The sequence below is a fragment of the Callithrix jacchus genome, chromosome 5, assembly GCF_049354715.1.
Source record: "Callithrix jacchus isolate 240 chromosome 5, calJac240_pri, whole genome shotgun sequence".
NCBI lineage: Eukaryota > Metazoa > Chordata > Mammalia > Primates > Cebidae > Callithrix > Callithrix jacchus.
The window spans coordinates 20,787,908-20,926,366 of NC_133506.1; the positions used below are offsets into that span (position 1 = coordinate 20,787,908).

Genomic DNA, 138,459 nt, shown 5'->3' on the forward strand with positions numbered 1-138,459 from the left:
TAGCTGGTATTACAGGCACCCATCACCATACCTGGCTAAGTTTTGTATTTTTAGTAGAGACAGGCTTCACTATGTTGGCCAGGCTGGTATCAAACAACTTAACTCAGGTGATCCACTCGCCTCAGCCTCCCAAAGTGCTGGGATTACAGGTGTGAGCCACTGAGCCTAGTCCTTTTTTTTTTTTCTCCTTGAGACAGAGTCTTGTTCTGTCACCCAGTCTGGAGTGCAGCAATGCGATCTCATCTTGCTGCAACCTCCATCTCACAAGTTCAAGTGATTCTCCTGCCTCAGTCTCTCAAGTAGCTGGGATTACAGGCATGTGCTACCACACCCAGCTAATTTTTGTATTTTTAGTAGAGATGGCGTTTTGCCATGTTGGCCAGGCTGGTCTCAAACTCCTGACCTCAAGTGTTCCCCCCACTTCAGCCTCCCAAAATGCTTGGATTATAGGCATGAGCCACCACACCCAGCCTAAAGTTAACATCTTAACTGACCTCAGTTGATCTGCATGCCTGGGCCTCCTAAAGTGCTGGGATTACAAGCATGGGTCACTGCACCTGGTCCAAATACTATTTTATTGTATGGCTATACCACAAATCATTTATCCATTCATCTGTTGATATATCTATGGCTGCTTCCACCTTCTAGCTATTGTGAATAGTGCTGCCATAAACATGATATACATGTATCAGAACACATGAAAACTTGATGTTTGTTAGTGTCCATTTATGACTTAAAATATAAGTCCCCTCCAGAAGCCTATGAATAATATGAAACTTACACTTCTCAGATGTGTAAGTTCCTTTTTGTACTCAAGCTAGTTTAGATTGGGTTTCTGTCAACTTGAAAGAATCTTGACTACTACAAAATTTTTAAATATCTTTCAAAATACAGTCTTTAGGATCTATGGAAAGAATTAACAATAACTTTTTGAAACAAGACCAAGTAACATTTTCTGAAGTTCAAAGCTCTCCTGTCCCCAAGGAAACTTGAAATGAATATGAATTTGAAACATTTTTGAAATAGAAGAACGAGCTCAGCTAAGCACAGAACATTCCTGAACTGTGTCTGCCACAGCAGCAGGATAATCATAATGCAGGGTCTTGAACCAGAAGTGTTTTTGTGTGTGCCAGACTTAAAGAAATTCATAGTGCCTTAACTGTAAAATTATTCTATTTTTAAAAAACAAACCTTCTCTAAAGGGTAATCATTTTTAGCAATCCATCTGAACAGAAGTCCCCAAAACACAAACACGGTTCTTTCCTTCTTTCGCCGTCTGCTTCCTGCCATCCATCTTTCATCTCTTGTGGTCATAGGAATTTTAGCATTTTCTTTTCTAAAGACTTCTAAGAATTGCCTTTGGTTTACTGGGTGAAATCTTGTACCACATACACTTCTTCAAAAGCACATTGTTTCTTCCTTTTTTTTTTTTTTTTTTTTTCCTTTTGAGACGGAGTTTCGCTCTTGTTACCCAGACTGGAGTGCAATGGCGCGATCTCAGCTCACCGCAACCTCCGCCTCCTGGGTTCAAGCAATTCTCCTTCCTCAGCCTCCTCTGTAGCTGGGACTACAGGCGTGCACCACCATGCCCAGCTAATTTTTGTATTTTTAGTAGAGACGGGGTTTCACCTTGTTGACCAGGATGGTCTCGATCTCTTAACCTCGTGATCCACCCACCTCGGCCTCCCAAAGTCTTCCCATTTTTATTGAAGAAAAACCAAGTAATGAGCAAATCTATCTTATGACACCTAAAAAAAATAATCCATCATCCTCAGTTCATTTTGATTTGGGGGTTCTTGACTCACTTGGTTAATCAGGATACAGATTTAATCTGAGATCTACCCTGCTTTCCTCTGTGTAGCTGCTGTGGTGGATCGGCAATGAAGTTTGTATTTCCTTCTGCCTCTCAAATCTCTCCACTCTCTTAGGTTTCCCTCCAGGCTACTGTGGATTGAACCAATCGCATTCTTGCTTCTAGAAATGTGAGATTGGTGCAACACATTCTAATTCAATATGGGTGTTCACTTAAACTGAGATGAATTTAGGAACTTTCAGTCATTTTTGGAAACTATGTTTGGCTATATGATCAGTGAACATGGTCTTAAAGTAAAAGGAAGCCAAGCATGGTGGCTCAAGCCTGTAATACCAGCACTTTTTGATCACTTGAGGTCACTTGAGGAGTTCAAGACTAGCCTGGCCAACATGGTGAAACCCCACCTCTACTAAAAATACAAAAAATTAGCTGGGTATGGTGGCGGGTGCCTGTAATCCCAACTACTCAGGAAGTTTAGACAGGAGAATCACTTGAACCCAGGAGGCAGGAGTTGCAGTGAGCTGAGGTCGTGCCATTGCACTCCAGCCTGGGCAACAAGAGTGAGACTCCATTTCAGGGAAAAAAAAAAAAAAAAAAAAGTAAAAGGAGAGGAGAAAGGAGGTGGGGGGACAAAGAAGAGAGAGACAGGAAGAGGGGCAGAAGAGAAGGGGAGAGAGAGGTAAAAAGAAAAAGGGAGAGAGAGAAATAAGAAGAGAGGAAGAACAGGAAGAGAGAAAGAAAAATATTTTTTTTGGCTTATATCAGAGATCCCCAACCCCTGGGCCATGGGCTGGTACCAGTCCCTGGCCTGTTAGAAACTAGGCTGCATGGCAGGAGGTGAGCAGGGGTGAGTGAGCCTTATGGCCTGAGCTCCACCTCGGTCAGATGAGAGCAGCATTAGATTATCATAGGAAAGTGAACCCTATTGTGAACTGTGGGTGCAGGGGATGTAAGTTGTACCCTCCTTATAAGAATCGAATGCCTGATGATCTGAGGTGAAACAGTTTCTTCCTGAAACTATGCCCCAGCCCCATTCAAGGAAAAAGTTGTCTTCATGAAACCAGTTTCCTGGTGTCAGAAAGATTGCAGACCGCTGGCTTATATGACTAAAGAGACAGAGGAATCTCATTTCAGGTGAAACTTGATCAAGTGGATCGAAGATAATCCCCAAGGACCTGACATTTTTGCATCTCTTTATCATGCTAAGGTCAAGATGGTTGCCACAAGCCCTCAGAGCTATATGCTAGCTTTCTATTATCTAGGAGGAAGGAGATACAGAATTTCCACTAAAGTTCCATGAGTCACCCTGACTGGACTGACATAGCTCACATGCCTGTCTCTGCATCAATCACTGTGGACACTGGGGGTGGGGGATGGGATGGATTATGTTGACTGGTTGGATCTAGGTCGCATGTTCCATCCCTAGAGTTAGAGCTGGAGTCAGCATCCCCAGATGCACAGATTCCCAAAAAGAAACCTGGAACTACTGGGAAGAGAAGTGTATACTGGAAAGAAAGTCAACAAATGTCCATCATGTTGATCTTCCAGTTTGGCCAAATGACTCTGTTTCCTTATAATTCCTCCTTTTTGGGCTGGATGTGGTGGCTCATGCCTATAATCCCAGCACTTCGGGAGTTCGAGGCAGGTGGATGACCTGAGGTCAGGAGTTAGAGACCAGCCTGGTCAACATGGTGAAACCTCGTCTCTACTAAAAATGCAAAAATTAGCCAGGCATGGTGGTGGGCACCTGCAATCCCAGCTACTTGGGAGGCTGAGGCAGGAGATTTGTCTGAACTGGGAGGTAGAGGTTGCAGTGAGCTGAGATTGCACCAATGCACTCCAGCCTGGGTGACAAGAATGAAACTGTCTCAAAATAATAATAATAATAATAATAATTCCTCCTTTTTATCTACATTAGTTTGACTTGGCTTCTTGTACTTATAGCCAAAGAGTGTTCTCTCACTAATGAGATCCTGCTTAGTCATAAGGAAAAAAAAAGAAATCTCACACTTGAATAGTGAAAAGAGAAAAAACAGCAGTGGCCTAAGTTTCAGGGGAAAGGTTGAATACGGTGAAGTTACATCACATGGACACTAAGCTCCTGTAAGAAGACAGTAACAATGTAAACTACTTGGGTGACTCTGCCCCCATCTGAGATGGCAGATGTGAATGGCTCTTCCCTTAACCAGCTTGGTTCTGTCTTTCCTCCATGGTATGAGCATCTTGCCAACTATAATTTGATTCAAATATACATTTCATAGAAGATAGCCCTACACCAGCCATTGCTTTAACTGGTCCTCAACAAAAGGAACAGACATGGCTGGAGAAATAACTGGTCAAGCAGTACTTACTAAGCATGTTACTCCCCAAAGTGGCATGTTTCTGAAAGACTCTAAAGATGATTTTCCTAAAGGACTTTCAAGGAATATTTTTCTTCTTTTTTTTTTCCCCACTGTATAGAAAAGCCTTCTGCCAGATCAAGAAAACTTTTTTTAAAGACATTTTGTTTTTCTTTTTTTAATAAATATTCCTACAGCAATATAATATTTTTCTTGGTGACTTTTCAGGGAAGTGTTGCTGATTTATAAGATGAGACTCTACTACCTCTAGAAAGGTAACTATCATCCACTGACACTAAGAAAACTGATCAGTGGAACAAGTGGAATATCACTGTGTCTATGAATATAATCAATTTGATGGTCTGGCTTTATATTTGCCAACTATTAAAATCGGTTTCTGGCCAGGCGCGGTGGCTCATGCCTGTAGTCCCAGCACTTTGAGAGGCCGAGGCAGGTGGATCACAAGGTCAAAAGATCGAGACCATCATGGTCATCATGGTGAAACCCCGTCTCTACTAAAAATACAAAAATTAGCTGGGTGTGGTGACGCGTGCCTGTAATCCCAGCTACTTGGGAGGCTGAGGCAGGAGAATTGCTTGAACCCAGGAGGCGGAGGTTGCGGTGAGCCGAGATCGCGCCATTGCACTCCAGCCTGGGTAACAAGAGTGAAACTCCGTCTCAACAACAACAACAAAAAAAAAATGGCCCTGCTTGATGAGATAACCTGAACCCAGCATGCTTAAATTCTGTTTTGGGACATTTCACAGTGGTTTAGTAGACAGAGTGAGGTGGTGTTACTTTTAATACCATTTCTGCTGTGAATTATTTGTATGATCTGGGGGAAATTAGATAATTTATTGAAGTTTCAAGTTTCCCCACTGGTGAAATGAGAATAAAAACAATGCTTACCCTCCTTGTTTCCCAGAGTTATTAAAAATTGGTGGCAGCTGCTTGATATCTTTTAGGGCCACATGGATGATACCAGAAGGAAAAATATTCGGATGGAAAACAGTGTCAGTGCCTCCAGAGATATTCGGTGAACAGTTTATCCCATCTAAGTACCCTTGGCTGTTAAAACAGAATCAAGCACTAGCAGTACAACCCACAGGAAGCAGAGTTTCTCCACAGCCCACGACACTCCTCACGGAGATGGTATCTCTAATGCTGTGTGTTGCCAACTCCCAGCTTATGATCTTTGACCCTAAAGGCTCCGGAGAGGAACAAATAATGAGAACTAGTCTCCGCTGTGCGGAACAAAGCCTGATGCTAAGTCAGACAAAAGAAGAAACACCGGGGGCCGGCCACGCCCATATCCACGCTCTCCAAGCAGAGGAAGCGGATTCAGCGGGAACTTCCTCCAGGAAATCTGGCTGTTGTGATGTACAGTGAAGCAGAAAGAGGTTTATATTGTTGCAGGCAAAGCTCACTTCTAGGATTATAGAACCTCTGTTTTGCTGGGCGCGGTGGCTCAAGCCTGTAATCCCAGCACTTTGGGAGGCCGAGGCAGGTGGATCACGAGGTCAACAGATCAAGACCATCCTGGTCAACATGGTGAAACCCCGTCTCTACTAAAAATTACAAAAAATTAGCTGGGCATGGTGGCACGTGCCTGTAATCCCAGCTACTCAGGAGGCTGAGGCAGGAGAATTGCCTGAACCCAGGGGGCGGAGGTTGCGGTGAGCCGAGATCGCGCCATTGCACTCCAGCCTGGGTAACAAGAGCTAAACTCCGTCTCAAAAAAAAAAAAAAAAGAACCTCTGTTTTTGGTCATGTCGCTTTATGTTTTAAAAATAAAAAAGACGTCTCTTTTCTGCATATGCCTAAGCCTAAATCCTGCCTTTGGGTAGCCAGGTGCCTCTTTCAAGAGTCCAGTAAGGCTGGGAAGCTACTAATGACAACCTTTCCTCTGCCCTGCAAAGGCACTGCTGTCCTCATTTCCCATCATTCCAAGGGATATATGGATATATGGATATGTGTACTTAGTGACCCAGCAAATCCTGTCTTAGAACGTGCCCATCAGAAATGGTTATGTCCACCATAGGCACTTCAAAAGTGTTTATAGCAGTCTTGCAGAAAATTGCTCCAAAGTGGAAACAGGTACGAATTTAACTCTTCAGCTTTATATGCTGTTATTTTAGCATCTGAATAGGAAATTAGATTAGTTGAACAGAACCCACTGAAGTTAACTGAAAATTCACTTACATGGAAATTTTTATCTGTTCTCAGAATGACTTACACAATTTTCTCATGAAGATGTAGTGTTTTCAGTAAACCCACATCTCATGTCATAGGCAAAATTACCAGGAAAGGTGTTAAGAACTAATACCATTTGACTGTCTCAGGAAACACTGAATATGGGCCAGGTGTGGTGGCTCATGCCTGTAATCCCAGCACTTTGGGAGGCCACGGTTGGAGGATTGCTTGAGCCCAGGAGATTGAGACCAAACTATGAAACAGGGCAAAACCCAGTCTCTATTAAAACTACAAAAATTAGCCAGGCATGGTGGCGGGCGCCTCTAATCCCAGCTACTTGGGAGGCTGGGTCAGGAGAATTGCTTGCACCCAGGAGACAGAGGTTGCAGTGAGCCAAGATCGTGCCACTGCACCTCAGCCTGGGTGACAGAGCAAGACTTTGTTTCAAAAAAGGAAAAAAAGAAAAGAAAACACTGAATATTAAGGAACAAAAATGTCCCCAAGCTAATTCAAGTAAAGAGGGATTTCTGTAATGATATCAGAGAATCTCACAGATCTTAATTACAGGAATTACAACCTGACAACCACATTCTCTTGTGTTTCGGGAGCTGCATGGTGGCTCATCTCTGCATCTTTCTGAATGCCATTCCATCTCTTGTTTCTCTTTGCTGCCTGACTCTCCAATTGCTTATTAGCCAGCGTGTCACCAGTCAACCCCAAATGAGGGCCTTGGCCCTTGTCTATATGACCCTCCAGCCTAGCTGGATCACTGTATTGCTTTCTCCCGGGAGATGCTTTGTAGACACTCAATAAATATTAATTTACTTAGTACACAATAAGAGTAAAAATTCCCAAGAATCACTTGCTAGACACTTAATAAATATTAACTTTCTTTTGCCCTTTAGCGAATGAACACCTTGAGTAGAAAATAATCTTTGTTTGATAGTAGGCTAGTGAAGCAAAATGCTTTTCTCTGCCTTCCAGCTGGAAGAAAATACTTCTGTTTGGGTGAGGCAGCCTTCTAGAAGACTTGAAATTCCCAGATCAATTTGGGAATTATTTAAGATTGAACCAGGTCACTACTATTTCTTAAATCAACATACTCTTGTGCCTACAAAAAGGTTTTCATTTCATATCCCAATGGTGGCAGTTTATGAGTTTATTATATGGTAAAGAAAAAAAAAGAAGAAAAACCATTCAACCTTCAACCTCAGGCTGAGAGCTCTGGCTGTCCCTCATGTTAAAACCGCTGTAAATAAAAGTATAAGTCTTTGATTGGGAGTGAATTGAAGTAGAGCATAATCTAAAACCTAATTGGTGAACTATCTTGTGATGAGAGAAGGCTTACTATGGAAGCATGAAATAGGATGAGGTCAGTGACCTTCAGCACAGTTCCAGAGATGAACTGTGTGACAATTTGGACAGGCCCATGGACTAGCTGTCAGGGTACATTGGTATAAAACTATACTGTGTTTGTCCACCACTTCCTCATCTTCCCCGCTTCCTACCCCCAACCATTTTCCACCTTCTTTTCCCTGCTGTGAGCCTGGGAAGCCAATCCTTGCTCACCAGAGCTCCCTGAAACTGTTTCTTGTTGGGTTTTGCCAATGGGAGCCATTGGTAGTATGGCCCCTAAACCCAGGCAATAGGGGCTCTAGCCTGGGTGGGCTGGATAGCATCACATATAATAGACACATGCAAAAAATAAACATATATTTATTTATTTATTTTTAAGATGGAGTTTCACTCTATTGCCCAGGCTGTAGTGCAATGGCGTGATCTTGGCTCACTGCAACCTCTGCCCTCTCCGTTTGAGTGATTCTCATGCCTCAGCCTCCCAAGTAGCTGGGATTACATGCACCTGCTACCACACCCAGCTAATTTTTGTGTTTTTAGTGGAGATGGGGGTTTCACAAATTGACAGGGCTGGTCTTCATCTCCTGACCTCAAGTAATCCACCCTACTCAGCCTCCCAAAGTGCTGGGATTATAGGTGTGAGCCACTGTGCCTGGCCAACAAAAAATAAACTTATTAAAAGACACACGGGTGCCTCTGTCACTCCAGAGACAGCACTATCATCCACGTAGACAATGATAGAATTTTGAGAGGATTTGACAGCAGAGTTCTTAGATGGGAGAAAAGACACACTTTTTTTTTTTTTAATAATTTTTTTTTTTTTTTTTTTAAAGATGGGGTTCCACCATGATGGCCAGGCTGGTCTTGAACTCCTGACCTCAGGTGATCCACCCACCTTGGCCTCCCAAAGTGCTAGGATTACAGGCGTGAGCCACCGTGCCTGGCAAAAAGACACATTCTTTAACTTGTTAAATTTTTCCCCATGTCAGAAATGCAGTGGATTTTTGTACCATGAAGTGTTGTTTTCTAGTAGTGCTTGGTATCCATTTTCATGCTTCTCTTTGAGTTCTAATTCATGCTCCATGAGTACTCACTATTTAGTGGAGTTTCACACAGTGGCTGAGGAGTGTTACATGTTGTATATAAGCAGTCTAGATGTCACCTGAGTGAAGCATGGTACCAATCCTTTACATTTGCCTGCTGGATAAACATTAAACAATAAAAGGTGAATAGATTTATGTTATAAAAATGTGAAGATTTATTAAATTTTAGAAATTAAATAAAAATTTGGCCTTTACATAGTTTTGATTTAAAATGTGAAATTACAGTGGTCTGTCAGGGAATGGTTCCAGTACCTCTCATGGATACCAAAATCTGTGAATGCTTATCACTGATATAAAACAGTGTCAAATTTGCATATAACCTAAGCACATCTGCCTATATACTTTAAATCGTCTCTATTTATAATACCTAATACAAAGTAAGTGCTATGTAAATAGTTTTTATATTGTATTATGTAAAGTTTTTTAAAAGTCTGTACATGTTCAGCACAGAAACAATTTTGTCTTCTAATATTTTCCATCGTGGTTGGTTGAATCCACAGATGCAGAATCCTCGAAAGTGAAACCCATGGGTACTGAGGGCAGACTAATTAATAATTGGTATATCTTTAAAACTTGATAAATTTTGAGTATTTTAGAACAAAGAACTTTTGAAACAAAATGCAAAACATAATTTTTAATTTTTAATTTGTTTACATTGTCTTTGCAAGTTTTATGAACATTTATTGAATATTGAGTTCTTTTACAATTATATTTTATTTTCAATCCTTCAATCTTTAACTATCAACAGAACATACTTTTTCTAAATTCTGCTTATAAAAATTGTAGTTTTATAGAAATAAAGACAAAAAGGCCGGGTGCTGTGGCTTATGTCTGTAATCCCAGTAATTTGGGAGGCTGAAGTAGGTGGATAACCTGAGGTCAGGAATTCAAGATCAGCCTGGCCTACATGGCCAAACCCCATCTCTACTAAAAATACAAAAGAATTAGCCGGGCATGGTGGCATGCCCCTGTAATTCCAGCTACTGGTGGGGCTGAGGCAGGAAAATAGTTTGAACCTGGGAGGTAGAAGTTGCAGTGAGCTGAGATTGCGCCATTTGACTCCAGCCTGGGCCACAAAAGTGAAACTCTGTCTCAAAAAAAAAAAAAAAAAAAAAAAATAGCCGGGCATGGTGGCAGGTGCCTATAATCCCAGCTACTCGGGAGACTGAGGCAAGAGAGTCACTTGAACCCAGGAGGCAGAGGTTGCAGTGAGCTGAGATGGCACCACTGAACTCCAGCCTGAGAAACAGAGTGAGACTCTGTCTCAAAAAAAAAAAAAGACAAAAATTAATCTTATGGAATATATCATAATGATTTAGAAATTTACTGTTTTTATTACTAATGCAAACACTGCCTTCCATAACAGAAAATCAATTATATGTTATAATTGTTAAATTCAGTTGTCTTTAATATTTTAACTTTCGATTATACACAAATATATAAAAGAGAGAAAAGTCAACTGTCACAATTAATTGGAAACAATACATTTAATTTGAGAAATCAAGAGTTACAGCAATCACATGGGGCTGTGGGTCTCTGCTTATCTCATCTCTTTCAGTTATTTTATAAATCTAAAACTCTTGTGGTTTCAATATGCAATCTTAGACCCCTGTACGTCTGACTTACACACTCAGTAATCACTCAGAATAATGGGCCTGGATGTAGAGCAAGGGCAGGGATTGCTGCAGGCCCTGGCACACCATGCAGACCATTGACCTGCCTTCTTGCCACACAATAGCTCTGGAGTTTGGTACTTTTTCCAGTTGCCTCTTCTTTTCAAGTCACACTGCTTCCCTGAGTTGGCGTAGACACAACGTAGCTTTGGTGAAGTTAATCAAAACAAAAAAGAACAGCTCTGTCTTCTTTTCAAGTCACACTGCTTCCCTGAGTTGGCGTAGACACAATGTAGCTTTGGTGAGGTTAATCAAGAACAAAAAAGAACAGCTCTGTCTTCTTTTCAAGTCACACTGCTTCCCTGAGTTGGCGTAGACACGACGTAGCTTTGGTGAGGTTAATCAAGAACAAAAAAGAACAGCTCTGTCTTCTTTTTCATTTGGTTTTGCTAACCACCAATGCTTTTTTGGCTTCTCAGAAAAAAAGAAAAGAAAGCTGTTGCTGTCCGGTTGGTCTGCTTAATCCCTCTGCCTTGCCTTCTCTTTCTTCTGAAAAAGACCCAATCTTCCTTTCCCACATCTAATCAGTGAGCAGTAGGGACCAAGGAAGTTGGGTAGGTTGGAACCACCTGATGCAATCTAGACCAATCACAATTTCTGTCCTATATGCCACTTGAGTTGCCAATTCAGTTGTTTCTGAGACATTTAGGAATGGCATCATCGGGAGAAGGTTTTCAAGGTACTTCTGACTGGATTCCTTGGAGCATTGGGCAGATTGTTTAGCATTTCATTTGAATGCATGAGCTCTGCATCGTCCCACCAATAAATCTATCACGTACTTGCAAGCCATGAAATGAGGCCCAGAAATGAGACCCAGCTTTGCCCAAAGATGAGATGGAGAGAATCAGCACAATCTGAAGATAGGATAAAGCAAGGAGAGCCTGTCTCTCTTTCTCAAGGCAGTCAAAGTGGAAAGACAGAAGATCTCAGAGCAGCCAGTAACAGCAAGTCTTTGCAAGGCCTTCCAGGCATGACAATCTGTCTTCTGAGCCTCCAAATCTCACCAGCCAGATTATGGACACCAAGGAGCTAGCGAACTCTACCTGTGACATGCTTCCAAAATACTCATCTTTATGTATGGTGGAGGCTTTGGCCATTATGTAGTCTAGCTTCTAGATCTTAAATATAAATAGTTTCCCTTTTTCTTATTCTGCACCATTCAACAATAGTAAGTTAGGACCCTAAATGGGTTTAGCCAACATCTCCACATTTGAATTTACATAAAATTATCTTCGAAGGAATGACCATGCTCCCAGTCAAGGGTAACTCCCAAAAAAAATTAGCTGGGCATGGTGGCGTGTGCCTGTAATCCCAGCTACTTGGGCGGCTGAGGCAGGGGAATTGCCTGAACCCAGGAGGCGGAGGTTGCGGTGAGCCGAGATCGCGCCCTTGCACTCCAGCCTGGGTAACAAGAGCAAAACTCCGTCTCAAAAAAAAAAAAACAAACAAACTTGCCAAACTTATGTCAAAATGAAATGAGTTGTTGGGGAAGGGAAGGCATTGAGGATATTTTCTGAAGTGTAATAGTAGTAATAAAGTTAAATATTTCATTCAATCCTTAAAACTGCTCTAGGAAAGTTAGTATCACCATATTAAAGTTGGAAAATTAGGTCTAAAAGAGCTAAATCACTGGGTCCAAATCACTTATTACTAGTAAATAATGGCAGAGCTGGGATTCAAAGTCAGATTGACAAACTCCAACTCCTATACAGTTAGCCACTATGCTATGTCAAAGACTGCCTGAAAAACTTTCACAGTGATGATAATTTGGGGGAAAGAGACACTTCAGAACATATTTGGATCTTTCTATCTTGAAAAGGAAATTTCTTGTGTAGTTTTAAGTGGCCACACTTGATTATATCAAACAATTTAAAAATATTTCATTGATAATGAAACGTGCAAGTGAAGATTATGATTTCTTGAAGTTTCTCCTTAAAAGCTGAGAGGAGGAAGTCCCTGTTATGTAACATTGTCCAGCACTCCCACGGAAATGAGAAGGCAACCCTCAGAGAAAATGTAAGTGGATGGGGTGACAGAGGAAAGCATAACCTATGGATGCCCAAGGGCTATGAATTAAGGAAGAAATCTTTATGGCTTTCCCATTTTTGTAATGTTCCAGAATGTTCCATTGTCAACGTTAACAGTCAAGGTCAGTTCTTGTCCAGGGCAGAGAATATGATAAAATGTCATCTGCAATCATTGGAATGGAATTTTCAGCAGGTGAGCAAAGGCAATCAGTGTGACCACAGCCTAAAGTTCCATATTGGACACTTTTTTACCTGGTCTTGCATTCTCATTGCATTTCATGTATCTAAATCTCCCCCTCTCCCACACTTCCCCAAAGAAGAAAAGAGATAATTAACAAAGTTAATAAATTCTGATCAGTTACCAAAAAAAAAAAAAAAGTCCAGTAGTATAAAACCAGCGAACCATGATACAGTTTCTTGTAAGTGCAGCAGTCAAATGTTGGAGCATTTCCCCCAATCTCTCTGTTGTAGAAACTATTCAGAGAACTGCCTCCTGGCTCCCAATGATCACAGCTAATGGGGTAAGTAGCAGATATAAGCTGAGCCTTACCTTTGCCCAATCACATTGTCTCTCTGCAAATTTAGGGCTCATAATATTTAAAAAATAATTTTAATGTTTTAAAAATTTGAAAAAAATCTTAAATTTTCAGAAAAGTTTTTTTTCTTTTCTTTCCTTCTTTCATTCTTTTTTTTTTTGAGACAAGGTCTTGCTCTGTACTCCAAGCTGCAGTTCAGGAGTACAGTGGTGTGATTGCGGCACTGCAGTGTCCACCTCCTGGGCTCAAGCCATCCTCCTATCTCAGCCATCTTAGTAGTTGTAACTACAGGTGCAAGCCCAGCTAATTAAAAAAAATTTATCTATAGAAACAGGGTCTCACTGTTTTTGCCCAGGCTGGTCTCAAACTCCTGGGCTCAAGTGATCCTCCTACCTTGGGCTCCCAAAATGCACCCAGCCAAATGCATTATTATTTCTAAACCATGTGAGAGTAAGTTACCAACATAATGACCCAAGTCTCTTGGGGTTAGTGTTTGTTTTCTTCAGAAAAAGACATTCTCCTATACAATCAAAATGCAGTCAGCAAAATCAGGAAATTAACACGAATACATCACTACCAGTTAATCCTCAGGCCTCATTTAAGTTCTACCACTTAAGTTCTGTCCCAATAATGTCCTTTATGGTACAAGGGTCCAGTTCACAATCATTCATTATGTGTCTCTTCATTAGGGATTAGACAATTCAAAGAATTTTGAAAGTAAATGATACACAGTAAAACAAAGTCATATAAACAGATACTCAGGGAAAAGTCAGTCTTCCCTCTTGCGTGATGCCCAGAGGCAATCCCTCTTACCAGTGTCTCATGCATACCTCTAGACCATCTATCATACACAAGCATAGTTGTGTACATTGTTTTTTGTTTGTTTGTTTGAGACCGAGTTTTGAGCTCTTGTTGCCCAGGCTGGCGTACAATGGCACCATCTCGGCTCACCACAACCTTCACCTCCCTGGTTCAAGTGATTCTCCTGCCTCAGCCTCTCAAGTAGCTGGGATTACAGGCATAGGCCACCACGCCCGGCTAAGTTCAGGGAACTTAGCCGGCTAAGCCTCTCTTAGTTCAGGGAAAAATAAGATCAGATCTAGGAGTTAGTTCTTCCTGTAAGAATGTTGAATATTTATTAAGAACTTTATTGTCATTAAGACAAAGGTTAAAGAGTTTCCGAGTGAATATATATATATATATCTATCTACCCACATTTATAACACAAAAGTCACCATTCACTTGGAGAAGATAAAAATTCTTTCATTGTCATACATCTGACGTTTTACTTCTCTCTTTGTGGACATTAAGGATTGTCATTTAGTTGTTTCAAATGCTTGGAACATCTTCCAGATTATTACCTAAGTTATAAAATAATAGTGTAAACATTGTCTTTAAAATTGTGTTGACATATAATATTCACAAGTAAACTTACTAAGCAGTTCTTAATGTTGCATTATATACAGTAATGTAAGCTTATTTATATAATAATATGTTTTTATCTTAATGACATCAAGGCGAAAAATTCAAACTTCATTACTGAATCTTAACTATAAGGCACAAACTCTTTATATATTTATTTATTTTTGAGACAGGGTCTTGCTGTCACCCAGGCTGGAGTGCAGTGGTGCAATCACGGCTCACTGCAGCCTTGACCTCCTGGGCTCAAGTGTCTCCCACCTCAGCCTCTCAAGTAGCTGGGGTAACAGGTGTGCATCACCATGCCCAGCTAATTTTTAATTTTGTAGCAGTGGAGCCTTGCCATGTTGCCCAGGCTGGTCTCAGCTCTTAGGTTCAAGCAATCCTCTTGCCTCAGCCTCCCAAAGTGCTGGAATACAAACAAGAGCTACCACATCCAGCTATTTCTTTAATAACATGGAAAAGAGACCTATAACTTAAAATGTGAAATTCTGATGTGGTCATCTTATTCCACTTGCCCAATGGGCTAAGGAGAGAGACGTGTTGGTAGCAATATTAGTAAATATGAATATGAACACAGAAAACAGAGATGAGGGGAGGAATGTTTCTGAGGACATGCTAGTTTCTGCTCCTGGTCCCTTCCTGAGCACTGATTGCTTTCTTGCCTTTGCAGTCTGTGCTATAAGTCACCACAGGATCCTTCTAATAAATATCCATGCTCACGTCTTTTAAAATTTTGCTTAAGCTAGTTTGAGTTGGTTTCTGTTATGTGCAACATTCCTAAGAATATGGATAGGGAAGTGGAGGATCCCTTGAGTCCAAAGAAATCTGAAGAAACACAATTCCCATGTGGTTTGGTTTTTCTTTCTTTGAGATGGAGTATCACTCTGTTGCCCAGGCTGCAATTCAGTAGCACTATCTCGGCTCACGGCAACCTCCATCTCCCAGGATCAAGCGAGTCTCCTGTCTCAGCCTCCAGAGTAGCTGGGATTAGAGGTGCCCACCGCCATGCCCTGCTAATCTTTGTATTTTTAGTAGAGATGGGGTTTCACTATGTTGGCCAGGCTGGTCTGGAACTCCTGACCTCAGGTCGTCTGCCCACCTCAGCCTCCCAAAGTGCTGGGATTACAGGCGTGAGCCACTGTGCCTGGCTCCAACATGGTTTCTGATACTGCTTGAGCTCTCCAGAAGAACTGAAAGACTGTGACGGATCTACAAGTCTAAATTATGGATCCAAATGGAGGAAAATATGTAAATCAAATAATTGTTTTCAGAGATTTTTTGTAGTTGAAAATAACATGTTGCTGGAGTTAACCTGTTCAATCTTTTAGAGTTGTTCCACTTCTAAAATGTCTTTCCTTTTAGTTTAGTTCAATAATTTTTCCAAAAAAATTCAATTTTATTGACCACTTCCTGGTCAATAAATAAACTTTTCCTGCTCATCAAATAAACTTTTTGAAGTATGATTGAGTACATTATTTCTTACTAATTCAAGAGAAAAGACACTGCTAATTAATTTCGGATTTTAGTAAAAAGACATTTCAAAAATGTAACACTGCCACACTGGGGATAAAATTTCAACATGAGTTTTAGTGGGGACAAATCAAACCATAGCTGCTCAAGACAAAATCCATGTGTAGTGATTAAGGATAATGACTCAATTTTAATTTTTAAAACTTCATGAAAACAGCTCATAACCCCAAGGCAGGAATTTCTCACGACTTGTTCTAACAATATAATTTGTTAGTGTATTTGTTTTGGCACTCTCAGATAGCATGGAGTTTTGATCTCCACATTTTGGTCAAACTTCGGTAATGTAGACCCACACTTAAGGCTGGGCACAGACCCTCACTTGCACTTTTTCATTTTCCCCTGTGCCTGATTCTGGTTTGCTCCTGGCAACTGCTCCTTAATAAACTCTTAGAAGGTGATCATGTGAACCCAGAGATGCTGAAAATTGTTTATAACTCTTGTGCCAGTAGTACTTACAGAACAAAGGGTCCCAGTTGCCTTCTAAGGGGGTTTGTCTCACTTCTCTTGACTCATATCCACATCCAGAAAGCTGGGAACCTTACAGTGTTGAGCATTCTATTCCAGGAAAGTCAAGTTGCAAGCACTCTGACTACAATGCAGTATAAAGTTTGTTTAACAGTATGGAGAAATGACCTGCAATGGTCTCAAAATAAGGCAAGATAACCCACAAAGACAATAGCCAAAGGCCACCATATGTCTTTGTTTTAGTTAGGATACAGATAAGACAATAAGTAACAGAGACCTGAGAAAACAGGGGCTTAAACAAGATAGGATTTAATTTTTCTATCACATAGAACTTTTGGAAAAGCCCATGGATGAAATGGTGGATATGCTCTACAAAATTCTCAGTAATCTTGGCTTCTTCTAGCTTCCTAGATCATAGAGTGTGACTTTCATCTTCAGGACCTAAGATGGCTGCTAAAGCCTTAGCTTTTACATTTGCATTACAGGCAGTAGAACAAAAGGACAGAAGAAGGCAAGAGGCAAAATTTACTAGTCCATTGACTTCAAAGGAAGATCCCTAGAAGCTATCATTTGCATCTACACCAGGATACAAAGAATGAGTAAAATAATCTTTATTATGGAAAGCCCTATGCTCAACTGACAGGTCCTGTTACTGTGGAAGACACAGAGAACAAATACTGGGGAACAACCACTGTTCTCATTTACTGTCACTTCAAGTTCCTTGGAGAGGATGCATAACCTTTCTCCTGGTCTGACTTGCTCAGTGATCCTATGTACTATGGCCCAGCTGCTGGTAAAGCACTTTTTCTGCTGATCCAGCGTGTTCTGTTTGCAAAGAATAAAGATTTACTCGGGTAAGCTCAAATAACAGGACATTTACTATAATGTAATACACTAGAAAGGGGTAGATGTTCATCAAATGGCCAGTGAAGCAGATCTGATTTTTCCAATATGACTACAAAACATTTCCAGACATCCATTTTGGAAGTTTGCCACTCCCCCAGAAAGGGGTGTATTTCCTCCCCTGGGAAGACCTTTTTGATTGCCTTCACTGATAAAGTACGAATGGCAGAAGTGATACTCTGTGTCTACAGAGGCAAGGTCATAAAAAGTAATAGTTTTGCCTGGGCACAGTGGCTCACACCTGTAATCCCAGCACTTTGGGAGGCCAAGGTGGGCGGATCATTTGAGGTCAGGAGTTCCAGGCCAGCCTGGCCAACATGCTGAAATCCTGTCTCTACTAAAAATACAGAAATTAGCCGGGCGTGGTGGCAGGCCCCTGTAATCCCAGCTACTAGGGAGTCTGAGGCACATAAATTGCTCAAACCTGGGAGGCGAAGGTTGCATGAGCTGAGGCTGCACCACTCCACTCCACTGGGCAACAAGAGCAAAACTCCATCTCAAAAAAACGTAATAAGCTTCCATCACTTTTGGAACTGAGCCACTATTCTCCCAGCTGCCAGCCAGCACTAACTTGTAACCCATGTGATGGAGCCACCTTGGTGGCAAATCTCCAGGCTTCAGAGAAGCCACCTCAGCTGATGCCATGTGGGGAACACGTGAGCCTTCCCCTATAGCCCTTTGCAAATCAAAGATTCTTGAGAAAATATATTATTGTGTTTGTTTTAAGCTTTCAAGTTTGGGGGCTACAAAAATGAATAACTGCACTTTAGGTTCCGAGGTACATGTGCAGAACATGCAGGATTGTTGCATAGGTACATACATGGTAATGTGGTTTGCTGCCTCCATCCCCTCATCACCTATATCTGGCATTTTTCCCCAACCTCCCTACCCACCACTGTCCCTCCCCTAGTCCCCCACAACAGACCGCAGTGTGTGATACTTCCCTCCCAGTGTCCATGTGTTCTCATTGTTCAACACCTTCCTATGAGTGAGAACATGTGGTGTTTGATTTTCTGTTTTTGTGTCAGTTTGCTGAGAATAATGCTTTCCAGATTCATCCATGTCCCTACAAAGGACATGAACTCATTATTTTTATGGCTGCATAGTATTCCATGATGTATATGTGTGACATTTTCCTTGTCCAGTCTATCATCGATGGGCATTTGGGTTGGTTTCAGGTCTTTGTTTTTGTAAACAGTGCCACAGTTTACAAAAAACTGTGCATGTGTCTTTATAATAGAACAATTTATAATCCTTTGTATATATACCCAGTAATGGGATTGCTGGGTCAAATGGAATTTCTATTTTTAGGTCCTTGAGAAATCACCACCCTGTCGTCCCCAATGGTTGAACTAATTTACACTCCCACCAACAGTGTAAAAATGTTCCTATTTCTCCACATCCTCTGCAGCATCTGTTGTCTGTAGATTTTTTTTGTCTGTAGATTTTTTAATGCTCACCATTCTAATTGGCATGAGATGGTATCTCAATGTGGTTTTGAATTGCATTTCTCTAATGACCAGTGATGATGAGCATTTTTTCATGTTTGTTGGCATTATATATGTCTTCTTTTGAAAAGTGTTTGTTCATTTCCTTTGCCCATTTTTGAATGGGTTTTTTTCTTGTAAATCTGTTTTAGTTCTTTGTAGATTCTGGATATTAGCCCTTTGTTAGATGGGCAGATTCCAAAATTTTTTTCCCATTCTATTGGTTGCCGATTCACTCTAATGATTGTTTCTTTTGCTGTGTGGAAGCTCTGGAGTTTAATTAGGTCCCATTTGTCTATTTTGGCTTTTGTTGTTTTAGTCATGAAGTCCCTGCTATGCCTATGTCCTGAATGGTTTTGCCTAGGTTTTCTTCTAGGGTTTTTATCGTGCTAGGTCTTATGTTTAAGTCTTTAATCCATCTGGAGTTAATTTTAGTGTAAGGTGTCAGGAAGGGGTCCAGTTTCTGCTGTCTGCACACTGCTAGCCAGTTTTCCTAACACCATTTATTAAATAGGGAATCCTTTCCCCATTGCTTTTTTCAGGTTTGTCAAAGATCAGATGGTTGTAGATGTCTGGTGTTCCCTCCAAGGCCTCTGTTCTGTTCCATTGGTCTATATGTCTGTTTTGGTATCAGTACCATGCTGTTTTGATTATTGTAGCCTTGTAGGATAGTGTGACTCAGGTAGCATGATGCTTCTAGCTTTGTTCTTTTTGCTTAAGATTGTCCTGGAGATGTGGGTTCTCTTTTGGTTCCATATGAAGTTTAAGGTGGCTTTTTCCAGTTCTGTGAAGGGGGGGTCATAGGTAGCTTGATGGGGATAGCCTTGAATCTATAAATTACTCTGGGCAGTCTGGCCATTTTCACAATATTGATTCTTCCTAACCATGAGTATGGACAGTTTTTCCATCTGTTTGTGTCCTCTCTTATTTCCTTGAACAGTGGTTTGTAGTTCTCCTTCAAGAGGTCCTTTATATCATTTGTTAGTTGTATTCCTAGGTATTTTATTTTCTTTGTAGCAATTGTGAATGGGAGTTTGCTCTTGATTTGGCTCTCTTTAAGTCTGTTATTGGTGTATAGGAATGCTTGTGATTTCTACACACTGATTTTGTATCCTGAGACTTTGCTGAAGTTGCTTATCAGTTTCAGATTTTGGGCTGAGAAAATGGGGTCTTCTAAATATACAATCATGTCATCTGCAAATAAGACAATTTGACTTCTTTTCCTAATTGAATATCTTTTATTTCTTTTTCTTGACTGATTGCTCTGGCTAGAACTTACAATACTATATTGAATAGGAGTGGTGAGAGAGGGCATCCTTGTCTAGTGCCAGATTTCAAAGGGAATGCTTCCAGTTTTTGCCCATTCAGTATTACATTGGCTGTGGATTTGTCATAAATGGTTTTTATTATTTTGAGATATGCTCCATCGATACCTACTTTATTGAGAGTTTTTAGCATAAAGGTTGTTGAATTTTGTTGAAGGCCTTCTCTGCATCTATTGAGATAATCGTGGTTTTTGTCTTTGGTTCTGTTTATGTGGTGGATTATGTTTACAGACTTGCATATGTTGAACCAGCCTTGCATCCCTGGGATGAAGCCTACTTGATTATGATGGATAAGCTTTTTGATGTGCTGTTTGATTCCGTTTGCCAGTATTTTATTGAAGATTTTTGCATCTATGTTCATCATGGATATTGGCCTGAAGTTTTCTTTTTTCGTTGAGTCTCTGCTGGATTTTGGTATCAGGATGATGTTGGTTTCATAAAATGATTTGGGAAGGATTCTCTCCTTTTGTATTGTTTGATAGTTTCAGAAGGAATGGAACCAGCTCCTCTTGGTACGTCTGGTACAATTTGGCTGTGAACCCATCTGGACCCGGGCTTTTTTTGGTTGGTAGGCTATTGATTGCTGCTTCTACTTCAGCCCTTGTTATTGGTCTATTCAGGGCTTGAACTTCCTCCTGGTTTAGTCTTGGTAGAGTACAAGTGTCTAGGAATTTATCCACTCCTTCCTAGTTTACTGGTTTATGTGAATAAGGAGCTGTTTGTGGTAATCTCTGATGGTAGTCTGTATTTCTGTGCGATCAGTGGTGATATCCCCTTTATTGTTTTTTATTGCATCTATTTGATTCTTCTCCCTTTCTTTTTTATTAGTCTTGCTAGTGATCTATTTTGTTGATCTTTTCAAAAAACCAGTTCCTGGATTTATTGATTTTTTGAAGAATGTTTTATGTCTCTGTCTCCTTCAGTTCTGCTCTGATCTTAGTTATTTCTTGTCTTCTGCTAGTTTTTGAGATTTTTTGATCTTGCTCCTCTAGCTGTTTCAATTTTGATGATAGGGTGTTGATTTTAGATCTTTCCTCTCTTCTCTGGTGGGCATTTATTGCTCTAAATTTCCCTCTTGACACTGCTTTAAAGGTGTCCCAGAGATTCTTCATTCTGGTTGGTTTCGAAGAACATCTTTATTTCTGCCTTCATTTCATTGTTTATCCAGTCGACACTCAGAAGCAAGTTGTTCAGTTTCCAAGTAGTTGTGCAGGTTTGAGTACATTTCCTAATCCTGAGCTCTAGCCTGATTGTGCTGTAAACAGCCTTTTAAGAAGCTAGAGTAACTTTCCACTAGTTAGAACTGAACATCATAATATATAAAATTTTGTAGACTCCATAATTCAGGTCATTTGATTTAATTATGACTGTAGGAATATACAATACAAATTTGCCAACCATCCACAATTAAGAGCAACAATTATGGAGAAAAATTTTACTATGTTCAGGAAAAAGATTTTATTCATATTCTTGAAAGATAGCTTTGTTCCCAATAAATATTCCTCCTACCATTTCCATATATTGTAGGAAAAGATGTATTCAAGTCAAAAATAAGTAACATCCAGTTATTTGACTTTTTGTTTTTTTCTTGCTTGAAACTGCTCTGTTTTGGTTTTTATAGATTTAATCAACATTGACAAGGCAGGATCAATGGACTTCCTTTGTGATTCCCTTTCAATCTCACTCTCTTTTTTCTTTATTGCCTGAGTACGTTCTTGTTCTTTCTGTTCTCTTTGCCGGGCTTTTTCCTCAAGGATTTTTTCCATAGCTTTTGTTTTCTTGAAATTGGGATCTGAGGGGTCCAAATTGAACAAATGGGAAGTGTACATTGCCTGAAACCGTGCATCACTAACATTTACCTGCAAATCCAAAATAATAAATAATTAATAAATGCATTAAACAAAATTAATAAAGCAAAAGGCCAGAAATGGGGCCAAATTTAGAAAGTTGGTAAATTGATTATATAAAACACAAACCTGAGCATTTTTATTGATTCATTAGAAAACTGTTTTTCTATAGATCTTTATGGCCCATCTTTGGACCACAATGTGTAGGGCACCCTGTTCTTATCATGCAAGGACAATCTATTCCAAAGGGAATGCTAGTGGGCCACATATATATTATGGCTGGTAACTACAATGACCACTTAGAATGACTGTAGGATTGGTTTGTGAGGCAGGGCTTTCCCATGCTTATATCACAAAATAAATTTCTCGCTAGCATAAATAAGCCAATCAGAACATCTTCTGCTGGAGGCCCTGCATTCTGAGTAGGCTTTAAGAAATTTTAATCTTGGTACCAAAAATAAGGAATGATTGAAGGTGAGTCATAGATAAAAAGGTTAAAATATCACTATGACAAAGAATCCATCCAAGATCAAGGTCTGATCAGACACAAGCCCCAAATTTATCTTCTTTCTACAAAAACTTATGGTTCCACATTTAAGAGTATACCCTTAACTCCCTCCAGCCTTTGAGGGTTGCCAGGCAGGGAGTAACCAGCAAGAAAGTGAAACACAAGTCCACCTGGAGATGGACCGCAGCTCTACATAGTTATGGTGAGGACAAGAGACTCAACATCCAGGACAAGGAAAAAAAATCTCATAAAAAATATCTTTATGCATGATTATTAATGTCTGAAGGCAGAATGACTACAAATCATTCTTTGCTTTTGATAAGGAAAGTAATTCAATAAAAACCTCACTGGAATGGGAGGATATATGAAACTGACTCAAATAATGGAAGCTATAGAGTAGCTTGAATCCTTCTATACACTCCTTAGAAGCCATCTGTATATTACCCTCCATTGTTTGAACAAATACAAAATTTCCCAAATATCCCTCATCTTATTCAGGGTCAGTTCTTCCACATTAATGGTTGGAAGTCATTAAGCAGTTCCTAATAGCTGTTTGTAGATTTTCAGTAAAGGGCTCAAACTCATATTTAGGGGACTCTATAGCTATTAGGAACATGTAGTCAATAAAAAGAGGAAGGAGTAATGGAACAAAAAAACATAGAAATTCAAAAAACATGGCTTACTGCACTGGCCACTGCACAGAGTGAGAGTGTGGCCCAATGTGACATGAACCTGCTATTCAAGCATACCTTTCCTGGTCTGAGGATTATATGTGATTCTAACATTAAAAATGACACATTTTTTACATCGTGGGGGAGCCAAAAACAATGCAAAACAAGAACAAAAACAAAAAACCTACACATTTTTGGTACAATATGGCTACTAAAATGTAAGTCAACTATTTCACCTGGTGCTCAACCAAAGAAACAATAATTTCATCCACCATGGGATGAACTGGCTGTGCTGGACTAAAAAAGAATAGTTTTGGCTCCACCATCACTCTTTTTGAAGACATTTTCTTTCTTTCTTTCTTTTTTTTTTTTTTTTTGGAGACAAAGTCTTGTTCTGTCACCCAGGCTGGAGTACAGTGGCATGATCATGGCTCACTGAAGGCTTGACCTCCTGGGCTCAAGTGATCCTCCCACCTCAGCTTACTGAGTAGCTGGGATTACAGATGTATGCCATTATGCCTGGCTAATTTTTATTTTTCATAGATGATGATCCCACTATGTTGCCCAGGCTGGTATCCAAATCCTGGGTTCAAGTGATCCTCAGGCCTTTGTTTCCAGAAGTGTTGGGATTATAGACGTGAAACATCGCACCTGCCCCTAAGACTTTTCCAAGGGTAACTTTGACTATGCTCAATTTCTATCTGCACAGCTGACTTCAGATTCAATTCCATCTTTAAGAGGCTAATGACTGGTATCCATGGTTACCTCAAAGTCATCCTCTATTAATTCCTTCTTTTTCATGAGCTGCTTTTTCTTCTTTTTGCTCAGATTCTGGTGCTCTACAATCTTGTTGTAATTGAAGTGTTTCTTACCGTCCTCGGCCTCATCCATCATAAGCAAAGCCATTTCAGCCTGTGGAGAGCAAAAAACAATTCAAATGTACAGTGCTTCCCCCCACCCCCAAAAAAAGGAGTATGGGGCACAAGATACCCCTTCTAGGAAAGGAAGACATAATTGTTAAAACACTGGGGTACCACCTGTCATATGTAAACTGACTGTGGATTACCAAAACAAAGAGATCTCTGTATACTAATAAGGTAGAATCTCTGGAAGCAACATTACTGAGAGCAGGAGAGATAAAACCTTGTAGTCAAAAACCAGGCCCCTCTTCACTTAGTGTGACTCATTGGTAGGCTGCAGGAACAAGAGTCCTCAAGTACCCGCAAATAAAAAGTCCTCATTTTCACGTTGTTCTTTCTGTGCAATGACACTAAATCTAGCAAATATTTATTCTGTGATGCAAATTATACTTTCTAAATGTGTAACTTTTATCAAGCATTTTTTTTTTTTTTTTTTTGCCTTTACTTTTTCAATACTGATACATTTCTATGAAGGTAGGATCTTTGTATCTGCTACTGAAATCTAGTAACTGGCTTTTTCCACTAAATGGGTATTTTCTACCAACTATGGGATTAAACAGGAACCCTCAAGAATCAACTAAATAACCATGTACGCTAGTGACAATACAGAGTATGCGCTAGACCTTTGTAGCTCTCCCTATATTACCACTTTTGACTGCCTCAATTTCCTTTCATCACTGGCTCTTGTAGCTGCTTTCTTTTCAGAGACATTTTCCACAAAAATTGATTTTCTTTGTTGCTATTTAGACAAATTTGAGTATTGCTGTATATGCAATAAATTAAAATGCAGAGTTTAGGTGGCCAGTCAGGCACACTTCTGGACAGTGACATGAACAGCAGCCCTAGGGGCACTGCTGCCTTCAATTCCTGCCTCAGCAAATGCACATATGACCCTGTGCCAAAATTACACATGACTCTGGACATAGGCGGTCAATAAAGCATAAGGCTCACTGCATTTCTAAGAAAGAATGTAATTTTGTACATTAAATTTACATATTCACAATATGAAAACACAGAAATTTGCATCTGATAAGCCTTAACCACAAACTCTGTATTATACGACAGAGTCAGACTAAATTAAAATTTGTGGCAATATTATTTTAAGGTTTTAAGAGTATTTTCTGTCTCAGGCATAGTAAAGGTTTTTAATAATGAGATATTTTTCCTCTTAATTTATAAAGAAAAATATCTTTGAGTTTGAGATAAATTTTAACTTTGTACTAGTTGAAGAAATGTTTGGTTAAAAAAAACACTATTTAGAAACTACACTGCTAAAATATTTAATCATGTCTCTTACAATGTAGTTATAAATGCCACTGCTAAAATAAGTTATTTTTTAAATTAGCAACATGTGTACAACTTCATTTAAATTGTGTCTATCAATTATTCACTAAGCATGTAAAAATAACCGCATTTTACCTTTTGTCTTTCTATTTCAGTTTCTTCTCTGGGAGATGTGCCATCTTTTGCAGATTTTACTGATTTTTTCTTTATACCTGGCACAACAAACCAACATAAGAGGGATAAAAATTACAGGACTATCAGGAACATTCTGTTTATACTAGAAACAAAAATACAAGATATCTAGGAATAATCTTAATAAATGTGTCGAGACTAAAGGAAGAAAAAACATGTTACTGAAAGAAGACTGTGGGTATATAAACAGAATAATACAATGCTTCTGCGTGGAGTGACTGTATGTTATAAAGGAAGAATTTCTTTCAAAGTAATGTATAATTACATTAACAATTAAAAAAGAATAACCACAGATCAATTCAACAGATGCAGAATAAGCATGTCAATAAACATAAGAATGTTGATTAACATTCAACATCCATTCATAATAAAAGTAATATATACATTTAATGAAATTCTAAATGAAAATTCTGTTCAAGGAAATCTTTACGAAGATTACACAGATTCCATGTACTAGTAATATACTGCATTAACATGTGCTGAAAAGTGAAAATAACCAAAAAATTACTACACAATGTGATAAAAATAACGACACGGTATATAATAAATATAATATCAGTAGAAATAGAAAAGATTGTTTAGTAACTGCTGCTGAGCAATTTGTTTCATTCTGGAAAAAAAAATCAAGTTAAAGCCTTATCTCATAATATATAACAAATTAAAATGTAGGTGAATTTAAGAGTTAAACATCAAACAAAATAAAACAAAGAAACCCTATGAGAAAACACAAGGGAACAGCTACCGGATCTTAAATAGAAGAAATATTTTCTTAGTGTAAGAACACTGGAAGAGACAAGGAAAAAAAAACCCAAGTGATTTGATTATATAAACTCAACACTAGACTCTCTCTGCAAAATGAAAAACTTATCTTTATAATAATAATTTGACAGTCACTACCTATAAGTTTTGAAAAACCCTTTCTCCTTCTCTCAAGACAAATCTGATCTTTAGTGAACTTTCTAGCTCTATTACCATGCAATACTACTGGCAAAGTGGTTCCTGACAGGAAAATAACATGTATTGAGATCTCTAAATGCTTGTAACTTTGGGCTTCTCTGAATACCATGACTCCTGTAAGTGGTATGACAGGGATCTGGAAGCTACGCTTAGGCGCTGTTAAAAAGCTCTCAGTTCCTATTTGAGACAGGAGACTTCTAGTCCAGGGTGACTACAGCATACTGCGTCTCCTTTCCTTGCACCCAACTGTACTGCTGAGTGAATGGCCATGAAGACTTGATGAAGAGAAATACCTGATACTGCCCTGCTATGTTTCCTGGCCTGACTACCTATGAGAGCCAAGTGTGACCCATTCAAGCCTTTTGAGCTTGAACTGCCTAGTAGAGCCTAAGAAAATCCCCTGTTGGGCACTGTACCATCCTCAGCAAGTGGTCTTTGGAACAATATGACATTCTATGCCCCTAGATGTGATGTAATATAAAAGATATAACATTGCCCATGAAGTATTCTTGCCAAAACTGTTCAACGTGAATCTAACTTCCAGTTTATGGAAAATGTAAGGGACCGAGGGGCAAGGAACAGATAAATCTAGAATATGAGACATTCCAAAAGATCATTAGCTTGGGTTCTTGAAAGGCAAATGTTATGGGAGGGGGAAATGTATATAATGTCTTCTAGACTATAATGAACTAAAGAGACTACTACTAGATATGTCTATTATATAGTAATATCTTGTATAAACATGTTTTTATATCATAAAAGTATATGCATACAAAGGCAAAATGGCAAAATGTTACCAACTGCCAAACACAGGTGCTGTTCACTGTATTATTCTCTCAATTTTTCTCAATGTATAAATTTTCATAATTAAAAACAAGAAATGGGCTGGGCATGGTGGCTCACACCTGTAATCCCAACACTTTGGGAAGGCTAAGGTGGGCGGATCACCTGAGGTCAGGAGTTTGAGACCAGCATGGCCAACATGGTGAAACTTTGTCTCTACTAGTAACAGAGCAACATTCTGTCTTGGAAAAAAAAAAAAGAAATGGTTGCTACTATAATAATAATACTAATCTTTCACTTATAAATATTTCATGTAAATGAAAATACTAACACAGAGCAAACAGAATTCACCAAGAAAAACAAATGGTCAATAAACAGAAGGAAATTATGTCACCTATCTCACAAATGTTAACTGAGTACTTATTATTTTGCAAGCACAGCTCCAGGTGCTGGTGGTTCAAGCTCTGAACAAGAGGTTAAAATCTTCTCTCACGCTGTGTATCTTCAAGTTGGGAAAGACAGAGGCATAGCAGGAAAAAAGGGTTGGAGACTGAATGGGGAGGCTGGTTTTGTTAGGGTAGTTAAGGAAGGTCTCGTCAATGATCTGGATGAAGTGAGAATACCTGAAGAAGGGTATGGCAGCAGAAGGGAATGATCAAGATGCAGCAGGAAGGCTTGTGAGGTTGAGCAGAGAAAGGTGAAAGGGGTGGAAGAAGAGATCAGAGAGGCAGGAAGTGGGCACACTTTATCCTCTCTCCCCAAACTCACACATCGGAAACTCTGATCTCAGCTAATAACCCTAGTCCCATTTTGCTGAGAAAATAGAGGCAATCAAAGTGAACTTTCAGAGGTTCCTACAATAAAAGTTTACTCTATAGTGCAGGAAATAATGATTTTGGAACTAGATAGTTGAATCCAAAATCCTACAAGCTGGCTGGCCTTAACTAGGGGGTTAACTTCTCGGTGTGTCAATGTACTCATCTGTAACATGGAGGTAATAACCATACCTACCAGAGGGCTGTTGTGAGCATCCAATAAAGTCATATTGGTAGAGTGCTCAGAACAGTGATTGACACACAGTCAGTACTGTGTGTGGATTTATTATTACCTAAACAAATGAACTATCCATGCTACAATCTAAATCAGTCCCCTGACTGGTATGATGAAACTTCTCTCCTCTTGCTGCCATGTGGACATCATTCTAGTAGTACTCCCTTTCTTCCCTGCTTCATACAATTTCCCCTCCCCTATTGGATAATTCACATCAGCATGGAAACATCATAGTACCGCTCAAAAACAACAAGATGTCTCTGCTTTTTAGGTCTCTGTACAATTCATTCACCTCACAACAGCCAGAGTGATCTTTTAAAAATTTAAATTATATGGGCCAAACATGGTGGCTCACACCAGTATTCCAGCTCCTTGGGAGGCTGAGGTAAGAGGACAGCTTGAGGTCAGGAGTTTCAGATCAGCCTGGGCAACATATACCTGCTTCTATAATAAGATTAAAAAAAAATTTTAGATTATGTGATTCCCCTTCTTAAAACAATTTAGTATATTAACAGAGACTTACAGTTAAATAAATCTAACCAATCCTTACTGAGGCCAGAATCCTATTAAGCAAAAATGTAACAGAATACATCCATGGAAAAAGATAGTGTATTTAAAAAAAGTGATCTGTAAAGGAAATTTCATTTCCCATTATTTATAATGCCAGAGAATTGTTCCCATAACAAAATTCCTCCAGAAGGTTTAGCTGGGCACTTCATGTGAGAAAGAAGCTAAGAAAGTTCACTGGAGGGCAGATGGATGTGGTCTCAGTACTGACCAGTTGGGAATGGTAAGCGCCCTAGTGATTTAGTCTTTTGTAGCAAGTTCCTGCTTCACTTGCCCATAATCAAATGCAGTCTGTTAAGGATAAGTCTCCCTCTAGGCTATCACATTCTGAGCTGCTTTACAATGTTACCGTAGAATTACAAAAAATAAAGGGAAGACCACTAGGACTCAAGATTCTGCCAGGTGCCACTGGAAAATTAGCAGATTTTTCCACTATTTCATTTCATTTTCATCTCACTAACGTATTCATCCTAGAAGCATATTATGTTTTAAAAACTCTCATTTGATACCGATTTCCTTCTAAATTGCAAACTTAGAAGGAAATAGAAGGAAAAACCATAAAAAATAGAAGAAAAAAATTATAAAAGATTGCTAACACTCACCCTGGCACTTAATCTGAGCCAAACACCAGGTCTGGCATCAATGAACTTATTTCCTCCATATTTCGAAGGTCCATAAGTTTAGCTCTATGGGATTGCCTAGAGCAAAAATGTTATAAATGTACCTAAGTCCATCTGGTTTATAATGTTTTTGTCCTGTTTAACTACAGAGCTTGAACTATACACCCAAACACTGGTGTGCCAAATTCATTATATCTTAAAGATTTCGGAAAACCAAGGTCTATATCCTTAGATAATGACTATATTTCACTTTCGAGGTACTAAAATCCAAAATTATTTTGACAAATTAATAATTAAGGCAATACTGTGGTAATAAGTTAATATACCAATGTAGATCATCTGAGTTATTTTATTTCTACATTTTAGGTCAATTGAGTTATTTCATTCCTACATTTTAAAAATTACACACTGGCTAGATACAGTGGCTCATGCCTATAATCCCAGCCTGGCCAACATGGTAAAACTTCATCTCTACTAAAAATACAAAAATTAGCTATGCGCAGTGGCACGTGCCTGCAGTCCCAGCTACTCAGAAGCTGAGGCAAGAGAATCTCTTGAACCCAGGAGGCAGAGGTTGCGGAGATTGTATCACTACACTCCAGCCTGGGTGACAGAGTGAGACTCTGTTTCGAAATGAAAAATTTTTAAAAATAAAAATAAAAATTACAAACTGGTAAGATTTGAACCAAAGTCCAAGTCTCTTTAAGAGTACCCACTATAGATCCTTATATCTGGAGGGTGTACAAAAAACTCTCCTAACTTCTTTCTGACTCCTGTATGGGAATCTATTTCCCTAAAGTTATAAGCATGTTTCTATCTATCCTTAAAACTGTCCTCCCGGATCATGAGTATAAAATGTTAACATTTAATATATTCTTCTTTGTGTCTTCTGGATACTGTTAAGCACAAATTTAGTTTTTGCTGGGGAGGAAAAGGTTCAGAATTGAGTAAGAACTTCTCATTAAATCCACCTATTTGAGCATATACATGATACATACCTAACATATTTTTAAAAGTCCAGTTATACCATAGATAGATTAAAATGTGAATTATGGGAATAATTCACATTCATTTATTTATATATTTAAGTATATAAATACTCATATATTTAAATATATAAATAATTAGTCATATATTTAAATATTTTATAACACGCTAAAAGTCATATGGGAGGACTGGGTGATTCTGCCACTCAATAATTGTTGACTGAATAGCCACAATTGTGTACATGAATAGGGGCATACAGCTTTGTAATGTGCCTTTGAAAAGCCATGTCCAGCACAATTTAAAAAGGACACACTCCTTTCGTGGCCCAGGCTGACTGTGTGGCTCAGCTGCTTCACTCTTTCTCTGTCTAGGCCCCCCACACCACAGCTCTTGCTGCATGTTCTATGGTTTTGTATCTGGCCTGGCCTTCAGATACATATGCCCCATCCTTCTCCATTTTCAGCTACCCTGACCTGTACATTCCCCTTAAATTTGACAATTCATTTAATCAACTGCCTTAGGCAGTAATCTCCCACAACCCAGCCTCTCCAATGATCTGTTTCTAGGTCCTTACCTTATCTGCTCATGCAGATTATCTGTACTTCCACAAGTGAATGAACAGTATAAATCCATAAACTAATCAGGCAAATCCCTCATCTTTCTATCACCAAATATACAAATTTACTTGCATTTGTATTTACGTTTATTACCCCCATTTTCTGTATCTTAGTAACTTCTTTTCTCTTGACGCAATCCCAAAGGGAAAAAAAAATAAGCTCTAAAAGCTTGTATCTTTAAAAAAAAAATAGCTTCTCCTTACCTACATTCAGGTACTGCTCCACGTCTCTGCTCCCCTTCACAGTGAAACCTCTGAAGAATGATCTACATTCTTGGTCTCTACTTCCTCACCTTCACCTCAAACTTTAACCCATACTAATCTACGGAAACCTCTACCACTTCACCAAGTGTCTGAGCTGCTATATTAATACTGTTCCTCCTATTTCCCAGCTGCTCTTTCTCGGCTTCTTAAGCTTTTCCCACCTTTGCAAGTAGCACTTCCTCTAGTATGACAGAGTAACAGTGCCTAATGTAGACTTCACCTGACCTCAGGTCAGACTTCACCCATCCTGTATCCTGTTCTCTTATCACTGCTCTCTACTTCCACTGCCATGGTTTGAAGTACTGTTTATATGCTACTGATCCTTAAGGCTATTATTATTTGGACTCTGATTTCTCTGCTCATCTCTCAGACTTACTTACATCTCAATATCAACCAAACACCTCCATTTGTATATCTAATTGACATCTCAAAGTGATTATGCCACACTTTGCTTTCCACTCAAACGTATTGTTCCTACATTTCTTCCTAACTCAGTAAATGGAAGAACATTCTTTTATAGACTCAAACCAAAAACAGGAGTTATGCTAAATTTCTTCCTGATTTAGCAAGCATATTTCCAAAGTACATCTAGAATTCCATTCTCTTCTCTGTCCAATTCCATGAATGGCAGCTAAATAACCATCATCTTTTGTGTAGACCTCGGCAAAAGTCTGGTCTCCCAGCCCTCACAGTCCTCAAATTGTTCTCTTTTCAGGCTCAGAGTAAAATGTTAATCTATACCAGATCACGTCTCATCTTTGCCTGAAGACTGTTTGGGTTTTCCACTGTCAGTAAAGTAAAATCCAAATTTGCTGTCAGGACAACAAAGCCCTGTGGGGGTAGTTTCCACTGTGTTTCCAGCCTGTCTTCATACCAATTCCCTCTCTAACAATGTTCCAGCCACACTGATGTCTTTCAATTCTTAACACCACACAGTGCATTGTTTCTCACCTTGGAGTCTTTCTACCCACTTCCCCATTTGCAAATGCTCTTCCCCCAGCTCTTCATGCCTGACTCCCCATTCCACAGGTCTCAGCTCTAATGTCATCATCTCAGATAAGCCTTCTTTGTCTACCCAATGTATACTCCCATATCTCCTACTTCTACCCAGTTAAATCTTCTATTTCTTTCCTTTAAAACATTTACCATACTCTTATACTATTTATCTGTCTGACATATCTTCCTTCAAACCAAACTCCACGAGGGATGCAATCTTGCTTGTATTATTATTACTGTATCTCTAGCCTAGCAGAGAGCCCAGGACCTGGTAAGCAATCAAAACAGTGATTATGGAATGAATAAACAAACATGGCAAGACACTAGCTTTCTGTCCTAAATTTTACGTAAAAAATTCTTGCCTTGCTGTTTTTCATTACCCAAACAAAACAAAGCCTACCACAAAACACAAAAATAGAGAAAACTTAAGCCCAGATAGAAACAATTACCCTTTGAGAACATTCTGAAATCAAAAGAAAATTAAAAGCAAGCAAATTTTACCTACAACTTTTTTCTTTGGAACTTCTGATAATAACTTTAGAGAAAGCGTACTCTGAATTTAAATGTGTTGCTTCCAAGAAACTGGCTATTCCAAGCCATCAAACCATTTAACTTATTCTTTGGATCCTATTCTGAGTTCTGCAATTTGACCCGATTCCACATGCCAAAGGAAACACTTTGGATAGAGAACAAGGAAACTATAATGCTTAGCATTTCTCCATTATAAAGTTGGTTTCCTGAAACCAGAGGATAAGGCTAAAATCCATCATCTTCTAGAAATCACCACTCAGGTATGATAAAAAGCAGAATATGCTAAGTTTCCACTTCTCTGTCCAATTCCCAAGAATCTTACATTCTATAATAGACTTTATTTATCTTAATCTCCCTCTCATCAATAAAATGTCAGTACTAAATAGCTGTAACAATCAGGAAATAATTTTGAGCAATTCTGACTTTCTGTTGAGAACTATTCTGGCCCATTAGTCACAAGGGGAAAAAAAAAACAGGGAAACTTCATAAAATCCTTCTCTTTACAATGCCAGCTTGGATTGCTCCAGGAACAAGCCTTTTGGGGTTCTTGTGTGTGGTATAAAGATCAGCGGAAGGCAAAATGCATGAGAACAAATGGTAAGTGCTTACAGTGATTTCTGTACGGACTTAACCAAGTATGGCCTGAACCTTACCAAACACATTAACACATACCACAGAGGAAAGAAAGAATGAGTGGTGCATATGAGATGGAAACAAGGCTCCCTGGATATAGGAAATCAGGTACCAGATAATTTAGGAATTCAGGGCAAAAGAGGAGTAAGGAAAGCTGGCTTTTTAGCTATAATTAAGCATAAAAAGTATAAAAGGGATAAAATGAAACATAGATGTTTTTGTATATTTCAGCAGAAAAAGCCTTTATATGACAATTTCATGCATACATTTAAAAAAATTATACACATATCAACATGCAAATAAAAACAAATTTGCTTCATACTTTTAATTCTTCATAGACTTTGCTGAGAGGGACCTAGAATGGATATGCTATTAAAAATCAGTGAAAGAACATAAGAAAATGATTATTCCTCTACTTCCTCTCATTCTTTTATAGAGTCACTTTGACTGGCACTAAGGATATTTCCCAGAAAGGAATCCCCAGTAAACTATTAACCACAGTATCAAAAGCCACCGATATTAAAATTATTCCCTGTATGTAGAAGGGACAAGCCGACACTTCCCAAACAGATCAATGATTGTATGCCACAGGACAGATTTGCTTGTAAGTCACTAAGGAAGCTACACAAACACTAGCAATTTTAAAAGAATGATTAGTTTATATTGCCTCCATGCATCTCACCTTTTTCTTTAGATTCCAATTGAAAACTACAGGTATGAGCTGGCTTACCTATTTTTTTAATTTCTTCAGCAAAGTATGGGTCATTCATATCAACATCAGAGGGAAGTTCCTCTTCACTGGCCTCTTCAGCAAGAGCCTTAAAGTTGAACATAAAAATAGAAAGTTGAATTATTACAAGCATTATAATATATGTACGCAAAGAAAAACTGTATGCCTTTCTTTTAAAAGAAGTAGTTCAATCTAAAAGTAAACCAGTATTTAAATGGATCAGTTTATAAAACAACTCCCACCTAAGTAATTCTGTTTGTTCAACAAATAATTATAGAGGCTGGGTGCAGTGGCTCACGCCTGTAATCCCAGCACTTTGGGAGGCCGAGGCTCACTTGAGGTCAGGAGTTTGAGACCAGCCTGGCCAACACTGTGAAACTCTGTGTCTACTAAAAATACAAAAATTAGCCAGCCGTGGTGGCAGGCAACTCTAATCTCAGCTACTCAGAAGTTAAGGCAGGAGAATCACTTGAACCTGGGAGGTGGAGGTTGCAGTGAGCCGAGATGGCGCAATGCACTCCAGCCTATCAACAGAGTGAGACTCCATCTCAAAATATATATACATAGAATGCTTAATAAATGCAGGAAACCATGTAGGCTTTTGGGGAGAAATGAAAGCTATCAGGTACATGGTTTCTGCCCTCAAAAATTTTACCATCTATTAAAGGAAATCAGACACAAAAACACATAAATAGACAAATATGTAAATAAAAATAATTCAAGATAGGAAGGGTTAGGAGAGACCAAGTGATGCAGACATTTGAAGGAGAAGATCTGAAGGAGAATACTTTTAGATGGGTGATCAGTGATGCGAGGTGGCCTCTTCTCTCATAAAATTGAAAGTGACAGTGACTGAATAGCTTGAAGTAGTACATGTGAATTATCACTTAAATTATTAATTACAACAATTTGCTGATTTAAAGAAAATAATTAATTTTTATTATGAAATTTAAAAACATACATAAAAGTAGTTTAGTTGGATCTTTGGGCTACAGAAGAAGAATCAAAAAAAGAAAAAAAGAAAACTAGTTTGGACAATGTAATGAACCCCATTCTCATCACCCAATTTCAACAATTATCTTGTTTTATCTATATTCCACCCCTAAAAACTGTTAGGCTATCTTTAAGTAAATTTGCTGGTTAAATTTTTCCTAATCTAATTTGAACAGACTCTCTACTAAATTAGCAAATTTAAATAAAGCAATCAAATCTATAAAATAAAATGGCTGTGCGAGGTTGCTCACATCTGTAATCCCAGCACTTTGGAAGGCCGAGGTGGGTGGATCACAAGGTCAGGAGATTGAGACCATCCTGGGAAACCCTGTCTCTACTAAAAAATACAAAAAATTAGCTGGGCGTGGTGGTCCCAGCTACTCAGGAACTGAGGCAGGAGAATCACTTGAACCCGGGAATCGGAGGTGGCAGTGAGCCGAGATCATGCCACTGCACTCCAGCTTGGCAACAGAGCAAGACTCTATCTCAAAACAAAAAAAAAACAACACAAAACAAATATAAACAGAATATATGTGAACTAAGATCAGGCTAACCAGAGTGGGTTTATCTCTAGAAATCTAAAACAACTCAAGTCATTTTAACACAACTATTTAGAATGCCATTATTGCTAAACATCCTGAATGCAAAAAGACCCTTACCCTAAAGAATATTTGACATTAATGTCCTTTTAAGACCAAGTGCTTCTAATAATTTTTTTAACCAAACTATTATGTGGATTCAGCTGTAAAATGCTTTTAACAAAGAATATTTGCTATGTATCTACTCACACATTTCCTTAACTGCTTTATAGATCTAAACAACAGCCAGCTCAAAACACTAGCTATCACCATACATAACATGTATTCATTTCTTCAGTAATAATTCTTCAATATCAAAATTGAAACCACTGAGGAACAAAGGGGCAAAAATATTTTTAACTTGAAGAAAATTCTTCTATCTACAAAGAACCTGTGGAGTCGGAAAGGATCTGTTGGAGTCAGGTCCAATACAGAGTACTGCAGGGTCTAGAACACCCTGGACACTCAACAACATACTTTGAATGCTGCTGATAAATGAGTCCGGACTTAAGATCAAAGCTCTCAGCCAATGAAAATCAAACAGAACAGCTGCTACAATTCTCAGAGTGGCTCCTTTATTGACCCCATAAGGACCCACTTGAGACATTTCCAATAAACCGATAGCTTAACACTTATGGAGTTATTTCATTTAGAAGATATTTTACTGCCTACTTAGTTATAAGAGAAGTTCTAGGGAAGACAAGAGTTAGGTACACATCAATGGGAGCAGGGCTCTTACTGCATGTGGTGTTATGATGTCTATTGGTTTTCATCCATGGGGTCTGGCTTGTAACTTCCACAGCCCTTACTGTAGTCTTTTGTTCGGCCCCAAGGGCAGGACTGTACTCTTCCCTCACCTTTCTGATTGTGCGTTTTAACATTTTCCTTAGAAAGGGTCCTGTCCTGTACTCTGTGGGGAAGGAATGCTGGCATCATGAAGATTCCATAAAAACCCCAAGAAAATCAAGTTCAGAAAGCTTCTGGATAGCTGGACACATGGAGGTTCTGAAAGGTGGAGCACCCAGGGAGGCATGGAAACTCCATACCCCTTCCCCCATACCTTACTCTATGCATCTCTTCATCTGTATCCTTGGTAATATTCTTTATGATAAACCAGCAAATATGTATGTTTCCCTGAGGTCTGTGGGCCACTCCAGCAAATTAATTGAAACTAAAGGGGATTGTGGAAATCCCAATTTGAAGCTAGTCAGTCAGAAGTTCTGGATGTCCAGACTTCAGACTGTTGTCTGAAAGGGCGGCGGCAGTCTTGGGGACTGAGCCCCCAACCTCTGGGATCTGACACTATCTCCAGGTAGTGTTGGAGTTGGAGGATACCCAGCTGGTGTCTACTGGTTAGCGTGTGGAGAAAACCTCCTACCCATTTGGTCACAGAAGTCTTCTTCTGTATTGTTAGTTAGTTGTATGTGAGAGCAGAGGAAAAACACAGTCTGAAAGAGCTTTTCCCAAAACACCCAATTTCTCCATTTTACTATCCATTTCCACAAATACTGACTACGATAGAAGTATAAAAATTACTCCACTGCACCATTCAGCTTTGCATATCTCTCTCTCTTTACAGCACTAAAAGTCAAAGCTGTACCAAGAGCACACAGTATAGAAATAATATAGCAGAGAACAGAAGAAAGAACACTTGTCTGAGTAACTGTGGATTTTGGTCTCAGCTTGGCCACTGGTACGCTATGTAACCTCGGACTAATCAGCTAAGGCTTTTTATAAGTATAAAACAGAGTTGGACTAGAATTAATAATTTTAAGATTCCCCAAGTTGCAAAATTTTGTGATTATCAGTGATAATGCTATAAGGCACACCACTGCCGGAACACTGCATTTCAGAGGCAAAAGACCATTTTAGAGGCAAAAGCCTAAGTGATCTGTGCTACTGCTGAGGACTCTAACTCTGAAAAATATGTTATTCCCTGAACAATGTTAGTCAAATCTTATTGTCCACAGACACCATCTTAACACAGAGGAAATACTCTTTATTTATTTGTTTATTTTTTGAGACAAAGTTTTGCCCCGTCACCCAGGCTAGAGTGTGGTGGTATGATCTGGGCTCACAGCAACCTCCGCCTCCCAGGTTCAAATCATTCTCCTGCCTCAGCCTCTTGAGTACCTGGATTACAGATGTGCACCACCACACCTAGCTAATTTTTGTATTTTTAGTAGAGACAGGGTTTCACCATGTTGGCCAGGCTGGTCTCAAACTCCTGACCTCAGGTGATCCACCTGCCTTGGCTTCCCAAAGTGCAGGGATTACAGGCATGAGTCACCGCATCCAGCCAGGAAATACTCTTGATAAAGGAATTTAATGACAATAAGGTGATAAACGAGCCATGTGATAATACTGCAAGGTGAAAAACAAAGGTTGAGAGATGCAAAGTATGGCATAATTTCACTCGTTAAAAACCTCTATGTGCATATAACCTCAAGGAACAAAGTCTGTATGTACCTCTCTTGCTCAAAAACACAGAACAGAATCATACTGCTTATATCAAGACATTAACTAAACTATGTGTTTTATGTAGGTGGCACATAAATGTCAGAATGTAGCAGTGGAAGTGGTTCTGGACTATGACCAGGCTTTGTATACCATTATGTCACCTTGCTGAAAACACTTAACTGAGTTCGCGCTTTCCTATTTCTTAAAATTGGGATGATAACAAGGCCTACTTCAGTAAGTAGTTACATTTTGAGATAATGGATGTCAAATATCTGGTTCCATCTGATACATGGTTGGTATTCAATGAACATTTGGTCGTAATTATCACTGATACCTTCTGTTTCTTTTTCAGTCTTTTTTTTTCTTTCTTCTTCTCTAAAAATTGTTCCCAAGGGGTTAGTTTATCCTTTCCTTCCAATTTGTTCTTGACCATCTCTTCTGCACTTTCTTTAAGACCTGAGGAAAAATACAAATAGTTTAGCTTAAAATGTCTTATTGTCTGGCAATCACTTAAACATGTAATTTACAAAAACAAATATAATTCATGCATATTTAATAGAGTAACAAAGATAATATGCAATGGTAAATATCTGTATTACCCCAAAATCATACAGTGACATGGGCCTAACTTCTATAAAAGTTATTTCCTAATAACAAACAATAATAAATCTAACCAAACAAAATCAAAACAAACCAACACACAAACCTAGCAACTTGATACATGGTCAAGCCACTAAAGAAAAATATTGTATTTAGTCTCAGCCTTCATTTCTCTAAACTTTTTTGTTTTGAGCTGCTAAGAAAACTTCTGAACTAATTCTTCTCAGAATATTAATAAATTTTTATAGCAAAAGACGAGTGGTTTCTCTTATCTAACTTTATCCCCATTTGCTTCTGTCATCCCAGTGAAAGCCTATGTTCTCTGGGAACTACAGGTTTCTTATTTATTTATTTTTTTTAAGACGGGGTTTCACCATGTTGGTCAGGCTGGTCTTGAACTCCCGACCTCAGGTGATCCGGCCCCCCCGCCCCCCACTTGGCCTCCAAAGTGCTTGGATTACAGGCGTGAGCCACCACGCCCAGTCTTTTTTTTTTCTTTTTTTGGAATTACAGGTTTCAAACAAAAATTGTTAGTAAGGAATCCATGTTGAAATATCCCATGAGCAAAGGATTCTCAATCTTTTCCTAAGTACTCTGTGAGGCCACACAGTTAAGATCAAAAGGACCACCAAGTTCAGACTCTATTTCATATGGTTTAGTTCTTTCAATGCTACTATTTGCTCTTATATTTCATCTCAAAAAGTCTTTGTTCCTACAGTCTGCTGTTCCCGATTCACATTTCTAGGTGTCTTATGCAATAACTAGAGAGAAGTAAGAAGTGGGAGAAAAAGCCCTAAGACGGATCCATCAGTTTACAAAGACCCTCATTATTGCCAAAGTAAAGGAAATATAAATACCATGTTGTCCCCTTTGATAATAAAGATGTTTTTTATTTTATAGTAGTGTTTAGAGGAAACACAAATATTTAGATGAAACAAAATCCATTTAAAAAAACTGAGACATGATCAATCCAGATTATCTTCCCAGATACATTCTAAATTCTAAGAAGGTAAAAACAATCCTAAATATGTTGTAATTCTCTATCACTGATGAGTGTATAGAGACTGAGAACATTTAGTAATTTGTCTAAGAACATGGAGGTAGGAAGCTGCACAGCTAAATTTTGAATTCCTGGTCATCCTCTCTACTATTACCAGATATACCTAAAATGCTAGTTTGACCTACAGAATGAAAAAATACACAGCCCAAGAATAAAATCTAGAACTTTGGGCTTCTGTTCCTTATCTGCAAAATGAATGGTTTAGATCAGAAGTATGCAACTCTTTCCTCCCACATGCACCAATTTTCCCCCCTCAAAACATTTGGTGAAAGTCCAAATACATAAAAAAAACTAAAAGGAGTGCTTTTGGGCCTAGAGCTTCAAAGAACAGTTTGAAACAGCTAAAACAGATCTCTAAGACCTTCCTTTGTTTTTAACCCAAGACTTAGGTCCAAATTTCTATAGCTTAGAAAAGTATTAATATTAACCTATATGTACAACCAAGGTAATATAGATTTTTTAAAAATAACATAATGCTAGTTAGCAAGATTCCCCCCATCCCCCAACAAAATATTTGGTAAACATCCAAATATATAAAACAACTAAAAGCACTGCTTTTCTGCCTTGAGCTTCAAAGAACAGTTTGAAATAGAAATAGATCTTTAAGACTTTCCTTGGCTTTTAACCGAAGACTTAATCTCCAAATTTCTATAGCTTAGAAAAGTATTAATATTAACCTATATGTATACCCATGGTAACATACATTTGTTTTTATGACATACTGCTGTTAGTATCTCTAACTTACAAGATGCCAAATCAGAACAATTCTCAATTCAAAATGTTTCTTATAAGAAAAACACAATTTACTTTAGTAAACAGTTTTCAGGAGAAATATGTAATGTATAAAACCATCTTTAGATTTCTGATTCAACAGATAAACAGCACCTGAGAAATGTAAACTGGGATCTTCATTTGAGAGAAAGCAGCAAATTCTGATAAAACAAGTAGATTTCAAACAACAAAATAATTTATGTGTTATGCCTGTAGGTCAACAATCAGTGCAGTCTAAAATTTTAAATGTATAGTACTGTATTATTATATGTGACGTTTAAATAATACTCTTTGAAGTAGTCTACTATAATTTCCTCATATATTAAGATTTCATTACTTAAAAATACTAATATAGAAATTTTTCACCAAAAAAGTTATTTTTTGATTTTGATCCAAGCTCTACTTCTAAATCACCACGATGCTAAGGAGGTCCTGCATTGTTATCTCTTAGGTGATTAGAGCACTGGGTTGATATGTCTCAACCTTTTTTGGAGGCATGAGACATTGACAAAAGTTATGGGCTCTCTTCCTGGAACACTGTACTGGAAAAACTTGTATACAATGTTCAGGAGGTTTATGACTATCCAAATATCATCTCTGTGTAAGGATCCAAGAGTTTAAGGTAAAGAACATTAGTAGGAGATGAAGAGGTCTAGCTTCAGGGAAGATGAAAGACCATTCCCATAACTTCGAAGCTTATTAGCATTGACATTTGTAGGTTCTACATCAGGGTTTCTCAGTTTCAGTATTACTGTCATTTTGGACAGATAATTCTTTGTTGTGATGGGTTATCCTGTGCATTGGAAGTGATTTAGCAATATCTCTGGTTATCCACTAGATGCTAGTAGCCCCAGCTGTAACAATAAAAAAAATGTCTCCAGACACTGCCAAATATCCTCTTGGGGGGCAAAATTACCTCTAGTTAAGAATCATTGTTTTAGATAATGATTGAAAATCATTTCTTAAAAAAAAGGGGCTATGTCTTTATTTGAACCACATAAGTGAGGTTATTTTATTTGGTGCTTGATTATATAATATCTTCCCACTTATAAGTTTCATCTGAGCAGTCCTTTCTTCTAACTAGACCAAAAGCAGCTTAAGGTCACCTTCTTCAGTATTCCATAATATTTAGCATAGTGCCAGACACATAGTAAATACTTAATAAACACTTAATTGATCTGTCTTAAAGGAGGGATTCTTATTTCAAGCCAACTGTTTGATCTTTCCTATTTGGAACATATTCTCTCTAACAGAAAATGAATCAAAACTTTAGGATCTAAATAAATGGCCTTGATCCTCACGTGGTTGATGTGGTTAAAAAGAAAAAAACAAGAAAGAAAAAGACCTATAACTCTAAAATAATTCATGAAATGTTTATTCTTAGAAAATAATATTTTTCTGGTACTTTATTTACAACAATAAAGAAACAGTATGTTCAGTTTAATACAGTCTGTAATTTTTTTGCCTGGCTCTCACTTAATACACCCAAATAGTAGCATAAGAAGCACACTGCGATGAATTCACACACCACCATGATAACTTAAAAAATGCTTTGTTCTTGTTGTCATCATGAGGTCATTTAAATCTCTTGCCACAGATTACGGTTGTTTATGTTCTAAGTTCTTAAAAATATGCCTATCCCAGAAGCCTCTTGGCCCAAGCACAAGAACATTCTTCAGAGACAGTTTTAGCCTCATTTGAGAGCAGCCACGATGTGACTGAAAAACAACTTCATTATAACTGTTTTTAGTTTTGCACAAATTTGTTTAAAAAATTTTAAGTGCATATCCAAGGACTTCTAAATTAGTTAAAAATAACATCAATAATTCTACAAATAAAGGGCAAAAACCTCTTTCAAAGCTAACCACAAACACAAATGACTCAATTATGACAATAATCATTTAAGCACAATCCATTCAGAAATATTCTGGCAGTCTGCATACATATAAAAATACTTTTAAATATCCTTGCAAAACTTGCCAAAATAAGAGTATACATTCCTGCTACCAAATTCATTTGAAATATCTGAAGTCTTCAAAGGGCAGGAGATGAATAACTTAAAATAACTCCACTAGGTACTACAACTGGCTTTGGTCATAAAAACAAAATGTACATTTAAACATTTCTGATATAGGCTAAAATCAGCACTCTTTATTTAAATCTAACTGCAACACCCAATTCCAAAAGTAGCTTTTAAAATATAACTTGTCACCATCACTGCCACCACTCTGAGTATAAGGCTTTTTGAAAATTTTGAGACGTAGTTCTTGTTGCCCAGGCTGGACTGCAATAGTGAGATCTCAGCTCACTACAACTTCTACCTCCCAGGTTCAAGAAATTCTCCTGCCTCAGCCTCCCTAGTAACTGGGATTACAGACGCATGCTACCACATCCACCTAATTTTTTTTTACAGTATCATGGTCTTCTAGTCTCCAGCATTTGTCACAGTTGCAATTATATATTTATCAGTGGAATTTTATAAATTATTATTAATAGCTATTTCTCTTAATAGGTTGCAAGCTCCATGAGGGCAGAGGTCACAGCCTGTTTTTCTTCTGATGGTAACTCTAGTGGCCAAAGGTGTGACATACAGCACACATCTTATAGATGTCCGCTGAATAAAAGAGCAAATAAAAGAAAAAAATGAGTCAAATTTGTTCCCAACCTTACAGACTAAGAACAACAATGCATAAAATTAAAAAGTAAAATAACAACTAGCTTGGTGAATAATAGTAAATAGCAAAAATGACCAATCAACCAGAGTCAACAAAAATACTCTTTGGTTGCACTTAACACTATGAGAACCGTGTTATATGGAAACAACACGCATAGCCATAAAGATAATAAGGATGAGGGTACAACAGGAAGCTTAGATAGACAATTACTTCTAATGTAACCCTTAATTCTGCATCTTCCAAAACATTCAGTGAAGTACCCATAGAAAATATGCTCAAAGTACGTGACGAATGAACACGTTAACACTTTTTTTGTTGTTGATAGTCTAAAAGCTATTTAACTGGGTAGAAATTGCTTTACATTTGTCTTAAATTTGAGCTCATCATACTCTTCTTCTAAATCATCTTTCCTCTCTCTTGAAATGATGTCTTCCATTTACAAGTGTATTCAGTTTACTGTAAATCAAGCTTCTCCTGCTTCTTAGAATCAAATATTCTGAAAAGCTAACTTCAAATACAAAACATTTGGGCCTCGTCAGGGAGCTATAGTTTCCAGTATCTACCTGTCCTTTATTTGTATATTTTCTTTGCCTTCCAAGTAGTTTGTAATCCCAATGTACACAATACCAAGCTGTCCTAGTACTGACAAACTAAAATTCTGGCCAAGTCTGGTGAAGCCATTCTGCGAATTAGCTTATGGCAAAGAAGACTGAAGAACTACTTGTTCTACTGTTATTTTCATACATGTTTATAAGCAAGGAAGAAAATAAATAAAAAAGTTTAAATGTAAGGAAACAAAAGGAATTTCTTGGAATCCCGTCACAGTAAGAAAGCTCAAACAGAAATATTAAACTAGGTTAGAAGCAAGGAGTTTTCCTTGGGGACAAACACTAATCTGCTATAGTCATATACGGATATTTGGTTGTAATGGGTTGCTGGCCAAGAAGGCAGGACACAGAGTTTGAAGCCTGATCATGGTGGGAGGTCCCATCAGAGACCACTACATTAAGCCAAGATGCTTAAGGGTGCTCTCAGTGGGTGATGTCCCTTCCCCGCCCAAATCAGAGGGAACACATGCCTGTTTGGGCTTTGGTTATGGGTAGAACATGGGAAGTAAAAATACATTTTTCCCTTATAGAATTTATAGCCACAAATCCCTGGTTTTGTGGCTAGAATTCACACTACTTGTGTGGCCCAAAATACTCCAATCCAAAAATTTAGTTTCAATTGGTGTTGGATTCAAAGTACCCTTAGGCATCTGGCAAATATTTTTTAAAAGAAGTACTTTTGACCCAGGCTTCTGCAATTCCCTTAGGTATTGAAAGAGTCAAGAGCAATGAGATCACAATCAAACTTCACTGTGAATCAGAATAAGCAGAAACAAACTCTAAGAACCATAAAGACTACGAATATTGGAATTATCAGATACAGAATATAAATCAGCACTTTTAAAAAACAAAAGAGGAAATTAAAAGATCAGACTAACAAAAGAGTAAGACTAGGAAAAAAATAAACAGCACACTAGACAGAGGTAAAGAAAGAATTAATGAACTGAAAGACAAAAGTGAAGAAATTACCTAGCATGTTGTACAGATTCAAAGGGATAGAAAACATATGAGTTATCATATTCAGAGTTAGAATGTACCACAGATATCAAATAGGATTTCCAGAAGGAAAAAACAGAAAAGATTAGGAAAATATAATACTCTAAGAGAAAATGGTGGAAAAGTGTTCAGAACTAATGAAAGAGGATAATTTTCAGGATTCTGGGTATCTAATTCCAAGCAAGATTAAAGCTAACAAGCAAAAAATGACCTACTTCAGAGTGCAACCCTAGAATACCTAGGACAATGAAAATATCTTAAAAGTCAAGTACCCAGACAGCACTGCAGAGCAAGACCACGTATCTCCTGACAGGATAACAAAAGTGGACCCCAAGGGATTATAATACTCGTTCTTAGTCACACTGGCTTCCTGACTTGCACAGGAGTCAAGAAGAAGCCTTGTGAGCTCACAGTAAAGTTGCCCCTTCCTAGAAAGACTGGCTTGGTGCATCCAAGATAACAGCAGATACCCTTCCCTCCCAAATCCTCAATATTCACAGCCTTACTATCACAATCTACCTGCAGGAATCATCCCACCACAAATAATCTCTTTATGCCTTTTCTCCCTATTCATTTTGGTCACTGCAAAAAGCTCCTAATCATCATGTTCCCCCTAACATCCAATGTTCTCATCCAGAGAAGGTAAAGATATATCCATTCTTCGGCCCCATTCCCTGCCAACCCTCTACTGCTAAATTCTATGGAATTCACAGGACTTCATCAGCAGAATCTCATTATATCTCTTAACATTTTCTTTCTCTTCTTCTAACTGAAATCTGGCTTTCCACCAAGGATACTACATACTACAGTCCTTTCAATTGTTGCTGTTGGTGTGTATTTTAGTTTGTTTTCTTCACAAAACCCCCATACGAAATGGCCAACATGGTGGTACTGAAATGTGTGGTACTGGTCTAGGGATAGGCAGACCAACTGACCACCAGTAAAACACAGAGCCAAGCAACAAACCCACACAGTTCTGAAACTCTGGTACAAGATAGGAGACATGTCAGATTACTAAAGGAAAGGATTGATTATTCAACAAATGGAACAAGATAAAAAAGATTTTCTATATGGCACAAGATAACATCAGGTCCCTACCTCATATTAAAAAAAACAACTCCAGATGGATCAAGGAATTAATTGTCCCAAACCTTACATCTTTTAGTAAAAAATCAAAGGGAACATTCTTCTCATCTGGACAAAGAGCATTTCTTAGGGAAAACAGAAAATATTAACTATAAAAGATACATTTGACAATATTAAAATCAAGTATTCTTGTTCATTAGATGACGTAAGAAAGTGGGAGTGAGGAGTTACAAACTAGAAGATATTTGTTGTCTTATACAAGACAAAAAATCAGTATCAGAGGTAAACAAAGAGCTGCTAACAGCTAACAGGAAAAGCACAAACAGTACAATGAAAAATGGTCAAAAACATCTATTAGTATTTCATGGAGAAGGAAACACATTTGTTCAATCTCATTGGTGATGAAAAATGCAAATCAAGCAACTGGTGGTGGGAATGTCAAGTTATATACCACCACCCTTATAAAGTTCAACATTCATGGTTGGGCGTGGTGGCTCATGCATATAATCCCAGCACTTTGGGAGGCCAAGGCAGGGAATTACCTGAGGTCAGGAGTCTCGCTCTGTGGCCCAGGTTGGAATGTAACAGTGTGATTTTGGGTCATCGCAACCTCCACTTACTGGGTTCAAGTGATCCTCCTGCCTCAGCCTCCCAAGTAGCTGGGATTACAGGTGCCTGCCACCATGTCTGGCTAATTTTTTTCTTTTTCCTTTTAAAGACAGGGTTTCACCATGTTGGCCAGGATGGTCTTGAACTCCTCACCTCAGGTGATCTGCCAACCTCAGCCTCCCAAAATGCTGGGATTACAGGCATGAGCCACCACACCCTGCCCAGGATGTTTATGTTTTAAAAAGGCAAATGGCAAGAATATACAGAGAATAATTTTATAAAGTTCAAAATTAACAAAACTACATATAGACTATTGAGGGATAGATATATCTGTGGTAAAACTACATAGAAAAAAAAAAGAATGATTAACACAAAACGTAGTTTCATAGTTTCCTCTGGTAGGGGGATGAGGGGGATATAACTGGAAAGTCACACAGAGGACTGCAGACATTGGTAATGTCTGTGGCTATATGGGTTCATTTTATTTTAATTATTATTTGAGACAGAGTGTCTCACTGTCACCCAGACTGGAATACAGTAGGATGATCTCAGCTCACTGCAACGTCCGCCTCCTGGGCTCAAGAGATTCCCGTGCCTCTGCCACCCAAGTAGCTGGGATTACAGGCATGTGCCACCATGCCCAGCTAACTTTTGTATTTGTAGTAGAGATGGAGTTTCACCATATTGGCCAGGATGGTCTTGAACTCTTGGCCTCAAGTGATCTGCCTGCCATGGCCTCCCAAAGTGTTGAGATTACAGATGTGAACTACCACACCCAGCCCATTTTATTATTTTTCTTTAAACTCTAAATATAACTATATACATGTATGTTGTATTATTTTAATCTATGATTTTTTTCCCCCCACAATGAAGTATAAACATTTTTTAAAAGACAGTAAAAGAATGTTGACCCTTTGACAACTGTGTGCTAAACAGCTTTTACCTGCCTTGGTCAGTTAATCCCCATCAAAATGATAGGTACTTAAACCTAAATTTGCTGACTTCAAGGCCTCTATGCTCTTTCCATCATCACAATAAACTGTTAATGCTATCCCAAATTTCATTATAAGCAGGCCCCAATTTACACAATGCATTTGAAAAATCCACCTGTAAACTGACAGCTTGACATTCAGGGGTGCCTAATTGTTTTCCTCCCTAGAAGAGTTTCCTGTCCACAGAAGCTATGAATATAGAAGGATATACTGAGGCTGGGTTACAACCAAAACAGCATTTCTAAGTCAATTTCAAAAACTTCTTTGTTATAAAAAACAAAAGGAAATGATAAATACTTCAGCTTCCCTAGCATTCCAGTATTTAACAACATTTATAACAGTCACAACTAAATTCAAACTAGATTTCCCTTGTTGCAATCTAAGTAGTTTCTTCCATATTTATTAGAGCGAATTTATATAAGTTAACCAGAATTCCTCTACTTCTAAAAAGACTTTCCAAATAACTAAGACAGCAGTACCTTCCCAACCATTTTCTTACATGGTAGGCATAGATAATGACAATGTATGTACAGCATAACAGACAAGCTGGAGGAAGCAGCCAGAGAAGAAAAGAACCTGGGGCCTCTGGTGGGCCTAAGGATGAAAGGAATCAAGATTGTGGCTAATTTGTCATCTACTGGTGGTATGCTGGTTGGGAATCCTTGAAACAGAGTAAATCTTTAAGGTTTATTCTTCCAACTTTCGTATTTGTAATTAACTGGCTACTTCATTGGCAGTGTCCTTTATACAGTATTTGATAGAATATACCAGAGAAATGTGAGTTGTATATTAAAAACAGAGAGAAAGTATAGGTAATAGAGAATAAAAATAACATTAAAATTTAGGACTTCAATACAGTCACATGTCAGCTAATGATGGGAAACATTAACCTAGATGATATGGGCTAATGCTATGACCTTTTTATCATTGTGTGAACATCCTGATAGAGTATACTTATACAAACCTAAACTGAATGCTGTAGGCAACTGTAAAACAATAGTATTTGTGTATCTAAACATAAAAAAGGCAATGTGTTGTGCAAAAACATTATGACAGCACTAGTTGATAAAAATTTTTCAGCTCCACTGTAACTCTTATGGGACCACTGTTGTTCCACTGTTGGCTGAAATGTCATGATACAGGGTATGACTGCATTTTCCACAGCTTGTCTTACAAAGCTCTGTGCCTATTCTTGTCAATTCTCTGATGACAGAATCTACTAAGAATTTGTGACAGGTCAAGCATTCTCTGGGTATAAAAAGTTGTCGGAATTTTAAATAACATACATGTTTAGAAGCCCGCAGTGTGCAACAGCAAACATACAGAAGCCTTCCGTGCTTTATCATCATTATTTTCAACCTTCAGTACATCTTACGAGAACACAGGCTTCTCATTTTTACACATGTGACCCTGGATGCAGACCAAATGCTCTCACACAGTGAGAAGTCTATGACAGTACAAATTGGGTCATCCCAGGTAAGCACTTATTATTATTTTTAAATTAAAATAAAAATTTCCCCAAATTTTCAAGTAAAATTCAATGAGGGTCTTGTGTATTTCTGTGTACACAATGATAAATACATGCACACTACACTAAGAGGTCAGGCCCCAGATTTAGTCAGCAACCTAGGGAAATACCCTTTAAAAATTCTAATTCAGATCAAAATTTGAATTACAGTTCTTCTTTCTCCTAGTTTTGTGATCTTAAGCAAGTCTATGCCTCAGTTTTATCTTCTGCAAATGGAGTACTAACCACTTTGAAGAACTTAATGTAGTATTGTGTGTGAAGCATCTAGAATAGTTCCTGATATAGCACAGGCATCCTATAAGTACAATTTTCCCCTCCCTCACTCAGAGGATATTTTAAAATGTAATTCTTCTAAATCAAAATTACGCATCTAAAAATTACTTTAAATTTTTAAAATTTCCCTGTTTACAGAAAGAAGGAACAATGGGATCCTAAAATAAAATGTATTTTATGACACTCAAAACTGACAATGCTTAGGAAAAGTTTGGTTAAGTCCTACACAGAGAGACTTCCAATTATTATTATTATTATTATTATTATTTTGAAATGAGTCTTGCTCTGTCACCCAGGCTGGAGTGCAATGGCGTGATCTCATGGCAACCTCCATCTCCCAGGTTCAAGGGATTCTCCTGCCTCAGCTTCCCAAGTAGTCGGGATTATAGGCACCTGCCATCATCGACTAATTGTTTTTTGGTATTTCTGTAGAGATGGTGTTTCACCATGTTGGCCAGACTGGTCTTGAACTTCTGACCTCAGGTGATCCACCTGCCTTGGCCTCCCAAAGTGTTGAGATTACAGGTGTGAGCCACCACCCTGGCCCAGACTTCCAATTGTTAAGAAAGCATGATCTCAACTCATTGCAACCTCCACTTCACAGGTTCAAGTGATTCTCCTGCCTAGGCCTCCCAAATAGCTGGGACTACAGGCATGAGCCACCATGCCTGGCTAATTTTTCATATTTTTAGTAGAGACAGGGTATCACCATGTTGGCCAGGCTGGTCTCGAACTCCTGACCTCAGGTGATCTACTCACCTTGTCCTCCCACCTTGTTCTGGGATTACAGGAGTGAGCCACCAGGCCTGGCAAGGTATATCTTTTGATAGCTCATTTGATGATGGCTATCCCACCACCTACCTTCAATGAAGATTAAATTGAGGAAGGAAAGTATTATCTCACTCCCACACAAAACCAGCAGATTCAGTTGGCCCAGTCACCAGTTCCAGCCACAGCAGTTTTTACTGGCTTCACCGTAGACCTCAATGCTGAAAATTACCACTACATATTGCACACAGTGAGCAACTGTCTACAACGGTCTAACCAAAAAGACACTGAGAATAGAGCCCAGAAAATGTCAATATGGTCCCAGGGTGAGATTAAGTTTTGTATCAAACCAAAGATCTAAAGAAAAGTACTTATGCCCTATCTGGGCTTGGCCTGGTGGCTCACCCCTGTAATCCCAGCACTTTGGAAGGCCGAGGCGGGTAGATCACCTAAGGTCAGGAGTTCAAGACCAGCCTGGCTAACATGGTGAAACCCTATCTCTATAAAAAATACAAAAATTAGCCGGGTGTGGTGGCATGAGTCCCAGCTACTCAGGAGGCTGAGGCGGGAGAATCGCTTGAACTTGGGAGGCAGAGGTTGCATTGAGCTGAGACTGCCCCACTGCATTCCAGCCTGGGCAACAAAGCAAAACTCCCTCTCAAAACAAACAAACAAGAAAGGAAAGTACTTATGCCCTATCCTTTACATAGCTCCAAAACCTGAATCTATGGCAGAAATTAGATTTTATTTTATGTATAATTTTATCAGTATTTCTGAGCATTCAAAAGTTAAACAATAAAATGTTCTCCAGTTAGCACAAGAAATTAATAGAATCCTTTCAACAAGCAGGGCATGGTGGCTCATGTCTGTAATTTCAGTGCTTCAGGAGGCCAAGGAGGGAGGATAGCTTGAGACCAGGATTTTGAGGCCAGCCTGAGCAATGTAGTAAGACCCTGCCTCTATGAAAAATAAAAAATGAACCAGGTAGACATGGTGGCACACACCCGTGGCCCTGGCTGCCTGGGAGGCTGAGGCAGGAGGATCGCTTGAGCCCATGCATTCCAGGTAACAATGAGTCATGATCAAACCATTGCATTTCAGCCTGGGCAACACAGCAAGACCTTGACTCTTAAAACGATAAATAAATAAATAATCCTTGATAAGAGACATGAAGATGCTATACTCAGAAATGTATCTGTGAGAAAATGTAATAAAAGGTTATTTATGTTATCCATTTAGCAAAACATTATAAAGAACTCACAGCATAACATCAAGGACCAACTTTCCAATTTCACAATAATGAAACTGTTGAAAGCAAGTGATACTATTGAGTTCTGTCAAAATAACACATAGAACACGTGCAATGAAAAATGACAGTTTGGTAGCCAGGCAGTTAGAATACAGATAGAATGATGAAAGACAACCAAATAGAATAGCAAAAGTTTTTCTTTACAGATCAAAGAGTTCAGAACTTCAAATCAGCATAGCTGTGGGCTATGGGAAAACAACACATGTGCCAAGTTTTCTTTCCTGAGCTCTGGGGCAGACTGCAAGTTTAAGGCAAAGTTTTAAGGAAAAAGGTATTAATAGTATGGTCTAGAAACAGTGGCTACACATGCAAACAGTGGGAAGGACTATATTAACAAAATCATCCTAGATATTTGCAACCAGAGGATCTTGCTAATTTACATATTTTAACTGGGATCCTGTGGGGGCAGATGGGAGGGAAACAGATCAATTAACCTGAAACTTCATAAGGCATTGCAATTTTAGCACTTTCTGAAACTACTAGGATAAAAAAAATCTTTGCTTTTTCATTAAATCTTTTACAAAGCTTCTCGGAAACTCTCTTTTTAAAAATTACATCAGTATTATTAAGAGAGAAAACAGTCTATCAAATAATTCAAGAAGCACTGAGAAAATGACTAGCACTCACATGGAGGAAATGTTTTAGCATCATTTTTGGATAACTCTAGCTGCTTCTCATTTTTATTACACATTCAAACATGACTCCAGTCTTTTTTGTAGAGTATGAAGTTACAGCTTATTACCTTACAAACTCCTCATATCAACCTTTTAACTGGATGATTCAAGGAAGGAGTGCACACTTAGGTTTTAAAATTCTAGCCACTTATTAGCTGTGTGACCTTGTAAAAGTTACAAGAGTGCACTGTGATCTGGTTTCCTCCCCACCACCAAAATATGAGGCAAACTACAAATTCTTTTAGCTTATTTTTAAGTTCAGGTTTTCCATTTGATGCCCTCTTCTACACTCAACTCAAAATTTTAAACACCTGGTTATTTTAAAAGTTCTGACCAAAACAACATTTCGTGAATATATTTCAAATAATGAGTACATTGGCAATAAATGAAAAGAGAACCAAAACTAAACAGTGAACAGGTTTTGAGACATCTAAAAATCAAAATGCTTGAAACTGGGCTGCCTAACAAAATGAATGCCCCACTAATTCAAAAACATTTTAACTTCTAAATAAAAAGAATAAATAATACAATGGCCACATATGCATGTCATCGATGTCTCTGTGTTAAGCTACCCAATAGAACAACTGAACAGAGAAATGGTGATAAAAGTGGCGGGGAGGACAAAGGATAAAGAGCAGATACCAGAATAAAAATGAAATTACAACTGTAAAGAGTGGAGGAGGAAAAAGCAGAGCAAAGAAAGAGCTACACCCCCACTCCATGCCCAAGGAATAGGAATCAAACGGGGACTCCTCTTGCTGGGTGAGGCAATAAGAGAAGTTCTTGCCTGTGTGAGACACTAAGAGGCTCCCCTAGTTTTCTGGCTTGCCTCCCTCCCAAGAGTAGGTATTCTAGAACTCTGTGTGCTCCTGACCAGATATTCCAATGACATTCACAATGGGGCTGTGAATGTCATTGGAATATCTGGTCAGGAGCACACAGAGTTCTAGAATACTTACTAAAGCTTTAAGACCATCAGAACTAATCTCAAAATCCCTTTATTCATATTTAAATCTGCCACCAGAGGTTTACAACTCCCAAATCATTCCTTCTCCCAAAACAGCGCTGAACATCCTCAAGGACTAAAGCCTTTCTACTCACTAGTAAGTTACAGCCAGTCATTAGTCATTAAGGAAAGTCCCTGTACCTATTTATCTGCTAATTGTAGTTTCACTAAAACTTAGCACTCTTCTGAGAACACTGCTTCCCCTCTATCTCTTTTAGGAGGTGAATTTTTCTCTCCCACTGTCCGTGCAACTCACTGCCAATTCCCATCGACTGGCTGGCCCTCCTCCCCAATGCCTCCACTCTGAAAATCATGTTTTCAGGCGATACTAGATAGACTACACTCTTCCTTATTGTAGACATCTTTTTGTTTAACCAAATTCTTCCATATCCTGATGTAGGTATCTAATGACTGCAGTTGTTCCCTCATTTTAATTTTAGCTCACTGCCATTCTTTCTAATACTTCTGTCATGATTCTTGGTGACTCCAGTATCCACACAGATGACCCTCTGAACATACCTTTGGCCTCACAGCTCACTGACCTCCTTTTCTCCTATAGTTCTACACTCGACCCCATCTCAGAAACTCACTGCCAGATAGTAAACAGATCAGGTATTATCCAAAGTTACTTTCCAAGCATCCTACTCTTCTACCAACAGCTCCAGTCTTTCCATTTTAACCCATTTATGCCTGAGATTGCAATTTTTTAAATTTCTGCAATCAGACCTTGAACAGTGAGATATAAATAACTCCGCTTAGTGTTCCAATACTGGAACACTAGGTATAAATTAATCTAGGTAACCTGAGACTAATAATATCCTTGGTGTAAAAATGGCACCATGCTCATAATGGAAGCATATCTTAGTTTTTGGAAGTTACACTTTGAAGTGCTTTTTTTTTTTTTTGTATCATGATGGCTGCAACTTTCTAACAGTCAAATATTTCAGAAAAAAAGACTTGCCTGTACTTACTGTCTCCAAATTCTCTCTTCCCTTCAAACCATACTTGTCACTTTCGACCCCCATCATCCCACAAAAACCATTCAGTATCACCAATGAGCTTCACATTGCTAAATCCAATGGTTATTCTCAGCCTGCATTTTATTGACCCATATTCTCACTGAAATGCCTTCTTTAATGCTGGCTGAATACCCAGCAATTATGAATTTTCTCCTGCTTCTCTGATAGCCTCTCCAGCTGCTCCGGATGGTCCATCCTCATGTCCTCTACCTCTAAATGCTAGCATGCTCCAAGGATCAGCTTTTGAACCTTTCTTTTTTGCCTATATTTACTACTTGTTGTTCTTATTCACTTTCAGAGATTTATATGATGGAGGTCTCAAATTTGTATCTCCAGCCCTGTACTCTTAACTGTATAACCAACTGATTCCTTGGCATGTCTATTTAGGTATCAGTGGGCATCTTGAACTTAATACATGGGGAAAAAAAAAGAATTCTCAGTGCTCCCTTGCATACATGTCCCATCCACAAGCTTCATTTTCTGAAGATTACTGCAACAGCCTCTTGACTGATCTCCCCAATTTGGTCCTTTCTCCCCACTTTTAGCTATAGCAGCAAGAATGATCCTGTAAAACATAAAAGCCAGATTTGACGGCTTCGCAGCTCAAAACCCTCCAGTGGTTTCTCATCACAGTCACAGAAATTCATGACTTTATAATGGCTTACAAAATCTTCCTATCTGGCCCCAAACTACCTCTCTGATCTCATTTACTTCTCTCTTCCACTCTAGTCACACTGTTCTCCTTGGATTCCTCAAACACAAGAGATAAAGGATAGCTTCAAGGACACTCCTTTGCTACTTCCTCTGCTCACACAGTCTTCCTGGGCAGGCTCACTCCCTGACCTCTACTTCCTTTAGTTCTTGGTAAAATATGTTTCTTATATATCTGTCACCTGTTCGGTCTCTCCTTCACCAGATTATAAGATCTATGAGTTCAGGGATTTTTATGGTTTGTTCACATAGCATATAGAACAATTCCTGGCACAGAGTAGGTGTTCAGTAAGTATTTGATGGAGTAATGAAGTTGGGGCACTGTAGAATGTTAAGTAGAAAAAAGACCATTTCACTAGTATCCATTAAACCAGAGATAGCTAAGAAAAAGAGGACTTTTATCATATTTAATCTTTTAAGATTATAAACAAAGAAACATGTCATTATTTGTTCCTTTCTGGATGGAATTTCATACATGTTTATATTCAGCTTGTTTTATCTACAAAAAGTATTATATAGATTAATTGGACTATGAATACAGGGGAAGTTATATAAAGAGATAAAACTGATTATACTTCATTTATATGTATATTAAAAATTCCCCAGTGAGGTACATTTCTTCATGAAGGCCCAACTGGTTAATTATATACATCACCTTATCTGTTCATTAGTAAGTTGGCAGGATACATTTAGCAATGCATTGAGATAGGAAATATAACTCCACATACATCAAAATAATTAAGTATAACTTTCTTTAAAAAATCTTATTCAACATTTTTACTTATTTATAATCCTAATTAATAAAATTGTATTATTAATTTCCCTAGAAATTATTGACAAAGTAGTTCATTCCAGTTATAGCCATGAACCTGTTATCAGTTCCCTTAATACTTACCCTTAAGAAATTAAACTCCTTATGTTACTATACTGTATAATACAATGTAAAAAGGTAGAAAGTTTAAATAATCAAAACTAGAATTTCTTTTGAAAAAATCACACCAAACCACAACAAATGTGAGCGATTAAGAGTACTTATTTTCCTGGCTGGGCACGGTGGCTCATGCCTGTAATCCCAGCACTCTGAGAGGCCGAGGTGGGTGGATCACCTGAGATCAGGAGTTGGAGAACAGCCCGATCAATATGATGAAACCCTGCCTCTACTAAAAATACAAAAATTAGCCAGGCATGGTGGCATGCACCTGTAATCCCAGCTACTTGGGAGGCTGAGACAGGAGAATCGCTTGAACCAAGGAGGCGGAGGTTGCAGTGAGCCGAGATCATGCCATTGCACTCCTGCCTGGGCAACAAGAGCAAAACTCCGTTCATTTAAAAAAAAAAAAAAAAAAAAGAGTATTTATTTTCCTGAAGCGGTTAATCTTTTGGAGACCCAAGCCACAAAACCAGTGAATACATAGTATAATCTCATACTGACCCTCTGTGGTTTACTGAAGTATAACATCACAGGAGTCCTGAGGTTCAGGGTAACTGTCACTGAAAACACACATTTCTTAAGACATAAATTCACTGAAATACACATTTCATGAAAGTATTTTGTAGTTTATAACAAGTATCTTTAAGCAATAAAGGCATTATTACTTACAATTTCCACACAAATAAACTGAGGTACAGAAAGACTGCTCTATGATCTCATATGTACGTGTAGCACACAGAAAAACCCTTTGCACTTACATGTGCATGTACATAAGGATTCACAGGTAATAATACCCCGCTAGGGGCCTTCAAAAAAAAGGCAATTTACCTTTAAAATATCAATTTTCCCTTATTCAATTAAAAGTAAAAAATATATGCCCAATGTTGACAATAATTCCATGAAACTGACACTCTTACTGATTGCTAAAGATATTATAAGCTGGTACAGCACTTTTGGAAAGCAATTTGGCAGTAACTTCAAGACACAAAAAGTATTCATGCCCTTTTTTAGTAATTCTATTTCTGGGAAACTATCCTATGAAAATAATTCAAAATATAGAAAAAGCTATAGGTTATTTATAACATCCCAGATACCTGGCATCTGAGATTTAACATTTTAGGTTTTGACACTGGTAGTTTTAACAGCTTGTGAGAGAACCACAGGTTGGTCTACGTACATGTAAAGTTGCTGTGTGAGCAAGCAAGTCACATAACTAACTACTGAGTGGCCTGGTTGCTCTCTACTAGTCCTGACATGCTTGGAAACATTTCTAACCTGGGAGAGAGAACAACACACCTTTGTTTTAAATGTTTTAAAAATTAAAAGGCCTTAAGAAAGCAGGTCAATTACTCGGCTGCTGATGAAAATGAAGAGATTTAAAAGCTTGATATTTGTGGGTTTGGGATCTGTCCTATTGCTTTTTTTTCAATGTTATAGGTCCACTGTAGTGAAAGAGTAGAAATCTGATTGAATATTTCACAGCAGAGAAATGGTAAATTAAACTGTAATCTTCTTAACCAGTGGTTGAATTAGGATAGTGGAATCACAGATGATAATCTTTCATTTTACATTTTCACCTCATAAGGTCAACATTACCCTGACACCAAAAACCAATACAAGGAATGAAAACTACAGATCATATTACTCTTTGTCACAAGTACAAATATTTTTAATAAAATATTATGAAATTAATTTAGGAATATTTTTTAAAAAATAAGGTACCATGACCAAATGGACCCAGGAAACATAAGCTTTGCTTAAATCTTCCAGTTATTGATATAGGTATAAATAACATTTTTAGGTATCTGCCCTACATAACTATGTTTTGTTTGTTTGAGATAGGGTCTCATTCTGTTGCCCAGGCTGGAGTGCAGTGGCATGATCACAGCTAACTGCAGCCTCAACCTTCTTGGGCTCAGGTGATTCTCCCACCTCAGCCTCACCAGTGGCTGGGACCATAGGCATACACCACCACGCCCAGCTAATTTTTGTATTTTTTTGTAGAGATGGACTGGTTTTGCCATGCTACCCAGGCTGGTCTCAAATGTCTGAGGCTCAAATAATCCACTCACCGTAGCCTCCCAAAGTGGGATTACAGGAGTTAGCCTCTGTGCCCAGCCTCATAACTATGTTAATAAAGACACAATCTAGATGTGTTCCACTTAGTATGGGAACCTATATCATATATCTGTACCTTATAACTGGCATTATATATTTCTGAAATACTTGCTATGAAACACCTCAATCCAGTTTATTTTAGATCTGCTTTCTCAAACAGACAACTGAACACCTCAATTTTAAAATGTTCATATTAAAATATATTCAATAAGCTTGTTCTGAGATTAGAATTAAACTATAATGTACTCAACTTAAAAGACAGAATTCAACATTTCTCGGAATCATAAAGTCAAGGGACGCAAGTATAATATTTCTTCACAAACATCTCTGAGTGGCATGATTATGTAGCCTTATTGTGGAAATTTACTGACACAGAGAGCAGCCTTAAAGCAGCCTTTAGTTCTTTTGCCAGAAAATTTTAATAATATAGAGAATTCCTCTTTATACTATTAAATTAAAATCTGCCTTCCTTCAACTTTTATCCAGTGGCACCAGTGCTAAGAAGTGAGGTAATAAAAGAGATTAAGTCTTCATTTACATATCCCGCAAGTACTTAAAAATAGCTGTTAAAGTCACTTTTTAGACTTTTCTTCTCCAGGCCAAATCAATTAAGTTCTCCCAACCACTTGTCATATGATACACCAGTAAACTTCATTTGTTCTTACCACCACTTCCTGCAGAAGCCAAACATCTAAAACAAATGGGTTGCAACAGCACTTCATTCCTGTAGGAATATGCAGCAGACATGTGTCCATCCTAGCAAATTTACTACAATAGCCAGTCAATCCTCAAATATCAAAACACCCTAATTTTTCCCCAAATGAAAACAAATGTTGTATTCCCAATACAAAAGCATGCTGCTTATAAAAAATAGAATTGATAATAGAACATTTTTAAGTTTTAAGCAATGGTATTCCTACAGCTGGTTAGTACTTTTTCTCCTAGAGACTAATAAAGGCTAAAGAACTGAACCCTTATCCAAAAATGTACCTGGTTTTAAAAGTTATATATAATATAAACAGCAGTAACATATAAAAACAGTATTGGCTGCAATGCCCACCACTGTTGAAAAAAATGTGTATAGTAGTCCCCTATTACCTGAGGAAGATACATTCTATGACCCACAGTGAATGCCTGAAACTGTGGATAGTACTGAACACTATACATACTATGTTTTTCCCTATACATCTATAGCTATGATAAAGTTTAACTTATAAATTAGGCACAGTAAAAGATTAACACCACCAATAATAAAATAGAACAATTACAATATACTGTAATAAAAGTTATATCAACATAGTCTGTTTCCTCTCTCTCTTTCAAAGTATCTTATTGTACTTTCCTGGGTAACAAACTGCAGGAAGTGAAACCATGAAAAAAGGGGCAACTGCTGCTTACTACAGAATGATCCTGATTTCTCCCAGCTTCTGTCTTTGTTTAGCTTTGACATGGTTGTAATTAGTTTTGTACTAGTGTTATTCTACTCTACTATGCTATATTTCTTTGACTATTCAAAGCAAGATTGAAGATGGGAGACTATGTAGTACATATTTTGTGTTAGTGAAACTTCATGAATTAAGGACTAGTAGGGGTTATGGAAGAAAAGGTCACTTAAGAATTAAACATCTTCGCCGGGTGCGGTGGCTCACACCTATAATCCTAGCACTTTGGGAGGCCGAGGTGGGTGGATCACCTGAGGTCAGGAGTTCAAGACCAGCCTGGCCATCATGGTGAAACCCCATCTTTACTTTTTTAAAAAAAATTTTATCTCTATATACAGTTACATTTTATTATATTTCAATAGATATGTAATCCGTAATGTCAGAAATGCTGAATTAACAAATATTGAACCATTGGTCCTAGTGGTAGTACTGGTTTATGTTCCTGTGAGCCTCTGATCACATTTTCATTAACTGATCAATATGTAACTTTTTGTGTGAGTATCTTAAACAGATTATATGTATCTATAAAGTCCTTAAATATAGGCATATACATGCAGGCATACCTGTAAGTTTGGTTCCAGACCACAGTAATAAAGCAAATACCACGATAAAGTGAATCACACAAACTCTTGGGTTTCTGAGTATGTATAAAAGTTATATATAGTTCTATACTGTAATCTATTAAGTGTGAAATAGCATTATATTTTAAAAACAATTTACATAATTTAAAATACTTCATTGAAACCCCATCTTTAAAAAAGAAAAAAAAAAAAGAACTAAACATCTTCAAAAGAAGCGTAATAACTTTAGAACACATGGTGCCTGGATTCATTCAAGTTTCTATAGCCTGAGAATATAGGCTCAAACCTAGGAAAGGCTACTCTGATAAAGGGACAGGAATAATTTATAGTTAGTAAATCTATCAAGAAACTAATCAAGAAAAAGGTGGTAAGAGTCTAAACTGCTAGTCATTAAGTTAGTTAAATGGTGTATGCAAATGTGTTAAGATCCTCACTAAAACATTTCCCGTTCCTTCATATCTAAAATGTATTCAACATACTAAAATTGGAAAAAGAGAAAACATTTAGTATCTAATTCTTACCTGGAACCCATTTAATTTCCATTTCCATATCATTTTCTTTGCCTTTCTTTTCTTTTTCTTGAATAGCCTGTAAGAGCTGCCTGTACTTAGTGATCTGTTCTTCATCATCCTTCTGACTTTTCTTTGTTTTCCCATCTTCTTTTACATTGACTCCATCATCACCTAATAAAAAAAAAATTTGCAATACACAGAAACAACTCACTTCTAACTCTAGCGTTCAGATCTCACAGTCACTTTCTTTTAAAAGACGTTATTAAGACCACAGGATATCAAAATCAGACTTAAACTTCTGAATATTAAATGAAAGACTTAGGGTCTCACGTAGAATAAAAATCAGTTGCAATATAAATTTGCACTGTCATAGTAGTATGCTTGGGAATCACCCTTTTCATTAAAATTTATATTTGATAATTCTGCAGTCACACAACACTTTTGGGCTACTCTTTCCTATAAGCAGCAAGACAGTGAAGATGGCATTTTATCCCTCCTTATGTCCTCCACTATCCAGCACAGTGCTTTAAAATGTTACACTGTGTAACTGTAGGCTGAATATTGTTGGGATGAACTCAGGTTGGAGATTTAGCTGTTCAGACCGAAGAAAAGAGATAAAGGCAGTTGTTTATAATCCAAACCTAACAATACTGGAACCTTTCCTTTTTTTTTTTTAACAAACCCTCGTATTGAGGGCTGACTTTCAACAAATCGCAGTGAGGGAGCTGCTCTGCTACATATGAAACCAAGACCCAGAAGCAGGTCGTTTATGAATGGTCTAGTGCCAGCTTCCCCATGAATGTGTGTCGTGTGATGGGCAAGGGGCGAACACCTTTCTGGCCGCACCCCACTTTCCCAGGACACAGGATCCAAGTCCCAGAGAGCGTGGCCAGGAATGCCCCACGGAACCTTTCCATTTTTAAGCAAGCATGCTTACTGCAATGATTTCATTAATATATTAAGAATGAAAATGAATTGAGAGTTACTTCAATTAATTTTGCTGTGTGGAAAAATATTCACATTTGCATTTCCTGGTTCTGTAAAAATAATTAGAATACAAACAAAGAAACAGTATAAAAGTCATTGGCAATAAATACCCAAGACAACTAATACACCAAAAAGTTTGTTCTACATTTCCACTGCAAGTCTCCAAATCAAAAACAAATCAGAAACCTGGGTTTTAATGCAAAACATACAGACTCACTGAACTGATTGTTTCCTTGTAAAGGAAACTCTCCAAGCAGGATAATGAAGTCCCTCTCCTCTATAACCTATTGCTAACTGCTCACCAAAAATGTCTGACATTATTAAGCATTTAGTTGGGAAACATCAGTGTTAACAGATTGTTCTTGTATCTTTTTTAATTTTAAAAATTCATTTACATTTTTCTTTCTTCAGTAAGTTCATATAATCAATGTCCTTACTTCTTAAAAAGGTGTTATAGAAAAAAATGTGTTAAGTAACTATTTCTGTATGTATATATTTTTTTCTTAAAATAAATAAAAAATGGTTCAGGACATTCTTTCTATACTATCACACTTTTATTTTCATTCAAACAGCTGAAATTCATTTTTTTCCTGTTTGTGCTTTGTGCCACAATAATAATGTTGGATGGAATTCTATCATGTATCCCATAATTCAATGGATAAAACATCAGGAACACATTAACAAATGGCAAAGTATTTCTTTCTATTAAAAGCTTACTTCTGAAAACATAATTAGAAGCAAGCTCCTTCCAGGTTAAAATTTTAGTGGTAAGTCTCTGATGGCTTACTTTAAACTGATTTTTTCCAGTACTAAAATTTTACTTTTTTAAGCTCTAAAATGTGGGATAAGTCATGTAGTTCTGTTTTTTCGCAACTCAAGGACACTAGTTTGTGAAAGCCTTAACACTATATAAGGAGTGAAAAAATAATAATCCTAACAGTAAGCCACCCTGCTATGCTCTCTTATAAACAATAAGCAGAAATATTCAGTAACTCTAAGGTATACAAATAAACTAATGTATCTATGACAGGTACTAAATTACAGATTATAGTAAATTTGTAATCAATGAAAATGCTGAAGAAAAATACATGCTTTAAAAAAAGTGGTGTATCTCAAACAAAAAGCCATTATTTATTAAAGTTTTAAGAAATAAAAACACACGATACACGGTACTACATTTCAATCTTTCCAACCGTAAGCCTGGTACTATTATGATCCTCATTTCACAGCTATGGAAGAAAGATATAGGGGGTTTAGCAAACCTAATCTATGTACGGTGAAGTTAGAATCCGAAACCAGCAGAGCCCAAGCTCTCAACCAGAAAGTACTAACAAATTAATGCTTATTATTCACAACATCAGCTGCCCTAATATAAAAAACATAATTTTAAACTTCAGTTCTCCCAAAACAGAAATCTATTTGAAAAACTTGTATCCAATCTTCACACGTGTGTATAAAAAGTTATCTTTTTTTCTTTATCTTACAGCTGATAGTGAGGAAAAACTATCCAGAATTTTCAGAAAAGTTGTAAAGGCCCATATAGGCATACAAATAAAAATGAAATACTGATAAATAATTATGTCTTCCTCCAGATCTATGAGGGGAAAAGACAAAGGTTAACTGTAAAAAGGACTCAGCTGTTCTGAACAATAAAAAATAAAATGGTCATCCAGTTATTTAGAATGCCAAAAAAATTAACAAGCATCACCCACTAAGATCTTCAAAAAATGTGTCTCTTTGTGCCCAACTAACTCCCATTGCAAATACACATTTTCCAAGAGTATTAAATACTTAAGCAATTATGTGGTTACATTAATATGAGATGTCTGAACAAAGAAACCAGAATGATGAAACATGATTTTCCATACTGTTTGAGAGTAGTATTTTATGAAAAGCTTAGAAAAATGAAGCACTATCTTCAGTAGTCTAAAAGAAGCAGTAATAGACCAATCACAGGATCTAAGAAAGTCAGGGTTTACAGCAATCCCATTACTGGGTATATATCCAAAAGACTATTAATCGTTCTACTGTAAGGACACATGTACACGAATGTTCATTGCAGCACTGTTTACAATAGCAAAGACCTGGAATCAACCCAAATGCCCATTGATAATAGACTGGATTGGAAAAATGTGGCACATATACACCATGGAATATTATGCAGCAATCAGAAATGATGAGTTCGTGTCGTTTGTAGGGACATGGATGAATCTGGAAAACATCATCCTCAGCAAACTGACACAAGAACAGAAAATGAAACACCGCATATTCTCACTCATAGGTGGGTGATGAAAAATGAGAACACACAGACACAGAAAGGGGAGTACTAAACAGTGGGGTCTACTGGGGGGAAAAGGGGAGGGCCAGTGGGAGGGGGAGGTGGGGAGGGATAGCCTGGGGAGAAATGCCAAATGTGGGTGAAGGGGAGAAGAAAAGCAAAGCACACTGCCATGTGTGTACCGACGCAACTGTCTTGCATGCTCTGCTCATGTACCGCAAAACCTATAATCCAATAAAAAATTTAAAAAAAAAGAAAGTCAGGGTTTAATAGCACTATGGTAATACTAAAGAAGCATTTTAGAATTTACTTAATTTAACATTTAGGCTATAAAAATAACACAGATGCAAAAGCAAAACAACAAAGGTATGAAAAATGTTAAGCTACAACTTAAAGAATATTCATTCCTGTTAATTTAAAATACACATATCTACGTTTAACACTTATGGGTTCTTCTATCAGCACTAAATCTCTTAATCATAATTTTTCACGACTGGAATTCTTCTATTAGATAAGAATGAAGATGTGAAGGTATTAGGCAGATAGCATCAACCAAAAGTTGACAAGGAAAATTACAACCAGGCAACCAATTTCCAAACAGACACAGATCAAATACAGGGAAAAAGGGGTCTGGGGGCTTTATTTCTACAAAGTGAGCTACTTTAAGCAAAGAGCATATACATTTAAAAGTACAGTTGATTTTTGAAAAATACGGAGGTTAGAGGCGCCAACCCTAGGCACAGTTGAAAATCCACATGTAACTTGATTCTCCCAAAACTAATAGTCTACTGTTCCGTGGAAGCCTTACCAATAACACAGTCAGTGAACACATATTTTGTATATTATGTGTATTATACACTGTATTCTTATAATAAACTATAGAAAATAAAATGTTACTAAGAAAATCATAAGAAAGAGAAATATATTTCCTATGCATGCATTACATGGAAGTGGATCATTATAAAAGTCTTCACCCTCATTGTCATCATCACACTGAGTATGCAGAGGAGGAGCAGGAAGAGGATTTGGCCTTATAGTTTCAGGGGTGGCAAGGGCAGAAAAAAACCCATTTATAAGTGTACCCACACATTTAAAACCCATGTTGTTCAAGAGTCATCTATATACCATTAATCACAGAGGCACAGAGGCTCACGCCTATAATCCCAGCAGTTTGGGAAGCTGAGGTGGGTGGATCGCTTAAGGTCAGGAGCTCAAGACCAACCTGGCCAACATGGTGAAACTCCACCTCTACTAAAAATACAAAAATCAGCCAGGCATGATGGCGAGTGCCTGCAGTACCAGCTACTTGGGAGGCTGAGCCAGGAGAATTGCTTGAACCTGGGAGGAAGAGGTTGCCCAAATTGCGCCACTGCACTCCAACCTGGGTGACAGACTGGGATTCCGTCTCAAAAAACAAAAACAACTTGTATAAACATAAAGATGATTTGAGAACTTCTTAAGAGCAAGCTAAGTACTTCAGACTAACCCTTACACTGAAGATCTTAAGTTGGAATTAAGTTGGATTAAATATTTTAAAAATATTTTATAAAGTTGAACTGTCAAGTTAGAGAAGAATTACTTGCCCAAAACAAGAAGGGAATATTAGAGGAATGACCCCAGGGTTAAAGACCTGTTTTGCTCTGAGATAATTTCCTATTTCCCGATCCATAGAAAAAACTGCTGTGAAACTCAACTGTGGTTTTAGCAGCCTTTAAAGATCAAGAAGACAAAAGTTAAAGCCCCAAACAAAAGAGGGAATTTCAATTAGTACCCTGACATTAAATATTAGCACCCAGAGGGATATACTCCCAGGGAAATGGTCAGTCTGAAGTAAACCAGCCCTCATGCAGACTTTAATCACCGCAGAAGCCAGGTAACCTCAAGCCTTAACACTTGGAGAAATGTGGTTCTAGACCAACCAAAGTAAATAAAAGTCTTCTCTGATCAAAGATACCCTAACTTCAAATACCAAAGTAGCACATAAAGTTAACTAGGCACACAAGTAAACAAGAGACAAATATCTTGTAAAATAATAGAAATCAACCTGAAAATACATGAAATATTAAAACCATCAGAGATTATAAAAACATGTTTACTCTGTTTACAGGTATGAAGAATATGTTGAAACTCTCGGCAATGAGTAAAAAACATAAAAAGTGGTATTTCTGACTTGAAAAAATAGCCAAATACGAGCTCCATAAGTAAAAAATATAATAACCAAGATTAAGAACTCAATGTAGAGGTCTATCAGCAGATTTGACACTGCTGAAAAGACAATTAGTGATCTGGAAGGTAGGTCAGAAGAAAATATCTAGAATGTAGTACAGAGACAACAGATTAAAAATAAGAGTAGAGACAGGCATGATACAATGAAAAGATCTAACATGTATTTAGTTGATGTCCTAGAAAGATAAAGAAACAACATCTGAAAACATAATGGCTGAGAAACTTCCAAAACTGATGAAAGATACCACTTCATAAACAAATAAAACCCAGTAACAAACCTCAAGCTCCATAAATTAAAAGAAATCTGCTCTTAGACTTATCATAGTAAAACTGCAGAAAGACAAAAACAAAGAGAAAACTTTAAAAGCAGTCAAAGGAATAATTATAGATACTGAGAGTCTACTTTCTAACTAATTGAAAAAATGGGATGTAAAAATATTTAATTAATCTAAATGATGCTCTTATTTTTAAAATGGCAAAGGGGAGGGGTTCCTAAAAGATCATTTTACTGGTTTACTAAGAAACCGTGCAACCATATGAATCAGGACAAGTCTAAAAGGCCATGTTTGGTTAGGTCACGGTTTTAAACAAAATGTTTATAGTTAAATTCAGCCAAAGAAAAATTTTTTTTAAAATCCATCACTGTCTACAAGTATATATAATACTGAGCATGTGAGTATATCTGTACACAGATTTGGCTCTTCCCCTTCCTTTAAATCTACTGCCAAAGACCTTTCTCCATTAATGGTCACTGAAAGATGAACAAGTACCTTGTAGCTCCTCTTCTATCTCCTCTTCATCTTCACTAGAGGAAGCTAAGTAGGCTTGAAAATCCATGTCTAAAAGCTCTTCCTTTTTAAACTTCCTGTTGAGCATTGTAATTCTTTCAGGATCAGTCTCATCCCAAGTGATTTCCACCTTTCACCAATGAATAAGAAACAATAACGCAAGAGAATGGAAATATCAAGTCAAACTTGTTAAAGAATATATGTTGTTAACTTGGATGTTTAATAGTAAGTTAAAAGTTAAGACACATTAAAACATATATATGAATGACATGATTAATAAATAGTATCCTATTTGTGAAAGGGAATCATTTTTCTTAACTTGTATCTCCTCCCAATTCTCTACCATCTACAGGATACTCCATTATTGACAGTAAAAATTAACCAGTGTGTAAATTAATTACAGTGAAAAAAACTAAGAGAATGTACTGATAAACAAGTTAACATTATGGGCCAGGCACAGTGGCTCATGCCTATAATCCTAGCACTTTGGGTGGCCAAGGGTGGATCACCTGAGGTCAGGAGTTCGAGACCAGCCTGGCCAACATGGTGAAACCCCGTCTCTACTAAAAACACAAAAAATTAGCTGGGCATGGTGGTGGGTGCCTGTACTCCCAGCTACGTGGGAGGCTGAAGCAGGAGTATCAGAAGGCCTGTCGCCCCAGCTACTGGGGAGGCAGAGGTTGCACTGAGCCAAGATTGTGCCACTACACTCCAGCCTGGGCAACAAGAGCAAAACTCCATCTCGAACCAAAAAGTTAACCTTATAAATCAGTGAAAACATGTTTTTCACCAGGAGTTCAAAGATTTCAGGAGATGTGCAACCTATATGAAATCTGTTGATAAAGCAACACAATCTCAGTGGGGTTCATTTTTAAAAACGATTAAGAGCCACTGATGAGAAAAGCATCTATTAGTTGGAAGTAGCTTACACTCCCATGATACATGAATTCATCTATGACATGACTGATGTGGTGATGACTGGCTCCTGTCCTCTATGTGGCCCCTATTATCACATAAGGCCCTGCTAGATATTTTATCTTTATCACAGGGTAGATCCCACATCCTTGGTTTTTGTTTTTTCTCCTCAGGACAATCCCTCCAGACAAGGAGAGCAAAAGAGACAGCAATGAATCAAGATCCTTAAAATCACTGTCACCTATCTCAGAAATTCCAGCTAGTCACAGGATTCAGAAACAATCCCTATTCTGATAATTAAGCCTGAGCTGATAACCACCAAACCAATGCTGGAACTAGGACAGATGTCGATGATACAGCCAGGACCCAGGAATGCCACACTGGCTGCCTGCACAGGCTGGCCCTAATCATTATTTCACTCCTGCAAGTAACATGACTTTACATTTCATGTGACTGATTTTTTTAGACTTTGCTTACTACATAGAGTTTTACTATACCCAGTAACTAATCAATGCCATCTGTGCCCACCACAGCACAGCAGGTGACAGATACAGCTACTCCCTCTGCTACCAGTCCCTCCTCAGAGAAGCACAGTGATTTATCACACAGGAAAAGCAGAGGGAAGCTAGTGTTGCTGTTACAGAGTACAGCTGTGGACAGAAGGGTTATTGGGAGAAAGAAAAGGGAGAAGAGGTCAGCCACAGTGTCTCACGACTGTAACCCAACACTTTGGAAGGCTGAGGCAGGCAGATCACCTGAGCTCAGGAATTCAAGACCAGCCTAGCCAACCTGGTGAAACCCAGTCTCTACTAAAAATACAAAAATTAGCTGGGTATGGTGGTGCACACCTGTAATCCCAGCTACTGGGGAGGCTGAGGCAGGAAAATCACTTGAACCCAGGAGGCAGAGGTTGCAGTGAGCTGAGACTACGACAGTGCAATCCAGCTTGGGAGACAGAGCAAGACTCCATCTCAAAAAAAAAAAACAACAGAGAGAAGGTAGTCAGTTAAGTAATAAACTATTTCAATAGACAAAAACCTTTTGGCTGCTTGCTACTATGTAGTAATAGGATATTATACCTTAATAATTCTGTATCAATTCTTTTTATAATTTTGAATCATATCTGTAGAAAAACGTACTCCTATTTTAAATTTTCACTAGTTTGTTTAACTATGCTGGGAGGTAATTTATTACACACTTCTTATTCCCTAGGATATTAATAACTGATGTATTACTTAGTGTAGGAGACAGAAGAGAAAAAAAGAAACATCAGCAGGTAACTGACACAGGCTTAAAGGCATAATAAGAATCTGAAAACAGGTTCACAGATACAGTTGATGCAGACACACTTGTGTCTCATTTCTATTTGTACCCATGCATTAAAATTTTGAATACTTTGAGGCTAGGAGCGATGGCTCATGCCTATAATTCCAGCACTTTGGGATGCCAAAGTCGGTGGATCATTTGAGGTCAGGAGTTCAAGACCAGCCTGGTCAACATGGCAAAACCCTGTTTCTAGTAAAAATACAAAAATTAGTGAGGTGTAGTGGCGCACACCTGTAATCCAAGCTACTTGGGTGGCTAAGGCATGAGAATCGCCTCCAGCCTGGGTAAGAGAGCAAGCCTCTGTCTCAAGAAAAAACAACAAAATTAATATTTTCCATTTCTAAACATGCTATAACATACAAGATCTTTTCATAAAGCCACAGAGTCCAGCTACATATTTTTTAAAGTTAAGAAATACCGTTGATGTTCCCATTGCAGCAGATGTGAAATATTTTGGTTTATATGCTGTTAAATCCACTTCCGAGGCAACATCCTTAGGCTCATCATCAAAAGTAATATCATCTGGTATAAATCTAAGAAGAAAAAAAAAATTTAAACATACACCACAGTGATAACCAGTTTAGAGTCTCATCTAATTAGCTGTGGTTTATACATACATACATATAACTTTCTAAAAAAACACGTTTAAGAGGCAAACAATGTTAGACATAATCTTCGTATATTTCTGAATGAATTCATCTTCGTATGAATTTCTGAAATTCATAAGCTATAACTCTCTAATTCCACTAAATTTAAAAGAATGCTGTATAGACAGAAATCCTGCTTTAGAAGTCAGTTAATGAGTCAGGTGCAAGCACATATGGGTCCCTCAGGTTTCAAAAAGATCCAGACTTCTGATAGTGCAGTTACCGACTACATATTTTTCATTGTTATTGTTGTCAGAGGGTCTTGCTCTGTCACCCAGGTTGGAGAGCCATGCCATAATCATGGCTCACTGAAGTCTCAATGCCCTGGGCTCAAGTGATCCTCTACAAGCGTGTGCCACCAGGTCTGGCTAATTTTTACTTTCAAAATTTTTTGTAGAGACAAGGTCTCACTATCCTGCGCAGGCCGATCTTGAACCCCTGGGCTCAAGTGATCTTCCTGCCTAGGCCTTTCAAAGTGCTAGGATCACAGGTGTGAGCTACTATGCCCAGCTGGCTATTTTGTATTTTGAAGATCAAATATAATTATTAATAAGTAAGCATTCCAAATATAAAATATCATATACATGAAGTATCACTGAAAATAAGGAAAAGCTTAAGGTTGATTCTTACAATTTCCTCATTGTACATTTAGCCATTTACATTCAGAGCAGTGTTGTCCAACAGAACTTTCTGTGACAAGGGCAATGTTCTGTATCTGCTCTGTCCATGTAACCATTAATTATTTGATATGTGACTATGCAATTAAATTTTAAATTTTATTTAACTAAAATAACCATATGTGACTAGTGGCTGCTGTACTGGATAGCATGGATGTAGAGATCCCAGTCTGTTAGCAAATTCCTCTGCCCCTTCCTTCATTCTTTTTTTTTAAATTTTTTGAGACTGAGTCTCGCTCTGTAACCCAAGCTGGAGTGCAATGGTGCCATATCTGCTCACGGCAACCTCTGTCTCCTGGGTTCAAGTGATTCTCCCGCCTCAGCCTTCTGAGTAGCTGGAATTACAGGTATGCATCACCACGCCCAGCTAATTTTTATATTTTTAGTAGAGATGGGATTTCACCATGTTGGTCAGGCTGGTCTTTAATTTTGACCTTGTGATCCGCCTACCTTGGTCTCCCAAAGTGCTGGGATTACAGGCGTAAGCCACTGTGCCCGGCCCCTCCATGCATTTTTAAAAGTTACCTCATCTGGTCCCTAGCTCTAAAAGGCAGTTGCAAGGAATATCATCGTGTAGGTTATACCACCTTAAAAACAGAGCCAATATGTTTGAAAGGACAAAAATGTGGGGATGATTCATACGTAATACTTCGGCATTTCCTTTGTTTTCTTTCTTAGGAGTGATGTTTCATGCGACAGAGTTCACCCAAAAGCAAAAAATCATTTTAGAATAGAAAACAGAGATCACTACCAGTTCAAATATTTTACTTCTCATAATCACGTTGTACTAAAAGATTAAATTGGTAATACATACACTGGATTACCTTAGATCTATGAAAGAACAACTACTTTCAAATTCCAGGCCATCACAATCCTCATAAATTTTACTAGCCGTTTCTGGAGAATCACAGTCTACTACTGCATAATAGTACTTCAGTCGTTTGAATTGATAATCTCTCAATTTTTCTCTAGAGGTCCTAAAGTGGAAAAAACTCATTAAACATACTTATACAGCAACACAAAAATTTCCTGTTAAAAAATAAATGCATTTTTTTCAAGAAAAACATATTACAAGCTGGTCTTCATTCCAAGCCATACTTCCTTCAAGACTTTGCCTTTATGAACATTAAACACTTAAAAGCTCAACTTATTCTCACGAGATACAGGTATTTGGATTGGAATTTGGTATCTAAAAAAGAAGAGTGTGGGAATTACAGCTATCTATCATTTAACTCATAGAATAGTTACTTTGCTACCACATATCACCTTCTCAAATAAAACCAATGATGATTATTATAAAATATGTTAGAAAAGCAATTAGCTACAAAGATATTTCTGATCTTGCAGTGTTCGCTTAAGAACGTGTAAGTTTAATTTCACTTAACTACAACATACCTTTTTTTTAATGTTTCCACACAAAGCATTGATACCACACACTCTAAAGTTTCCACATAAAACATTTGATACCACATTCTTCATCTGCTGTCACTAATTTATTTAACCCTCATTTTTAAGTGCAAATAGAGCGCCACCTAGTGGCTTAAAAACTATTTTAAATTATTTTCTATACTGCACCACGATAAAAAATTTTGTATCATTCTTTCACTTTTCTATTTGATTCTCAAATAAGAAAAATTATATAATTTGAAGGCAAACAGAGCTTCAATGATGTCTCAAGAAAAGCAAAACGTACTAATTCAGAGCAACAAGGTTGAAGGAACTTGAAAGAACTCCAAATCAGTTTAATCATGAAATGTTTTACAAAACTGCAATAATTATTTTCATGAATACAGAAATATAAATATACCCACAAAAAAAATCTTCTTGGAATAATGTACCACTTTTGACAGACTTTAAATCTGTTTTGCAACCTGTTCTAACCATGAATGGCACAAATATAAGCTTTAGTTTTAACCGTTACGGTGACCAGAATTCTGAACTAATGACATGAATTTATGAGGTTTAGTTTTATGTTCTGTAGTGATTTAATACCAGTCCTTTTCTGGGGCATCTTCGGGAATACTTAATAGCTCTACTGGTCCTTGAACTTGCTCTTCCTTCATCCTCTCCTTTCCAAACTCTGAAGGATATATCTAAACAGAAAAAACAGAATCAATGTAATTTGTGCATTCATTGTCACAAATATCTAGACCTGTTTGATTCAATAAAAACAGCAAGGGTGACTCACTTCCAAACCCACTATAGTAAACTAGAGCATCCTGAGAAATTTTCTTTAAAAACAGATCACTTTGGCTGGAGAGTAACAGATATATAATGCAATTTTATTTCAAAATCTGAAATTCTAAACACTTCTGGTCCTAAGTATTTTGGATAAGGGAGACTCAATCTCTAATGATTGAGGGCAGGGCTATTTCAGGCACTGCATAAAATACGTAGCGTGAGCTCCTTTATACTTAATTCTTACAACTACCGATACTATTGTTATATCCATTTGGATATGTTGGAAAGATGTAAACATATTTGAGAGATTAATTAAAAAAGGATCCAGAATCACATAGCACTTATGAGAATCAAGATTTGAACCCAGATCTGTAATAATGCAAAGCCTGGATTCTTAATCATTATGGTGTCCCCAGATTTACGTAAGTTTTTCAAATTTATCGAGTGTTACAGTTTACTTCACATAGGTCATTTGTGTTTATTAAGGTAATTCCCAAGGACTTTATATGGTTTTGTTTCTAGTAGAATTTTTAAAAAATTGGCCAGTGTTCGCAATAAGGAATGCAATTTATTTTAAAAAACATTTCTTATACCCTGTCCCTTTAGTGAGCTTTTATTTCTTTGGGTTTTTAAAGTGTAAACAATCACATAACCTATTAATAATAATTTTACCTCCTCCTTTCTAACATTTATACCTGTTATAGAAGATTGGACAACTTTAACATTATTTTCCTTAAAAGGAAAACTATGGCTAAAAAAAAAAAAAATCAGATTTCACTTAAAATGCCTAGAAATATTTACTTCAAAATGAAATCAATTCTCACCTTGACAGAAAATATAACACCTCCTTTGGGTTTAAATGAATTGAACAGAGCCAGCAAATCTTTTGCCTTTAGTCTATCCCAGTCCATGTTACAAACTGCTAATCGACGTGTAATCTGAGAAGAATTAAATAGTACATAATCCGTATCATTCTCAATACTTGAAAAATAAAGATTCTAAAAATGTAATGCCTTCTGTCCTCTATGCTCTGAAATTAACAGTACAGTAGTTATCTAAGTGTAATTCAATATATAAAGGAGAACTTCGAATGAGCCAAACAATAGTAAACCATAATAGATAAGCATTTTCTCTTACTTGGTTCTTACTTCTTAAATCAGAATATCATCATAAGCTGATTTTTTAACTGCCAAGTTTGCTAAGCTATTTTGCCATGCATGCATGAGTAAGGAAGTTGAGTATGTTACCCTGTAGCATTTCTATTAGGCGCCATAAGAACAGAAATATAAACTACTAGCTAAAACAAGTATTAAAAATTTCATGCTACTTTTCATTATTTATGTAGAGCTTCTTCCTTATCTGCTTGGACATCTAGTTCATAAATATTCCATACCAAATTTTAATCAGAATCATCAAGAATATTACCAATAAGCTTTTCCCACTTAATAACATCAATTCTACCAGTCATAAAAGTTGCTTATACTATGTTTTCCACAAATAATCTTGTTTATCCAAAAGGTTACCTCATCAGCACAAGGAGCATCTTTATCTAATTCTCTCCAAGCATGCTCAAAACCAGACTCTTCTGGAAACAAATCTGCCATATCATCTTCATCTTCAGAACTAGTTTCTATATTTCCTTTACCCCTTGCAAGATCAGGGCCACTGTCACTTTCATCATCATCCCCACTATCCTCATCTTCATTCTCTTCTTCATCTTCACTTCCATTATCATCACCTGAAGCTCTACTGACACCTGTAATTTCATTTTCAGATTCTTCATCACTTCCTATTTCACTAACACTCTCTGAATCTTCCTCCAGAGCATCTTTGTCAAACATTTCACCATCTGTTGAGTTTTCATAACCATCACTGTCTCTTGTCATTACGGGTGGAACCACTGTAAAATGTTAAAGGGGAAAGAAATAAGAAAAGATATACACTGAATTAAACTGACTCCAAATTATTTTGACATCAAATTCAGTAAAAATATAATTTCTATGAAACACAGTAAAGGCAAATATAAATTCAGTAAATGCCTGATCAATTTTTATGACAGAAATCCTAACCACAACTTCTATGAAACAGAGTAAAGGAAAATATAAATTCAGTAGACACTTAACCAAGTTATTTAATGAAAATCTTAACACATGCCCACATCATGCAAGTAGATCCAGACATTCATTCAATACTTAATGGTGTGCCTGCTACGTGCTAAGCGTTCAATAAACAATAGTTGGCAAAAGAGAAGCAAACAGTGCCCTCAATGAAACTTCTAGCTGAGTGAAAAGAATACATGAATAGATATCAAATAAAACCAATATACAGAAAAAGTTAAAATAACAACTAAGCTATCCAAGAAAGAATATTTTCTAAGGAGATATAACAGGGTCCCTATGTGAGTGATAACCGAGCTGTTAATTTAAGGAGGAAGAGGAGTTAAATAAAGTTAGACTAATAGATGGAAATTTGTTTGAAACAGCAAGGAAGATACCTGTAAAAATCTGCCAATAGGAAAAAGCCAACAATCATGCCCAGATCACAGATAGCATGTGATCAAGTAACAAATGGAAATAGAGAGTTAAGTAGAGGCCAAGCTATCTAAAAACCATAGAGAGAGGTTGGACTTCTTCATAAGAGCAATGGGAAGACACTGCTGTTTTCAAAAAAAGGGGATGTCATCTTCTTTTGGATACTGTCATCCTCAGACTTGCATATTGAGGAGATCCCCTTCACCATATTGTAGAAAACTGACTGGGGAAAGTAAAGAACAGATGTGAATATAGTAAAGGTAGCACAGTATGCAAGGCAAGAAATGAAAGTAGCACTAAATTGGGTGGCAGTATGTAGGCAGAGAAGTACATGGATTTCAGAGTCAGTTAGGAAGTGAAACCAATAATAATAACACCGACTGGGGATTTGATATTAGGAAGTTTTGGAAGTGTCAAAGATGAGTCACAGCTTCTTGGCTTTCAGAGCTAGCTAGCTAAGCAGATGGATAGATGAAAAAGGAACATTAGAAATGAACTAGTTTGTTTGGTGGAGGGAAATCATGAGTTCAGTTTTGAGTATGTTGAATAGAAATGCCACTCAGTCATCTAAAAGAAAGTATCAAGAGTGTACAGCTCAGAGAAGTCTGGGTTGGAGATCAGTGATTCATTCATACGTAGTTGGCAACACAAGTGATATGGATGAGATCACCTATAAAGACAGAGAAATAATATGTAAAACTTTTCTGGCAGGTCTTGAACTTTGTAATTGACTATTATGATTAGCCATACATCAAGATTAAAAGATTGTTTTTGCTTAAGTTGGAATTTTTAGTCCTTACAACTCTGAAAGGGCTCATTTCCTACTTCTAAAGTAATCGCATGCTTCTATCTAATGGATGTGTATATATATCTTATGCATCTCATTAATCTTTAAGTTGGAGCTTATGTTTCTGCTTAAAGGCTCTAAGTTTGGACAGTTAAAAGCAAATTTAAAAGTTTAAGATTTAGAATGAAATTGGAACTAAGTTTCTCTTGGTCCTATAATCTTACAATAGTAAGATTCATTGACCAAATATTTATTGAGTATCTACTACATACAAAGAATTGAGCTAGAATAAGGGAAAACAGAGAAGATTCCAACAGAAGTGAATAAAAGCCAAAATGAAGGCATTGTTAGAGGTTCTGTATATGAGATCAGAAAAACACAACATTGTAAGTTACTATGAGGTAAACAAAATCCACTTTTAAGCAACAACCTTAGAAATAACATCTTACAGACCCAGTCTATCTAGTATTGCAATATTTCTCAATTGTTAGTCATTATACCATTTTCATGATTTTTAAATATCATTGGTATTTTTACTAAATTGAGTATTTTTAAAAATTAGTTTTTTTCTGAACAATATTCCTTAAGTCACAGACGTGATAGGGTAATTACACCATTTTCTAAGATGCTGACATAGTACATAACTATTAATATTTAAAAAGTTTGAGTATCATCAAAAATCTTCTCACTTATGACAATGGTACACACACCACACTTTGGGTTGTATAATAATAAAGGGTTGTGGCCGGGCATGGTGGCTCACGTCTGTAATCCCAGTCACGTGGTAACTGAGCACCTGAAATGCGTTTTGTCCAACTTGACATTAATATGAAAATAGCATATTAGTAAGAAATTAGAAAACAGAATATAAAAAATACCATTGACTTATATTAAATGTTAATTTTTTGATATATTGGATTAAATAAAATTGTTTAAAAGAATTTTACCTATTTCATCTTTTTAAAGTGGCTACTAGAAAATCCAAAATTATGTATTTCTACTGGGCAATGTTGCTTTAGACAAGGGCCACTGCACAGAGTCTGGCAGGCTGTTATCTGCACAAGAGTATTTACAAAAGGACAAGAAGGGCTAACATCAAGGCCATCCTCCACTCACCAAGCCATGCATTCTGAAGGGGGCTGTGTCTGCTCAGGTGCAAAAAGCTGTTGCTTCAAAGGTGCCATTTCTTCACCAAAGTGTGAGCCCTGGGAGCTCTGTGTGTCCAGACAGCATGCCTTTTTCTAATTTGCATAAAGGTATCATATAAGCTAGCGACAGCCCTGAGATGGGTGACCATGCCTTAGTCATATTTTATCTGCCACATACTAGTTAGTAAGCAGTCGAACAAATTGATTTTATTTTTGAGACAAGAGTCCTACTTACCCTCTTTATTTTATTTTATTATTTTTGAGATGGAATCTCACTCTGTCACCCAGGCTGGAGTGCAGTGGTACAATCTCAGCTCACTGCAACCTTCACCTCCCCTGTTCACGCAATTCTCCTGCCTCAGCCTCTTGAGTAGCTGGGACCACAGGAGCGTGCCACCACATCTGGCTAATTTTTGTATTTTTAGTAGAGATGGGGTGTTTCACCATGTTGGCCAGGCTGGTCTTGAACTCCTGACCTCAAGTGATCCGCCCACCTCGATCTCCCAAACTGCTGGAATTACAGTCATGAGCCACTGCTTGGCCTACTTACCCTCTTTAGACGTATCTCTTCTTATCATGCTATGACATATAATACTGTATCTGGTTAGAGAATATAGTTCTTGGCCAGGTGTGGTGGCTTAATCCTGTAGTCCCAGCACTTTGGGAGGCCGAGGCAGGCGGATCACTTGAGGTCAAGAGTTCAAGACCAGCCAGCCCAACATGGTGAAACCCTGTCTCTACTAAAATACCAAAAAAATAAAATTAGCTGGGCATGATGGTGCCCACCTGTAATCCCAGCTACTCAGGAGGCTGAGGCAGGAGAATCACTTGAATCTGGGAGGCAGAGGTTGCAGTGAGCCAAGATCACACCACTGTATTCCAGCCTAGGTGACAGAACAAGACCCTGTCTCAAAAAAAAGAGAGAGACTATAGTTCTCTCAAAGGGCTCACCACTAATCAAAATCATTGTTCAACTTCAAGATTCAAATTTGCATGTCTGTCTTCTAGCACCACATAATGAATTAATAATCACTGTATATTTCTTTTATAGCTTTGTGTTTCCAGATAAGCATTTGACCATTTCATCATAGTATGGAAACACTTATTAATGTGTTTACATTTTTGAAAGATCAGTATAAAAATAAATAATGTAACACCCAAGAATCTCTAATTTTTTCCAACCTACCTGATTGCATTTCTCTTCTTGTCTTAGAACACTTGATCCTGGGAGATTTCACGATTTCAGAGGTGCCCGAATCTAATGTCCTTTGTTTTTCTTTGCGAGAAGAGTCTGCAGTAGGTTGAACAATGTTTTTTTTCTCTTTCATACTTTTTTGTATAAATTCTTTGCTATCCTTCTTCAGACTTATGCTTGAATCTATCGTAGATTTGCATGAGGTTTTCATTTTTTTAATTCCTTCAGAATTATCTAAATCAGTTTTATTTTTGGAACCCTTCTGATTAGCATTGGTTTTTTCCTTCTTCTCCTCAACTAGATCTTTTGAATCTATTTCTTTTTGAGTCGGGGGTTTTTTCTTCTTTATTTTCCTTTGATTCAACGCTTTGCTATCTTCATCAGAGAGATTGGAATCAGAATCCGAAAGGTCATAAAAACGTTTCAAATCCTCTGTAGTGCTATGGTTAATGGGGCGCCCTCTTTTATCCACAGCATAGTTCAACTTGAACTTCTTGTCATGAAACATAGCTCGAAATCTCTTGTCAATTTTGACTTTTCGATCCTTTTCTGGCATTTCCCAAAATCTCGGGTCCTTTGCAACCCGTCTAAACCGCTGGTCACTCATTATTTCTTGTTTGGATGACATTTTAAATTTTTAATCTTGCTGAACAAATGCTTGAAGAAACCCAATACTAAAAAATAAAATAAATATTTTAATGGTAATAATGATTAGTACTATAATTGTTTTAAAAACACATTAATTTACAATATATTCTAAGTTAAATGTACATAAAACAAAGGTAACTTAAATCTAATTTCATCTCTTCAACTTATTCTGGGTCACATGCAAAAAAGCAGAAACATAACAAAATATCCTCTTTCCATTACAGATCATTTAGAGAAATAAATTTAAAGGAAACAAAGCAGGGCTTTATGGAGGGGAACAAATGTTTGTTCGTCCACTGTTCTCACTTAGAATTTGTATCTATATACCTCTATGTGTTACTAATTGAAAGCAAATGTAATTAAGATTCCCTAGTCCGGGCACGGTGGCCCACCAGCACTTTGGGAGGCCAAGGAGGGCGGATCACTTGAGCCCAGGAGTTCAAGACCAGCCTGGGTAACATGGTGAAACCTCATTTCTACAAGAAATACAAAAATAAGACCGGCTTGGTGGCACCGGCCCATGGTCCCAGCTACTCTGGAGGCTGAGGCCAAATCACTTACGCACAGGAGATTGTGGCTAAAGCGAGCTGTAATGGCACCATAGCACTCCAGCCTGGGTAACAGAGACCCTGTCTACCAAAAAAAAAAAAAAAAAAAAAAAGTAAGTGAGATTTCGTAGCTTCAGTTGGCCTCATTTGTTTCTTCACATTCTGGTCTCATTCTGCTACTCCTCATCTCCTGCTACTGCCAACAAACAGCGTTTAGTTCTATAAGACCAGCATCCTAACTAAACAGACCAAAATCAACTCAGGTTTAGCTCACAATGTTCCGTCTTTAAATCCAATCATCCTTCAAAAGTAATAGAAAGTTTAGGCCGTGCACAGTGGCTCACGCCTGTAATCCCAGCACTTTGAGAGGCTGAGGCAGGCGGATCACGAGGTCAGTAAATCGAGACCATCCTGGCGAACATGGTAAAAGCACGTCTCTACTAAAATACAAAAAAATTAGACAATCCTGGTGATGCGCGCCTGTAGTCCCAGATACACGGGAGATTGAGGCAGGGGAATGGCTTGAACACGGGAGGTGGAGATTACAGTGAGCCAAATTCAAGCCACTGTATTCCTGCCTGGAAACAAAGCGAGACTCCGTCTCAAAAACAAACAAACAAACAAACAAACAAGAAGGTTTAAAAATGAATAAAAAGTAAATTTGACTCTCCAGGTAAAATCTCACTCCAGTTAATAAATATCATTTCTAAAATCTCCTATTCTACAAGTGATGAAGTCCCAAATGAGTTGATCCCCCAGAAACATATTAGAATATACACATATGTGTGTATAAATTAATACTGTTCCCTTGTGAATAGTCCTTAATGTTTTAGCATCTCTGGATAGGAGTTTTGCAAAGAGCCAAAAGTCACTGATTAATGTCAAAAAAAAAAAAAGGACTGATTAAAAGGGTGGTATTCCTTATTTTAAAAACAAGGCCTTTTATACACTAACCAGGAAAAACTGTATCCCACCCTCCCCTTCTGCACGCTCTCTAATGCAGAGAATACAAGGCTGACCCCTGAACGAGGGTCTCCTTCCCACAGCTAACAGACTGACTCGAGAAGCGACCCTGAAGAAGATCGATGAAATCTGAAGGAGGTCGAAAAGGCTCAGGAGGAAGGGGCAAAACCCCTCGCACATGCGAAAGAGATCCTGTCAGATACCAGTTCTTCCTCCGGGCCACACGTACGCCTCCTCAAGCACTTCAATTCGAGCTCTTCAACTCGAGCCCATCCCCACTCACCGTCCGGAGTCCTTTTCAAGCTTCACGTGGGACTCGCACCCACAATCCTCCGCAGGACGCTCTGCCGTAATGGCAAGCGAACTAGGCCAAACTACTTGCACGTTTCCTCTGCGAACATCTTTGTAGAAGTCGCTGAAGCCGCTCTGGCGCATGCGCACGACAAAAAGTGCTGGTAATTGGTATCGCGGCTGGAGATGCTGCGTTCGGCGGGTCTCTGGCACTTTTGTCGGCGACTTGGGGCGGCGAGGGTCCCAGCGGAGAACCTGGGCCGTAGGGAGGTCACCTCTGGTGTCTCTCCCCGGGGCGGCTCATCGTCCAGAGCCCTGAATATCTTCGATCGGGATTTGAAAAGGAAACAGAAGAACTGGGCGGCCCAGCAGCCCGAGCCCACGAAGTTCGACTACCTGAAGGAGGAGGTGAGCGCCCTGGGCGGCGGGGTTAGGGGGCGATCCCGATCCTCGTCTTCCTCTCCGCGAGCTCTGGCTGGGCCCTGACCTCACTGTCTGACCTTGAGCAGCAGCCCTGCCTCTCGGCCTCTACTGTAATCACGCAAGGCCTAGGCTCGGATATTTGTAACATGCTTTTCATTCACGCTTGCATTCATTTCAGCAACGTCCCTGAGGCCGAAAAGACCTTATAGAGGCCTTCAGAGAAGCTCCACAGAGGGAGAGAGCGGGAGAGGAGGTCAGGAGAGCCCAAATCATCAGGGCCTTGCAGGATAGGGACTTGGGGTTTTCTTCTATATCGGCGCTGTCCAGCCAGAATGGTAACTGCCGGCCACACATGTGGCTGTTGAACACTTGAAAGGTGAACTAGTCCGATTGAGATGTGTTGTAAGTATAAAATACACACGCGTATAGTGACTTAGTATGAAAAAAAGGATGTAAAATAGCTCATTAAGAGCTTTTATACTGATTGCATGTTGCAATGATATTTTTGATATATTGGGTTAAATATAAATTTAAAATTAAATTTCTCTCATTTTTACTTTTTTCCTTATGTGGCTACTAGAAAATTTGAAATTACACGTGTGGCTCTCATGATTTTTTGTCCGCACTGCTCTAGAGAAATGTGAAGCTCTTGTTTTAATCTGTGGAGTGATCTGATTTATGTTTTAGGAATATCAAATTAAGGTCTCTGATGGTCTTTGCTTGTTTGAGAAACCTCTTTCTCCCTGCCCAGGTGGGCCCGGTACTGAGAGTTTCTTCTTTCAGGACATACATTCCCAAGTTCAGGCCTCAGTAAATGTTTGTTCAGAAGTAGAACAAAATTGGAGTCAAGTATAATGCAACGGCCGGGTGCGGTGGCTCAAGCCTGTAATCCCAGCACTTTGGGAGGCCGAGGCAGGTGGATCACGAGGTCTACAGATCGAGACCATCCTGGTCAACATGGTGAAACCCTGTCTCTACTAAAAATACAAAAAATTAGCTGGGCATGGTGACGCATGCCTGTAATTCTAGTACTCAGGAGGCTGAGGCAGGAGAATTGCCTGAACCCAGGAGGCGGAAGTTACGGTGAGCCGAGATAGCACCATTGCACTCCAGCCTGGGTCACAAGAGCGAAACTGTCTCAAAAAAAAAAAAAAAAAGTATAATGCAACAAACACTTAATGACCTCCTAGCTTGAGCAGAGCTCTGTGCAAGTACAGGTCTGATCAGATGATTGACAGTTTGTTCTCAGGAAGTCTTATAGAAAGAGAGACTGGTAATGTCTATTATAGATATAGGAAGTTTACTACCAATAAATTTTTTATATCCCATTTGTAAGTTCATGGTGCACTTACTACATTGTTGATGTCATGTACTTAGAAGATGTATGCTTGTAGCCTTTTCTCCTCCAAGAAAAGCACCTGGACTACAACTTAATTGAGGCCTAGCCAATTTGTGGGACTAGAACAAATAAAGTATATGAGAGTTCTTTTTGTAATAAACATAGGGCGTTCATATTAGGAATGATGTACAAAGTGGACTTCGGGGAAAAAACCATCTACTCTCCTTCCTCCCTTGCCCTTCTTCCAAAAAGCAAGTACACCTGTGTTTGGGAGTCCTAATAGCAACTCTGCGGGTGTTGATGAGGGAGTGAGTGGAATGTGGAGAATACTAGACTCCCTCATCTTTATTGCTGCCAGATGAAGCTAGCCCAGCAAAAGGTGGTGCTTATCTTATGACTCTTAAATTGGGATGGGATTGGGGCCAGGGAGGTGCGCTTATCTCAGATTTAGCTTTTCTAACTTGTGAGTGTCACTCAGAAAACTTCTTCATTTAGGAGTTCCACAAAATTTGTTAGGCATCAAATAGTAGCATTTTTCTTAAGTGACCTCTTTTTTTTTTGAGACGAAGCTTCGCTGTTGTTACCCAGGCTGGAGTGCAATGGCGCGATCTTGGCTCACCGCAACCTCCAACTCCTGGGTTCAAGCAATTCTCCTGCCTCGGCCTCCTGAGTAGCTGGGATTACAGGCATGCGCCGTGCCCAGCTAATTTTTTGTATTTTTAGTAGAGACGGGGTTTCACCATGTTGACCAGGATGGTCTCGATCTCTTGACCTCGTTATCCACCTGCCTCGGCCTCCCAAAGTGCTGGGATTCCAGGCGTGAGCCACCGCGCCCGGCCAAGTGACCTCTTATGTATTGATCTGCAATAAACCCCAGGTAACTCATTTTTCACTTTGTATACCTCATGCCAATATCTGTGGATAATAATGTGCCTTTCGTGTTCTTTGCTTTTCGTTTTTGTGATCTTGTGTCACATGGAATGTAAAGGCAACATATATATGTATTGTATATAGGAATATTTTTAAGAATATGTACTCCTAATTTCATTAAATTACTTCTGAAGTGATTTGCCTCCATTTTGTTTCCTGGTGATTTGAGAAGAAAGTTCCTTTGGTGAAATTGAAAAGGGGATAAAGGGAAGTACTTATTTTAAAGCATAAGTAACCTGTGGATTGTTGAATACTGGAAAAAGAGTTTTACTTTCCTGTTAACCTATGCGTCTTGTAATCCTTCAGGTTGGAAGTCGAATTGCGGACCGTGTATATGACATACCCAGGTAAGTGGTGGTGATCATAATACCATGCCATCAGCTTTCGAGTGGAAATTCAAGAGGTTAAATGCCGGGAACTTGATACCTGAAATGGCAGAATCTGGAAGAATTTACTCTGTCTGACTGGTGATTTAAATCACTCTGTAAATCTCCTTTTTCGTGTCTGAAGAACAAATGTTTTCTTCATTGTTGCCTGAAAAAAGAAAAGAATGTATGGAAGCACAACTCGTATCTATTTCCAAGCCTGAAATCCACTTGCTTTGGCCAAAAGCCAGTAATAGAAAGATTGCTCTAAAAATTGAGATAGTTAACAACATGTGAACTTTTCAGATTTACCTTCTAGTTCCAAAGCCTCTGTACTTAACTGTGCGGTATTACCTGTGTTCATGATCAAGCATTAGGGCATTAGGTAAATCAGGTTATCTACCACTAGGGATTCTCCAGCTGTGTACTAGTGTTCTATAATTTTGACAAAGGTTTTTCAAAACAAATTGCAAAGGGGTGTTTTCTGTTCCAGTTTTTCAGGAAGAATATTATTAGTAGATAAAATTGTAAGTTTTCTTGTTATATGTTGTTTTTGAACCTATGGCCTACAATTAGGTGTCTTTACCAGTGTAGCATAACAAAATGTATTTAGAGGAGACAGCATGGCATGGAGGATCGCAGTTCCCGTTCAGACTGACTGAATTCAAGTGTTGACTGCTCCTTATTAGTTGAGGTACTTGGTTTGACTTACTTAGCTTCAGACACTTAGCACAGTACTTTGAACCTGGTACGTTTTCAGTAAAAGTTTAACTATTATTTAAGATCTTTTTTTTTACTTTAACATTAATACTTAATGGTATTTCCCATGAAGATTTCTAAGTGTTCCACTGCTTCAACAAGTCTGAGAAATAGGGATAATTATTGATAAATATGTCAATTATTTTCAAGTTAGTTTACATTGTTAGCTTCTTTGAATTCTTTATCTGGATGTATTATTGAGTTAAAATATCCTCATTAAATCTCTTCTTCGAGTCCACATCATGGAGCCAGCTAGTGGAAAGCTGGCTCATCATGAGGTCCTGTTAATAGCTAGATCAGACAGACTTGCATTGTGCTGTAGGCTCTGGTATATTTCACTCGTAAGGTCAGGCCAAAAAGGCAGATGATGTAACCTTCTGGAAGTTGTGTTCACTGAAATGATTTTACTGAAGAAAAAATAATTCTTATTTTATAAACTATATTATGGACGGAGCATAACTTCTGTGGTTTTGTTTTTTTTTCAGAGATTTCCCCCTTGCTTTGGATCTTGGTTGTGGAAGAGGTTACATTGCACAATATTTGAATAAGGTATATTTATTCAATGACTTAATTTGTTTTGAAAAGTAAAATTGGCTAATTTTAAAGAAAGACTTTCCTAATCAGTTTAGCTTGCAGCATATTTAGATTTTAATTATATCAGAATTGTTTGTTTGTTATTAAGTGGTAGAACCAATGGTGGTTTTTCTCCCCTCTTTAGAATTTTTTTCTTAAGTGTTTTTTCTCTATCCATTTTATGTTGTGTTTCTACTGGTAATTTATTTAAATCTACATAGAATATATTTCTCTTTGTTCCCACTTTGTTCACATTTTTGATAATTACAATAATAATCAGATTTCATATAGAGAATATGATTAAGCTAACCTTTAGCTAGAAAAATATTTAAAAAAAAAAAAAGAAAAATACTTTATTAGTTGACTAGAAATCTTTCTGTATGGTTAAATATAAGTAGCTTTGTTAATGCCACAACATTTTATTTTATTTTGCACTTTATAATTCAGACTATAAAGACATTAATTTATTCTTTTATCTCCTAGGTATATGATATTGTGCTGGACACAAAGATTAAACTGGGTTTTCTTTCTTTTTTTTTAAGACAGAGTCTCACTCTGTGCTCAGGCTAGAGTACAGTGGCACAATCTTGGCTCACTGTAGCCTCTGCCTCCTGGGTGCAAATGATTCTCCTGCTTCAGCCTCCCAAGTAGCTGGGGTTACAGGGGTGCACCACCACGCCCTGCTAAGTTTTGTATTTTTTGTAGCAATGTGGTTTTACCATGTTGGCAAGGCTGATCTTGAACTCCTGACCTCAAGTGATTCACCTGCCTTGGCCTCCCAAAGTGCTAGGGTGACAGGCATGAGCCACTGCTCCCAGCCATAAAGTGAAATCTCTACATAAAATCTGCTTAGATAAAAACATACACTTGGGCCTGGGTGGGGAAGGGTGTGATGAGGCTTTTAAAACACTGTTATTGGTAATAGTAAATGCCGTAGAAATGGTGCACTTATTAAAGTACAACAGGAATTAAGGAAAAGAAAAATCAGTAGGGATTCATGTGGTCAAGGCTTCTCAGGGGGCACAGAATCTGACCTGGGATTTGAAAGAATTTGAGTTGGTGGTTCCTGGCTTTGGAAGTCAGGACATGGCAGGAGGAAAGGCACAGAGGTAGAATGCTGTAGGGTGTGATCTAGTGATGTTTAAGGAAGATTGATTTGGGGATGGCATTTTCAAGTGAGAGACGGTGATAGATGATCCTATTGATCTAATTCTTCACCCTTCACAGGAGTGTGCCAGAGCTGGCCCGTGAGAGCCATTGAGCACATCTCCTCCCAGCTCCGTACTTAGCGACATCATGTTGGTAGCATGAAATCCACTGTTGTTTGAATGCATCATGGAAATTGGCAAACAGGGCACTTCCTTTTCTTTCTTTTTTCTTTTTCTTTTCTTTTCTTTCTTTTTTTTGAGAACCCATATTTAAGCATTGACTTGCATACCAGTTGCCCTCAGATAATCTGCAGTGACTAAGTAATGGTAGGGTTTTTGTGGTAGGGGAGATCCTTTTCCAAGTTGGGGGCAGGGAAGTGGGTGTGGATAAAGTAAAAAAGGATTGGCTTCTCTAATAGAGGAGGGCAGCCAGGATAGAAGTTTCTAAAGAAGCTTCTAGGAGGCTGTTGACAGTGCTGTGCTTCAAAGAGGTCAGGTGAAGCTGGACTGAGATTAGTGAGCAGAGACTGCAGATAGCATTAGGAGTGCAGTGAAAGCAAAGAGATACTCAGAATGGGGAGAAAGAATTTAGGAAGAAGTAGAGTTGTGGATTATAAACCAAACAACCAGAAGGTGCCTAGAGGGAGGAGAGATTTTTGATAATTGGAAAGCTTATGCCTGTTGTAAGGTGAAGGAAGAAGGCAAGACAGAGATTAAAGATTGATAGATGGAGATAGGGGAGCAGGATCCTGGAGAAAAGAGAGCTGAAGGGAAAGTGTTTTTCTAGTACGGAAATAGCACAGTCTCCTTTCTTTTGGGAAGGAAGAGAGGGTAGGTGAAGTAGGGAAAATGCAACCACTTAAGCCCCACCCTAAGCCTTTGTGTCTGGAAGTCTTTCATTACTCTGTAAACTCCATGAATGAACAACCAAAAGGCAGGAAACGCATTGAGGGTCCTTTGTGGCACAAGATGGGGAAACTGGCTCTTAGCATGTTATGCCATGTAAAAGTTAATACAGAAGCCCTCCCCCAGTTTAGTAAATTCAGGATGTTGAATCTGCATATTCATGTTCTCTATTTTATTATATATAATTAAATATAGCAAAAGATATGTGTTACTAAAATTATTTGTGTACCATACTGGTTTTATGTGAAAAATACCCTTACAAAGTTGAAAATTATACTTATAATTAATTATAAATATAAAATTATAAAATATAAATAATACTTATAATTAATATTCATAAGTGTAATTAATTATAATTAATACTTTTACCTTTAGAAATGTCAGCAATTGTTTGTGACTGGATTTGTTTCAGCTTTAGTTATTCCATTGCAGGAAACTATTGGAAAGTTTTTCCAAGCTGACATTGCAGAAAATGCTTTGGTAGGTAGCTTTTTAACACTTTGGTTTCTAATCTCATGATTTGTTTCTTCGTACTTTATTTCTTCATTTTTATTTTCCTCAAACTAGCTTTCTTTTCTAACACATGAAAAGGAACTAATATAGGAAATATCAAGGACAAAGGAAAAATCACCCCTAGTCCTACCAGGCACCAGGCAACCATTTGTGACAATTGGTCTCTGTATTTGCAGACATAACTGTCCCCACCCACACATGCAATTGTTTATGACCATTACTATGCTAATATTCCATGTTATTTACAGCATGTCATTTTTTTGTCAGTGAATTTGTACATAGATGTGTCATATATCATCTTTTTAAATGGCTACATGGTATTCTAATATATGAATACTTCATAGTTTATTTAGCTAAACCTTCTATTGAAAGGCAGTTAATTTCTAGTTTCTTAATAACCAACACTGCAGTGAACATCCTTATGTGAAGCAACTTTGTATGTTTGATTTAGTTTTTCCCTGGGTATAAAGTCTGGAAGTGGACTTTATGGATTCATTTTAATGTTAATTTAAAAATTTTTGACATACATCTTCAAACTGCCCTTAGAAAGGTTGGACGATGAAAAAGGTACTTTTACTCCTTTACTTTGGCAACACTGGGCCAGTCTTTTTGTCTTTGTCAATCTGACAGCTACCAATGTCTTTTGACTATTGGTATTTCTTGTGAATTTTGTGAATAATTCTGTGACATGGCTGCACCTTGTCCTTTATCTACTTTAGCTGTCATGTGTTCTTATTCTAGGTGATTTGTAAGTGCTTGGTTTTTAGGGATATGAATCCTTCATTATATATGTTGTAAATATTTTCCTCAGTTGTTTACATTGTTTATTTTTTTGTATTAATAGAACTATTTGGCCAGGCGTGGTGGCTCACGCCTGTCATCCAAGCACTTTGGAGGCCAAGGCGGGCGGATCACCTGAGGTCGGGAGTTCAAGACCAGCCTGACCAACATGGTGAAACCCCATCTTAAAAAAAAAAAAAAGAAATTTTTAATTAGTTTGTCATCAAATGTATCAGTCTTTTCCTTTACAGTTTCTGGCTGTTATGTTTACCTAGGCTTTTTCATCGAAGGGTAAAATAATGTCCTGTCCACCCATATTTTCATCTAGTACTTCAGTTATTTAACTAAAACTTTCAGCCTTCTTTTTTTTTTTTTTTTTCTGAGACAAAGTCTTGCTCTGTCACCCAGGCTGGAGCATGGTGGCACAATCTTAGCTCACCTCTGCCTCCCAGGTTCAAGTGATTCTCCTGTCTCAGCCTCCCAAGTAGCTGAGATTACAGGTGCATGCCACCACATCCAGCTAATTTTTGTGTTTTTATTTGAGATGGGGTTTCAGTATATTGAAACCCCATCTCAAATGGCGAGGCTGGTCTTGAACTCCTGATCTTCAGTGATCTGCCCGCCTTGGCCTCCCAAAGTGCTGGGATTACAGGAGTAAGCCAGCATGCCTAGCCAAACTTTCGGCCTTCTGAGATTTGTTTGGTGTGAGGTGGGTATCCTGTTTATGTTGTTTCAACTAGTTAGCCGTTTTTTTCTGGCTGATGTTAAGTCATTTAAGAAATGCTTTTTGGGTGCCTTCTCTGTGCCACCTTTGGGAAGGCGGGTAGAAACTGCCAAGTAAATAGAACATTGACTTCAATTTAACAGTGATTGTGTTATTATTAATTGAGAGTCTACATAAATGTGGTTTTGCTCTTTTGTTTTCTTACTGTTAGAAGAATTCCTTAGAAACAGAAATTCCTACTGTCAGCGTTTTAGTTGATGAAGAATTCCTTCCCTTCAGAGAGAATACATTTGACCTGGTGGTTAGCAGTTTAAGGTTGGTAATCCACTTTTTAAAAACCATATGTTATAAATAGATCATTTATGTCATAAAGGTTTTGAACCTTTTACGTTAGCTCATCTGCTTGCTATTTGCAGGTGACTAATTATGTTACTTTCAGTTTTCCCATAAGTATGACGGAGCTATAATATGACCTCCTTCGTTTTTAAAGTATCTAATACTTGTTGAAAGCCTTAAGAATGATAAATACGAGCTTAACACAGTATGATTTGAAATGGACATTCAATTCTGTCCTGGAACTCAGCATAAGGGGATACAGTTCTACCAGGAAAGTATGACCATACTCTGCAGAGACTGAGAATATGACTTTTACTGTCACACATGACTCTAAGTGAGAGTAGAGTCAAAAGAAAATTCAAGGGTTGGACACAGTAGCTCATGCCTGTAATCCCAATACTTTGGGAGGCCGAGGTGGGCAGATCGCTTGAGGCCAGGAGTTTGAGATCAACCTGGGTAACATGGTGAAACACCATCTCTACTAAAACTACAAAAATTAGCCAGGTGTCATGGCATGTACCTGTAATTCCAGCTGCTCCAGAGGCTGAGGCATGAGAATTGCTTGAACCTAGGAGGTAGAGGTTGCAGTGAGCCGAGATTGTGCCACTGCACTCCAGCCTGGACAACAGAACAAGTTGAAAAAAAAAAGAAAGAAAGAAAATTCAAGAGATGTATTAAATTTCAGTATATATAGCTCTGGTTTTTGTTTATTTTCACTATCTTAAAAAAAATGGATGTACCACGTATCTACTAGAATGGCCAAAATCCAGGACACTGACAACACTAATAAATGGTGGCAAGGATGTGGAGTTCGTTATTGGTAGGAATGCAAAATAGTACAGGCACTTTGCAAGATAGCTCAGTGGTTTCCTACAAAACTAAACATACTCTTACCATACAATCCAGCAATTGCATGCTCCTTGGTGTTTACCCAAAAGAGATGAAAACTTATGTTTATGCAAAAACCTGGACACAAATGTTTATAGCAGCTGTATTCATAGTTGCCAAAACTTGGAAGCAACCAAGATATCCTTTATTAGGTGAATGGATAAACTTTGTTATATCCAAACAACAGAACAACAGAATATTATTCAGCACTAAAAGGAAATTGTCAAGCCGTTAAATGATATGGAGAAAACTTAAATGCATATTACTGAATGACAGAAGCTAATCTGAAAAGGCTATACAGTGTGTAATTCCAACTGTGACGTTCTGAAAAAGCAAACTCTGGAGACAGTAAAAAGATTGGTGATTGCCAGGGGTGGTATGTGGGAAGGATAAATAGGTGGAGCACAGAGGATATTTAGGGCAGTAAAGCTACTCTATGATACTGTTATAATATTGAATATATGACATTATACATTTGTCCAAACCCTTAGAATATAAACCACCAAGAGTGAACCTTAATGTAAATTACGGACTTGGGGGAAAATGACATGTCAGTTTGGTTCATCAGTTGTAACAAATGTACACTCTGGAGATATTGATAATAGGGGAGGCTATGCCTGTGTGGAAATAGGAGTATGTAAAAAAATCTCTGTGCCTTCCTCTTAATTTTGCTGTAAACCTAAAACTGCTCCAAAATATAATTAAAAATAAGGTCTTAAAAATCGATTTTTTAAAAAATAGGATGTTAATTAGAAAACTCACAGAATCAAACTTTTGATGAGTTATACTATTTGCCTTGAGAAAATTTAGGTCTGCAGATAATTCTTTTTTCTAAGAAAGTCTGGCTTAGAATAATACTATATTTCTGTAGCTTAATCGATTTAACTGATACACTTCTTTGAGCATTTTTACTACTTTTTTCATGTAAGGTCTCAGAATAGCACTGTTTAGATAAAATGCCTAAGTACAAATGACTTTTACATATTTCAGTGTGAAGAATTAGAAAATAATCATATTAGTTTCTTTTACCTAAGCAAAGTGATATATTGACATGGGGAATTTTCTGGTGTGACACAAGGAAGGTTTTCCCCTAGGAATATTATTTACTTACTTACTTACTTTATTTATTTATTTATTTATTTTGAGATGGAATCTCACTCTTGTCGTGCAGGCTAGAGTACAGTGGTGCGATCTCAGCTCACTGCAGCCTCCACCTCCCAGGTTCAAGTGATTTTCCTTCCTCAGCCTCCTAAGTAGCTGGGATTACAGGCATGTGCCATCACACCTGGCTAATTTTTGTATTTTTAGTAGAGATGGGGTTTCAATATGTTGGCCAGGCTAGTCTTGAACTCCTGACCTCAAGGGATCCACCCGCCTGGCTTCCTAAAGTGCTAGGGTTACAGGCATGAGTCACCACGCCCAGCTAATTTTTGTATCTTTAGTAGAGATGGGGTTTTGCTATGTTGGCCAGGCTGGTCTCAAACTGCTGACCTCAGGTGATCCATCCGCCTTGGGTTCCCAAAGTGCTAGGATTACAGGTGTGAGCCACCGCACTTGGCCCTCTAGGAATATTTATAATTTTGAAATGTGTATGAAAATAGTGGATTTTGTTATGCAATTTAAGTTTAACACCTTTTTATGGGTTATTATACTGGTGATAATTTTACTAATTAATTGTGCAATTAAGTAAAACAAATCTGTATTCTCTTATTTTAGTTTGCACTGGGTGAATGACCTTCCTAGAGCACTTGAGCAGGTAAGAAAACTTAACATTCATTCAACTATCCTGTATTATTTTCTTTATTGTTAGAAACCTACAGATGTTTCTGGTTTCACAGACTATTTACTTGTAGGTCTGAGAGTTGGAGAATGGAATCAGTGGAAGCACCTGGTACCACTTGGCATACTAGTAGTACCATTCAGCAACTCTCCTTTCCCTGAGAATTTAAGAAGTCTAATTGTAGAGATAAGTTTTAAATATTTATGAAAAGCTTAGGAACTGTGCAAAATAATGTTATCATAAGACATTTTCTGTGTAGATTTCTTCTAGCCCTTAATTGCCTATAAACTTTTTGTGAGTAGGAGCCTACTTATTTATATTTTCCCCGTGTCTTATATTCAGAGAGTGCTAGGTAGATTTTTATCGTGACACTTATCAATAAATAGGTGAGAGGTAGGTAAAAAGTATGTGTTCAAAGGAGAGAACAAGATTACTGTGGCTTGAAGTGGCCTAGAAAAGCTTCAAGAGGAAAGAACTTGAACAAGGCCTTAGGGGTAGGTAAGACTTGGATTGGGAAGGCATTCTAAGAAGGCAGAATCACAGGATAGGTGGAGAGGTACAAGGGCGTCATCAGCATGAAGGAACAAAGAGGAAACCTGATTGGGGGACTAGTATAGTGCTGGGAAATGAAGTGTGATGTATTGGGACAGGATTTAGGAGGTACTTGAGTGTCAGGTTAAGGAATTTGGGGTTGATGCAATTCAGAGCCATTGGAGAACTTTGAAGAGGAAAATAACATAACTACAAAGCTGCTGGGCAAAATAATGCCATATCTGAACACATATGATTTCCTAGTTTCCAGTTATTGTGCTCTGTTTTACATTTGTGTTAAATAGCTCTGTGAGATATATTTATTTTGCTGATTAGAAACGGATGCCTGGGCTCATGCATGTAATCCCATCACTTTGGGAGCCCAAGGGGAGTGGATCACTTGAGGTCAAGAGTTTAAGACCAGCCTGGCCAAGACGGTGAAACCCTGCCTCTACTAAAAATATAAAAATTAGCCAGGCATGGTGGCAGGTGCTTGTAATCCCAGCTACTAGGGAGGCTGAGGCACGAGAATCTCTTGAACCCAGGAGGCGGAGGTTGTAGTGAGCTGAGATGGCGCCATTGCACTCCAGCCTGGGCGACAGAGTGAGACTCCGTCTCAAAAAAAAAAAAAAAAAAAAGAAACTGATTCCTGGAGAAGTTGTTTAAATTGAAGGGAGACTGTTTCAGTGGTCCAAGCATGAGATCAACTAAACCTAGGTGGTAATGGTAGGAGTTAAAAGGAAAAGTAATTAGGACTCCACAAAGAAAAAATCAACAGTTCGGTGGCTGGTTAGATCTAAAGATCAATGGGAGGAGCCAACGCTCACTTTAAAGTTTTGGTCTAGTTTAGTAAAAGCAGAGGAAAGAATGTTAATGATCAGATAAAGGGAATAGAAAATGGCAGTTGGAGAGGGGAACTGATTTGATAAATACGTGTTTTCCTTGTGGGGGTTGGAGGGAGCAGGGGTGGTAAGTATGCTGAGTGACAAATGTCCAGGGAATAGGGAGTTGAAGATGATTTTAGACTTCTGGGAATGTGGTCAAGCTGAAGATAGAGATTGGAAAGTGGTCATTGTGAAATCACGGGAGTTGGCAAGACTGCTGAGGACTAAGTCTTAGGTACTTGGTTTAGTAGAGTCTGACGACATGAAGAGGAAGTAACACAAAAGGTGAAGAAGGGAAGGAACCGAAGGTTTTACAAATTATTTACATAATACAGCTTTTAATTGCTACATGATATATCAAATATAAATTTAAGACAGTGTTTTATTAGAAGAGCCTACTGTGATTTGGATTCTGGTTTACTTCAGAATCTGCCTTTTCCTATAATGGTCCGCATAGCTGAGAATAGTCAGTTTAGTTACAGCTGGTAGTCTAAGAGAGTAAGCAAAACTTGCGATTCTGGTATTCACTCCAGCCATTATTTTTCTTAACTTACCAGTTAAAACTTGGTTTTGTTTTAAAGCTGGAAAATAAATGACTTCTTTTGAAAGAAAACCAATGTGTTACTAGGTTAATGCTGTGAATCATAATGATTTCTCTGTAGCTTTTTCTACATAATAAGGCACCCTAACTTGATGGCTTATAACAACTATGTAGCTCACGATTTTGTGGGTTGGCAGTTGGGGCTGGATTTGGTTACGAAATCTGGGTCTGGCTTGGCTCATCCATGTGTCTGTGATCAGCTGCCAGATTGTCTGGGAGCTGGCTGGTTTGGAGGGCCTCGGTGTGCACAGCTGGCTAATCTCTGCTCCACATCTCTCCTCCTCCACTAGGCTAGCTCAGGCTTGTTCTCACATCGTGGCTGGGCTGGGCTCCAAGAGAGCAGGTGGAAGCATGCAACACATTTGAGACCTAAACTTGGAACTGGCACACTGTCACTTCCACTGCATTCTGTCGGCCAAAGCAAGTCACAAGGCCAGCCAAGATTCAAGAACAGGAGTAATAGACTCCTTATCTTGATGAAAGTTGTTAGAAAATGACATTTCAGAGGCCATAGATACAGGCAAGTTTGTGATTTTTGCAGCCTATCCCAATTAAAATTTTTTTCTTTCAGTATTTTTCTGATTACAAAACTAGGTTGTACCGATTAGAAAACCTGAAAACATACAACATTTTTATAGGCATTAATATTATTAGTGAATGTATAGTTGTCTTTCCAACTATATTATGCATCATGATTTTCTGACAGCTGGTTGCATTAGATGTTATTTGTTAAATTATGATTATTAATTTGGCAGAATAAGAATGGTAGTCATAAAATGTTTATTAGACACTATATATTTATTTTTAACATTTATATGTGTACAATTTTGAATCATGTTGTGTTTATTACAGATTCATTATATTTTAAAACCAGATGGAGTATTTATTGGTGCCATGTTTGGAGGCGACACACTCTACGAACTTCGGTGTTCCTTACAGTTAGCAGAAACGGAAAGGGAAGGAGGATTTTCTCCACACGTTTCTCCTTTCACTGCCGTCAGTGACCTGGGACATCTGCTTGGGAGAGCTGGCTTTAATACTCTGACTGTGGTAACTATCAAGTTAATCGAGTTGCCCGTTACTTACATAGTTCAAAAATAACTTCTTTTCATTTTAAAGACAGAAAACTGTATGTGTTCATGGTTTTATGGCACTCTTTCTCTCCTTTTTGTTTTCTTTGTTTGAGGGAAAAGGTCTGATTGACAATGTTTAGTTGGTATAACACATCTTAATTGATACAAGGTAGGAATATTTAATTTTTTACTGTTTGTTATCTAAAAAAGTAGCTCAAAAAATGTATCATAGTTAACAAGAAGAGAAGTTTCTAAACATACAACTCCATCAGAATCTTCAAATCCAGCGTTCAGCGTAAAAAGGGCCTTAGAGTATTCCAGATAATAGGACGAAAAGGGGATACATAGGGGAAGCTGTAGTATCACCACCAACTATCCCCAAACAGTGCCATATGAAGCAGAAAGGAGGAGAGAGTGTGTGTTCTCAAGCCTAGGGTGAAATCAAGGCTAGAGAAGGTAGGACAGGGTGCTGTACTCCAACTAAAGCTGGAGAAAGCTGCAAAGAGCCCTGGGTAGTCAGTGAGTGATATCTATGAAGTCAGCATGGTACAGTGACAGGGTAGGACACTAGGATGTTGGTGTCCAACAGGAGTAACTTGGATCCTTCCCCTATCTCTTTACTAGATAGGGAAATTTGAGTAATTTACTTACCTTTTTAAGCACTTACTTCTTTTAAAAATACAAATATTACTCACCTCAGGTGGCTATTAGTATTTAAAGAGATAAAGGGTGTGAAGTACCAGGACCCAGGTAGATGCCCAGCTTACATTGCTCCTGCCTTCCTCTTTCCCCATCCCTCTGCTCCTAGCATTTTCTAGAACTAGGCTTCCAAGAGGCAGCCATCTGGAGAGAATGAAAATACAATAAAAAAGATAAAAAAACAGTACAATAGGCCGGGCGCGGTGGCTCACGCCTATAATTCCAGCACTTTGGGATGGGTGGATCACGAGGTTAAGAGATTGAGACCATCCTGGTCAACAAGGTGAAACCCCGTCTCTAATAAAAATACAAAAGTTAACTGGGCATGGTGGTGTGCACCTGTAGTCTGAGCTACTTGGGAGGCTGAGGCAGGAGAATTGCTTGAACCCAGAAGGCAGAGGTTGCAGTGAGCTGAGATCGTGCCATTGCACTCCAGTCTGGGTAACAACAGCGAAACTCGCTCTCAAAACAAAACAAAACAAAACAAAACAAACAAAAAAAACACTTACTACAGGCAATTGTACATTGAAGGATCATTGTATTTATATTTGTAATTATATAAGTAACATATAAATATATTTTGGTTATAAATACTAAACTATACAGATAAAGCAAAAGTCTGTCATTCCCCCTTAATCCTAAAAATGCTTAGCTCTCTCTTGAGCGTAAGAGTTCTCAAATTTTTGTCTCAGGACTCTACTACACACTGAAAAATCATTGAGAAACTTTTAAAAGGCTTTTGTTTAGTGAGTTAACATCTGTCAATATTAACTATTAGACATAAAACTGAATTTGTTTTAGTATTCATTTAAAATTAATAATTTACCTATTACTTGTTAACGTGACTTTTTTTAATGAAAAAGAACTATATTTTCTTTTCTTTCTTTCTTTTTTTTTTTTTGAGACAGAGTCTCGCTTTGCCACGCAGGCTGCAGTGCAGGAGTGTGATCTTGACTCACTGCAACCTCCACTTCCCAGGTTCAAGCGAGTCCCCTGCCTCAGCCTCCTGAGTAGCTGAGATTACAGGCATGCACCACCATGCCCCATTAATTTTTGTTTGTTTGTTTGTTTGTTTTTAGAGATGGGGTCTCGCTATGTTGCCCAGGCTGGAGTGCAGTGGCTATTCACAGGCACGATCCCACTACTGATCAGCACGGGAGTTTTGACCTGCTCCGTTTCTGACCTGGGCTGGTTCACTCCTCCGTAGGCAACCTGGTGGTCCCCTGCTCCCGGGAGATCACCATACTGATGCCGAACTTTGTGTGGATACCCGATGGGTATAGTGCACTACAGTCCGGAACTCCTGGGCTCAAGCGATCCTCCCACCTCAGCCTCCCAAGTAGCTGGGACTACAGGCATGTGCCACTGCGCCCGGCAATTTTTGTATTTTTAGTAGAGATGGGGTTTCATCGTGTTGGCCAGACTGGTCTCGAACTCCTGACCTCAAGTGATCCACCCACCTCAGCCTCCCAAAGTGCTGGGATTACAGGCACGAACCACTGCGCCTGGCCATATTTTCTAACACAAAAATAACTGAAAGGGAAGAATGGGATTGCTTCATATTTTTACCAGTAATGCATACCTTAGTAAGAGAGCTGGATTCTCATGGCTGCTTCTGCATTCAAGGCTCTTGCTATACGACGTGTCATGTCATGTCACTTCTAAAACAGCCCATTGCAGAATAAGAGGTAGAAAGCCAAATAATATCTTAGTATTATTATGAAAATAATTTTGACTTAGTGGACCCCCAAAAACATCCTAGGGACCCCAGGACTCTCCAAACCACACCTGGGGAACTGCTGCCCTAGAGGTTGCTACTATTATCAGTTTAGTGTGTAACGTTCCAGATTTTCTTTTTTAACAAGAACTACTTTACTTTATATAGACATTCATAGGTATTCATACATTTCTAAAATTATTTTATTTTTTAACAGTATATTTTAGAGAGTTTTCTAAATCGGTATGGATATATTTGCACTCCTTCTTAATTTCTGCATATTATTTCCTAGTATGAATGTACCACAGTTTTACTTAACTATTTCCCTATGAGTAACCTTTAGGTTTGTTCTGATTTTTTTTGCCAGTAGGAGCAATGCTGTAGTGAATATCCTTCTACACAAATTCATTTATTTATTCAGTCTTGCAATAAACATCTACTGAGTACCTTCTGTATATCAGGCACTATCCTAGATACTTCAAATATAGCAGTGAACAAAACAGAAATCCCTGTCTGATGTTTTTGGGCTTACAGCAGGCCTGTTAGTAAAATTTAGAGGTTCCAATAGCACTGGGATGTTGTACACAAAATTTGTGTTGTTGTTGTTTGTAAATAGAGGAAAGTGCCCATGGTTTTTACCGGATCTTGAGAGATCTGATATAACTAAAAATAGATTAGGAAGCGGTGATTTAAAGTCTTTTTTGTTTGTTTGTGTTTTTGAGACAGAGTCTCGCACCGTCGCTGAAGCTGGAGTACAGTGGCGCGATGTCAGCTCACTACAACCTCTGCCTCCCTGCAACCTCCGCCTCCTGGGTTCCAGCAATTCTCCTGCCTCAGCCTCCTAAGTAGCTGGGATTACAGGCATATGCCACCACACCCAGCTATTTTTTTGCATTTTTAGTAGACACAGGGCTTCACTATGTTGGCCAGGTTGGTCTCGAACTCCTGACCTCAGGTGATCCACCCACTTGGCCTCCCAAAGTGCTGGGATTACAGGTGTGAGCCACTGCACCTGGCCTATTGAAAGTCTTTATCAATAATATTTATTTTACTTATAACATGGGAAAAATTTCCTTTATAGTCTACCCTCTTGAGAGTTGTCTCCTATATTGCTGTGTTACCAACCTATTATTGAGATGAAAAAAGAATCTCTGGGAATGTAAAGCCTCTAAAAAGTATAGAAGGAGTGTAGGGTGTGGAGAGGTGTGGTGCATATTTTCATGAAGTGATGTTAAAAAATTTATACGAGGTCATATGGGTTAGTCAGCAATATTAAGGGACTCAAAATTTATTCCCAGTAGGAAAAACATGGGATTTCTGCTGATCACCAGAAGAAAGTTAAATTATGTGAACTGTACATGGTTTTCTATGGTTATAAAGAATGAATTTTAGAAAGATTTCTACTAAAAATGTTTAACCTGATGTTAAAACGTTTAAAAGCCTGCATTTCTATTATTTGGGAAATCTAATTCAATATACTATCCATATTCTCTAAAAATGAGCCTAATGATTCAAACTTTAATATAATACGAAGATAGTAGTATAGAATCTTCTTTAGTTTATAAAATTAGAGAGTTGCTGATTTAATAAATTTATAAGAATGTGTTCTTGAATCATTAAATTTATCCTTTGAGGCATATATTTGTTTCTGAAGTACTGTATTAATATTGTGTGTTGGCCAGGCAGAGTTCACTCCTGCAATCCCAGCACTTTGGGAGGCCTCGGTGGGAGAATCGCTTCAGCCTAAGATTTCGAGACCACCCTGGGCAACATAGGAAGACCTCATCTCTACAAAAAAAATTAAAAAATTAGCTGGATATTCCTGTAGTCCCAGCTACTTGGGAGGCTGAGGTGGGAGGACTGAGCCTGAGAGATTGAGGCTGCAGTGAGCCATGATCTCACCACTACACTTCAGCCTGGGTAACAGCAAGATCCTGTCTCAAAAAAAAAAGTTCTAATTCATTTTCTAAAAGTTTCCATCCAAAAAAGCTTTTACATTATCAGCTATACCAGTTTATGTTGCATACATTAGATATATTACTTTTATGCTACGATGGATTTTCATTTTTAAGGTGAAATCAAGTCAAATTAATATCATATAGTTGTATTTACATCTTAATGTTGTATTTTCATATTAATGAATTAATTTCAGAGAATCGGCATTCGGAGTAAAGCTGTTTTTCTTTTAGAATTGAACTACCAGACTAGGACTTTAAGAGGATGATGCAAATATGGTCCCCCTTAATTTGAATAAGGCCCTCAACAAAGCTATTGTGGCATTCTTTTGATTTAGGTAGAGATAGTGCTTTTAGTTGGTTTTATTGAAGAGTTGTTTTAAAAGAATATTGCTTAATGGCTAAAGAACAGCCTGGAAGGAATTTTGTTTTTAATCTTAGGATCTTTTTTAAAAAATAGCTTGTTAATATAGAAAAGTATATAGGTGAAATGTTCATGGTCTCACCACCCAGAGGTCTCATTAAAATGCATATACAACCTGATACATGTATATGTTTTTTTCTTAAAGAATAAAATACATACAGAGAAAGAATGATACAGAGTGAGGTGTAAAGTGAAACGAAGTCTCCTCCTTCTGACTTCTTTTTTTCTCTTTTTTTTTTTTTTTTGAGAGAGAGGATCTCACTCTGTTGCCCAGGCTAGAGTGAAATGGTGAGATCTCTGCTTACTGCAACGTCCACCTCCCAAGTTCAAGTGATTCTCATGCCTCAGCCTCCCAAGTAGCTGGAACTAGAGACATGTGCCATCACACCCAGCTAATTTTTATATTTTTAGTAAGGACAGGGTTTTGCCATGTTGGCCAAGCTGGTCTCAAAACTCCTGACCTGAGGTGATCCACCCAACTCAGCTTCCCGAAGTGCTGGGATTACAGGCATGAGCCATCATGCCCGGCCCTTCTCCTGACTTCTAATACCCTGGTCCCTTTGCCCAAAGATTTGTTAGCTGTGTCTTAGATATCCTTTCAGAACAATTTTTTTTCATAGACCCATAGAATACAGTTATGTCATGTAAACCCACTTATGCAATATTACATGCACTCTTCTTTCTTTTTTTTTTTAGTCTGTAACATATTTTGGAGATTTTTTCCTACAGACATATATCTACCTTAATTGTTTAAGAACTGTACAGTATCTCATAGAGTACGTATTTTTTAATTTGTTTAACCAGTCCTCTATTAATGATATGTAGATTTATTTTAGGTTAGTTTGCTGCCTGGCATCATGGCTCATGCTTGGAATTCCAGCACTTGGGAGGCCAAGGCGGGCAGACCACTTGAGGTCAGGAGTTCAAGATCAGCCTGGCCAACATGGCGAAACCCCATCTCTACTCAAAATACAAAAATTAGCTGGATGTGATGATGTGTGCCTGTAGTCTCAGCTACTGGGGAGGCTCAGGCACAAGAAGTGCTTGAACCCAGGAGGTGGAGGCTGCAATGAGCCGAGATCACCTCACTGCATTCCAGCCTGGGCAACAGAGCAAGACTGTCTCAAAAAAAAAAAAAAAAGATTTATTTTAGGCTAGTTTCCAGTCAGAACAAACTCCTACTTTTAGTGCCTAACACAATAAAATTTTATCACATTACAGCTGCATGCTGGCGGGAGAGCCCATCTCCGTCTTGTAGCTGTGCCATCTGGTCTTGTGTTCTGTAAGGTCACCATAGCAAAAGAGATGGCCTAGAAAAGGCTCTAGCTCTTAATCATCTTGCCCTTCCTTCCTTTGGCCAAAATAAATATGTGTTTGAGACTGGGACGTGTCAAGGAGCACCTGGATATTTGGAGAGCATCCGTGGTCTCTGCCACTGTACCACCAGTGAAGTCCTGTATCAGGCTTCAGAAAGAAAAGGAAGTCATTGTCCAATTTTTCATCTGAGAAACAAACTCCACATGTACCACCAATGCGCTCATTTCCCAAACAAGCCTATTAGCTGCATTACTAGATGAAATATTTTGATTCTAGGTGTCCCATTTTAGGAAAGATTGATATTGACACTGTCCAGGGACATGTAGTCAGAACATGTAAGGATCTACAGATTTCGGTGTCCTGAAGGTTTTCAAAGACTTGGAGAAGAGGGCAGTGGTTTGTAGGGTACAGAATACTCTTATTCTCTTATTCTGTGTCGTTCCCAAGGAGAGAACTAGAACCAATAATGGAGTTTTGGGATGATTTCTCTCACACTAGAGGATATTTAATCAGCAATTAGAGACTTTTATATATCAAGCATAAGCCAGATGACATGTATGAAGAATATCATAAAGATTTTTTGCGTAGCGTGGGAGATTGGTCTGGGTAATCTCCGCAGCCTCTTTTTAGATCTAGAATTTTGTATGACAAATGTCAAATGAATATTTCTTTGTCTTTTTAAATAGGACACTGATGAAATTCAAGTTAACTATCCTGGAATGTTTGAATTGATGGAAGATTTACAAGGTAAGGCACTTTAAGGAATTTTTAGACTCCATTGGTAAAGGTAGGCAAAAAAAAAAAGAATTTTCAACTCCATTTGAGAGAGACATTTTGAGAGCCAGGTCTTTGGCAGGCACTGGGCTAAGCACTAGGGATCCATTGTTGAGGAGAAAGCAGACTGTATTCATGGAGCTTCTGATATAAAATGGAGGAGGCAGGCACCAGGCAGCTGTCACAAAGATAAGTGTTAAATTAGAACTATGGTCAGTGCCATGAAGTAGAGGCACATACAGTGCTACAGCTGCTTGTAAAAGGATGCTGGGACTTTTTTTGAAGGGTGCACTTAGGATGATAGAACACACTGGTGACTTCCTTCAGTCACAGTTGGCAGCTAAGGTCCAGGCTCAAGAAAGAAGGCAGTTGCTTGGTTTAGGCGTAGGGTTTGTCAGGGGAAAATGTCCATCTGGGAGACTCAAAGAAGTCTTATCTGAGGGAGAGGCAATTGAACTATGCTCTAATAATAAATGGAGATGTATCAGCTAGGTAGACAGAGGAGGCAAGTGAGTCCAAGGCAAGGAGAACAGCATATGCAAAGGCCCTCCTGTGAGATTGAACGTAGCAAGAACTGAAAGAAGGGCCTTTTGACTGGGGTGCACTGAGTAAGAAGGAGACAGTTAAGTGAAGACCTCGGTGGGTCAATGTGAGTCAGAGATCAAATGCAGGAGTACTTTATGGCCTTGTTACAATTGTTTGCCCTTATCTTAAAATGGCCCTTGAGGTATCTTAGAGAGGTGACAATATCAGACTTGTAGTTTGAAACGACTATATTGACAGATAAACTAGTCATGAGATTTATTTCAGTAAAGCTTACTGTGAGATGATGGTGGTTTGTACGAAAGTGGTGGCAATGGGGATAAAGAGAAGCAGATGCATCCTAGACATGTTTAGGAGGTAAATTTAATGGTTCCTGTGGTGGATTGGATGTGGGCAGAGGAAGGAGAAAGACATTTGAAGCATAATTGCTGAATTTCTGGCTCACAAAAAGAAATGGTGTCCTTCACTGATAGAGGAAACAATAGAATAATACCAAGTGTGGGCAGGTACAGCCCTTGTGTTCACATTTGGATACATTGGGTTTGAAGTGCTTTTGAAATACCTGAGGTGATGTCAAGTAGGCAGTTGAGTATGTGGTAGGTAGCTCAGAGGAAGCGACTGGCTTGGTTAAAAAGTTGGGAGTCATTTGTGAACAGGTGATATTCAGAGCATTTGCCTAGAATAAGGACATGGAGTGAGCAGAGAAAGTGGCTTGGTACTGATCCTTTAGCAGATGACAGCTGAGCGTACAGGGAGACTGAAAAGGAGTAGCCAGCAAGGTGTTAAGAAGAAACCTGAAAAGTGTAGAATTGCCCAAACCAAGGGAAAGAAAGAGTGTTACAAAACAAAGCGAGCACTTAGCAGCAGTAAAAGCAAACTATGCACTGAAAAGGAAGTCCACAAGGTTTAGGCACAAGAAGGTTATTGGCGACCCTGATGAGAGCACTTTCGTTGGAGTGAGGAGAGTAGAAGGGAGTAGGCTGAGGAGTAAGTGGCAGGTGAGGAACTGGAGACAGCAAATGTATGCTGTTCTTTCAAGAAATCTGGTGATGAAGAAGAGGTGAAGGGTGGAAAGGTGACAGGTGTCAGAAGAGAGGAGCAGGAGTTGGAATGAGGTTGTTTTTTATTTTCTCTAAGACTTGAATTTATTTAACTGCTGACTGGAAGAATCCAAGTGCTTTCCTAGAAGAGGTGACTCTAGAAGAGAGAAAAAAGATAACAAATGATGATGACAGGTGACTGAGAAGGTGGGAGGGGTGTGATACAAAGGCCAGTGGAGGGGTTGGCCTTGCTAAGGGGAGAGACGGAGTTATAGCAGGAAGGGAGAAGAGGTGGCGCCAATAAATGTAGGTGTTTATGTTTGAGAGCAAGAAGTTCCCATCTGGTGGGTCTATTTTTTTGTCAAACAGGAAGTAATATATATGCTAAGAATTAAAGAGTCAGAGGTTTGAGAAGTGAATGGAACCATTTGAAATAGTCATAGGGAATGAGAAGGTGAACTGACCATCAGTAGCAGGTGGCAGGCAGCTCAGGACCAGGCACAGAAATCAGATAGTAGAATTAGTTTGGGTTGGGGGGTTGCTAGTTAAAAATGACAAAAAGACGAAGGCAAAAGACAGTTCTAGGAGTGTAATTGAAATAATAGGGTAAAGTATCTAAGCTGGACGAAAAGGGAAGTGGGAACAAAAAAGAGTGAGCTGATAAATTGGGAGGAAGAAGAGGAGCTGTGCACGGGTGACTCCAAGGCGGTCAGGGAATGGTCATGGGACACACTGGTGGGGCAGGAGGATATGGTCAGAAAATGAGATATTTGATGCTTTTGGAAGTAAAGCTGTTGTAAGTGATAACTAGGCCTGGGGCATGTTTAAGATGTTAAGGCAGAGGTAGAGTGATGGAGGGGTTGATTAGAGATGAGGTTTTAAAGTCTGGACTTGATGGTTATTAAAATGAAGTAACCCAGGATGGTGGCAGTACTGGGAGCATAGAGGAAAATTGAGCCAAGAGCCAAACCCTTCAATGATTGAGGGGAGTGACTAGCCTGATGTCAGACAGCAAGCAGGAGTTAGGAGAACATTACAGCCTTATGATGTGGGGCCTCAGCAGGGTGAAGGTGTTTAATAGGGTGGGGAAGTAATGGTCTGGAAGAGGCTTCGGGGAATAAGAATGACACAGACCCAACTCTGAAATAGGTGAGATAATGCAAAAATAAACATCTGTTACTTGGAAGGGATGCTGGAGAAGCAATTTCCTCAAAAGAGAGCTTCAACTTAGGCTGGGCCTGGTGGCTGAGGCCTGAAATCCCAGCAGGCAGAGGCAGGGGGATCACAAGGTCAGGAGTTCAAGACGAGCCTGGCCAACATGGTGAAACCCCTGTCTCTACTAAAATTACCAAAATTAGCTGGGTGTGGTGGCGGGCACCTGTAATCCCAGCTACTTGGGAGGCTGAGGCAGGAGAATTGCTTGAACCTGGGAGGCGGAGCTTGCAGTGAGCCAAGACTATGCCATTGCACTCCAGCCTGGGCGACAGAGCAACTCTATGTCAGAAAATAAAAAAAAGAGAGAGAGAGAGAGCTTCAACTTGCCTCCGTTGTGGGAATTTGTGAGGTGGTTCTTTTATATATATACTAATGTAAAAAATAGTTTTAATTAATAGGGGAAGCTAAAGGGGTTAAAGGTATTTTCTATGAATCCACAACTGCATTTACCTAGAGGAGGCTTCGTCTGGATCCTGAAAAATTGTAAGATGATTTAAAGAAAGAAGACCACACAAATAAGTATCTAGTCTTTGCTTACAGATTTATAGTCTTTTGTGATCATTGTTGTACTTGCTTTCTTGTGTTACAAGTGAGAAAAATTAGGGCCAAAGAGAACAGTTGCCTGTTAAGTGGCAGAATTAGATGCCAAACTCATGCTTCTTGACTCTGCCCTGGCACTGTCTGAACTGTGTTCCTCTTGTAGTTGCCCATCTGTAACAAGGTTCATTTTACCTACTGTGCAGCCTCCTGAGTGTGGACCTTCTGTCGACTCTGCAGATGGAAAGATGTGTAGCTGAAATCTTAGCACTGTCGTCACTTTTTATTTATGAATAGAGGGATTGGCAGCCTATGGCATGCATGGTCAAGATGACAGCCGGTCAATAATAAGTCACACACACCCCTTCCCCAGCACTACCCCAAGGACTTACCTCACCCAGATGTAATCAAGGAGCCCCTTTATCCAAAGGCTTGAGAGATGATGGTGGGTTGATGATTCATCACTCGGGCTCTAATGATAAATTTATTTTTCAAATACACCATTTCTTTTTGTGCAGCCATAGAATCTGTGTTCATGATTCATTTCATGAAAGAAAAGAGAAAAATACTAGAAATTAGACCTCTCCATTGGAAGAGATGACTTCCCACTGATTTAAAAATATGTACCATGCTTACTCTGTGCGTATTGTAATTCTCTGAGGTTTTTCTAATACCCTAATTTTACAGGTGAGCAAATCAAAGACCTCGAGGAGTTAAATATCTTGTCCATGGTCACACTGAATCTGTAGTTACAATTCGAATTCAGAGTCCTATACTGCATATTTGATATGGATGTGATTCTTTAAATTCAGGTTAACACGTATGTTCAGCAAAATGTTTTAATCTTAAAGGTACAGCTGCTTGTATTTTAACCACCATCCTGACCAAAGTATTGAACATTTTCAGTCTCCCAGAAGGTAGCCTTGTGCTGCTTTCAAATTGATAACCCCCCTTCTCCTGAAGGTTTTTTTTGTTGTTGTTGTTTTGTTTTGTTTTGTTTTTTCAGATGGAGTCTCACTCTGTCACCCAGGCTGGAGTGCAGTGGTGTAATCTCGGCTCACTGCAACCTCCACCTCCTGGATTCAAGTGATTCTCTTCCTTCAGCCTCCCAAGTAGCTAGGATTATAGGCATGCACCACCACGCTTGGCTAATTTTTGTATTTTCAGTAGAGACAGGGTTTCACCATGTTGGCCAGGCTAGTCTCAAACTCCTGACCTCAAGTAATCTGCCCACCTTGGCCTCCCAAAGTGCTGGGATTATAGGTGTGAGTCTCCTAAAGGTTTTAAATAGACCATATATTTTCTGTAACTATGGTCTAATACTTAACTTTCAGATGCATTGCTAGTACTTCCCTTTTTTACTGTAACATTGTTACAGAAATCAGATGTTTTAGTTTTTGATATATCTTATCATTAGGAATATTAAGATAAGTTATTTAAATTTATAAAATGATATTTTTTTTTAAAAAAAAAAAGAAAAGAAAAAAAAAGGAATGAAGAGGAAAAAGGAAGAAGAAGAGGGAGAGAGAACGGGAGTGTTGCTTAATTGCCCAGACTAGAATGCAGTCTAAAAATGGGTATTGAAAACCTCCCTTATACCATCAATTGGGCTTAATAATGGCCAATCAATATTTCATTTAAACCTGTGAGTAGGTGTGATGTGGTACTGATAAGAGTGCATATCTTGTGTGTGTAAAGTGAAGAGCTCTATAAATGTTTATTAAGTTTACTTGTTCTGGATCTGAGTTCCAGTCCTGGATATCCTTGTTAATTTTCTGTCTCATTGATCTATCTAATATTGATGTTGAAATCTCCCACTACTACTGTGTGGGAGTCCAAGTCTCTTTACAAGTCTTACCTATCCTGTATTGGGTGCGTACACATCAAGGATCGTCAGCTCTTCTTGTTGCATTGATCCTTTTACCATTACGTCCTCTTTTGATCTTTGTTGCTTTAAAATCCATTCCGTCAGAGGTGAGAATTGCAACCTCTTCTTTTTATTTATTTATTTATTTATGCTCTCCATTTGGTTGGCAAATCTTTCTCCATCCCTTTGTTTTGAGTCTTTATGTATCCTTGCATGTAAGATGGGTCTGGATGCAACATACCGATGGGTTTTGGCTGTATCTTTTGATTGGGGGATTTTATCAATTTAAATTTAGGATTACTGCCATTTGATGTTAGCTGGCTGTTTTGCCCATTAGTTGATGTAAATTCTTCATTATGTTGATGCTCTTTACTTTTTGGTATATTTTTAGAAAGGCTAATACTGGTTGTTAAAATGATATTTAAGATATAATCATTAATAGGTTGGTTTTATACACATTCACTTACTTATTGAGCATCTACCCATGTGCCAACCACTGAGCCAATGGTGGAAATACATAGTTCCTGATCTCAGGAAGCTTATATTGTAGTGGGGAGAAAGAAACACGCAAAGATAGAGACAGACAGACAGACTCATGCATTGAACTGTAAAATGAAGTCATTTATAATAAAGCACAAGGAGAAACCCAGGAGGAAAAGGCCCTAAATCTGCTTAGGGGTCAGGAATCTTTTGCAAAAGAGGCAGCACCTAAGCAAAAATGAGTTTGCCAGGCGAACAAAAGGGTGGGTGGAGGTTTAGGGGAGCTAACATTGCATTCCACGTGGCGATAGAACAGGATATGCACATGCTTCACTCTCCTGATTAAGGAACAGGACCGTAATCCACTATTCCTTGAGTATGTAGAATGGGGAGATGATGGCAAATGATAAAGGATCAGAAGCTTCTGGATTTTTTTCAGATTAGCATTGTAATGTCTTGGAAGAATTTTGCATAGAGGAGAGAAAACGAGATAGACTTGTGTGTGTTAGAAAGCTTACCTTCCAGCATTGTTTATAAGGCATAGTTTATGAGGAAGATAAGACTAGAGCTAACATGGTTAATCTGTTTTTTTCTTTTAATGTATGAGGAAACCCAGGCACAGACAGAAGTTAAGTAATTTGTCCCAGATGATATAGTTAATGAGTAGTAGAGCCAGGATTTAAACCTGGTCAAGCAGCCTGATTTGTATGCTGAAATCTTACCCATTCTACCATGGAAAAAGTCAGAGGCAGATGAGATGGGAAGAATAGTCAGGGGATGATGAAGGCAGGGAGACCCTGGGAGACTTTCAGGTGTGCCGTTCTGCTGACTAGAAGATTGTGTTACTTCCAAATTTGTTTCTGGTATTTTACATTTGTGGTATATATTTTTTTCTTAATGGTTGTGGTGTGTCTCATTTAAGCTGCTATTATTAATTCACAGAGAAAAAGTCCAGAATCTTGACCTAATTTTACAAAACAAGCTGCATATCAGCTGATGAATGCATGAGAAATTTTCAAGGCTTTCACAGTGGTCTTAAGGTAAGTTCAGTTACTTTTTTAAACAATACCCAGTATTGTTTTTAGTAAACCATAATAAATTAGGTTTGTTTTTAATAAGCAGTTGAACTTTACCTTAAAAACACTGTGAGTCTTAAACAGTTATCCTACTAGCCAGATTTTTCTGTTATCTCAGCCCAGGGTGAGTCAGAAGTCCCGAAGTTTCAGTTTTTCCCAGGTGGTCTTTAGTAGAGGTCCCCCATGATGCATTAGGAGTATTATTCTTCTGAAGATGGCAGAACTGAAATTTGATAGAGGTTGAATGACTTTGCCCCAGGTTATGTAAGAGTTGAAACTGGGAGTATGATCCCCAATTCCAGACTCTTTCCACTACCTCACGCTGCTTCCGCAGGAGAAGGGAGGTTCAGTGTGGCAGTGTGAGTGGCTTGTGAGGGAAGGTTGGAGCACTGCACAGTTACCCGCTGTGCTCTGCAGTAGTGCTCTTGAATTTCTGCATGGCTGATGTAGGTCAGACCTTCAGAGAGTGTTATGCCTACTAATCCTAATTAGTATATCCTAATACTGATTGTTTAGAAGGCATTTTAGAATTTCTAGTGTATCACATATTTATGTCTAAAAAAGTAAATCTCATTTCTACTGGTGTTATTCATAACTAATGCATAATTAAGCCATAGCAGCAAGAAGTTGAGCAGAAATGAAAGCACCACACCTGAGCAACAGACCCTTGCAGTGAAAGTCCCAGTTTGCCTCTGGTCACTTGATATGGTTAAAATGTGAGCACTAGAAGCCTTTATGGAACATCCAGTCTGGTCACTTTGAAGACCACAGATGATTGGCCCAAGGTCATTCAGCTGCTTCATGACAGCAAGAATATGATCCTCCTTTTTCTTGATGATGATTAACCTACTAGTTTGTGTCTGTCGTTCCTCATAAATTGGGGCTGTTACACTTACAGGATATTAGTAGCAGAGATTCATTATTTTAGGGAATAGTAGAAATCCTTTGGGATGGAAGAGAAGAAAAAAGTTTAGGTGCAGCTAATTTGTTGATTGTTTTTAATAAGACCATTGAAAATGTGGTAGATTATTACTTTTTTTTTTTTTGAGACGGAATTTCGCTCGTTACCCATGCTGGAGTGCAATGGCGCAATCTTGGCTCACCGCTACCTCCGCCTCCTGGGTTCAGGCAATTCTCCTGCCTCGGCCTCCTGAGTAGCTGGGATTACAGGCACATGCCACCATGCCCAGCTAATTTTTTTGTATTTTTAGTAGAGATGGGGTTTCACCATGTTGACCAGGATGGTCTTGATCTCTTGACCTTGTGATCCACCCGCCTTGGCCTCCCAAAGTGCTGGGATTACAGGCTTGAGCCACTGCGCCCGGCCTGATTATTACTTTTAAACTGTGAAAGAATACTGATACTGGTTAATTTATTCATTTCTTAATTTGTGAAAGTAGAAGAAAAAACTAAGAAACTAACATTTGATCATGTAGTAAAGTTTAATATAGATAATACATATAAAGCATTTTTATTTCTGAAATTCTTTTAATTTTGCAGACAGACCTAAAATGTGCTCAGAGTAATTTTAAGTATTTGTATAAAGAAGTCAAAGATATAACATTAATCTTAAATGAATAGTAGAATAATGCTTATCCTAGCTTTTCACCAACTTGAAGGAAAGAAGTCTAAAATTTTTTAAACATTAAGAGAAGTGCCTCTAAAAGAATGCACATAATTCTTTTCTAATGTGGGATTAGTAAAATATTGTAAAATCTGAGGACACATAGTAGCTTTGGTGCTATCTAAGGAGTCTCAAAGCCATCTTCCAAGTTTCACAACCATACTTAGGCTATGGCTTAGCAGTGAGGTATTGTGACACTGGCCTGTCCTTCTCCAAAGAGCAGCTAAAAGGAGCATGAGATGTGACATCCTTGGTAAAGTTCTTGCTAACTACTGAGGACTCACCTGGGGTGGCAGTCACCTGGCTTTTGCCCAGCTGGCTTACTTTAGACCATTGCTGGCAAGTAAAGCATTGTGGGGCTGCCTCCTGAAATTTCACTTGCCTGTCTTAATATTCAAGAAGTTTCGAGTAGTCTTTAAAGTCAGTAAGAAGCCTAGCTATTATCTGAAAGTGAAATGAGATTTAGGCTATTTTATATGACCCTTAGAGAATGAGAACAGGTACACTGTTGGATGAGATGGGAATAAGTCTGTGATAGTGAGCTGTTCTGGGTTTTGCTGTATTATTGCAAACTACTTGTAGTGTATTTTTAGGTATGGGTGAGAGTAACTGTTCTTGGAATAGAAAAGCCCTGCTGCATCGAAACACAATGCTGGCGGCCGCGGCGGTATACAGAGGTAAGGGCGGCCCCTCTCCCCCGCCTCACCAAAGCACTGGGCTGTAGCATGTTGATTCTCTTCACATCGCCAATGCATTTTCCATTCCCATTAAGGCTCCCTCAGACTTCATGCCTTCTGTCAAAACACAGATCCTGAAGCTCTTTTTCCAGACAGCCTTTTCTATCTCCTTACCCTCTGTATTAAGAATTTTTCGTGGAAGACCTTCTCAGAATCTTACAAGTATCGTGCTACCCATTTCTTTTTGAAGAATATAACTTGTTGAGCAGAAATTTTTTCCTTCTTGCATTTTTTTCAGACTTTAACCATTATGTGTCTTTTTAGAAATGTATAGAAATGAGGATGGTTCAGTACCTGCCACATACCAGATCTATTACATGATAGGATGGAAATACCATGAGTCACAGGTAATATTATCAAGATGGATCATTTTTCTTAGTGGGTTCATGTTCAGATTATTGTTTACGAACTTGTGGGAGGGGGTAAATACTAACTTGTAAGAGCATTAAGGGCTTTAATTGAGGCTGTGTATTATCTATTTATTTCTAATATCTTTAATCTTTATTATTTTCAGGCAAGACCAGCTAGAAGAGGTTCCGCAACTGTGTCATTTGGAGAGCTAGGAAAAATAAACATGCCAGAGGAGGAGAAATCACAATAAATGTTTACTCAATGTTAATGTCGCCCAGAATTTTCATCAGAAATGGATAGCTTTCACATTTAAAATTACTATATTTTGAAGCAAGAAGCACTCTAAACTCTTTACTAATAGACTTTTCATCTAATTAGGAAAACCTAGTAACACATCTATAGTCAACATTTCAGTTTCATATTGTTTCTATTTTCATAAAGATACTGCTTGAGTGTCTTTGCAGCTTCAGCCTAAAAGCAAAGAAAATATTTCTCTAAAATATTTGCAAATGATGTTCACAAATGTAAATACCTGACTTGATGGAAGCATTACTCATACTGACATTTTGTACCTTTTTCTCCTGCTGGTGTTTTTTTCATTACTTCTGTGAGAGGACCACAGCGTGGAGATGAGAGGAGAAACGAGTTGGTAGGTTCTTTAGAGTTCTGGCTCATTTAGAATGAAAACAGAGACTTTTTATAATTACTATTGTAAAGTACTTAAGGGAAAATTTTATTTGTTATACTGTTTTCTTTGCCTTGAAGAGAAAGAGAAGAACATGCACCTTCTCCAGAGTTATGCAGTTTTAGAATTTAGAAGAGCATGTATCTTTATTAAATCCTTCCTCAACTCTTTTTTTAAAACGTCTGAATTTAACCTTATTTCTTTTTTACCTACCTGGTCTGTATGGGACCACCATGGTTTTACACCTCACCCTACCTTGGGTAAGAAGAAAACATTTTAAAGAATTGCAGAAGCAAAATCACATGTAAAAGTCTACGCAGTCATCAGTTTATTGTTAGGCTTTCCTTTATACGTTCAGGACTTATTATCCTAATCCAAGTTCACCATCCCATTTTTGTTGAGGAGGGTTCAAAATCATTTGGAAATAATCAAGCTCAGACAGGCTAGGATAGGTGGGAAGAACACAGAGGCTGGTAAGAAGGAAGCCGGAGTGTGCACTAAATGTGTTATTTTTAGTTAGCCGTTTGCTGTCTTTTCCATTTAACCCGGGCACGGCCCCAGCCTCATTTTTGGCCTCAGTGATTTATGATAGCATTTCCTTCAGTCCCTCTCAGTCCCTTCAGTCCCTCCAGTCTCCTTTCAGTCCCTCTCTCTTCCACCTTTTTCCCTTCCTTTACTGTATGAACAGCAATCTCTTCATGGGTCGGGGCTGTGTCTTAACCTGTACATAGTACATGGTGCTTTGCACATAGTAGATATTCAGTTACATTTTGAATTGAACTGATTATATGAAAAACATGCCCTTTGAAAGACTAAGTTATAGTTAAAAACCAAGATTTTTGTAGGAACAAAAGAAACTATTCTCTTCAGTTGGAAAAATCATCGATATTTGGAATTGGGATACTCTTGGTAGCTTTTTGATTCTATTTTAACACAAAGTTAAAGAACTTGTGAAGTAAAATTTGGGGGAGGTTTGCTTTTTGGTTTTGTTTTTTTAGCTTAATTTTCAGAACTTGAACAGAGAGAACAACCACAAAAAGCTCTGTGCTAGCCAGCTGCAATGGCACATGCCTATAGTCCCTACCTGGGAGGCAGGAGGATCACGTGAGCCCAGGAGTTCAAGGCTGCAGTGAGCTATCTGTGCCACTGCACTCGAGCCTGGGCAAAAGAGGAGACCTCATCTTAAGAAAAATCCACCAAAAACCCTGTGTATTAAAGTGCAAATTGACGATGGAGGAATGGGTAAATTCCAGGGGTATATTTCCAAAAGGACATGTATTCCTATGCAGTAATATTTGTTTTTGAAGAACACATCTGAAAGTGTTAAAAGTGGCTGTGGCTGAGGAAGGGGACTGAGAAACTCAGCGTGTCTGTGTCATTCTGTTTGAATATCTGTCTGGGGTATAGAAACTAGGAGGGAGACTTGTACTTCTCACATTTTAAACTTCCCATAAATTTTGAATTTTCCAAGCAAGGATATTACTTTTGCTTATTTAAAGTCAACAGAGTTATATGTGGATGGTGGGAAGAAACTGAGGATTACTCTACACTGGCTACCTCAAAAACTCCATTTGTTTACAAAAATTAAGGAAAGAAAAATTAACACAGCTAATTGAGGACCCTTATTGTTTAATGTAAATGACTATAGTGAAAATATTTACTTTAGTGTGCATGACACTAGTAAAATTTTTTTAGTTAATATCTGTTTGAAGTATGCTTTTATTGTTTGGAGCCCTCAGGAAATTGATTTTCCTAAATAACCACATTTTCCAAATGATTAAGAGCTCAACCTTTTAAGCAATGAAACTTTTAAAAAGTCTCTATCAAAAAATTTTCAAAAATATGTTACATTCTTAAATGGTATGTGAGATAAAAAACAATAACCATTTCTGGTGGGGTTTTTTTTGAGACAAGTCTCTCTCTGTCACCAGGCTGGAGTACAGAGATGCTATCTCAGCTCACTGCAATCTCCACCTCCCAGGTTCAGGTGATTCCCCACCTGCCTCAGCCTCTTGAGTAGCTGAGACTACAGGTGTGCGCCATCACGCCCATCTAATTTTTGTATTTTTAGTAGAGACGGGGTTTCACCATGTTGGCCAGGATGGTCTTGATCTCTTGACCTCTTGATCCACCCACCTCAGCCTCCCAGAGTGCTGGGATTACAGGCGTGAGCCACCATGCCTGGCCAATAACCATTTCTTGTTAACTCCAGTTATTATATAAACTCAAGTTGTACCGTATTGCTTATTCCCAGACTGTCCCCAAGAAGGCTGTGGTTTGTTTTGTGTCTCTTACAACACTTTCCTTATTTGCTCTCAGTTGTCAATCTCAACACCTTGACCAAAATGAACTTTCTTGACGTACTTCTCTAGTCTGCTGTAAGATTAGAATTCATACTGAAAGATTTCTAGGACTTGTGTAATAAGGTAGGAATGAGGAACTAGGTTCTGGGAGAAGACTCTCCTTTGGAATAAAATCATGAGCTTTATTGGTTCCTTTAATAGATCTTCACTGAGTTTCCTGTGCCAGGCATCCAACTATTCTCTGCTTTTGTAGTTATCCATCTGACAGGGCTCTAGTATGTACACACTGTGACATCTGTTGGCTGCCAGGAGACTGTTTGGCTTATTTCCTGGTTCTTAGCAATATTCCAGGTTGTTGGCCTGAAGAATTCCAAAGGTGGCAGTAAATGTGAAAATTTATATCTACAAAACAAAGAGTGCTTGCTTCATAGGAAGAATTTCTGTAAGATTTATTGAGATTTAAGCTACCTACATACATCAAGTATGTGATATCATCGTAAAAATTACAGAAGTGTGTAACTCATGAAGTACCTGTAAAGGAAGTTTTATATATTTTTTCAAACTCTTTAGTACCATTTTCATCCACTAGGTGGAAACAACTACAATATGACCTGCATGAAAGAAATACCGATTTTTTAGTTGGACACAGTGGCTCACACCTGTGATCTCAACACTTTGGGAAGCTGAGGCAGGAGGATTGCTTGAGCCCAGGAGTTTGAGACCAGCCTGGGCAACGTGGTGGAACTCTGCCTCTACAAATTTAAAAAAATAAAAAAATAGCTGGGCATGGTGGCACATGCCTGTGGTCCTAGCTACTTAGAAGGCTGAGGTGGGAGTATTGCCTGAGCCCAGTAGGTCAAGGCGGCTGCAAGCTGATGCACCACTGCACTCCAGCCTAGGCAACAGAGCAAGAACCCTGTCTCAAAAAAAAAGAAAGTACAGTTTTTATATTGATTACGTATTCCTTAAGTAGGAATGGAATAAAAGTATTTTGCCATGGATTGGCTTCTGTCAAGGAAAGAAGTGAATATTAGTAGATTTTTGGAAATAAGAAAGACACTTGGTGCAGTGAATTATTCTGTTCCTTTGTAAGTTGCTGTTAGCCTCTCTTGCTTAAGAAATGTTTTGAGCTTTTTTGGGGAGGAGTTGTTGTGGTTAATGATGTGAAATTAATCTTCAGGAAATTTATCATAAGCAGACCTGCCTTTCCACATATTTGTATATTTTAATTCTCCACCTGAATACATGACAGGTACTTTACCATGCTGGTTTTAAAAACATTAATTTGAAAATAATAGAAGGTGGGGTGAGTACTGGTAAGTTATTGTTAACAAATAAGGAAATGATGCTTTACCATCTTTGGTAGTTTTAAAATCTATCCACAAATTTTTGATATGCTTCTCTTTAAGACAGGACACTTCATTACCCTCTAAGTACAGGCTGAGTTTAATGATTTCCTTCCAATAAATAGATGATGTGTTTCTTCTGAGACTAGGTAATAAAAGGCATTGGTTGCACCTCCTTTTTCTGTCTTGGATCATTCACTATGGAGCAAGCCAGCAGCCATATTGTAAGGCCACTCAAGCAGCTCCATGGAGAGGACCTAGAAGTGAGGAGCAGCAGCCTCCAGCCAAAAGCCACATGAGGGAGCCGTCTTGGAAGCAATTCTCCAGGCCCGTCAAACTTTAGATGACAGCAGTCCCAGCCAACACTTTGATAAATGTTTGTGGTTTAAGCAACTGTGTTTTAGAGTAATATGTTACATAGCAGTAGATTACTGATATATGATACACTCTCTTCAGGAGGTGTATTAGGGTGGGCAGGGTAGTTTGAGTTGTTGCTTTAAGTATAAAACATACTTAGAGTGCGGGTGCAGTGGCTCATGCCTGTAATCCCAGCACTTTGGGAGGCCAAGGCGGGTGGATCACAAGGTCAAGAGATCGAGACCATCCTGGTCAACATGGTGAAACCCCGTCTCTACTAAAAATACAAAAAATTAACTGGTCATGGTGGCGCATGCCTGTAATCCCAGCTACTCAGGAGGCCAAGGCAGAAGAATTGCCTGAACCCAGGAGGCGGAGGTTGCGGTGAGCCGAGATCGCGCCATTGCACTCCAGCCTGGGTAACAATAGTGAAACTGTCTCAAAAAAAAAAAAAAAAGAAGAAGTATAAAACATAGCCCACTTATTTACAATTAGGTAAAGTTAACATAAACTGTATTACTTTTGTTCTCAGAGAACACCTGAAACGCTCTTGCCTGGAGGTTTGATTCCATGATATCTTGAAATAGAACTAACTTCCCAAGTTAAGTTTAGTAGGCCTCATGTTTTATTTCCTGGGAATATTAGGATACATTTTTTAGAAGCCCCGATGGGCTGATTTCCAAATGAAACCAGAGAATTTGGGAAGACTGACCATGAGAATTCAGTGAGCTACAGAACTGCACACAGATTCCTCAGCCAGTCCCCTTCTGTCCTAGCTGTTGAGTTGTGACAGCTCATTAGCATGGACAGTTGACACTGTATACTTGTAACCAGGCTCACAAATGAACACAAGGCTGTGGAAATAACAAGGGCTCTCTAAAGCCAGACTTGATCCTGCATTGTTTGCCATTGCTGAACCCAGGCAAAAGTAAATTGCCTGCATTTTCAAAGTGGCTATTGTAAACCAGCCAGCATCTAGACTCTTCATTCAGGAATGTCACTCATGTGGCCTGGATGCCTGTTGCTAGTTCTGTCAGAACAGGTCTGGTGGTAGAATAGCAGGAGCATTTACCAGGTGTACTGTTAGGAGTGTTTGTGCTCAGCTTGTGAGTAGGAGATTGGGGAGAGAATCCCAAAGGAAAATTTGCCAGTCTCTACCGTAAAAGACTATGGAAGTCGAAGAAAGGTCAGGAACTGGGAGTTAGGTGGTCTCGGTTTAGTGCTGGCCTTTTGTTCCTAATGCTGGGGCAGACTCCATCTCTCTGACCTCAAGATCTTCATTTGCAAAATTACAGATTTGCTAATTGGCTACAAACCTGCCTTTCAGATTCCTGAAGGGCTTTTTCAAACAGAGCACTTCTACCTTTCTCTCCTTGGTCGAGAGTCACAGCCACAGGGAGCTCATGTCAGAGGTGGGAAATGGTTGTGAGCCATTGGACTGGATGATCTCAGAGGCACTTTTCAGCCTGACCCCAGAACCTGGGTCCCAAGGCAAAGTGGACAGGACACCCTCCCATCTTTAGAGTTTCTCAGACTTTCTGTTGACCTTTGGGGACTTCTTTTCCCTTCAAAGTAAACTTTGACTTCACCTGAGGATAAGATTTAAGAAGGAAGCACAGTGTGATTTGCCTTGGGTCTCTTAATCTTTGAAAAGTGAGTCAGAATATTTTTTGTTTTTGTTTTTACTCCTGGTCTCAAGCAATTCCGCCTCATCCTCTCAAGGAGCTGGATTTACAGGCACGTGCCACAACGCCCAGCTCAATAATGCATTTTATTGATGTTTGAGATGGAGTCTTGCTATGTTACTGGAGTGCGGTGGCGCCATCTCAACTTACTGCAACCTCCGCCTCCTGGGTTTAAGCGATTCTTCTGCCTCAGCCTCCCGAGTAGCTGGGACTACAGGTGCATGCCACTAAGCCTGGCTAATTTTTTACATTATTTATTTATTTTTTGAGACCGTTTCATTCTGTCACCCAGGCTGGAGTGCAAAGGTGCAATCTCAGCTCACTGCAACCTCCACCTGCCAGGTTCAAGCGATTCTGCTGCCTCAGTCTCCCGAGTAGCTGGGACTACAGGTGTGTCACCACACCTGGCTAATTTTTTTTTTTTTTTTGAGACAGAGTCTCGGCTCACTGCAATCTCCACCTCCCAGCTTCAAGCAATTCTCCTGCCTCAGCCTCCCAAGTAGCTGAGACTACCGGCACACACCACCCCACGCCCAGCTAATTTTTTTTGTATTTTAGTAGAGACAGGGTTTCACTGTGTTGGCCAGGATGGTCTCAATCTCTTGATTTTGTAATCCGCCTGCCTCGGCTTCCCAAAGTGCTGCGATTTACAGGCATGAGCCACCGCGCCCAGCAAATTTTTTGTACTTTTAATAAAGACAGGGTTTCACCATGTTGGCCAGGCTGATTTTGAATTCCTGACCTCAGGTGATCCACCCACCTCGGCATCCCAAAGTGCTGGGATTATAGGCGTGAGCCACTGTCTGGGGCGGCTGATTCTTTTAATCCCTGCATATGAATGATGGGACAGAAATACAGTTACCGGGACTGGGAGACAGGGAAGGGCCTGGCTTTAGAGAGTAAGACTAGAAAGATGATGTGAGGTCACAGTAGGGTCTGCAGCACAGCTGATGGCATTATGCTATGGGGCAGGGTAGATTCCCATCCAGGCAAGATGTGTAGCTATTATTAGATACAGGGGGGCGCAGTGGAGTAGAGGCTATGATTAACATGAGTTCTGAAATCAGACCCTCCCACTGGATCCCCTTTCTACCATAAACTAGCATACCTTTGGTAAGTTACTCAACTGCTGTGAAATGAGAGCCATTGTTCAAACCATCAGTATAACACTTAGCAGAGAATAAGTATCACCCTTACTTCTTAGGCTTAGGAAGCCGAGCTCATTAGATGCCATAAGTGTCTGGTACAATAACCCTTACATTTATAGGTATTACAAAAGAAAGTAGAGGTGAAGGAGAGGAGATGGAGAGAACTTCCAGAAGTAAATATGGTTGGCAAAGCTGAGTTCAGCAAGTGGATACAAGCAAGAAGCCTGTAAGGCTTCTCAGAACCTTCGATGTAATTCTGAATCGACCAAAGCAGGCTAAGTTTCAGGACATGTTCCAGACTTAACGGTTCAGTAACCCTTTTATCAAGGGGCATCATGCAAGAAATGGGAGAAACATTAGCCAACAACAATGTTAGTTATTGTACAGGCTTGTTAAATAATTTGAATAATTCTGGAAAAATCTACATTCAGTTATCAGATTCTGTTCACCTGCAAAATTGTTTATGAACTTTCACAAGGCAGTCAGTGCAATGGTTAAGTACTGGCTATGTGGTCCTTGGACAAGTTACTTGATCTCAGCTTCCTCTTCGATAAAAGAGGGATGTTGGGCCTGGCACAGTGGCTCACGCCTGTCATCCCAGCACTTTGGGGGGCTCAGGTGGATCACTCGAGGTCAGAAGTTCGAGAGCAGTCTGGTCAACATGGCAAAATCCCGTCTCTACTAAAGATACAAAAATTAGTCAAGCATGATGGTGCACAGCTACTTGGGAGGCTGAGGCAGGAAAATTGTTTGAATCCAGGAGGCGCGGTTGCAGTGAGCCAAAATCACACCACTGCACTCCAGCTTGGGGAACAGAGCAAGACTTTGTCTCCAAAAAAAAAGAAAGAAAAGAAAAGAGGGATGCTGATGCAGTACTCTCCCAGAAGGCAGTTCTGAAGATCAAATGAGCTAATACATTGAGTTAGAACAGTGCCTGGCACATAATAAGCATGATATGTTAGCTATTATTATTCTAGACAGAATGAATTTCAGGGAAGCTTTTAAGAATAAGTTATTGACTGCTGTTGTAGTGCTAGCTTACCATTTGTTCTACATTCACTTGCCTCTTGCTCACATTGGAAGATTGATTAATAAACTGGTACCGCGTACAGTCACTGTCCCTTTTTAAAAACCAATAAATTACTTGACTCAGCTATTTTGCTTCTATGGCAAAGTCTAAATATAATTCAAATATAAGAGATTCTTTTTAATGCTTTATTAGGTGAAGATTGAACATGTTTTTTTTTAGAGGCACTTCATCTTTACCTAGAATTATTTTCTGATTAATGAAAATACAAGTTAGGATAATTCACGTCACACCAGCACACACCTAAAAAAATAGGAAGTAAATGTTTCTATATCGGTACAGGTAAAAATACTGGATGAAATTAACTAGGTGACCGAAAAACAGCTAAGAATTCAAATCTCACCGTCTAAAAAATAATTCTATTATTGCCACATGTGAAAAGATTTTTTAAATTTTTGTTAGAGACAACTGTCACAACACCTCTTAACACCCAAGAGGCTAGATCAAATTATAACATTTTGAGCTATAAGACATTAGAGCAATCTTTGTCTGCAAATGAGGAAATTGAGTCCCACAGAGAGGCACTGACTTGCTGGAGGTCAGAGCTGAGAGTGGAGAAAGAGGGCATAGGTGTCCCAGAGTCTTGCCCAGAAATCTATGGAAGGAAGGCTTCACAGTCACGCAACCGCAGCTCAGCCCCAGGCCCAGCGAGTTCACCTGCCCTCAGGAGGTGTAGAGAAAGGTGTGAATGTTCTCGTAGTCCCTCAGGGAGCTCTCCATTCCCAGGACCTCCAGTGTGGAGTCCTTCACAAAATCCAGAGTCACCCCACATTGAATTTGTTCATAGCAAATTTCTGTGTTGCAGGTTACAGTAGACCTCAACATGGGCTGTATGTTGAGAATAAAAACGAACAAAAAATACTGTTTCCTGGGTCTCTCTCCTAGAGATGCTGATGAAATTTGGCGCTGGGAGTTTTAAGAGCTATAGTCCCTGCTCCAGAACAAGAGTTTTTCGAGCAGAGAAAATTGCTACATGAATCCCAGACCTCTTTTTACCTACCCCTGACTTCTGTTGCAGTCAGGAATTTTGAAGAACTGCCGCCGCTGCTGTGTTGGTTATGGAAACATGTGCCATTGCACACTTCACGACAGACTTACATTAGAGAGGGAAGTTGTGTCAGACTGGGTTGGGAGTGAAGCAGGGTGGGTGTGGACAAGTTCTTCATTCAGTACTTATTGAGCACCTACTATATACAAGGCTCTGGACACCGAGAAATGAGAGGAACCCGATCATCACCCTCGCAGAGCTCACAGTCCAGCCAGCTGACTAGAGAGCATGGGGAAGCTGATATCGTGCATTTTCTTGGGACCAAAAGTACTTTGATTAAGGCACCAATGTGGAAGGCACTGTGCAATGCCGATACTTGGATAAATAGGACAGGGTCCCTGCCTTCCTTTCACTGGTATACGGTGACATGGGCACTCAACCGTAGTTCAAGGTAGAATATAAGATGTGTCAGAAAAGATGTCTGATCACGAGCCTTATGAGTTCCAAGGAGAGTGAGTGCTGTCTGTGTGGTGCAGCGGGTGGTATCAGGGAAGGCTTCACCTATTCTTCCATTCATTCCACCCAAACCTCACCATGCCAGGTGGCAGGGTGTAAGAAGGAAGAAACCCCAGCCAAGCAGAAACCTCCAGTCAAGTAGAACAGAACAACAATAAAAACTACAGTATCTCTTCAATTCTAAGTGCCTTTGACTGCAAATTTTATCCTGATTTTGTAGATGTTAAAATTTGGAAAAAGATGTATTTTAGAATTAACAAAATAAAGGAGTAATAAATAACTCAGATGCTTCCTATCCACCAGGCACTGTCCTAAGTGCTTACATGTATCACTTTTTACTTATTTAATAAAAGGCAATTACATGTAGTGACAAGTGGCTTTTGGGAAACATAGTGAATAAATGAGGAAATGAATGAATAAATACTAGAAGAATAAACCCTTAAACCCTTTGTCTTCCAGCCTTAGACCATCTGGAGTAGGCAGTTCCTTTTCTAAGAATTTAGATCCTTACAAATGGTAATTTTCAAACTTTAGCGTTGTCAAGGAAACCACTAAGAGATAGATATAGATAGCTCAGTAATGATCCCAGTCCTTACTTCTAACAAGTCCAGAGAAGCAGTGGGACACACACACTGTGTGTGGGCACTCAATCGTAGTTCAAGGTAGAATATAAGAAGTGTCAGAAAAGATGTCTAACCATGAGCCTTATGAGTTCTTCCCGCACTCCAGCCTGGGCCACAGAGAAAGGCCCCATCTCTAAAACAAAAAAACCAAAAACTCTTCAGTGATTGTACATTGCCTTCAGGATAAGGTCAAACTCCCTTATATTAGTTCCAGTTCTTCCAGAAACTGACCCTGGGATAAGAACTTGGGTGCTGGTGATTTACTTGGCTAGGAAGCACACTGTGTGTGTGCGTGTGCGCGCGCGTTGCGAGGGAGAAAGGAGATACAAAGAATAAAAGAACTTACAGGCAAGGTGTGGTGGCTCACACCTGTAATCCCAACACTTTGGGAGACCCAGGTGGGCAGATCACCTGAGGTCAGGAGTTTGAGACCAGCCTGGCCAACATGGTGAAACACTGTCTCTACTAAAATACAAAAATTAGCCAGGTGTGGTGGTGGGTGCCTGTAATCCCAGCTACTCAGGAGGCTGAGGTGGGAGAATTGCCTGAACCCAGGAGGCGGAGGTTGCGGTGAGCCGAGATCGCGCCATTGTGCTCCAGCCTGGGTAACAAGAGCGAAACTCCATCTCAAAAAAAAAAAAAAAAAAAAAAAACCTCTGTCTCTGAAAAACAAAACAAAAACAAAACCCAGCTATTACTCTTTTAAATTATTACTCAGAGAGCTAACTTCATTTTGAGTGAGGTTCCCATTGCAAATTGTCAGTTCCTGAGGAAAACAGGATCCATTCATTGCATTTGGAGTTTGGTGACAGGGTCTGCAAATAACTGGAATTCTTGTGGTGGGACCCAAAAAATCCTACTTTAAAAACAGCTCTCTGGATGATTCTTATGTACACTAGATTTTGATAATCATTAGTTTCCTCTCGGTCTCTGAAATAAGGAGGCATATTTACCACATACATTAAAGAGACCTAAATAAGGACTGGGGTTTGAGGACCCAAAACCTACTCAGACTTTGTCTCTCTCCCATCCCCACCTCACTGTGCTTCCTAGCCAAGTAAATCACCAGCACCCAAGTTCTTATCCCAGGGTCAGTTTCTGGGAGAACTGGAACTAATATAGGGAGTTTGACCTTATCCTGAAGGCAATGTACAATCACTGAAGAGTTTTTGGTTTTTTGTTTAAGAGATGGGGCCTTTCTCTGTGGTCCAGGCTGGAGTGCAGAAGGACAATTATAGCTCATTGCAGCCTGGAACTCCTCAGCTCAAAAGGGATTTCCCCTGCCTCAGCCTCCTGAGTGGCTGAGACTACAGCTGCAAACCACCATACCTGGCTACTACTGAAAAGTTTTAATTGAGGGAGTGGCAAGTAATTTCTTTTTAAACGAGATCTCTCTGTGCTGGGCACAGTGACTCATGCCTGTAATTGCAGCACTTTGGGAGGCCGAGGTGGGTGATCACCTGAGGTCAGGAGTTCAAGACCAGCCTGGCCAACATGGCAAAACCCCATATATACTAAAAATACAAAAATTAGCCAGGAGTGGTGGTGGGCACCTGTAATCCCAGTTACTTGGGAGGCTGAGGCAGGAGAATCACTTGAACCCAGGAGGCAGGGGTTGCAGTGAGCCCAGATTGCACCACTGCCCTCCAGCCTGGGTGACAGGGTCAGACCCCATCTCAAAAAAAAAAAATAAATAAATAAATAAATAAGATTTTTCTGGATACAATGTGGAGAACGGAATCGAGGAGATAAAACATTTAGAGTCACAAGAGCCCAGGGGAGAGGTGGAGGCAGCCTAAGCAGGGATGAGGACCAGAGATGAGGATTGAAAGGGAAGGTAATCAATAGGACTTTATAATTGATCGACTGATTGGCTTGGAGGTGGGGAAGGATGGGGAGTGCTGGATGAAACTGTCCTGGGAGAATGTAGAGACAGGGAAGAAAATAGCGCACAACGAGGGCTCTTCCCTCCCATTTGAGCTGGCCCTTGAAAGATGACAAAGACGTTTTAGAAAACACTTTTTCTTAGCCAGGCACAGTGGCATGCTCCTACAATCCCAGCTAATTGGGAGGCTGAGGTGGGAGGATTACTTGAGCCCAGGAGTTTGAGCTACAGTGAGATATGATCACACCGCTGCACTCCAGCCTGGGTGACAGCGAGACTTTCTCTTAAAAAAAAAAGGTAGGTAGAAAATATATTTTTCTAATTACCCCCACCATCATTATAAAAGTTGTATGTGTTCATTGTGAAAATTTCGGGAACATTTTAAACCCTGTAATACTATGAATCACTATGAAAATCTCAGTGTATATCCCTCCAGATTTTACTGACAGCCTGTTTCCTAAATAATAAAGATCAAACCATATTGTATACTGCACAGCATCCTGTCTTCCTCACATAATATTATGTTGTGGCATTTTTCTGTCATTCTTTTTTTAATGGCTACATAATATTTCATTGTGTGAATGTACCATACATTATTTGATGATTTCTGTTTTTAGGACTATGTCTTTTCCAACACTTTTTCCATTATAGATAGCTACATGATGAGTAGAATAAATTACTAGGACTAGACTTGCTGAACTAAAGTGTGCGGACGTATTTAGAGCTGTTGATATTTATTATCCCAAAGTAATTGTGCCTCTGTACATCTCATACTAGCTGGGTAGGTCAGCTCCAGAGGGCAGGGGTTTAGGTCTGTATTGGTCATTGCTGTATTCCCAAGACCTAGAAAGCTCTTGGATCCTACTAGACTTTCAATAACTACTGAATATTCAAAAATTGTGAGTGAACAAAGAGCAAGTGAATGAATGTCTCATCATACCCTCACTACTGGTTATAATTATTTATTGGATCTTTAACAGGGGATTATTGTTTTCATTGCTTGGATTATAAAGTATAAGCTCACATGCTTTCCTGTGGTAGGATAATGGCTAACTTTGGCATTTGATGAGGACCAAGTTCAAATACACTTATTAGCTGTGTGATTTTGAGGCTTGCTTCACTGTTTTTAAAATGGGCATGACAGTAGTATCTCCCTTACAGAATCACTGTGAGGATGAATGACGTATGCATGGACTACTCATAGTATCTGTAAATAGTGGCACAAATAAATGTTGGGTATGTATTAAATTGATTATTTATATTTTCACATCCTTTGCCCATTTCTTTTTAGTTCATAGTTTAAGTATTACAGTCCTTAACTCACTGACACATTTATTATGACACTTTCCCTCATTTCTGTCATTTTGTATACAGTAGCTTTTTAATGTTCCAAAATTTTATTTTATTTCCACTCATATCTGTGCAGCTTTTCCTTTGTGATGACTTTCATTCCTTTGGTGCTTAAAAATTGTTTCCCCACACTGGGATCTTACACATTATTTTTTTAGGTTGCTTTAAATTTTTTCTAGCCTTTTTTAAATGGTCCCGCACAAAATGGTTTAATTTATTGTTTATTTTTGTCTGTGGTGTGGCATATATTAATTAGGCTAGCCTAGATTAGGCAGCAGTTACAAATCAACTCCGAAATGGCTTAGCACAACAAAAGCTTCTTTCTCATTCAGGCCTAGTCTATGTAAGCTGGAGAGGGGATAACCATCTAGTGAATGGGAGACCCACACGCCCGCCCTCCATCTGGCACTAGCGCCCTCTCATCCTGTGGTTTGTAAGTTCTTAGCAGGAAAAAAGAAGGGTGGATGAAGCACACCGGCTTTCCACTGCTTTGGCTTTCTAGAAGTGACAAATACCACTTGCACTCACAGTTCATTGACAGAACTAGTTACCTGGGCCCAACATAGTCACCAGGAGGCTGGGAAATTTAGGGGAGCACACCGAACGTTGACTAATGAGCACCCACTGTCTCTGTGAGAGCAGATGAGGGAATAATCTATTTGTTTCCTAAACTATCTGAGGATCTTTTTTTTTTTAAGTTAGATTGTTAAAAGTTACAATGAAGTTTAAGGAATAAAATAACATTTATATCCCCCCAGGTCCTAACTTAACCGTTAAGATTTTTGTCATATTTGTTACCGTTTATTTTTTATCACAGCTTTGAGATGTCATTTGTATACCGTAAAATTTGCCCTTTTATAGTGAACAATTCAGTGGTTTTTAGTATATTCACAGAGTTGTCCAACCATTATCAATATTTAATATTAAGACATTTTTCATCACTTCCACAAGAAATATCATGTCCATTAGCAGTCATTTTCCACTCCTCAACAACCCCAGGCCCTGGCTACAGTTAATCAAATACCTTCTGTCTCTGTGAGTTTACTTATTCTGGTTATTTCAAATAAATGGAATCATACTATATGTGGCCTGGCTTCTTTCATCTAGCACCTCAGCCTCCCAAGTATTAAGAGCTAGGACTGCAGGCGTGTGCCACCATGCCTAGCTAATTTTTCAAATTTTTTTAGAGATGGGTTTCAAACTCCTTACCTCAAGCAATTTTCCCACCTTTGCCTCAAAGTGTTGGGATTACAAGCATGAGCTACCACGTCCGACCTTCTCTATTGATTTGAAATGCCACTTTATGTATTTGGGTCATTTCTGGATGCTGTATGCTGTCTTGTTCAAATAGTTTAATTATTAATAGTTTTATATTTTATTGGCTTGTTTAGCTATTTCTTTCTCATTACTCTCCTTTTCCAGAATTGTCCTTGCCAGTCATCTATGTTTATTTTTCCTTATAAACTTTGTAAGCAACTGACCTAGTTTAAACAGCACTTTGTTGGTATTTTTATTAAGAATGTATGATATTTAAAGATTAATTTTAGGAAAATTAACCTCTACATTTTGGCACTGTCCTGTTCGAACACAATTGTATGTTTTCATTTATTCACATTTTAGAGATGATTGTTTAAATGATTATGTAATTAAAAATATATATTTGGTTTTCATCCCTGGTTCCTGGCACAGAGCTCCTAAAACTCTTGTAATTTCCTAAGTGTTTGGGGTGCTGGGTGTCTTTCACTCTAATATTTGGTCTTTGACCCCAGTTCTGGTTCCTGACAAAGAGCTCCTAAATTCCTTGGAATTTCCTGTGTGATGGGCATATCTTTAGTTCTAATCAGGTGACTCGATGGGCTCCTGGTTAGCTTCAGGATAAGGGCTGGTCGCCAGAAAGGCCACGCCCTGATTAAGAGCTTGGAACCTTGGAACTTTTAGCCCCACTGCACATCTTTCAGGAAGGGGAGAGAGGCTGAAGATTGAGTTAATAATTGATCATGCCTATGTGATGAAGTCTCCATAAAAATCCACCAAAGGCAGCTTCAGAGATCATCTGGGTTGGGAACACATCCATGCGCTGGGGGAATAGCACATCCCAACTCCACAGAGGGAGAAACTCCTTCACTCCTTGGAGCCCTTCCAGAATTCACCCTATGTCCTCTTCATCTGGCTGATTGTTTCTCTCCTTTACAATACTATTTAATAATGTAAATAAATGCTTCCCTGAGTTTTGTGAACCATTACAGCAAATTATTAAACCTGAGGAGGGGCTTGTGGCAACCCCCAATGTGTAGCCAGGGCAGACAGAAGTGTGGGTAATCTGGAAATCCACTACTTGTGATTGGCATATGAACAGGTAGTCACTTTTGCGGGACTGAGCCCTCTGATTTGTGGGATCTAAAGCTAATTCCAAGTAGTGTCAGAATTGAACTGAAATGTAGGACACTCAGTTGGTGTCCAGAGAGTTAGAGAATAAGTTGCTGTAAGGAAACCTCCTACATATTTGATGTCAGAAGTGTTCTGTGAGAATAGAGGATAGAGGAAAACGAAGTCTGTTTTATTTTATTTCATATTTCTTTTTTATAATCCCAGTCCTTTCTTTGGCATTAATTAGAATAACTTGTCATTTTAACCTTAGGAGAGAGCTAAGAATCCTCATCTATTTGTTCATTAATTTATTCATTCATCCATTATTCATTCATTGTGCAGGCACAATGCGAGGTGCAAACACAGTGGTGAGCAAATTTTACAATGGCCCCTGCTTCCACAGAGTGTATAATGTACCAGGTATATAAACAAATATTGACAAATTTTATTCCCAATATAAACAAATTTTATTCCCAATCTGGTAGTTATCTCTGTGTCTTCTGGAATATTTAACATGATCTTTCCTTAGACTTTTTCTTCTTGCTATGGGTTCACTGAAAACCATTCTTTGAGACAAGGATTTGAGTGCAGTCGTTTCTTTGGCAAGGAGTGGGAAGACAAGGGAGTGGAAAAATGGGAGGGAAGAAAACCAAAAAGAGTGTGTTAATGAGCAGATTTCTGCAGTGAACAACTGGGGCGAAGTCCTGCTGCACACTTTCTGAGAAAGTTTACAGAACGTACTCTGCACATCAGCCTGCCCAGGGGCAAGAAAATTGTTCCTGCCTGTCAATGGTGGAGGGGCGCTCCTGGGAGCATTAACTCCCGGGCACTTCTGGTCTATCTTTCCCGTGGCCAACAGTGCTGTTGCAGCCAGGGAACCTCCTCAGGTGTTGTCTGAGGTAGAAAGCCAAAGATGGCAAGGGGCCTGCCCTAGAAGATGTCCGTGGTGTCAGAACTGGGCTGAGGACACACGGGTAGGGCACTGAGGTATCTACTCCAGAGGAAAGGGAGTTATCTTTGGAAAGCACATTTACATAGAGTGGGAAGGGGCAGTAATAGGAGAGGAAATCAGACTGTGGAAAGTTACTGTAGCTCAGAAAGCTTTCACAATCAATTGGTCAATAGTATTGATTGATCACAATCAACATTCCATTCCGAGTTGTTAGTAAATCATATAGTAAAATTGATGATGCCTTTCTGGGTTTTGTATGTTGTTCAGGTTTTCTCTATGATACTTTGAAACATGATTTAAAAAAAAAATTTTTTTTAAAAAGAGGGTTCAAACTAAGGTTTTTTGGTCCACTTTGACATTTTTAATGAGAAAAGTGAAAAATGATACATATTTCAGTGAAAGTTAGGATTGATAATAAGATAATAAGATAGTATGGGGGGAAGATAGCATAGAAGAAGGAGCACTGGCTTTGGGGTGGATCCTGAGTTCGAACCCTCAGTTTCTCCACTAACTAGCAGTGTGACCTGAGGCAAGTTGCTGATTTGAGCCAGGGTGTTCTTATCTGGAAAATGTAATGACGTTGTCTTTTATTTTTTGAGACAGAGTCTCATTTTATTGCCAGGAGCCAGGCTGGAGTGCAGTGGCACGATCTCCACTCACTGCAACCTCCGCCTCCCGGGTTCAAGCAATTCTCCTGCCTCAGTCTCCCAAGCAGCTGGGACTACAGACGCGCGCCACCACATCCAGCTAATTTTTTATATTTTAGTAGAGATGGGATTTCACTATGTTGGCCAGCATGGTCTTGATCTCTTGACCTCGTGATCCACCCGCCTCAGCCTCCCAAAGTGCTGGGATTACAGGCGTGAGCCACCACGCCCGGCCAATGCTGTCTTTAACAGGTAGCTTTAGTTCTTGTTTCCCCAGTAGCAGACCCTGAGAAGAGAGTCTGTTCATGCCCAGGAGTTTGATAACTTTAAAGGATTGCCTCTGGACATGCCTATCAGATCAGGACTACCCCTCACTCAAGTTCCTTCTACTGAAATCCATTTTTTCAGTTTTATGATTTTTCTTGTTAATACAAGCTATTGTTAGAATGGCATATTTATTGTTTCAATGGGTTATTACTTTTCTCACAAAAAGAATGTGTATTAAAGAAGGTGAGTAGTTTTTCTGCATTAATTATATGCAAACAAAATACTCTTGGCCAGGAGTGGTGGCTCAGGCCTGTAATCCCAGCACTTTGGAAGGCTGAGACTGGCAGATCTCTTGAGGTCAGGAGTTCAAGACCAGCTTGGCCAATATGGCAAAACCTGTCTCTACTTAAAATACAAAAATTAGCCAGGTGTGGTAGTGCATGCCTGTAATCCCAGCTATTCGGGAGACTGAGGCAGGAGAATCACTTGAACCCGGGAGGTGGAGGTTGCAGCAAGCTGAGATTGTGCCACTGCATTCCAGCCTAGGTAGCAGAGCAAGACTCTGTCTCAAGAAAAACCTCTGAGAGACAGAATTCATTCTGGCAGAGTGAGGAATGATGGGAAGGCAGAAATGGTGGAGAAACTTTCAGCCCCACATGGAGCAGAATCTCACATAGAATCCAAGCCTTGTCTCTTCCCCTCTCCTCCACCTTCCTTTTCTCTTCTTTCTTTTGTTGTTAATGACTTCTCCTAAATTAAAAAAAATTAAATTCCTTATCTGATGTCTCAGGTGGTTTTTTTGTGACTGTGGAATAGAGTGAGCAAACACTATTTTTAGGAAGCCATTACAAACTTATGGTATAGAACTTTAGCCAGGCCAGAAACATAATTTCTTTGGGCTTGAGGAGACTTTTCTCTCTAACCTCCTACAGGTAAGGAGTCCCATCTTAGTTCATAAGTTGTAAGTGTGCACAATGTTGACAGTTTCACTGCTTTGAAATTGTAGACTCATCCGGAAGCTGGAGAGGTAACGTGACCAAACCCACATTATTCCTGGAGCATCTGGGGCTGAGCCATTTGCTGCATCCCAGCCCAGGGCATAGGTCTCAACTGTGAGATTATTAGGACATTTTGGGTGATAAAATGGGACCCTTTGAGCCTTGGTTTGAGTTGAAGCCCAAAGGCTGAGAGTTAACAAAGGAGCCAACCGGCCCCAATTTTCTATGCTGAGGTGCTGGATTCTGAGCTTGAACTTGCAAATGGGTGGGGGTGAGGAGCAGGGCATTTGAAAGTGAGGTAGGAGGGCAGAAGCTAAATTCTCCTGGAGTTTTCTGATTACTGTTGCATTTCCCACTGGGGATGGGGAGAAAGAGCTCTACCCCTAACTTTGGCCAAAAGAGAAGGCTATAAAAGAGCCATTGGGAGAGCCTCTTCTGTGATCCTCGAATGTGGGGGATGGAGTGGACTGGGGTGTGACACCTGCCAAATGGGGAGAGGCTGAGACTATTTGCCTGAGGAAAGAGTGAGACTAGAAGCAAGACAGCAAGAGAAACCGACTGCCCTTGGAGCTAACTGCCCCTCCACCACCACCAGCAGCAAGAGTGTGTGTTTCAGGAACCAGAAAAAGGACATAGAGGAGCTGGTGGACAGTGTGTTAATTTCCTATGGCTGCTATAAAAAAAACCAGCATGAAATTGGTGGCTTAAAACCACAGGCATTTATTCCCTCACAGTTCTAGAGGCCAGAAGGCTGGGACACTGCCTCCAGAGGCTCTGGGGGATCCATCCTTGCCTCTTGGGGTTTCTGGTGCTGCTGGTGTTCCAGGGCTGTGGCCACATCACTCCTGTCTCTGCCTCCATAGTGACATTGCCTCCTCGTCTTCTGTCTGTGTCAACTGTCTCTCTGCTTCCCTCTTATAAGGACACCTGTGATTGCTTTTGAAGCCTGGATAATCCAGGATAATCTCCCCATCTAGAGATCCTTAATTCCTTCTGCAGAGCCCCTTTTTGACATGGAACATTCAGTTTCAGAAATTAGGACGTGGATGTCTTTTGAGGTCATTATTCAGCCTGCTGCAGGTAGAATCCCCTCCAGTCGAGTGTGCTCAAGGACCAGTGGGTGACTTCAGGGCTCACTCATACTTTGACTGCCCAGTGATTTTTGCTGCAGCTGCAGAGGACCTTTCTGTGCAAGCCCAGACTCCAGCTAACAGTGCCTAACACTAAGGGAAGGCACCGCTTTGCCTCAGAGACATCCTCAAAGCCTCTGAGAAGCAGCCTAGAAAGGATGAGGTGGTAGTTAACACACCCTGGGGGCAATCCTCAAATAACAGAGAAGAGTGCCAGTAGGTAAGTGATCCAGCCTCCTGTCTTTCAAGCAGACAATTCTGGGAGGTATTCTGTAAACCTTCCAGGTCCTAGTAGAATAGGACCCTCATTGCCTACAGCAGTAATTTCAATAACGCATGCTTTTTTATGGCCTTTCATCCTTCTCTCTCCCTCAATTCTGAGTTCTGGGATCACTTCCCAAATGGGCTATCTATACTCAAATTCTTGTTTCAGGCTGTGCTTTTGGTAGATCCCAAACAAGGACATAAGTTTTCCAGCAGGGAATCCCCAAGAAAGTGGCAAAAGTGCTTCATGGGAGTGGACAGGATGAAATTCCAAGCTCAGCAGGCACCTTTGTTGGATAAGTTCCGTGCCAGCTTAGTGAAATCTTTCCTATTCCTTAAACCACCCTCTCACCGCCCCCACTTCCTTCAACTACCGAGGAGCCAGAGGCAGGTACGGTGGGGAGAGGGGAGGAAACAGGCAGAACTGACCATGTCCCACAATCCTTTTGCCCATCACTCAGGGTTCCAGGCTGAAGCAGGCGTCGGCTGCAGCCCAACTACTGCATTCAGCTCTTTCAACACACGGCCTGCATTTGTCAGCCCGTTTACTCTGATCACATCTGCGTTTCTTCTCGAGGCGGAAAGTGTTCATCAGCTAGCATCATAATACTACGATCCTGCTTTTAAATATTCTCTGCTGATGGTTATACTGTTCTGAAGAAGTAATCAGATGGTTGCATGGCATGTCTATAAAAGGAGAAGAATCTTACCTCACAGAATGTCTGGGCGGAGGCAGTGAGCTAGCTCCAGGAAAGTGCCTGGCACAGGGTGGATGGCCTAATAATGAGGTCTGCTCTCTTCTACGGCACACATTGCAAGCTGACCACAGCTCTTAGTCCCCAGGTTCTTGGCAGAGTGGTGGGACACTATAAGTGCTCAGGGAATTGTTTATTGAAGGAAAGAGTGGAGAGTCAGGAAAGCAGCTCTTAATCATTGCTCCAGACGCTGCCAGTGCCCGGCATCTGTTTGCCCAAGGGCTTTCCCTGTTGGCTCCACCTTCCTACATGGGGGATCGGAGGTATGGAAAATTAATGTTTCACTTAAAGCATCCCTCAACCAATGACTGCTAGCAGTGGTGAATAAATGTCCTGCTCTCTTGTCTGTTGGGTGGGATAACCATAAGGTGCATGTTCTTTACCAGAGTTCCCAGTGGGACTGAACTCTGGTGACTCAAAGTGGTACCTTTTTTTTGTGAGACTAGGGTCTCACTCTGTGGCCTAGGCTGGAGTGCAGTGGCATGATCTCAGCTCACTGTAGCCTCAATCTCCTTGGCTCACGTGATCCTCCCATCTCAGCCCCCTGAGTAGCTGGGACTACAGTCATGTACCATCACACTTGGCTAGTTTTTTATTTTTATTTTTTGTAGAGACAAGGTCTTTCTATGTTGCCCAGGCTGGTCTTGAACTCCTGAGCTCATGTGACCCTCCTGCCTCAGCTTCCCAATTGCTGAGATCAGAGGTATGAGCCACCACACCCAGTCTGTCTGGCAACTTTTTTGATAACTCTCTGTACTGGCTTCCTTCTTAAATATATATGTGTATATATATAAATTTTTTTTTGTGGGGGGCGGGGACTAAGTCTCACTCTGTCAGCAGGCTGGAGTGCAGTGGCATGATCTCAGCTCACTGCAACCTATACCTCCCAGTCCAAGCAATTCTGTCTCAGCCTCTGGAGTAGCTGGGACTACAGGCGCGGCCACTAAGCCCAGCTATCCCTTATTTATATTTCTTGAATATAACTTATCAAATAAACTATTTGCATGCAAAATCCTTGTCTCTTGGTCAGCTTCTTGGGGGCAACTAAATGAAGACAACTGCATCGCTGAAATTTGAAATGTATATGAGGCTTTCTTAAGGGAGGCCCTTTTCTTCCCATAGCATTGACTCCTCTTCCTGCATGGTTTCAGATTTCTTTGTAATGTGTAGAAGGAGAGAAAATAATATAACCTTTTGCAACTCTCATAAATTCATCATTGAGACACCCTCCTGACACAAAAGACAGATCAACAAGGGAAAAACAGGTAAGCTTAATTAACGTATGCCATGTTCATATGCGGGAGAAAAGTAACTCTCTCTGCAAAGTGACTCTCAAAGCGTTGGCTGGAAACGTGAGGCTTTGAGCTTTGCTTTAATAGTATTTTAACAAAAAGCAATGTATTTTAGTCCAGTGACAACATAAAGAAGAGAGCAGTTCCAGGCACTCAAAGGCGGAAAGCTGTGGGAAAATACTAATGAAGTAAGGTCTGCTCACAGATTTCTCTGGTGTCTGCTAATGCCTTCTCTAGGCTGATAAGTGGCTGTCTCCAGTAAGATAGGATTTATGTCCTGCCTTTAGGCAAACGAAGGAGAGGCAGAGAGTCTCTACATCTCAGCTGTCTTTAGCTCACCAATCTTCAATATTTTAGGGAGAAATATTTTGATTTCCTTCAGTGTAAATTACTTGGCGTACCTCAGATTCATTCCAGGCTTGTACACATGCCATTTCGCAGCTGCTCTGTGCTGGCTGGGGCAGATACTTACTTCCCCAGTTTGCTGGGGCTGGGCCCCGGGGTGGCCTCACAGCTGTCGTAGGAACACAAGTCCTCATATTGCTCAGGAGTTATTGTCCTGGCCTGATTTGCCTGCTATTGTGAAGATAGTGGCTGAGTATTATTACCTTTCTCCTTGGTTCTCTTAATATGAGTGAATCTTTTTGGAGACCCCCTCCCTGTGCATCTGCTGTAGGTCAATGTGTTTTTTTTTTTTTTTTTTTGATGTAGTTTTACTCTTGTCACCCAGGTTGGAGTGCAATGGCAAGATCTTGGCTCACTGCAACCTCTACCTCCTGGGTTCAAGCAATTCTCCTGCCTCAGTTTCCCAAGTAGCTGGGATTACAAGCATCTGCCACAATGCCTGGCTAATTTTTGTATTTTTAGTAGAGACTGGTTTTTCACCATGTTAGCCAGGCTGGTCTCGAACTCCTGATCTCAGGTGATCCACCTTGGCCTCCCAAAGTGCTGGGATTATAGGTGTGAGCCACCGCGCTCAGCCACGGGTCAATGTGTTCTTATTGCTAAATGATGTGGGGAGCAGTACAAGATGGTGGGAGAGCCTAGAAGAACTTGGAGGAATTTTCAGGTAAGCTTATTGAAGTTGCTGAAAATTGAACAATGTCAAGATGATATACATGGCCAGACAATTTGTGAAGGTTTATTTTTAAAAATCGGAGTTCTGGGTTTTCTAATTGTTCACTCTAAGATAGGATAAAATGCAATGTTAAAATTTGAAAATTAAAAACCATAAATTTTCTAGACCACGAGTCTCCAGTCAGTAACTACCTGACTAGTAAGATGGTTTGGAAGGGTTTTTCCCACATTTTAATACCAAGCCCAGTGCCACCCAATGCTAAACTAATAAGAGGGAAACAGTGATATTAAAACCCAAAGCTGGGAGCTGGACACACTGATGTGTGCCTGTAGTCCCAGATACTCAGGAGGCTGAGGCAGGAAGTCACTTGAATGTCAGAATTCCAGTCCAGCCTGGACCACATAGCGAGACCCCATCTCTTAAAGAAAAAAAAAACTGGGAAGAAATAGATGTTCTTTTTTCAAAATAAGGCTTAAGGGACACATGAGCATAAGATTGACAAGAGAAGTCAGTGCAAGAGAAGATCAATTTATTTGATACATTCCTATCTAGAGGCTGGTCCATAGTGAGGGCTACTTTCCCACTCTTCACTCCAAGGATCCACAATTTCCTATGTCCCCCCATCCAGCAGCAGAACTCTAGGGCACAGGATGGTGACAGCAACCCATGCTAAAGGCCACATCCCCACAGGGGGACCTTAGCCAGGAGTTGAGGCAGAGGAGCTGGACTTATGGGGACTGTGCATTCGGGAAGGGAAAATGAATGAGGATGGGAGGAGGTGGATAGGGTCTGGGGTGTGTCTCCCACCCTCTGTGTGTCAGGAATGGGTCTTGAAGCACAGGAGTGAGCCTGCACCTAGTGTGCCCCAGGAAGTCCCAACCATCCTAAGACTCTGCATGTCTTGGCTCACGTCACTTGAGCCAAAGCAAAGAATTGAGCGTTATTCAAGTGTGTGCGTGGAGTGTCCAATGTGAGGGGGTGTGTGCGTTTAGCTAAGGAACAGAGGAGGACATCTCTTCCTCCCTCCACTTACCATCACACATCTGCATTTCTTCAGTCTGAAGGTGGGAAGACGAAGAAAGACAGGCACACATCTGACTTGGTTCTTTAATCCTTGTTTTCCAAGATAGGCAGTTCAGTGCTTGGTCTGCGTTTTTCTTCTGTCAATTTGTGTACTGGAATTTATGTAAACATTGGTAGATTCTTAAACAGTATCTTTATAGTAGGTTAAATATGGCTGCAAATTTTTTGGTACTTCTCCCCCTGAGGGACGGAGTGTAATGCTTGACTGATAGAAGATGGTGGAAGTGATGTTCTAGAACATCTGAGGCTTAGTCTTAGAAAAACTGTGGCTTTTGCCTGGGTCTTTGTGAACATTCTCTGTGGCAATGCTGAGCCACAGTGTAAAAAGCCCAAATGCTCCGTCTACCATGCCAAGAGGCCACATCTGGCATGTAGGTATACTGGTCAACAGTCACAGCTGAGACCTGCAAAGGTGCCAGGGATGTGAGTAAACCTGTCTTGGATTCTAGAACAGCCCATCCACTAAGTAACCAGAAGAATCACCTGACCACACTCTGCCCAAATTCCTGACTAACAAAATCATGAGATAAAATGAAGTGATTGTTGTTTTAAGCCACCGACTTTCGGAGTTTATTAAGAAGCAAGCAATAACTGGAACCGTAACATAGAGAAAAGAACAGCTGTGGTGTTAGATCTGGACTCAAATCCTAGCTCCATTATTTACCAGCTATGTGATCTTTTCTAGCTTCTTCTGACCTCAGTTTCCTCCTCAGTTAAACAGAGGTCATCCTAGCTACCTCCTAGCCTCATCATGAAGATGAAATGAGAAAACAAATGGAAAACAGATCCTGGCTCACAGCAGGTGCCCCAAAATGTTTCCTTCCTGTCCTGCCGGCCTCAGCGCAGCCTCTTCTCTAAGGCTTTCTGGGATGCCCTCTCCTCCAGGGAGAGGAATTCAGCAAACTACAGCACCCCCACCTCTCAGGATTTTGAAAAAAAGAATTCCAAGAGAATGTTGATGAGAAAATGACTCTGGACCCCTGCTCCAGAGAAACAAAATTATTTACCTGACTTGACTTTTAAAAAATAGATTTATTTGAAGAGCCACTCCAATTTAGTGAAGAATCAGGGGAGGAAATTAAGGGAGTTACAAAAGAGAATTAGATTTTTTAAAAAACAGATACCTCTGTTTGGGAGGTACACTCTGAGAGCCTGAGGTGGGTAGATCATTTGAGGTCAGGAGTTCTAGACCAACCCCGGCAATATGGTGAAACCCCATCTCTACTAAAAATACAAAAATTAGCTGGGTGTGGTGGTGCATACCTCTAGTTCCAGCTACTTGGGAGGCTGAGGCAGAAGAATCACTTAAACCTGGGAGGCAGAGGTTTTAGTGAGCCAACAATATGCAACACTGTACTCCAGCCTGGGTGACAGAGAAAGACCCCATTTCAAAAACAAACAAACAAACAAACAAACAAACCAAAAAAAAAAACAACAACTAGGCCATCTGTTTTTATTTAAGGCATCAGAAGCAAGAAAATGAAGGGCTCCGTGTGCCCATAGAGCAGGTGGGATTTTGCTATAACAGAGAAGCATCAGCGGCTTTCAGGCAGGAGGCTCTCTCCCTCCCTCTGTCAGTCCATCTTGGAGATGCCTGGGGCAGGCAGGTGCCCAACCAAGCACAGAGGTGGCGAGAACCACTACAGTGGCGGCTCTGGAGAAGAGGCCAAGAAATGGACATTTCAGTGAATGAAACTCCCTAAACCACTCCTGCTTTCAAAGCTTGCTCCATGTCTCACATTGATGTGGAACAATGAGCTGAAATGAGAAACAAATCAACTCAGGCTGCCCTCCCTCCTGTATTCCAGGCAGTGTTCTACTCTACACAGCAAGTACCAAAACAAGTCTTCCTTTCTTTCCTGCCTGTAGTAATTTTCACAAGTTTACCTCCAAGGAGTTCATTTTCATTCAGACTTCCAGCCAGGGCTCACCAATGCCACCTTCTGCGCTCCCCTGCCTGTTCTCATCCTGGTCCTTAAT

The 138,459-nt window shown here is 39.2% G+C and overlaps 2 protein-coding genes and 1 long non-coding RNA gene across 23 annotated transcripts; 2 read left to right on the plus strand and 1 right to left on the minus strand.

Moving 5' to 3' along the window:
• Positions 1 to 18,929: 18,929 nt before the first annotated feature.
• On the minus strand, positions 18,930 to 80,782 carry ESF1 (ESF1 nucleolar pre-rRNA processing protein). 5 transcript variants are annotated; one of them, XM_035298385.3, is made up of 14 exons: positions 80,757 to 80,782; positions 78,306 to 78,988; positions 74,177 to 74,553; positions 73,478 to 73,591; positions 72,465 to 72,565; positions 71,297 to 71,449; positions 69,567 to 69,681; positions 66,890 to 67,037; positions 60,638 to 60,799; positions 38,694 to 38,815; positions 34,329 to 34,416; positions 25,538 to 25,614; positions 23,964 to 24,110; positions 18,930 to 22,031 (listed from the first exon to the last, which is right to left on the minus strand). In XM_035298385.3, exons 2-14 carry the CDS (start codon positions 78,940 to 78,942, stop codon positions 21,738 to 21,740), a joined length of 2,535 nt encoding a protein of 844 aa, XP_035154276.1. In that variant the 5' UTR covers positions 78,943 to 78,988; positions 80,757 to 80,782; the 3' UTR covers positions 18,930 to 21,737. The 5 variants fall into 5 exon arrangements, with proteins under 5 accessions (XP_035154276.1, XP_078227500.1, XP_078227503.1 ...); XM_078371374.1 differs by having other exon boundaries at positions 80,677 to 80,773; XM_078371377.1 differs by having other exon boundaries at positions 80,652 to 80,773.
• Positions 53,301 to 69,571, plus strand: LOC118153575 (uncharacterized). The gene is made up of 3 exons (XR_004742813.3): positions 53,301 to 53,411; positions 63,813 to 63,896; positions 67,996 to 69,571. It is a non-coding gene; the product is annotated as an uncharacterized LOC118153575 (long non-coding RNA).
• Positions 80,783 to 80,924: 142 nt separating the features above from the next.
• Positions 80,925 to 116,184, plus strand: NDUFAF5 (NADH:ubiquinone oxidoreductase complex assembly factor 5). Of its 17 annotated transcripts, none has more exons than XR_008481232.2 (12): positions 80,925 to 81,172; positions 83,763 to 83,803; positions 85,066 to 85,129; positions 87,640 to 87,687; positions 89,436 to 89,539; positions 92,165 to 92,204; positions 95,097 to 95,294; positions 102,116 to 102,176; positions 108,828 to 108,925; positions 111,168 to 111,262; positions 111,587 to 111,669; positions 111,837 to 116,184. XR_008481232.2 is itself a non-coding variant. In XM_035298389.3 (12 exons), the coding sequence occupies exons 8-12, from the start codon at positions 95,139 to 95,141 to the stop codon at positions 111,921 to 111,923; spliced, it is 471 nt and encodes a 156-aa protein (XP_035154280.1). In that variant the 5' UTR covers positions 80,925 to 81,172; positions 83,250 to 83,403; positions 83,763 to 83,803; positions 85,066 to 85,129; positions 87,640 to 87,687; positions 89,436 to 89,539; positions 92,165 to 92,204; positions 95,097 to 95,138; the 3' UTR covers positions 111,924 to 116,184. The 17 variants fall into 17 exon arrangements, 14 of the variants coding, with proteins under 14 accessions (XP_035154280.1, XP_078227528.1, XP_078227525.1 ...); XR_008481231.2 differs by having other exon boundaries at positions 111,179 to 111,262; XM_035298389.3 differs by lacking the exon at positions 108,828 to 108,925 and adding an exon at positions 83,250 to 83,403 and having other exon boundaries at positions 111,179 to 111,262.
• The last annotated feature ends 22,275 nt before the right edge of the window (positions 116,185 to 138,459 follow it).

What these genes read in the sequence shown, in the direction of transcription:
- ESF1 (XM_035298385.3), bottom strand. Translation starts at nt 78,942, where the DNA reads ATGTCATCCAAACAAGAAATAATGAGTGACCAGCGGTTTAGACGGGTT. An exon ending in CTGCAATGGGAACATCAACG is followed by an intron (nt 67,038 to 69,566) that starts GTATTTCTTAAC and finishes CATTGGTGAAAG; the next exon opens with GTGGAAATCACTTGGGATGA. An exon ending in GATAGAAGAGGAGCTACAAG is followed by an intron (nt 60,800 to 66,889) that starts GTACTTGTTCAT and finishes TTTTTTTATTAG; the next exon opens with GTGATGATGGAGTCAATGTA.
- NDUFAF5 (XM_002747455.7), top strand. Translation starts at nt 80,951, where the DNA reads ATGCTGCGTTCGGCGGGTCTCTGGCACTTTTGTCGGCGACTTGGGGCG. An exon ending in TTGCACAATATTTGAATAAG is followed by an intron (nt 85,130 to 87,639) that starts GTATATTTATTC and finishes ATTCCATTGCAG; the next exon opens with GAAACTATTGGAAAGTTTTT. An exon ending in CTGGTGGTTAGCAGTTTAAG is followed by an intron (nt 89,540 to 92,164) that starts GTTGGTAATCCA and finishes CTCTTATTTTAG; the next exon opens with TTTGCACTGGGTGAATGACC.